The sequence below is a fragment of the Lotus japonicus genome, chromosome 4 (assembly GCF_012489685.1).
Source record: "Lotus japonicus ecotype B-129 chromosome 4, LjGifu_v1.2".
Taxonomy (NCBI): Eukaryota; Viridiplantae; Streptophyta; class Magnoliopsida; order Fabales; family Fabaceae; genus Lotus; species Lotus japonicus.
Genome location: NC_080044.1, coordinates 76896036 through 77017931, shown reverse-complemented (window position 1 = coordinate 77017931; position 121896 = coordinate 76896036). Strand labels below are relative to the sequence as shown.

Sequence of the window (121896 nt, the reverse complement as noted above, 5' to 3'; positions counted from 1 at the left end):
ATTATATTTTTTTCTTTCTATCTCTCATTTATATGAACATAGATAAATATGAACAAGTCATTTTCCTACTAGAATCGCTGTGGTGCTTCTGATAATTTCATCCGTACCTTTTCACCACTGCTCTGCTCCCCCCTAATGCTTTATATTTTATTTCTGATTTCTAAACATAAAAGGCTATAAGAGGAAGCAGTTTCAATGCTCAATGCAGTGCATTGATTCTTATTTCCATGTCTGTGTTGGGTGGCAGCAACCAATAAAGGAATCAGACTAACATCGCCAGGTATATATATTCAGCAACCCCCAATAATTAAAATATTAGAGCACGTACGATCGAAGATGAATTAATTATTATGCAAATCTTCGAGCAATTATTTAATTGTCAATTTGTCCCCGTTCCCTTAAAATATTGCAAGAATTATGGGGTGATTATGGAGTTACTATAAGTTTAAAGATTTTGTCTTGAGTTGGGTTTCGTAGTGGAAAGCGAGAGTTCCCAAGTTGTCCTACGCTGACTGTCTCAGTCTCCATAACCTCAAACCAAAATATTTTATTCCAACAAGATTTAGCATAGTTGTAAATAGTTAGATGCATTTTGTTTAAGTTCCAATTTAGAGTGATGTGTATGTAAAAAAATATTAAAATAGACTTACCCACTTAATATAATTTTCAAGTCTTATATTTTTACTGCCAAGTGCCAACCGAGAGATACCTTGAAAACCAAAAATGTTTTATTTCAAGTATTTGGTTCTTTGCATGATGTTGTCACTCTCCTCCACATCTCTCATTTTTCAATGTATGCTTTTTCCTTTTGAACATCCTTGGATTCTACAATATCCAGAACACGTTGTCTAATGTTCCTACTTCCTATGATGATGAGAGAGGAGATAAGAATAGGGCATAATATCACTTGGATTAATTACGCTCATTTAAGTGTGTGTTTGGTTTAAGCACACGGATGCAAATGTATAGGTATGAGGGCAAGTGCCCTTACTTAATTTTGGGAAAAACATTAGAAAAAAAATTTGAGTAGTAAAAATATGTGATTTTTTATGATCTTTTTGATAAAAAATGTTTTCACTTATGTCCTACATTGCTAAATGTATCACACATTGCTAATTGCCCTCACTTGAGTAGTAAAAGTATGTGGTTTTTTATGATCTCTTTGCTAAAAAATGTCATCACTTGTGTTCCCTTTGGTAAAAAATGTCTTCACTTCTAAAAGTATATGTTAATATTTTTTGTTAAACTTATATGTATATATTGCCCCCACTACATTAAATTTCTGAATCCGTCACTGGGTTTAAGAACCTATAAATCAACTCTAACTTAGTAAAACTATTTTGGGATGCCGAATGTTTGATAGTCATTTGTGAGAATTTATCATTTGAGCTCCAAAATCAAACATATATACGTAAAAAACTAATTAAATAAAAATATAGGTAGTTTAAATCACTCATGAAGATTTTTTTACCTTATACAGGGAAAATTAATTAATAAAAATTGAGATAAGCGGTAAGGACTTCTATAACTTTTTATTTTATTTATACCTTATATTATATTTGTCCAATTAAATGAGAAAAAAAATTCTAATGAGTAATTTTAGACAGCTCCAGATAGGGTATTCTAGATGAAAATATTTTTATTTTCTAAGGGAAAATATTGTTTTTGAGATTGAATGTAGGGTGAATGGTAAAAGTCAGGTGGAGTCCACACTTAAAAAGTTCACCCCAAGGCACGGAAAACTCATGATATTAGAAGGGGAAAAAGATACAAAAAGTACCCAATTATCCTTATTAGCTTGACCTACTTTATCATGACAAAAAAAGTCTTCATTGTTGGAATACAATCTTTTGTCCCTCAATACAATCAGTAATATTCAAATAAAATAAATATACCCATTTATAATAATATTCATCGTTTGGGACTATATTGATTTCTAGTCGTTTTGTTCTAGCCCAAGATTTTGGTGCCGAGAAACGTTGTTAGTAACTGTTCTCACAAAGTTTAAGTATAATGACAGGTTAAGTGTGCGGAAAGAAGCATTAAACACTTTTATAATAGCCTTACATGGTTACAAGTAAATATATACTTGCTCTTATTCGCCTAATGCCTTTCATATTGTCTATTATTGTTTATTCGTAATTTTCCTTCATGCCAGTTTTTCCATCCCTTTGTCTTGTAGTGACGATGTCCCTTTCTTCTTTTAAGTTGTGAGCTGCTAAGCGACGCGTATTTAGTTTGTACGTACAATTTGTCTCCCATATCCTATGAATCCCTTCTGCTTGTTGTCTTTGACTCTCGAGCCTTCAGAGTTTGTTTCCTCTTTAGTATCGTGTGTAGTCCCCTATAATCGTTTGTTGACTGAATGCAAAGGTATGTCCTCTTTTAAGTATACATTGTAGTTATAAACGAGATCATACAAGACCAGAGATACCTCAAGTCCTCAACCATAAGGTATGAACTTATTCTTAGGAGTGTGCCTAACTTAAGAGGAAGAGCGGGTCCACAACCCCTTAAAGCTGAAGTTGAGAAGCAAAAAGGCTTGAGTTGTTCTTATTAGGACTTGATTCGGACTTAGGATGCCCTGGTCGAGGGGTATACTCCTTTTTCTGACCAAGTTAGAGGTTACACGTCCTCTTAAGATTGGAGTTGACATGTTTATTTTATTCTTACTAGGGCTTGATTTGGACTTGAGATGCCCTAATCTAGGGGTATATTCCTATGTCGACTAGAAGAGGGGGTATACAACCTCGTATGGTTGAAGTTGAGAAATGGATATGCTTGTGCTATTATTACTATAACCTGGTATGGACTTCGAATACCCTCGTTGAGACGTTGAGGGATATATTCCTTGGTCCAACTAGATTGGTGAGTACACAACCCCTTTAAGGTTGGAGCTTTGAAGCGAACATACTTTTGTTGTTTATGGAGTTGGGATACCTTGGTCGAGGGGTAATTCCTTGGTTTGAGATCATATGAGATGGTATATATCTTCTCAATGATGGAGCTAAGAAGCGAATATGTTTGTGTTGTTCTTACTATGACTTGATATGAGCTTGTGATACCTTGGTTGATGGTTATATTCCTTGGTCGGACCACGTGGGAGAGTACACAACCCCTTAACATTGAAGTTGAGAAACGAACAAGTTTGTGTTATTCATTAAGACTTGATCTGGACTTGGGATACTCTAATTGAAGAGTATATTCCTTGGTTCGACCAAATGGTTTACACATAAACCCTTTAGGTCTATATTCTATATTTTAATACTTTATTTTTTAAATTTGTTTAATGTAAAATGTTGAACCTGAACCCAATGAGGGTGATTACAATAGTAATAAGTGGTTGTTTGAATCTCTAAGTCGAGAATTCGATTTCTAATAGCCGAATAATTGGGGGTGACATTTAACCTTCACCACGTCTGAGTTGGAATTACTAAAACAATTTTTTTTTTAAAAAATAATCTGCTTCGTATGCATGAAGAAACTCTTGTATCTAAAAAATCAAAATATGCACGATTTGAAGTTTTACATAAGCCAAGTTGCTAAATTCAAAAAAAAACTTTCTTAATTGAAGAAGACTTCTCGTGTTTTAGTGCAAGGTAAAGAACTGGCATGACATGAGTATATTTGGCGACATCTTTATACCAAAAGAGAGATAATGCTAGGATAGGCACTAGGCATAAAGAACTGCAAAAGGTTAATTACCATACTTGTCTTGTCTTGTTTATTCCGCACTCCGCAGACCTTGTTCCCAGGAATGTTTGCCGGAGAACATGGTGGGTGTGGCTTGGCCTAACACCTAACTATACAAATAAAGTTTAAAGTCTAGAGTTCCAATTTCAATTATAATTTTCTTTCAAAAACTAATGCTTTATTTGGATGAATAAATAGAAATGAGTTTAAAGAATATGGGTGAAAAATGAGGTAATTTTTAAATTATTTATATTAAGAGAAAAAAAAAGAGAGAATGAATGGAAAAATAAAAGTAATACTTTTGTAGTTATATTGTAACATCCTAATATGATGATTGATTTTACGGTAACAACACGAGTTTTCCAACACGTGTTATCTTCATAACTCATATGCTTTAAGAGAAAACTTCACAAGAGGTTACTCATCTAAATATTGCTTCAAAACAAACATACTTAACTTTGAAGTTTTTAAAAGTTGAGCTTCCGAAAAGAAGATGCGTGTTGATGTCATGAGTAGTATCAATCAAATCTTTTATACTTTCCTAAACGGTATAATTTCATATATATAATCTCGGAATACCTCATTACACCGTCGATCACTCTCATACCTTGTCGGCCCCGAGTGTCACATACATAAATTACTATTTCACCTTTTTATATCAATCTTTAAAATAAATGGTTAAAATGGTGATGAGTTTGATTTCCTATAGATATGATATTTGGTTCCAATGTATTGTAGTTTTTTCTATGTAAAAATAGATAGTTTTATGAGATATTTACCTTTTTCAAGAAGGTATAACTAGCCAATTCTGATTAGTCAATCTTAATTTCAAGGACACAAGACCAAAAAGTTAGTTATTGAAATTAGTTAATTGGTCGCATACAATCTTTTTTTATTTTAACCAAGAGTTAAATATGTTTAGTCCTTGATTTATACTACAATTGAGTCTCAAATGGTCCCTAAATTGTTTGTATAGCTTCTAGTCAAAAAAAATTGTTTTAAAGAAAGATACCGTGATGTTATTAGGTTTATGTTACAATTTTTTTCAAACAGTCACCAACCCAAGGACAATTATAGTCAGATATAACTTGTCCACATTTACTTTTTACATTATAGTTCTTCAAAGTTCTCTTTAATCACTTTTAGTTATTCTCTTTCTCATTTCCACTCTTCCTCCCCCATTATCCTTGCATTCCCCCAAACCTTCCTCCACCTCCACCATGCAGCCACCGTATCCTTCCATACATTCCCCCAAATCTTCCAGCCCCTCCTCCGCCTCTCCCTCCCTAATCAACGATGTTTCATTTGTTAATGTGACAAATTATATTTCTCCGCTTAATGTGTTGAGATGTGTGTTTTACCGTTTGAGTTCAACAAAAGTAGAAAATGAGTAAAATACTAAAATCAAACTTTTTTTTCGAAGAAAGGATGATAATTTTGCAAAAAAAAACAATGATGTAGTGTTGGGCCATTGGGCTTGTGGCAGCCCAAAAACAAGTATTAAGTCAATAATAATTAATAGAGCAAAGGTTGAGAGAGAAGAGAGAAAAGGACCATTTCCATAGTTTGATTGTGGAAAAGGAAAGCATATCAGGAAAACAAACAGAGTTAATGGAACCTTCATTTGTTACGAGTTTATAGTTGAAAATGGCAAGAAGAACAACAACAAGAGTAACAATCACCAACCACCACCACTTCCAACATCTTCCTAATTCTACGTTGTTCACTCGCTCTTTTCACTTCATATCAAAGCCTGCGTCACCATCATCCTCATCACCTACACCACCATGATCCCTTGCTTCACCCTCACTTCCGGATCTCACCTTCACATACACCTTCAAACTTCACTGCCTTCTCGCTCTTCCTCATGGACCCCGCTACTTCTCGTCCAGCTGTAGTCATCGATAATGGCTCCGGGTACCCTTTTCTCCATCTGGGTGTTTTTTTTGCTCTGTTTCAATATTGCCCACCACGTGTTTGTTAAAATTACCCTGTTGGATTTTTTTGATTTTTCGAAGTTCTGTGATTAGAATTGTGTGAATTCCTGATTGACATGAATTGGGTTATGTTTTTTGTTGCAGGTATACGAAGATGGGGTTTGCTGGTAATGTTGAGCCATGTTTTATTGTTCCGACAGTGGTTGCGGTTAACGAGTCCTTTCTGAATCAATCGAGGAGCACTTCTAAAGGCAATTGGGTTGCCCAGCACAACGCTGGGGTTATGGCGGATCTTGATTTCTTTATTGGGGATGATGCGCTTTCTAAGTCGCGATCCAGCAGCACTTACAATCTCACTTACCCGATTCGGCATGGCCAGGTTGATAACTGGGACGCCATGGAGCGCTACTGGCAGCAGTGCATATTCAACTATTTGAGGTGTGATCCTGAGGATCACTATTTTCTCTTGACGGAGAGTCCGTTGACAGCTCCTGAGAGTCGCGAGTATACTGGGGAAATCATGTTTGAGACTTTTAATGTACCTGGACTTTACATTGCTGTGAATTCTGTGCTTGCTCTTGCAGCTGGCTACACAACATCTAAGGTTGGTAATTGGTACTCTGTGAAAAATATTGTGTAGTATGTAGATAGAGTTGGAATTGTGGAGTTGGATGATTAATCTTTAATGTTTTGTTCATTTAAGCTTCTGCAAAATCTCCTCTACAACTTTTCTAGCTAGCTATCGATGCGCAATATGCATAGGATGTTTTATCAACCCCTGCAATTTGACTCTCTTGATATTTTCGCCTGAAAGTGTGATGTGTTGAATATGAACTTTGTGGTAGTTTTGCAATATTACAAGCTCATAGGATAATTTATCAGCTCTCCTTATAGTGTTGGATGTAAAATGTTAAGTTGGTTATTCGCAATTACTTGCAAACTTGATGACATAGCCCCAGGAGCTATCAAGAAATTCTGTTTCTTGATTTTTATTATTATACCTATATCCTATTTTCAGAATGTTTTCCTTTTAGGCTGATTTGGAATTCTTCTCAGTGTGAGATGACAGGAGTCGTAGTGGATGTTGGAGATGGGTCTACTCATGTTGTGCCTGTCGCAGATGGCTATGTTATTGGGAGTAGTATCAAATCGATTCCTCTTGCTGGAAAGGATGTTACTCTTTTTGTTCAGCAGCTTATGCGGGTAGGCAATCCTTGTGGTAAAAAGTAGAACTTTATTCTGCTGGTATCTGTTCCTAAATTTTAATATCTGGGAATTGCTTTGAACCACTTTTTGTTAATATTGAGGGTTCTCACAAATTTCCATTTAGACTAGCTACTGAAACCAGTCATGTCTCATGTGTAAACACTAAAAAATGGAAGAACATTATGTGATGTATTTATGCTAATAGAATTGTTTTTACATGTTTAATAGTTAATAAGTGGAAGTGTAGGTCACTAATTCATGATTGAGTAAAAAATTATTCATGTATTTTGCTTTTCTTTTTTTGCACTTAATGCGATTGTAATAATCCATATCCAATTGTCAATTTTCAATATTCAGATTCATGAACTGTCTCATGTTGACATTGTTTCATTCAGGAAAGAGGAGAGAATGTACCACCTGAAGATTCTTTTGAAGTGGCTCGTAAAGTAAAGGAAATGTATTGCTACACATGCTCTGACATTGTGAAGGTTGTCTCCATTTTCACCTTTAATGCTTTGGACATAATCATCTGAGGAGTTTGTGATGTGCTGTGCCCTTTGTTTCTTTTAATTTTGTTGAGCCCAGCATTAGGGTGTTTATGAACTTCCTTAATACTTTTAATTGCTTCCCTTTTGTGAAATAAGGGATATCAAGTTGCTTTCTGGACTTATAAATTCTCCTTAATAACAATAGCTCAATTTCTCAGGAATTTAATAAACATGACAAAGAACCAGCCAAATATATCAAGCAATGGAGAGGCATCAAACCAAAGACAGGGGCTCCATATTCCTGTGATATTGGCTATGAACGATTTCTTGGCCCTGAGGTTTGTTTGGTGGCTCTACTTTTCTCTATTATGCATACCTAAATTTGTCTTAGAGGGTTCTGGATTGTACATATTTGTATCTACTTGTTTTTTTTTTCTTACCTTTTTTAGCTTTGTGAATACCTGAACCCATATCCTTAATACTGAATTAATTTTGAACTTGATTAGTTCCTACTTCCTACCATCAATACCAACCTGAATTATAGGGGATTTTATGGGAAAATGATAAAAAAAAATTGAAGTGATATTTTTTCATTTTGCCTTGCCCTACCTTTGCCGTGATAAGGTCAAAGTTTGTTCCTTTTCCCTTTTGGTTTATAAAAGAGATCTAATACCTAGTGTGGGGGAGGGGAAGGGAGGCTTTAAAATGTTGGCAATGTAGCCTGGCTGGGATTTCAACCAGGGATCAACTGATCAAGTTGTCACCTGATCAGCTATAGCTCATGGTGCTCCTTGGGTTTGTTCCTTTAACCTTAACTTTTGAAGAATTCATGAAAATGTAGCTGTAGTAGTGCCTTGTTTTAAGTGTTGAACTTCTCTATGGGTTTGGGACTTAGGTCATTATGTCAACAAGATTGGTGAATTAAGATATCTGTTTGTTTTTTCTATGATTTCTGCAGGTTTTCTTTAATCCTGAGATATATAGCAGTGACTTTAGCACTCCTTTGCCAGTTGTAATAGACAAGTGCATTCAGTCTGCTCCAATTGACACGAGAAGATCATTGTACAAGGTTAGTACCGTAGTACCTTATCTCATTTTACTGGCTGACATTCACATCAAGTAAACCCTGTGAGAGTGCCTACTTCAGGGGCCTAAATTTTATGATGTGCGGTTTTAACATGATATATGTAAGAGAGAAATGCTAGCAACATACTCTTTTGAATACACTCTTCAACACACTCCCCAGGTTTGATCTATTTTCGGAAAGTCAATGCATTTGCCTTGTAAATTTATAATTTTCCTAAACTGACCTTTTTAAAAAATAGACAATTATAAGAAGTGTTTGAAGAGTGTGTTGCTAGCATTCCTCTATTTAAAATACTAAATTTTACTGAGCATTGAGTAGTCAGCTTTTACCCTAATATCATGGAACTTCTAAGGCTCATGATTAGCAGAGGGCATTTTCAGTTGTTGTTGGCCCAGATGCAGTAAATTAGTGTTACGTGTTATATGAGTCTACAGTATTTAATATCTGATTTTATGAAGCCTTCTAGTTTACATATTCTTAGCAATTGGTTGAACTCTTTACATCTTGCATTGTCTTCAATTCAGAATATAGTGTTGTCTGGAGGATCAACCATGTTCAAGGATTTTCACAGGAGGTTGCAACGTGATCTAAAGAAAATTGTTGATGCTCGTGCCCTTTCAGCTGAAACACGTCTAAATGGGGAGATAAAAGTGAGTTAATACATACTTCTTATTTTATCGATGGTGCTCTTTTTCTCTGTCTATATTAACCTTGTTTACACAATTTGTACGACCAAAACAGTCAACCATGGACACATCATTATTTTTTGTTAAATAATTACGCAAATCTTCGTGCCGCTCAATTTAAAATAATGATGTGTCTGTTTTTGGTTGGTTTGGTTGGCATAAATTGTGCAGACAAGGTCTACACAAGCTTCTCCACATGCTTGGAAGTTGTGACATTGGCATATTTATGAAAAGCTTGAGTAATTTACTGCTTTGGTCCGGCATTCACCTTTTTTCTTTATTTCCTTTATTTGGAGCCCACAGTCACATCCAGTGGAGGTCAATGTACTCAGCCATCCAATCCAGAGATTTGCAGTTTGGTTTGGGGGTTCTGTGCTTGCATCAACGCCTGAGTTTTTTACGGTATGCATTTTGTTCATTTTATGGGTCAGGAAGGTCAATCCTTGTACCATAATTTCTACTTCTCTATAATGATAATCAGTGTTTCCATTTAGTATGGGATACTTGTTCAGTGACTCACTTTTTTCTCTGACATAATCACATAAATACTTGGTCCAAAATCTTAATGTGTTCTTTTGACATTTACACATTTGGTCTTAAATTGTTGGTGTTGGATAGTGTGAGTTTGTAGGTTTAGGTTATTCCTTTATTTGTTGGCAGTACATCTTAGATTTGTCCTTGAGAAAGTTCACCTATGTAGTTGTTAATGCCTCTTTGTCTGGCATTGGTAACCTGAGTTGATTTTTCATGTTTTACCACATTGCTCAACAATTCTATGATTGCATCCAAGTACATAACAAATTATATGGTATTAGTTGCTATTGGGAATATTAAACTGCACCAGTGTAAAAATAAAACAGCATTTTTTTGCCATCTAGACTATGATGTCTTCTTTTCTTGTGATAATGTCCTTGTTCCAGTCAGACAAGTCCATTATTTCTTAAATGTTTCCTACTTTCCTTCATATAATAGCAGTCTCATACCCTATGCAAAGCTAACCTGTTTTTGTTTTAAAATTTCTGGCCCAATGTGCAGGCTTGTCATACCAAGGCAGAGTATGAAGAATATGGAGCAAGCATTTGCAGGACAAATCCTGTTTTCAAGGGGATGTATTAAAGCAAAAAACAATTAGCTGGTCATGAATGCAGTTTCTTGATTAAAGTATTGCATGAATGTCTAGTTATTTTGATCCTCAATTCACCTCCTTGCTTTCTTCAGGGTGGCAGAATTAAGTTAGAATATGTATATTCAGTGGAAAAAAAAAATGCATTTCCTGTTTTTATTCCCAAAGTTCGTCCTAGGCAGTCAATTTCATGTGGTTAATACGGTTCCCAGCAGGTCTAGATGGTACTTATTGTAGTTAGAAAAATGATTTTTGACAAAAAGTTGGCTCAGCTAAATTGCATTTTTTATGTTCGTTCAGCTTAGAGTTTGATGAAGTTCTGCATTTTTTTCAGTTGTTGTTGGGACTGATAATTCCATTATATACTTCTCTAGTTAGGGAGTTAAATTCATTGGGATTGAATTGTAATACTAATAAGCATTAGTGCAGGTTAGAGTTGTGTTTATGTGAATCACATATTCTTGCACTTTTCAGTACGTAATGTACAATATATTGACTATTCATGATTTGTGATATTTACTGTCTTGTATCTTGAACTTATTCTCCCAATATTTTTGAAATAATAACTACTCTTCTTCTAGTAGCAAATTTTCTGTTAGTGAAGGTGGTTGAAGGAATGAAGGTTTTACCATTTTTACAGCACAAAATCCCACTTCTATTCAAGTAGCTTGTTCCATTTCCCATTTTCCCATGTGTGAGGTCTTGACATCTCACTACTCTTATGTACGTGAGTAACTACTAAATGTAAGAAATAAATGATGTCCATTCATGATTATAGAACACTGGAATAAATTGTGTACATGAAGGTTTTGATGATCTCCTTTAAATTGAAACCATAATGCTTGCGTATGAGTTAAAATGAATCACTTAAATCATCAAGCGAGCTTACTAACACCTTTCATCTGAATCATGAGTTAGTGAGTAATAAATAATACAAACTTTTTCTCACTTATTGCCAATATTTGCTCTTCACATCATTCTGGTTTCAATCTTTATCATTTTGGTTAGATGTAATTCACAAGTCTGTTATATTTGACTTTCTAAAACGGTGTTTCCCAACTAAACAAATTAAGCTTCAACGTGTGTGTCCAATGATGTTTGAAGCTTTATTCTAAATCTAAACAAAAATAAGGTACCATAAACAACTCTCAACGTTAAAAACTGAGTAGTTATTATCAATTAAGCTTCTTTTATTCAAGCATGATCATATATATTAGCATGAAAAAAATCGTTGATTAGTTGGGTTTCATAACCAAACAAACTTGACGATTACATGTCCAAATTAAAAAAACAACACGCATGCACGTGCGATCGAGAAGAAACAGATATAAACATTAATCCTATTCCTCTCTATCTTAGCATGCATTGCTGAACCAAACGATCAGAATCAATTAGAAGTAGAAGAAGCCGGCGAGAGCGGCGGTGGCAGCTCCGGCAACAGCTGAAACTTGGTGGAGGGAAGAGGCGGCGGAAGCGGGTGCCTCAGCCTGAGCATTAGCATTGTCGAAGGCACCGGGAGGCACGGGCCCACCGATGGGAGCGGCGACAACAGTGCCGGGTGAAGGAGCGTCGCCACCCTTAGTTCCGATCATGAACTCAGTGTCATCTTCTTCGTAGTCGGACTCGTTGGTGGAGGGTGCCTCGGCGGCACGTGCGATGCCAATGATGGCGAACATGACAAAGGCAAGAACCACAACATAGCGTGCACGTGCCATTCTGATAGAAAATATTTTTGGTTTTGTTTGTTATAAGGATGAGAGGCGCGTGCAGTTTTTCTCTAGCTACAACAAGAGAGATAGAGAAACGCTGCAAGGAAAGGGTTGATATTGTGGTGGATGCGGAGATTAAGATTTTGCAAGGAAGGGTTCTTATAGGATACAAGGTGATGCGAAGTGTGAGGAAAACCATTGGTGTCTAACCCTTTTTAGTTTGATTATAATGGGAATGTGCTCGTTTTGTGGGAACAAAAATGACATAGTTAGTATTGTTTGTTGAATTTGTGGTATTTCAACATCTTTACTATATACATGTATGACTCTTTTATGAGAATGTGTGACAATCTTTACTTAGGCCCCTTCACTTCATATATAGGGAGGGTCTTAATTATGATATGATTTAAAGTAATTAGGTGAGTTTAAGAAAGAGAAATATATGTAATTCAAGGTGAATCAATGTTTTTGTGTGTGTTCTGTCACAATTAATGAGAAAATTTACCACATGAAGGGTCAAGATTTTTGGGTTCTGTTATTCATTTCAAGAGCAAGTGTAACGGGCTAGGTTTAAACTTCAGCATTCAACGCCTGAAAATAGTCCATTTATCTTTTTTTTTGGTTCAAAAGTCCATTTATCCAATACCAAGACCAAAGCGACCAAGGCCTGGGTCATGAAGATGATTAGGTGAACACAGCAAAAACATCTCAACTAAATAAACATAACCTATATTTTTTTTATAAAGAACATTTAACTAAAAAAAAAAGTCAGATTTGGGCCATTTTCAAAAGACTTTTGAACCTATAACATGTTTGTCAATTTAGAGAAAAACTTATTGTTCATTTGAATACTCATTATAAATTAACATTTTAAGTAGGTTTTTAAGCTGACCGAACTTTAAAATGGGTCATACTATACCGTAAAAATGTCTTATTTCAGACTAATATGTCAAATTCAGGCTCAAAGTACGTTTAAGAGACTTGAGCCTTAGAAAGCTAGCCCAACGAAGCCTAGTTTTTGGCATATTAGAAGAACAAGTAAAGTGAGATTTTTTGTAACGGTTTTTTGACCGTCAATAATTACGCGATTTGTTGTAGTGGAGTAAGTGCCCAAATATACTTCTTGGTTACTTTTACTAATGTATGTTAGTGGCAATTTACGCATTCGTGGACTTACAAAGTTTTTTTTTCCCAAAGACTAATAAGCACCAAAAAAAATTCAGGACTGAATTACCTATTTAGTATTTACTCAATTAAAATGTAAAAGAGGGAAACTTACAAATGCGAAATAACAAATCTTTTTAATTGAAAATTAGATTGTTAGATGTCGGGGGATGGAATTGTACTGAACATTAAAATTAAAATGTAAAAGAGGAAAATTCAAAAATTTGAAATTACAAAACTATTTTAATTGCTTGGGTGTAAGATTTCCTTTTCTCGTTTTGTTTTTCAAATAATAAGTTTTAGTTTTATTTTTTCAGATTTCGTGTTTTTCTTCTTTTACATTTTTCAGTCCAAACAAAGGTTAAACTAGAAGATTACAAAATCTTGCTTCGTTCATGGCAAGATTGGGAGGAGTGCCGATTAAAGATTGGGTGAGATACTGATCCCATTGCTATGGCCGCAGATAACCAATGAATGTAACTGTAATAACTGTAACGATGCAACATATATATGCATGGTGATTGGCGAACCTATCAGAAGAGTCATGCATGCAGCTTGAACATATTCATTGGAATTTTGTAATCACATGCATGTAGTTTCTGCCCTAATAAGTCAAGTTTAATTTGACCTCACATGATCATATTTGATACTTTCCCTTGCATTGGAGTGTCCCTATTCCAATTTTTGTTCAGCCTGTCAATATTCACTGTATAAAATTTGGTAATATTTAGTGAACATAAAGATGGAGCGAAATTCATCCGATATATGATAATTTAAGCCTTTAAGGCAATTTAGTAGATGTGATGGTTTTTTACCATCACAATCTACGGTGCATTTAAAAAAAAAATTGATGGTTTAGAAATCCACAATAACAATAGCGGTCAAACAGCTAAACACATATGTTTTCAATATTTTTTTTTTGGTTAATATGTTTTCAATATATTGATTAACCTTTACTCAAAAAAAAAAATATTGATTAACCTTTTTAGTTTTTTATATTATTTGAATGGGACGGCAACCTTATATAACCATGATCACGTTGATTAATTTCACTTTGACTTGTTCCTTACTTCTCCTCACTCTCCCTATAATCATGGCTTTGTCCAACCATTTATCACTTAATTTGCTGGCTCAGTTTGGACCCATTAATACTTTTATTTAATTAATCCCTTTTTCTTTTCCCTCCTACCCGTTAAAGCGCTCTGTAATCAACGTGAATTCGTATTATTCTACATGCTATCAATCGATGTACGGAAAAGTGAGGCTTAAAGTTAACAAATTCACAACGCAAAATGAAGCTTATACAGTATACACACAAAAATAGTGCCACCTTGATTCTTTGCATGCGCGCACTGCGCACCACGCGTACTTCCTTCTTTGCCAATTTTCATAATAATCATCACAAACGACGTATCTAACTATCTATCACCTTTTTCCGCTTTAATTCACTGAAATTTCGTTTCATTATATTGGTTTAGTTTTTCTTCTCTCTCATTTTTGTGTTTCAAATTTCTGTTTCCAGAACTTTTCATGGCCCCCATTTCTCCCACACCATCCAAAACACAAAAACCAAAATAACAATGCAAACTGAGCATAACTACATCATCAACCATAAGCATTTTACACGGATATGAAACTCACGCTCACAAAACCATTCATCCTAAGATGCTTCCTCATCTCACTCTTCCTGTCCCTCCCTTTCCTCTTCCTCCATCTATTCTCTCCACAACAACAACAACAACCTCAACATTCTCATTCCACAACAAAAGATCTCACAATCCGACCCGGTTACACCTCCTACGAGACCTACATACAACGCCAGCTCAACAAGACCCTCAACCCAAGGCTCCGAAAGATATGGACCACCCGCGACTGGAACCGGAAGATCCCCGTCTTTGCGCGGTTCTTCGAAGACCTCAAGGACAAGAGCCTTCTACAAAACACCTCCAAGGCCCTCTGCATTGGCGCACGCGTGGGTCAGGAGGTGGAGGCCCTACGGCGGGTAGGTGTGGTTGATTCTGTAGGAATCGACTTGGTCCCCTACCCGCCATTGGTGGTGAAGGGTGACTTTCACCACCAACCGTTTGGTGATGAGACGTTTGATTTTGAATTCTCCAACGTGTTTGATCACGCATTGTACCCACAGCGGTTTGTAGCAGAGATTGAACGCACGTTGAAGCCTGACGGTGTGTGCGTGCTGCACGTGGCGCTTTCGCGTCGCGCCGATAAGTACTCCGCTAACGACCTCTACAGCGTGCAGCCTCTCGTAGAGCTTTTTAACAAATCAGTTTTGGTTCATGTCCGCACCGTTGATGGTTTCGGATTGGACACGGAGGTTGCGTTTCGAAAGAAACATAAACTGCAAACAAATCGTTAACCGTTTGTAACTACTTTCTCTCCCTCTCTGTTTTTACTTTTTCTTTTCTTTTTATTTTCCCTTTATCAAACGGTGGTTATTCCCTCTCTCTTCTTTCTTTAGTTATGTGTTCTGGGTAAATTTGAATGGATCTTATAAATTAAGTGTGTACATTGTTTTGTTGTTTGAACAAGTTGAATGCTACGTTAGTGGTGGATGATGGAGTATGCAGTTTTTTACTTTCAAAATAAGCTTATTGTGCCTGTGAATTTGTTCTTTTATTCTTTTCCGATTTCTAGTATCCTTCCACTACTTAATAGGTGAAAGATTAATTTCCTACATGAATGTCACGTATTAAAGTAGGGACCAATGCTTGACCACATGTTTAAGAGATCTGAGCTCCTTTCACTCAGACCAACACATGAGGCTTGTGAATTTGTTTAGATGAGGATAATATAGCACGTAATTTGAAAATCCCAAATATTTAATTACAAAGTTGAAGAACTCAAGCATATATTTTAAGAAACATAAGACAGTACGTAACATAACAGAATATTTTTAATGGAATATTGCGAGTGAGTTGTCGTTGTTTCCTCTGTAGTTCATTGTTAGTGCCTTAGTGGTTGCGATTTAAGAAGACTCCAGAGAAAGCGGAAAACAAGTGATTAAATATTAATACTAGGGTTAAGATTTCACATTAGTGATTTAGCACTACGACAACTTAATCTGAGTGCATGTTTTGTTATAGGGGTTGTCTAAATGACCTATGAGGAAGTTTCGGTTAAATAACTCATCATTCAATCATATTGGAGATAAGTGAGTTGAAAATAAATTAATAAATAAAATATAAAAATTCCAACTCACTTATCTTCAATGTGATTGGATGATATGTTATTCAACCCAAATTTTTCTTGGGTCATTTAGACAACTCCTTTGTTATAACATAACTGTTAATGAAAATATTAGATATGGGCAAGCTCTCATTGAGTGTTATATTTCTCGAATTAAGCTCTGAAATCACTCTAAAGAGTAAAGTTAGCATCACTCTTTTTTTCTTTCAAAATGTTTTTTTCAATGAGGTTTTTCTTGTAAGGTTTTAACGAGACATGTTTTTAAAAGTCTTGCCTCCGGGGATCTCTAAAGTGGATTTGAGTTGTAATTTCTTCCTCACTTACTACTCTTCTTTTTATATTGAGTTAAAGTATCATTGTACTTCTATTACTATATTTGATTTGCTTATAAAAAAAATACCACCTGAACCAACTGTTATCATACGTCCACACTTTTAGGGACGTCACAATTAGAACTTGCGTTTTGAATACCACTGTTTGCTTTCCTTTCTTTATTAATTAAGAATTTTTGGACCCTCTTTCTTGCAAATATGATTATAATGTAGAGTTTAATATAATGCAAATTATATATTTCAGGGGGTTTTCTCTATTGAGTATTGAAGTAAAAAACAACAAAATAAATGTGGTCAACTTGTATTGAATGTAAAGTAAAAGTCATTGTTTTTTTTTTACACAAAAGTCATTGTTCATAGGTGATCAGTTTTTTGACTTTTTTCATTCTAACGGTGGAAGAATTCGGTAACACGTAAAGGCCACTAGTAGTGGACTAGTGGCGGAACCAGGAGATAAATTTTGGGGGACCAAGTAAAAAAAATTGTTATAGTTGGAGACTGAATTTCAATACATAAATTAAATTATGTTTAGTAGAAATATATATATATATATAACAAAAAAAGTAAAAATTAAACTAATTAATCTTCAAAGTGTAAGAAAAATATAAGAACCTATTTCTCCCTTGCATTTCATCCAATGAAACTTTCGCACTAATAACTATTACGCTTTTTTATGTTTTAGATTTGATCTTTTCGTAAATCTTTCTCCTAAAAAAATGAATTTATTCTTTTAGTACTTTTAATTGATTATTGATTATTAGTTTTTCTAAGGAAATTTATCACATTTATATGTTGTTATTATATCCTAAAATTGTTATAACACACATTTTTCAATGCAAAGAAAAAATATGTCATTGATTCTCACTTTTTTTTTTGTTTACATAGGAAATAGCAATAGCACTAATGTCCATCACTTTAAACTTGTGTCTTAAATATCCTAATAATAAATATAATGGTAAGCCCGTTAAGAAAGAATAGTAAACAAATGTGACAATTAATAAAAAATGTGGGTTTTAGTTCAAAAACAGTCTAAGGCTGGTTCGAATACAAACTAGAATTACTCAACTATTATTCAAATATGGATTTGGTTTTACTAGTTTAGGTGTTTTACTTGATTCTTAGGGATTCTTATCATTTGCCCAGTTTACTATATTACTCATTGATATTGTAAATCTCTGTTTGTCCTTTTCAGATTTTTTATGATGGTTTTGTTTAATAAAATTCTAGGTATTATCTCCCCTCTTTTTCAAAACTGATGCCAAAGGAATATGAACAAATCGTGGTAGTAATGAGTAGGAAATGATTCAGAACAACAAGGTCCTTCAAGATGTCTACAATAAATTCAAAATCCCCAAGGTAACTTCTCTCCCTAGAACAAGTTTTACAAAAATTACGATGATCAAACTATTAGTCTTAATTGTGTAAAGTTTTGGTACAAAATCAAAGTTTGCACTGCTTTTGGTAGATACAATGTGTTTAATTTGTTGTTGACATTATCACTTTTTCATGTGTTACAACTAGCCATGATTTTGTTTATAGGCTTAATTGCACATTTGGTCCCCCACTTTTACATTTTTCACAATTTTAGTCCCCAACAAAATTTAGTTACATTTTAGAACCCCAACAACATGTCAAATAACCACTTAATCCCAAGAGCTTAAGCTGTTGGGTAAGGGTCACTTTAATGATTTTATATTATATTCTAACACCCCCCTCACGCAAGAGCCTTTGGGCTTGAAGCGTGGATAAATGCACAAGCCCACCTACCATGTGCTTAATTAAATTTCACTTTTTAATTAGAAAGTGAGGGGAGTAAGGATCGAACTCTAGACCTCTCGGTCATAGAGGCTCTGATACCAAATCAAATAACCACTTAATCCCAAAAGCTAAGCTGTTGGGTAAGGGTCACTTTAATGGTTTTATATTATATTTTAACGGCCAACATTGTTCTCCATTAGCAACTTTGGTCTTCCGTCCCAATTCTGTCCAATTTCTAACGGAAATGCTGATGTGGCATTCATAAATAATATTTTAATTGAAATAAATTAATTTCTTTAATTAAACTATTTTCTTTATTGAAAAAAAAGGAAAGGAAAATAAACCCCATCATCTTCTTCCATTCAACCACCACCTGCGCACCACAACACCACCACTCAACCACCCAAGCACCACCACCACTCAACCACCGCACCACCCCTCCACCCCCATCTTAACCAATCGAAAACACCCCCCACCGACCCAACATTTAGATCAACCTTTGAAGCACAAATTAACATTCAGATTCATCATTTTTTCAACCCATTTCAGCCATCAAACTCTCCAAACACACCCTAAAGCTTCAAACTTTTTCAGAACCCATTTGACCCTCATCTGAATCACACCTCCATCTGAATCAAATCGGGATTCTTCTCCACGACAGTGACACCACCATCGAAGGTTCTGGCCACCGCAAAGGCCATCGTCGAACCAGCTCTTCGAATCTCATTGGAGCTCCACCGACCCACAACACAATGCTCAATGTTGTGATCTTTAAGATCTGGGACCTGATTTGATCATCAAGGTTTTGCAAGAAGATGATGCTATGAGAGGACGATTTGGGTTCCAAGTAGAGGCGATTTGGATGGTGGTGCGTGGTGAGAAGAAGAAGAATACGAAGAGGAGGAGGAGGAGTGTCGTGACATGGGAGTGGCGATGGTGGTGTGTGAATGAGGGCTTGAGGCTGAAGATGGTGGTTGGGTAATTAAGAAGAAGAAACAAGAAAGAAGAAGATGTGATGCATTGATTCGTTTTCTCTTTTTTTTTTTCAATATGAAAATAGTTTAATTAAGGAAATTAATTTTTTTCAATTAAAATATTATTTATGAATGCCACGTCAGCATTTCCGCTAGAAATTGGACGGAAGACCAAAATTGCTAACGGAGAACAACGTTGGGGGTCCTAAAATGCAATTAAATTTTGTTGGGGACCAAAATTGTAGGAAGTGTAGAAGTGGGGGACTAAATGTGCAATTAAGCCTTGTTTATATTACTGATGTCATCAGAATTTAGTAACATTTTGATAAAATAGAAATTATAAATGCTAAATACTTCATTGTGGCGAAGGAGTTCCAACTTGCACTTTTTAGAAATGGTGGCAAGTAGAATCTGTTTGCAACTTGACTATGATTCATGATAAACTTTAATTTTCAATTTTGTCATACAGTTGCATTTAAATTGTTTGACCTTCGACAGACCGAATACATTGAGTATAGTGAAGTACCCTCTTCAGATTTGACTTTGACAATATTTTCTGGCGTGTATCTTTTGTAGTAACCTTTATGCATTTGAAGAAAATTGAATCTAGATTTTGGTCATGTACCTATGATTTGGTAAAAAGTTGCAATAAATTTCCTCCATTCTTTAAAATCTCTTTTTTGCTATCTCATCAATGTCGATTGTGTCCAACCAAAAGTTATAGGGAGGAGGATAATCAGGAAAAGATTAATTGAAGTTTGGTTTTCTGTTAGTGTGTTCATTCCTCTGTTACCAAAAGAAGTGTTTGGGTGATTTGGCTAGAAGAAGAAAAAGAAAGAGCCCGGGAAAAAATCTAATCGAAAAAAGAAAAGAAAACACAAATTGGGCTAAGAAAGGAAAAAAAAGTAGTCATGGGCCTATGAGATTTAGGTTCACATAAAATGAGCACATTGAGGTTTCGCTTGAGTACAAGTTCAAGTAGAGTATAATATGTAACAATTATAACGACCAATATTACATCCAATAAGCAATGAATTATAAAGAAAATATGATAATAATTAGTAATTAATAAATCTATAAGTAGGAAAAAGAAAAGGTTATAATCTAGACCTTAGGTTACACATGAGTACTAGTATTTATACAAGAGTGTAGCTAACTAACTTGTAATACAAGTAACAAACTCAATAACTAACTATGACTGACCACAACTACTATTCTCACCTATGTTTTGACTTTTATTTGCTCTTTTGATTCTGTATTCTCAAAGATCTCCGTGGAGCTGTTGTTGGTTTTGTGTTTTGACCAAGAGTTCATGATCCGAGTGTTCACTTTCACTCTCGCCCCCAAGTCCCCCAAGTGTATTTCACTCTCGTACCCTTGGGGCTTATGTGTGAAATATTTAACAAGAAAAATTGACGAGCGGGTGATTTTTCCTTATTCCCAGAAATAAGAGTGTACTATGATAACATATATTAATATCTAATCTCCAACCGTAGAAGACTAGACAACCAATAATCAGTAGAAAGGCAATAAATCATCCTACCCATATACTGACTCGAGCTGCTAACCTCATACCAACTTTAGCACAAGCAGGAGTTACATAGGAGACTAGACTAGGTATAACACATAAGCCTGCATTATCCCTAAAATTGCAGCATACAAGTGTAGATTTAACACATTAATCGTAAGAAAGTTAAAAAATAACATGGAGATACAATGAAATCATACTTGAACTTGGGATTTGGAAACATCAGTCCTTCTAGACCCTTCCAGACAAGAATTTGCCATTAAGGTTCCTGCATAAGTATTTTTTTTAATACAAACCTCCAGTCTTCTTATTTGTCTTATTCAAGTTAAAAGTCCAAGCAATCTTACAGTGTTTGTAACAATGTCAACTCTGCTTTCAGGTTTGCTGTATGGACATTAGGCAATCACAACTTAATAATCATGATAACTATGCAATTTGTTTTTCACTAACAAGAATTGTTCTTGCTATTCATGATGATGTCTTTTTTAGAAAAATAGGAAAGATCACTTGTATGCTAATGAATTGTGGTCATTAACAGACTTGATTGTTATAATTTGTTTCTAGTTTTGACATGCAAATGTCTAGACGAAATTAGTAAATTTGTTAAACAGTTTTGCATTCTGTTTTGAGGAGTTTGAGGCCTCCAACTTTGTATATTCATTATTTAACTTCAGATGAAAATGGTTGCTCCTATATATACAGTCGAAATTGGAATTTGTTAGTCATAGGCACTGTGCTGTGTTAAATTATATGAAAGTAATGAACTTTTATGTATTAATTCGCAATAGAAGCGATCATGAAGAAAAAATAATTAGTATCTAGCGGCGGTTAAAACCACCGTAAAATAGAGTCGAAATGGAGTATGCAATCTGCGGCGTTTTCAACCGCAGCTAGGTCTTTTATGTTTTCTATATAAAACATGTATTGCTCCAAGTTATAAACAAAAAAATATTATTTCCCTAAAAATCTTCTCTTTCACTCTCTCGTTACTTTCCAAAACTATAACACTAAGAAGAGCGAGAACAAGAAGTCACTTATAAAACTTGTAAAATAGTTATTGTTCCAATTGAAGCCGGAATGAATCATGAATTTGGTTACTAGATAAGTTTCTGTGTTGTAATAGTAAAATAAGCATAAGGAACGAGAATGGTCAATTAAAAAGAACAATTAAAAAGGCAAGATAAATAGTTTAACACTTTGTAATCTATGGTTTATTTATGCTGCATTGATCAAGAACTCAAGTCTTTGAAATCCTATTTTATTCTGCCCTCTCTAGCAAAGAGGGACATCTTGAATAGGAGGATGTCGTGCCTTTCTACTAATTATCGGTTGTCTAGTCTTCTACGGTTGGATGTGAGATAATAATATATGTTATCTAAGTACACTCTTATTTCTGGGAATAAAGAAAAATCACCCGTTCCTCAATTTTTCTTATAGATATTTCACATATAAGCCCTAAGGGTACGAGAGTGAAATATACTTGGGGGACGAGAGTGAAAGTAAACACTCGGATCAGGAGCTCTAGCTTGGTCGAAAAACAAAACCAACACTAGCTCCTAGGAGATCTTTGAGAATACACAATCAAAGGAGCAAGTAAAAGTCAAAACATAGGTGAGAATACTAGTTGTGGGCAGTTATAGTTAGTTGCTGAGTTTGTTACTTGTATTATAAGTTAGTTAGCTACACTCTTGTAAAAATACTAGTACTCATGTGTAACCTAAGGTCTAAATTATAACTTTTTCTTTCTCCTACTTATTGATTTATTAATTACTAATTATTATCCTATTTTCTTTATAATTCATTGCTTATTGGATGTGATATTGGTCGTTATAATAGTTACATATTATACTCTACTTGAACTTGTACTTAAGCAGAACCTCAGTGTGCTCATTTTATGTGAACCTAAATCTCATAGGCCTATGACTACTTGAACTTGAATAAGACAAATAAGAAGACTAGAGGTTTGTATTAAAAAAATACTTATGCAGGAACCTTAATGACAACTCCTTGTCTTGAAGGATCCCTGCTACTCTAGAAGGACTGATTTTTCCAAATCCCAAGTTTAAGTATTATTTCACTGTATCTCCATGTTATTTCTTAACTTTCTTTACGATTAAGTTGTTAAATCTACACTTGTATGATGCAGTTTTAGTGATAATGCAGGCTTATGTGATATACCTAGTCTAGTCTCCTTTGTAACTCCTGCTAGTGCCAAAGTTGGTATGGGGTTAGCAGCTCAAGTCAGTATATGGGTAGGAGGATGTCGTGCCTTTCTACTGATTATCGGTTGTCTAGTCTTCTACGGTTGGAGGTGAGATATTAATCTATGTTATCTTAGTACACTCTTTCTGGGAATAAAGAAAAATCACCCGCTCGTCAATTTTTCTTGTTAGATATTTCACACATAAGCACCGAGGGTATGAGAGTGAAATATACTTGGGGGACGAGAGTGAAAGTAAACACTCGGATCATGAGCTCTAGCTTGGTCGAAACACAAAACCAACACTAGCTCCAAGGAGATCTTTGAGAATACAGAATCAAAAGAGCAATTAAAAGTCAAAACATAGGTGAGAATACTAGTTGTGGGCAGTTATAGTTAGTTGTGGGCAGTTATAGTTAGTTGCTGAGTTTGTTACTTGTATTATAAGTTAGTTAGCTACACTCTTGTATAAATACTAGTACTCATGTGTAACCTAAGGTCTAAATTATAACCTTTTCTTTCTCCTACTTATTGATTTATTAATTAATAATTATTATCCTATTTTCTTTACAATTCATTGCTTATTGGATGTGATATTGGTCGTTATAATTGTTACATATTATACTCTACTTGAACTTTACTCAAGCGAAACCTGCTCATTTTATGTGAACCTAAATCTCATAGGCCTATGACTACTTGAACTTGAATAAGACAAATAAGAAAACTAGAGGTTTGTATTAAAAAAAATACTTATGCAGGAACCTTAATGGAAACTCCTTGTCTTGAAGGGTCCCTGCTACTCTAGAAGGACTGATTTTCCAAATCCCAAGTTTAATTATGATTTCATTGTATCTCCATGTTATTTCTTAACTTTCTTTACGATTAAGTTGTTAAATCTACACTTGTATGGTGCAGTTTTAGTGATAATGCAGACTTATGTGTTATACCTAGTCTAGTCTCCTGTGTAACTCCTGCTAGTGCTAAAGTTGGTATGGGGTTAGCAACTCAAGTCAGTATATGGGTAGTAGGATGTCGTGCCTTTCTACTGATTATTGGTTGTCTAGTCTTCTACAGTTGGAGTTGAGATATTAATATATGTTATCTTAGTACACTCTTATTTCTGGGAATAAAGAAAAATCACCAGCTCGTCAATTTTTCTTGTTAGATATTTCACACATAAGCCCCAAGGGTTCGAGAGTGAAATATACTTGGGGGACGAGAGTGAAAGTAAACACTCGGATCATGAGCTCTAGCTTGGTCGAAACACAAAACCAACACTAGCTCCAAGGAGATCTTTGAGAATACAGAATCAAAAGAGCAAGTAAAAGTCAAAACATAGGTGAGAATACTAGTTGTGGGCAGTTATAGTTAGTTGTGGACAGTTATAGTTAGTTGCTGAGTTTGTTACTTGTATTATAAGTTAGTTAGCTACACTCTTGTATAAATACTAGTACTCATGTGTAACCTAAGGTCTAAATTATAACCTTTTCTTTCTCCTACTTATTGATTTATTAATTAATAATTATTATCCTACTTTCTTTACAATTCATTGCTTATTGGATGTGATATTGATCGTTATAATTGTTACATATTATACTCTACTTGAACTTTACTCAAGCGGAACCTACTCATTTTATGTGAACCTAAATCTCATAGGCCCATGACTACTTGAACTTGAATAAGACAAATAAGAAAACTAGAGGTTTGTATTAAAAAAAATACTTATGCAGGAACCTTAATGGCAACTCCTTGTCTTGAAGGGTCCCTGCTACTCTAGAAGGACTGATTTTCCAAATCCCAAGTTTAATTATGATTTCATTGTATCTCCATGTTATTTCTTAACTTTCTTTACGATTAAGTTGTTAAATCTACACTTGTATGGTGCAGTTTTAGTGATAATGCAGGCTTATGTGTTATACCTAGTCTAGTCTCCTGTGTAACTCCTGCTAGTGCTAAAGTTGGTATGGGGTTAGCAACTCAAGTCAGTATATGGGTAGTAGGATGTCGTGCCTTTCTACTGATTATTGGTTGTCTAGTCTTCTACGGTTGGAGTTGAGATATTAATATATGTTATCTTAGTACACTCTTATTTCTGGGAATAAAGAAAAATCACCCGCTCGTCAATTTTTCTTGTTAGATATTTCACACATAAGCCCCAAGGGTTCGAGAGTGAAATATACTTGGGGGACTTGGAGGACGAGAGTGAAAGTAAACACTCGGATCATGAGCTCTAGCTTGGTCGAAACACAAAACCAACACTAGCTCCAAGGAGATCTTTGAGAATACAGAATGAAAATAGCAAGTAAAAGTCAAAACATAGGTGAGAATAATAGTTGTGGTCAGTTATAGTTAGTTGCTGAGTTTGTTACTTGTATTATAAGTTAGTTAGCTACACTTTTGTATAAATACTAGTACTCATGTGTAACCTAAGGGCAAAATTATAACCTTTTCTTTCTCCTACTTATTGATTTATTAATTACTAATTATTATCATATTTTCTTTATAATTCATTGCTTATTGGATGTGATATTGGTCGTTATAATTATTACATATTATACTCTACTTGAACTTGTACTCAAGCGGAACCTCAGTGTGTGCTCATTTTATGTGAAACTAAATCTCATAGGCCCATGATTTTTTTTTCCTTTCTTTGCCCAATTTGTTTTTTGTTTTCTTTTTTGGGTTAGATTTTTTTCCCGGACTCTTTCTTTTTCTTCTTCTAAATCTAGGCTGTTAGGAGTACAACCACAAATCCACCACTTGCATATGCTTAATGACGTTACCACAATTTTAATTTTAATGGTGGTACTTGGTAGAGCATGAAAAAGAGTCATCAAAACTAGACTGAACAACAGATGATTTCTATCTGAAAATAAGACACAAGAATGAGAGAAAAGATTTTAGTTCATAATGGATAAAAGAAGTTGGAACTTCCACACTATGATTATTAAACGGTTCACTCTAAAATTAACCAACTTTCACAAAAGTTAGAAGGAACTTTTATACAAAACACGCACACACCAAACACTAACTTATGCATTAGCCAAGCTCTAGCTCTGCCCAAACACTGCGCTAATGGTAAGCTCTCAGTTAGTTCTTCTGTCCCTTTATATAATTCCTGCGACGCATACCAATGGACAAGCGCCAAGCATCAAGAAGCGGATCAGGGATTAAGCGAGCGAAGCACCACTGAATTGAGTGAGCCCAGTAAGGTGTGGAAATTGGTTCATACCCAATTGCACGAATTGCAGCTCTTGCATAACCTTCAGGTGTTGGTATGAACAGCGAATTTTGCTTAATTGATGCTACCCTTGACACCATTTTCGTCGCAACGTACAGAGGTACCTTCATTAATTCCTCATCAAAATACAATAGTAAGTTTCATTACCATGAAAAAGTGCAGTAATCATGCTAACATTATAGTACTATACCTGGCATTGCACGTGGATCCCATGTTGTCCATATTCCATATTGAGAGATCTTGAAAACTGATGCACATAGCTGCATGTTTTTCTCTCTTTCAGTAACAGGGAAAATAGCCGACAGAGGATGAGTGATAAATTGGAAATCAGCTATCTATCTTCAATTTGCGGATGATACAATTCTGCTTTGTGAAACTAATGAGAATATTTGGGCTGTTAAAAGTATTTTAAGATGCTTTGAAAGAATCTCTGGCCTTATATAATATAGTGATTTTTTTTAAGAACCAAATTATGGGAGTCAATCACAATGTTGAAGAGGATTGGATTGAAGACATGATTGTTTTATTACATAGCAGAATTGAAATCCGATGTACAACAAAAATAAATAGGTAACTCAATACCTTAGCCACTATTAATTAAGAATAAGAACAGAGCTAATGAGTCACATTGTCTAATCCCTTTTACAGGGATATGAAGAATTCATCGCACGAGCTTCTGTTCATCGAAATTGAGAATGAAACCAACGTCAAGCAACCCTCAATCCATTTGATCCACTTTTCACAAAAAAACATCCTACAATTGATCTTATTGTGCTAACTTACTTCAATGTGCGCATGCAAACCCACTTTTATTCATCAAGTGAATAATGACTTTATCTAAATCAGTTCAAAATCATTTTAGAAAGTTTTTGAATTAATTTATATAGTTAAACTTTAATTTTAGCCTATATAAATATAGATAATATTTATTTAATTAATAAATTAAGATTAACAATTATCTCCGAATGATAGCTCAAGTGGTAAAAGCTGAGAAATATATAAACGAGAGAGGTAAATTTTAAGGGATCAATCCCTTAAAAATGTATTTTATCTTTCCACTGTAAAAAATTATAATTGAAAACTTTTAAATCATAAAAATATAGGCCAAAATGATAGTACTAAACTCGATGTCTCACTCTCAATCATTTCATCATCGGGTAATGATACACCTCTTTTTTTATACATTTCATTTTCACATATTTTTATTTCTATCTCTCTCCTCTTATCATCTATCACATCTTATATTTTCTCACTCTTACTTTTTCTTTTCTTCCTATCTCTCTTCCTCCACCTCATTCCACATCATTTTGAGGTGTGAATAAATAATTATTGTTCATCATCTACATATTAATAAACTGTCCCGTGAGGAATTAATGCACAGTTAAAAAGAGAGTGATGCATAACTGTTTTATTTCTTTTTTGTGATCATCAGTTACAAGTCTGGAGTGGAGGGTGCCTAGAGTCAGAACTCTCCAGTTTTTGACGTGTCCCGTAATGCATCACGGGTTGCACTTTAGTGTCTCTCCCTGTCAATTTCACTGCACTTTATTTATATTATATTTTTTAATTATTTTTAACTTAAATATATATGTGTTAAAATAGTGAAATACAATTGAATGTTTGTGTATATTATATGTATAATTATTTTTAAACCATAAAAAAAGTAAATTTTAGTACTTTATCATGTTTGATCTTTAAAACCTAGAATGTATAATAAAATTATCCTCTTAGAAGTTGTCTAAATGCCTAGAAAATAGAATTTATAAATAAAACTATCCTTTTAGGTAAAAGTGCTTTTATTACAATTTATTGTGTATAGTAGTCTTGCTATATATGAACATGCAAAGACAAAGTAATGAATGAGGAAGGTGCAGTGAGAAAACTTACGCTTTTGTTGCTGCATAGATCGTAAAGAGAGGGTGTGAAGGCGCAACCACCCCAGCACCAGAACCAATGTTAACAATGGCACCCCTCTTCCTCTGTAACATTCCACATAAAACAGCTTTCGTCACTCTCGTTGTGCTTTCAATGTTAACCCTCACAAGGTTCCTCCACACCTCCTCCTCCACCTCGTGGAAGAACATCGCCCCCGGATACGTGACCCCAACATTGTTGATCAGAACACCAAGATCCAGCTCCATTGCCACCTCCGTAATCCGCCGGAGCCCCGCTGAGAACTCACCGGAGAAATCCACCTAAACCAAGGATGGAACCAGAAAATTTGAGTAAGGGAGAGAAAATTAAAATACTAAGTAAAATTGAATAATTAGAAAGGATCAAAATTGACAATTCCACTAGTCATTTTTTTACTAGCTACTAACATTTAGTACATGATATTTATAATATGTTTCTTATGTGTTAAAATTAATTTTTCAAAGAAACTATTTTAATTGTAAACGTACTATATTTTTCTTGTTCCATAGTGATAGTTTCTAATGGAGCTGAGTCTTTCACTGACCTGGATGGTCTCAATGCGGGTGCCAGGGTGCTTATCTCGGATCTCGCATGCAACCATTTCGAGCTTCTTGGCAGTTCTGCTGACGAGGATGAGATTGAGGCCTTTCCGGGCGAGCTCGTGGGCCATGGCTTTTCCGATGCCATCCGTGGCGCCGGTGACCAGAGCCCACGAGCCGTAGGTTCCGGCGAGGTCGGTCTCAGGCCTGAAACACGTGTGGAAGATCCACTTGAAGAGGGAGATGAGGTGGTTGAGGATGACGATTAAACCGAGGCATGAGATGATGATGATGAGCAGTGGTGCTGGGAAGTGCAGGCTGCTGCATGTTATGGGAAGCATATTTCTCTTTCTTGGAGTGGGTTTTCTACTTGTAGAGTAGCTTTCTTTCTACGTGTCTTCTTAGCTAGTTTGGAAGATGAGGGAAAGTGAGGAGGGGATGGTTGGCGTTAAATATTATGATATATATGGGGGAGAGCTACATGCACCTAACAAATCATAAATGGAATATATATATATGACTAAATTAATTTGTATATATATATATAATTAATTTGTATACCCAAAAATGGGAAATAGAAGCAATAATGATTTGGTAAAATTAAACTGTAGGTTACCTAAAAATGTAACTAAATTATAGCTATTAATATATACAGTTGATAGAATTAAAAGTGTGTACAAAAAGTAAGGGGGTTGCCTATATCACAGAGGATCCCTTCTCAATCATATCCCTCACTAGGACTCGTATTGAAATGTATGCAATAACTAAATTGATGAAGGGAGAAAGATTGAATGAGGATGGTAAATTGCCACGTACAATGTTTGATTATGTGTCTATGTATCACTTAATGTGCTTGTTTGAAGTTAATAATTACTTTTTTGATTCTTCAGAAAATGAAGTTAATAATTACTAATTAGTAATATTTATAAAAAAAAAGTACGTAAAATAAACATAAACTACTGCAAAAGATTTTCTTAGATAAATATAAGTACTCTTGTTGTGAATTGTAACACGAAAGAATTTAAAAAATTGAAGGTATATGGGACACTTCAAAGACCGACGGTATGTTTTTTTAACCACCGTTAAATCACCGTTGCTAGACCTCCGAATTTTTGTAGTGGAAGATTTTCATTAGGATAAAATTTAGGCACAGTTCTAGATACTGCTTTTAGTGTAGTCATATTACAACATAACACGAGGGTTAAAATGTGTAATTTCACTAATTTGATAGAAATTATCGCATAATTTAAAAAAAAAACATATTAAGAATCACTGAACAACTACATAGGCAGGGGCAATCATTCCAACTTTTTATTAATGTCTTGAGATACATGATATTACGTGTATTTTTGCTTCATAGCTAATCTAAAGACATATATTCCTCATGAATGCTTGCCTGCATTATGCTATAGTTCACGAGCATTAATTGCCATTCGATAACATTAATTATTGCCCCTCTTCAGCACCGCCCCCTCCCATCCAATCCCTCTAGAGCTTTTTTTAATTCCAATCTTCATTGTTTTGTTGTTTCATTCAAGGATAAGTTTCTTTAGCGCGCAATTGTTTTTAACTCCTGAAGCTTCCATTGTTAAGATGATTGGCGATAAGGAAAGAGTAGGACAAGGAGAAAATAACCATGCATTGGTGATTATGCGAAATTAACTTGACCTACATCCTCCTTGCGCTTTCACGTTCTTATCATAAAACAAAGATGTAATTATTATTATTATTATTATTATTATTATTATCTAAAGGTAAGGTGTCAAATATTATATCAAAATAAAGTTAATAATTTAATCTCATATATATATATATATATATATATATATATATATATATTCACTAATGATTTGTTTGATTTTAGAAGAAAAATAAAAAGGAGAGAAATAGATAGAAAGATAAATAAGATGGAGAAGACAAAGTTTCTTTTTGTGTTTAAAGACAATTTTATCAGATTAAGTATTAAATAAAAATTTGTTGGTAGGGAAAATTTAAAAAACTAGTGTGATGACCCGTGCGTTGCACGGAAATTATAAATTGTTCATTTTTTTATATATATGAATGATTTAACTTAAATTTATATAAATTGTGATAGTATGTATCTTTTTTATTGTTGAAGAAAACGTGTTAGTATGTATCTTACATGTTAGTTATGTTGTTTAATAGTAAAAATTTCCAATACATATACTGGATAATTTATTTAGTAAAAAAGAATAAGTAAATACATGTTCGTTTAATACAACAAATATTAGTTTTCCTATGCACCAAAAAAAATACAACAAACATTACAAAAAACTTCCTTATACATTACATTTAAGGTAGAAGTTTGTATGTTTCTTGCATCACACAATATACAAATTTAATGTCCCCTCTTTGATCGTACTCTAGAGCGTGCTACGTACAACTGACCGTGAAAAAGAGAAAGAGGAGAGTGCTACGTACAGCTTCTAAATTACTTCACTAATGAATTTATTCAAATAACTTAATATAAATTTGTTTAAGTAGTTCCACCAACAGTGAAAAAAGGTAATGCCATGTATCCAACTATAATCCATCAATTTGGCATTACATACTTAAATTTGAACTTAAAAATACTTCAATAATACGCTCATCATATTCATTATCATTGCTCTTTCTTACATCAGATTCATAGGTGTAATTTTTTTGCTTTGGCAAGACAAACACTCTCTCGACTTATATAAGGCTCATAGGCTCAAAAGGCTATGGGGTTCAAAAGGCTCATAAATTTTATCCCAGCCTTTTCCTTGTCTCATTTCTTCCTTTAAAATCCTATGCATAAAGTTAAAAGAATTAGCATGATAGGATGCAAGAATTTTGGAGCCAAGCTCATTGATATTATCTACGTCCATCAATATAAAGAATCCAGCCTCATGTTGCCATCAACAACATCAGTGTTGTCTAACATCTAAGGACTGCAAACCAACGGCTCATTCTAGGACACGTGTGCGCTAGTATCAAGCCCTTTGCCCTTAAAAGCTAAAATATCCCCAATGGATTGTGCAATGATGATTGGCGATAGATATTTCACCGGCACCCTAGATTTTAGTCTCAAACCCTTAGTTGAGAGTCCTTCAAATTTAATCATAGCCAATTTTATCCATGGTCTCTCTAAGGCACCCATAGCTTCCGATACTATCTGAATGCACAACTCCACATTTAAAACATAGGCAGTTCAAAAAATCTAAATAAACCTCAATCTAATGCACAATATTTGGAATTCATAAATGTGGTTTACTAAATCAATAGGTAGCAAATTGCTTTTTACAGATACATGAGGTAAAAGTGGTCTTGATTCCTTTTCTATGTACTCGCGTCTGACTTCCAATTCTTCTTCTTGGTGCCCATCAACACTTGCAACTTCTTTGCATCTAAATGTTCAGATCAAATAGTGTTTCCTTTGTCAACACCATCATTCTCATGACTAACTTCATTCTTATTATTATTATTATTATTATTATTATTATTATTATTATTATTATTATTATTATCTAAAGGTAAGGTGTCAAATATTATATCAAAATAAAGTTAATAATTTAATCTCATATATATATATATATATATATTCACTAATGATTTGTTTGATTTTAGAAGAAAAATAAAAAGGAGAGAAATAGATAGAAAGATAAATAAGATGGAGAAGACAAAGTTTCTTTTTGTGTTTAAAGACAATTTTATCAGATTAAGTATTAAATAAAAATTTGTTGGTAGGGAAAATTTAAAAAATATAAACAAATGTATACACATCTTTTCTCCCCAATTTGTAGAGAACCTTTAAGGTGGTGAGGCCCACCCCCTCACGTCTTTCTCTCCCCCTCCCTTCTACAACTACAACACAAGGTTGTCTCCCCTATCTCTTCTCTAACTCTCTTCATCATCTTTTTCTCTTCTCAAACTACTTCAACCAAATAAAGATGGTGGAAGATAGAAATAGAGGAAAAACCGTTATGAAAAGATAAAATGTTTAGTTGATACTTCATTTTTACCCACAACCACAAAGACATAGGGAGAAGTAAGAGAAATTAGAGATACGATGAGTGGTGTTATTTGAAGGGGAAATGATTTTTGACACTACTGATTTATCACACGACCATGAACGACTAATTGTCCACCGTTAGATTATCTGTAAAATCATCTTTTTCTCACTCATACACCCAACATGATTTTCGTCAATGATTGAATATATTGGGTCGTGGTAATCGTGCTCAAGAAATGTAGTGCCATATAGCAATACTCTATTTGAATAGAAGAGAGAAATGAAAGAAAAAATTAAAGGAAATTGGATGAAAAAGAAAGTTAAATGCAATGAATAAAAAAATGAAATTGAGACTGTATAGTATATTGTGATATAAAAATCACATAAAAACAAATAAGTTTGTGGTAGATAGAAAAATTAGTCAACAAATATATAAATCATAACTAATTTTTCATCACCTAAAAATTCTCTCAATTTTGAAGAGGAGTTTCACCAATCATTGGTAAAGAGTCAAAAGACTAGCTTAACTCTCATTCACATTTTGTCTTGAAAACCGTGTATTTCTTAGTTAGTTTTACATTAGTATTCACCCAAATGGAGTAATAAGTAATGATGTTTATACATCATTCTGCCTTTTCTTCTGTGATTTATTTTGTCAAATTAGTGTTAAAAGACATTGCATTGTATCAATTTTATAGAAAAGTCTTATTACATAATAAACATGCATTCTAATTTCGATGCATATACTATACCATCTATTGCAAGTTTTCAACCAAACATGGTTAGCAATATGCTTCTGGTGCAGAGAACTACTTCTTGTCTTCATTCAACAACAATTCCAGTTGTAATTGGCCATATTTAAATAGAAGACGCCCCTCCTACAAACATGGCATGAGCTAAAAGAATCGAAAGACCAAAATCCCCTAGTTGAGCGCATCAACATCATGATTCATGAATATAATAAAAACTCATTTATCTCCTCTCTGTAATTGCATAATAAAATAGTCATTGATACACCTATTTACATATTTGCTTTTGGGGCTGGTGCGTACAAGTAGCTAAATCCATTAATTAAATGTATGAATTAGGTGGCGAAGGGTAGAAAACAAGGAAACAACTAGAAGTTAAACCAGGGATTCCAGCAGGCTGCAACTATTTTCATTCTTTTCATCATCTCTAATCAGTGATCTGGCAACAAATGTGGCCTCTGAAGAAAACTGAAGAGAATCATGTTATCCGTCCCAAGCAGCATAACAGACATCATCCTTGTTTAAGGTTTAAAGCAAAACCACTTTTTCTGTAACAAAACATTCATGCACAATAACATGTTCAGCTTCATAATAGGCATAATTGTTATTGTTATTGCAGAAAGGAAATCGAAAGTGATTTGTAGACATTCACATAGTGGAGACATCTAACAAACACCCAACCCAGAGCGAGAAATCAGGTGTCTATTGGAAAAATAAGGTGTCTATTGAGTGTTTGCGTAGTCTGTATGTTCAAATATCATTATTGAAATAAAATATATAAACACCTATAATTGATATGTACATACCTTGGAAGATTTATCATCATCCTTGCGCGAATCGGATCTTCGTTGCGACGTAATGCGCTGGGATCCTCCTCCACCAGTTTTTTTCTCATCTCTGGCCTTGTTGAATATAACAGTGAATCCTTCAGCTGAGGCAGGATCATTCACATCCCATTCCCCGAACTTGGGTAGAGGCTTTCCTTGGTTTTCATACTGCAAATGCATAATTTATAAATTCACATTGATTCATCTCTTCACAGAAATGGCAGAAAAAAATAAATACACATCATCATAAACAAGAATCACTGCAAAATCATTACATCAACGATTGGAAAATGAAATGGTGTGAAGGATCTTACCGAAGCCATAGGTTGAAGCTTTGAGATATGTGGTGGTTACCCAAACTTCTGGGAAAGAGGAATAGACAACAAAGAAGATGAGAAGGAAAAAAGAAGGAAGAGAAGAGGTTGAGATGAATTGAATGAATAAAAAAACAGGTTGGAATGTTGCATTTTATAAAGAGGTGAGGAATAGGGAGAAGGATGGACAACTCGTCTTAAACGCGGGTGCTTTGGTTTTCTGTTTGTTCTGTTTGCCATTTTATTTTTAGAGTAATATTCCTTCAAAGGGTAACAAAAACAAAGGTTTAATCCTAAGTCAATAAGGTCATATTCCAAAAATGGAAGTCACAAACCAAAATCCAAATAGGTAATAACCAACCCAAGCAACCCCACTTACATTACAAAATTACAGTTATCTATTTACGGTAAGTAAATTCCAAAACATATTTTTCAATAGATTTATAACAGAAAAAAATCTATAATCTGTAAGTAATATACAAGCTTGAATTTTTCCTTGAAAATGGCGGAGAAAGCAGTGCCGCCAAATTAGTTGCTGCATTTGCAAATTGCAAACGAACCTCATGGAATGGCCTCTTGTGATCTGAATTTCTGCATCATAATGTTTGTACACATTACATCAAACCCCAGGGAGGAGGTTGCAAAACATAGATGTGGTGGTGACGTATCTATGAAGATGACAATTTTTCATTTCTGCTTCGATGTATTTGATGTGTAACGCCATAATAGCCCTCCAATCAGGTTGTTCACTGCATGAGAAGCCATGGGAACTGCAACGCTAGAGGATAAAATTGTAGCATATCCATAAGCGAGACCGACAAAGGTTGCCCTGAAACACAAACAACAGTCTTATTCTCTAATTCTCATGCCTAACAAGTAACAACATAATAATGGAAAGTATATATGATCTAGGAACAGCAATACAAGTAGGAAGAAAGAGAGAGAAAAGAGGGGGCAGGAGCGGGGGGAAGAAATTAGAAAGATATCTCACCAGATGGCAAAGGAATACTTTCGACCATTGCCTAGGTGCAAAACACCAAAGACCAAGGCAGCCACCCCAATACTCTTCCAATTCATTCCAAAAAGTGGCAGAATCGCGCCTCGGAAAAGTAGTTCCTGGAATTTGAGATGGTAGCATGTGATGTCAGTCAAATAATGAAAGTAAATAAGAAAAGGTGAAATAAGCCAAGCAGAGTAGCGCTCTATTAACCTCACTAATTCCAGGAAAAAATGCGAACGACAATATAATCCAAAGGCTGGAGTGAGCTGAGAACCTGATTGGGAAAGAAAAATGTTTCAAGAGTTCAGCAAAGCATCTTTTTTTTTTGGTAAAAGCAAAGCATCTGAATACTGATACAAACACAGAACCACAAAAATGACAAAAGAAAACAAGGCTTGCAAGAAAAGTAATCTTAGCTTGGAACCATTTCCTGTCAGATTCTGGCATAAATATTAACTCAAATTACTATCACCTACAATTGGAATATTCAAGATTTAAATGGAAACCCACTAATAACAAAGTTAACAAAATCTTAAAGAGCATTTCCAGAACCATGGTTCGATTAACTAACCTGCTGATTGGCTGCTTCACTAGACTCGGCAAAATCCGGCCAAGTCTTCAATAGCAAAAAACGACATGATGATATTAACACTACAAGTCCTGTAATCAACTCAAGATGCCACGTTTCAAAACCAACTGCAGATAAAAGGGGAAAAAAATTCTTAGGATACTTCATGCATTATAATAAAAAAATTCAACATATTTAAGATGTATTTACCAAGACACATGCACATTCATATTTGCTACTGGCACTTGACAAGAAAATTATACAAACTTCTCTTAATCATGAATTTCCATGATTAAACCCATTAGAACTTAGGAGCCATGTCCTCTTAACCTTTGAGTTCCACAAGAAGAAGATGAGATAGTTTGTATTTCAGGTCAGTATTCATGAAAATGTCACAATAAATAAAATCCATGCAGGTGTAGCCCGGCTCCAAAGCACGCAGGTGCACACAAGTATACACAAGGAAGGTTATACTTTCATTTCCATATACGTTTAAATATTTCACAAATCACAAACATCAACACTGGTTTATGTTAACAGCACATGTATGAGGAGACCAGTTATCCTATGCAATGCAATTAAGAGTCCAAAAATAGCTCTTGACACACAATTTTTTTTGTGAATTTAAGTATCCCTTCAAATAGAAGACAATAAGTAGAAGTTTGGACCAAAAACTAATGGCAAGAATTAAACATGAGTGTATTACATGAGACTTCGGTAGAGCAGTCCAAGACTGGCAATCCCTCTATTGATGCAACATGAGATACCTGCAAGTTGCAAAAACTAAATGAAGTACCAAATAGGCATAACATCCTGTTTATGCAAATTTCCCTTGCTAACAAGCTTTAACCAAATGGTGATAAATTTGAAAACACTCTTTTCCAGGAAAAAGAAACACAACTTTGTCCCGAATTAACAACTCAGTTCTAAAGGATATAACTTTCAATGTCAATTTAACCTCTCCAGACTAATATGGTGCAAGAATACAACATATACAGGTTTCATATGTAATCAAAGTTATATTGTTAAAATAGACTAAAATTGGGGAAAAGAGATCAATCAAGTAATGCTTAAAAAGGAAGAGCACCTGCCGAATCACTATTCCGACAGCCGCTATCAGAGCAGAAGTTATTGTGCAAGCTTGAAGCACAGCATTCCTAGAAGGCATGGGGTTAGAATTCTGAGCAGCTGGATTAAGAGAAGTGTCCAAGTTGTCATTTTGAACAAATTTATCATCTGAGAGATCCTCAAATGTTTCTGGTACATCTCTATTAGATTTCTTCAATCTCTTCTTGGCAAAAGAACATGTGCTATATCTTCTCCCTATGAAAAAATAAAAAAGACAATATAGTTTCTTCAATCACTAAACACAAATTGATTGGGCAAATGGAAATGCATCAATAAAACTATGAAACTAAAGAGAAATCCAGTAAATAAAGGTTACTAAAAATGGTGTAAGAAGGTTTAGACTAACTGTGAAGGAGATTGATGATGGGAGCAGGATATATGGTGTGAGCATACTTCACGGTGCTCCAGCAACAGCAACAGTTGAGAGTGAGCGAAAGCGTAGCCATGTAGGGAGTGTGAGAGTGAGGAAATCCAACATGCGATTATTGTTTCAGACAAATTTGCAAGCTTTGGTTGGTGTTGCTTCACGCTTCCGATATAATTTCAGTCCAACCTTTTCTACTCTGCTGTGTCTTTTTTTTCTATTTATTCCCTCCAACCACATAATCATATTACTTTATTCAATAAATTTCATGGCTTATAAAAAAAAAACATAATCATATTACTTTATTGTTTAGCCTAAAGTTAAAATTCATATTAAATAAAAAAAATGTCACACAGGATATAAGCGTATTCAAAACATCTTTAGACCTAGTCGTCGTTTTGTATTAAGTCAAGTGAAAAAACATCATCATTACATGTGAAACTTTTTTTTTGTAGTAGAAAAAGTGTAAACCCTAAACCTAATTTCTAATTGGTCCATTGTGCCTTATATGAATACGGCTTGCAAGTCCATACACAAAGTAAGTAATATATAGGGAAATCATATACATGGATCGTTCCTAAAATGAGAGGATGACTTCCCACGCTTGGAAAGGACACCCTAAAATGCAGTGACATGTTTGGTCCTGAGTGAATCACTAAAGAGTCTTGGAAATTCGACTAACCAACCTAAGAGTATGTATAAGTCTGCCTTGAGATTTCTTGCTGGGATCGTTTACTTGCCACGACCTAAGGGGCCATTAGAGGAGGATCGTCACTCATCCAACTTAGGTAAGTTTTGCAACTTAGAAGTCTTTAACCAATTCACAAGTATTGTGTATAAAATATGAGTAATGATATATACACACCTCATTTTTTAAACACTTCATTTCCACCTATTTTTATTTCTATCTCTCTCATCTATCACATCTCATATTTTCTCTCTCTCTCTCTTACTTTTTCCTTTTTTCTTATCTCTCTCACCATTTCACCTCTCCTTCCTCTCCACCTTAAAAAAGAGGTGTGGATGAAACATTACTCATAAAATATGAAGAATAAGTGTATCTTAACATCTCTTAAGTGTATCTTAACATCTCATCATCTTTGTCCCAGCCTCTAGAGGGGCCAACATGAGTTGCGTCATATTTTTCTTTTCTTTATTGATGTTCACCCCCAAAATACAAAGTACACATCAAACCTTGGATTTATTTATTATGGACCAGTTTTTTGTGATCTAATGTTACACCACTCCCGGTTGACCTGATACCATAGGTAATATTGTATTTTTTAAATATTTGAAAACAAAATAATTAATTTATAAACCATAAATGATTTAATTAGTAAATAAAGATTAGTAGTTAATTGAAGGTAAATCATAGTGGTAATTGGGGAGGTAAAATGATAAGGTAAATCAGTTAATTACTTAATTACTCCTACTAATTACACCAACAAATCATTAATTGTCTCCCACTTACTCACTTCAATTACTCCAACTACCCACTCACTTTAATTTTCAAAATCAGATCTAAATCACTTTCATTTTCAACCCATACGCCCCAGAAATCAAACACAAAAACTCATTTGGCCTTTTGTTCTCGAGAACTCTTTAGGGTTCATGGCCACCTTCATCGCAACCCACCTCCAGATCTAGCGTTCTCGTCGCCTTTCCTCTTCCTCCAACCACCTTCATCGAAGGCCGAGATCGTTCGTTCAGCGTCGCCTGTTCTCTTCCTCGAAACCCACCTCCCTTGATACCCACCATCCGTTGAAAACCCACCTTCATTCGAAGCTCAACATCGAATCCGGTTTCCATGGGTGGATTCGTCTCCAGATCTAGCGAATCCCTTTGTCACACATCGCGTTTCCTTTTCTCATTCCACCGAAGTGTAAGTTCTTCATTTCTCATCCCCTTCTCCTTGTTGAAGTTTAGGATTTAAAATTTTTGAAACAAGTTGGTGATCTAAGTGTCGTTTTCGAGTTCTGAAATTGGTTTTTCTTTGTTGGGTTTTTTCCAGATTAAGGTGATTTTGAAAATAATTACTGCATGAACAAGAGAGAATTATTTGGTTCAATTTTGGGGTTCTGCTAGATTAAAGCGATTTTGATCCGTTTTAGAGTTGAAATTTGGGTTTTCAAATTATTGAATTGAAGTCAATTTGAAATTAGGGTTGAATTTGGGGGTTTTCAAATTACGGATTTGACATTATTCTGAAATTAGGGTTGAATTTAGGGGTTTTCAAATTAGGGATTTGACATTATTCTGAAATTAGGGTTGAATTTGGGGGTTTTCAAATAAGAGATTTCAAGTGTTGAAATTAAGTAGTGCATGTATGGGATGCGAAGATGTTATCCTGCAAACACTTTGTTAATTTGTGATTCGAAGTATTTTTGGTTTTTTCGTTACTTTGTTCAATTATTGGATTGAATGAATACTAACAGTAACACTTTCTGTTTGTGTTAAAACAAGGGAGGATCTCGGTGTGCTTGAAGGATAACGGTGAAGACATGAAACCCAGGTTATGGCGAAGACATGAATACCAGGATAATCTGGGTATGCTTGAAGGAGGAGCACGTTTTTTTTTTTTTGAAAATGAAGAATGAAGGAGCTGGTCGAGCGAAGTGGGCCAAGTTTTTGTAAGTATATGTATTTTTGTCATGGCCCAGATGGTTTATTTTTTTTGCCTCTTCAATCCGGGCCAAAAAAAAATTGTTCAGGTCCGTTTAAATCAAATTTGTTTTTTATTACCAAAAAAAAAAACAAATTTGTTTTTATGTATTATACTGTAAATAATATCAATAAACAAAATAATTTATATTTATTTCTAAAAAATAATAAATTAAAATAATAAATATTTTTTATTTATTAATATTTGTTTTTATTAAAAATTGATTTTTATTTATTATATTGTAATAAATAATATTTAAATATTTTTATTATGCATTTATTATTAATATTTTTTAATTATTAATATTTGTTATTATATTATTCTGTTAGAAATAATATTTATATTTGTTAATTATTTATTTATTTATTTGTAGATAATAAAAGATTATTAATGAATTATAAATATTTATTAAATATTTAAGTCTTATCTCATATGTCCCTTCTGACCTTTTTTGTACACTCATCTATCCCTTCTCACCTGTCTTCTACCCTCATCTCCTTTTGCTGAGACGCATCAGATACGCATGATGCGTGTTCAGGTAACTAAGCACGTGACGTGCTTTAACTTGAATGTGAATTAACACAGCTGTCTTCCGTTTGGTCAGGCGTAGGGTAAAGCCTACCCTGCCCCTCCGCCGCAGGCTATCTGTCAGCGTGCAGAGGCTTGTCACTATGTGGTTCACTCACAGAATATAATATGTTATGTTAGAGTTAGGTACATAGTAAATATTGTAATTACTATCTTAGATATATCTATCTTAGATATATATAACCAACGGTTGGGACAGTCCTACATAGAGCTTCTAAAAAATGGAAACACCAAGTAGTGAGGGAATGGGGAAATACGTTGTGTTTGTGGGTAGAGAACCGGGCATTTACAAAACTTGGGCCGAAGTACATCGCCAAGTCTATTGCTACCCTGGGAACATTCATGAAAAATACTCCACTTGTGAGGCGGCTGCCAGCGCGTGGATGAAATTTTTGGCCAAGGAATCCATGACAAAGTTTCCTCGGACAACAGCAAGGGAATTGGGACATGTTTACTGGGAGGGTGATCTACACTTTCGTCCATCTTCTTCAACCATAACTCCATCTGCAGCCTCAATGTGTCCTACATTGAGCGAGGCTGTAAAAGATGGAGTTTGTGAGCCTCTCAAAGGCTGTGGGGTTGAGAAAAAGAGGGATGGTGGAGCAATAAAGTGGCTGTGGATTACCATGTGTTGTGTTTTATTTGGTATTTTCATTGGAATTATGGCCACTCTCTATGTGGTTTCCTAAATGTCTTAAGTGTTTTATTTCTTTTGGGAGTTCTGTTGTATTAAGTCTTTCCTATGTTTAATGGACCATTGTTGGGACCCCAGTGTTGTATTTTGTATTCCAATTTATAATTTAACTTGTGTTAATGCTTTCTTCTGACCTATTCTAATTTAAATTTTAAATTTCCTCATTGTGGGGTCCTTTATTCACACATAATATAGTAATCTGAATGTAGGTAATTGCTTCTGGTTATAATCTTAGTACTTTTTAAGGAAAATCTTAGTACTATGTAACTATGTAGTTTATATACCTAGTTCACGTGTGGGGTCCCCAACCAATTTGAAAGTGACCTGACTTGACTTGTTTACATGTTACTAAACCCTAATTTCTGTTCTATTAAAGGGCTATTCACCCCAATGCCCACATTCGGTTGAAGGCTATTCACACTCTTCTCTTCTATCCTCTTTTTAACTATTTGGGATTTTTTGTAAGTTTACTTAGTGATGTCATCAACTAACCCTGGAAAGATGCCCAATGATGAACCTAGCTTCAATACTCCATTGAATGGAGGGGAAGGAAGGTTAGTTATTCTGGCTGTTGGTTGATTTATCCATCATTTATTGTCTTCCACAAATAACTTTTTCCCATTATTTCTTCTGTTTTTTTAATTTTCAGCCTTGATACCTTGACTGATGAGGCTAGGGTAGAGCCTCTTCATCAAACTCAGTTGTCTAGTGATGTTAAACAACTAACCGCTACTGTCATGGATCTTGCTGGGTCTGTGAAGGCAGCTATGGTGAAGTTCCAACAAGTGGACCATCGTCTAGAGGAATTTCACCAGATCCAGACTGTTATGCATGGTAACATGGAGAGGGTAGACAAGTTTCTCAGCATGGTTGACAAACCAAACCTTGGAGAATCAACCCCAAAATGTGGTATTAAGTCTAAAGCTCCTGCTGAGTCTGCTGCTTGTAAAAAGAAAAGAAAAAATGCAAGGGCAACATCTGAGATCCTGAAAAATGATGTAATCAACATTGATTTGGACTTTGAGAAGAATGAAGGTGAAGAAAAAAATACAGACTCTGCTGGTTCCAACCCAAGCAAAGGCATTCTTACACCTTGGCTACAAAAAAGTTTCAGAAGTGCTACATCTGTAGAGGTATGTTCATTAAATTGTTACCCCTCTTTCTGCATTTTTTTTATTGTTAAGTAACTAATCAGATCTGCTAAATTGTAGGGACTTGTTGGTGCCTTTGTTAGGCAAGAAGTTGAGCAAACAAGGTCTATGCTGTTTGTCACCCCACCCTCATCCAAAAGAGCTACTAGCTCTTCATCTACTTTTCGAAGTCCTATCACTGGCCCCCAATCAATCAATCCAATGACCCAAGCGATGCTCTACATGCGCCCTTTACCTCGTCCACTTGTTCCAAAGGTATACTACGGTTTTTGCATTGCAAATATTGCTGTTATTTTATTTTTATTTCAAACCTGATTAAGTTTAGTTCATGTTTTGTAATGTCAGAGTGCCAGGCCAAAGTTTGAAGTCCCTGAAGAGCTGGACTTGTTATTGACTGATACTCAGGTTGCTACATACTTGTTCGAAGAGGAAAGTGACCCAGAGTATGTTGAATAATTATTCCAATTTGTTATAACTGTATGTTGTATTTTGGTGATATTTTAATGTGCGGTATTTTTTGCTCAGTGAGCTTTTGCTGAGTATGGGTCGTTATGAAGCTGTGAGAAGGGACTTTGATTGCCTCATCCCTGGACAGGAAATAACTGACAAGGTTACTGGTTAATTTAAGTTTCTAATTAGCATTAATTAGTGTTTTAATTAGGGTCTGATTTGTTTATTAATCTGCAAAATAGATTATAACCTTGGTTGCTGTCAAGATCATGCGTGAACAAAGCTATCACATGGATGATACTATCTGGTGCTTTCCCCCATGTTTTGTGGTAAGATTTGAAAGAGTTCCTTATCTGCATGCTATTCTTCATATTGGTTGAAGTCTGATATGTTCCCACCCCTAAAATAGGAGGATGTTTACAAGGGCTTTTCTGTTGAGAAATTGTGTAAGGAATACTTGAGGCCATTCATGTATCCATACAACACTTTGAAATATGTAAGTTTTGTTTAAGTTTCATAAGTGAAAGAATATGTCTTAATTGCCTATCATTAATGATTGTGATGCACCTTTTAACATATTTACTTGCATTTGTAGATCTACATTCCTATCAAGACTGTTTCTGGCCATTGGTATTTGTGCATCATTTCCATTGGGGATTACACCAATTACCACTTGGATTCCCATCTTAATGTGGAGGACATACCGGTTAGATGTGCATCCATGAAAACATTGGTAATGTTTATATAATACTTCACGGAGATCTGAATACTTTTTACCTTCTAGCATCATACTTTAATTTGTTTGCTTTTATTGTATCAGTGCAACACATTGGTTGAAATGATGAGCACAGATGACAGATATGTGGAAACTAATTTTTACCGGAAAATGGTGGATTTTCATTCTTGGAAGCTAAAGGAAGCAAGGGGCATCCTCAATACTGGTAGCAGGTAGTCCTTATTGAAATTAAACATTAAACTGCTAATTTCATAATTTTGTCAAGTTTTGTTAACTCTTTCTTGTTTTGATGTTTACTGCAGCCATGATTCAGCTGTGTGGTTGTTAAGTTGGCTTGAATTGGGTTCTGGATTTAATCCCAATCAATCTGGCTATGTAAGTAAATAGTCATCTGCATGGTTCATGACTGTTTTGTTGGATTGTGAGAATTAATTTCTGTTTTTTTTTCTTATGCTAGCCAAATGAAAGGGTTGTTCGCATGAACACTGCCACAACTCTGTTATGTGGTGAGCACAATGACACTCGGAGGAGCTTGGAGGAGAAGGCCAATGTTTTCTGGAATACATGTCACACTGTTGATGTTGAAGGGGTAGTTGCGACCTTGTGAAGTCTGTGGTTGAAGGGCAAGTGTATTTTTTTGTTGGCTGCATTTTTAACACTGGCAGCAGTAGGATTTAATAGGCAGCAATAGGATTTAATAGTTGGCTGGCTTATTTTGTTGTGCATATATATGTGTTGCACAGATTTTGGGCATGTAATATACTCTAACTTTACAACAATGATGGTTTGGATTTGGTGGTGGCAACACAATGCATTGAATTTCCTATGATAGGCAATGCAAGGTTTTGTCACCTGATGGGTGGATCCTGAACTAACCCCCTCCCCCCCACTATGGACTATTTGTTCAGTTACTTGAGAATGAATTCCTTGATTTGGTTGAATGTTTGCATTTAGTTGAAATAAATTCCATGATATGGATGAATGTTTGCATTTTGTTTTAATTTTAATGTTTGCATTTTAACTGTAATTTTAATGTTTGCATTGTAACTGTAATTTTAATGCTTGCATATTAACTGATATCAATTCCCCATTCCCCTCCCTTATTGAACAAAAAAATGACTCCCCCCCCCTATTAGACGGTCAGTCAATGCTATTAATTCACCCATTAATGATTCTTGGTGAATGGAATCTTGTCATATCTCCCCCCCCCCCCCTCTATGATTCTTGGTCAAGGAATCTTGTCATATCTACTTTTTACTGTTTCCTAGTGTGGTCAAAACAGCTTTTTTTGCATGTTTGTGTTCCCAACACCATCATTCCCTAAGTCCTCACCCACCGCCCCCCTCCCCCCCATAAGGTCGTTCATCTATTAAAGCCACAGTCACCATTGCCTATCTATAAAGTCACCTCATCCTTTCTTTCTTCTCTCCCATTATTTCCTCATTCTCTTCTCTCAATTGTCTATCAATGGCCAGCTCTAGCCAATTCCCACCCCCAAACGAAACTGAGGTTATTGACATCTCATCTGATTCTGATGCTGATGTTTATTATGAAAGTGATTCTGATGGTACCGATGACTACCCTTATGGATGGATTCGAAGCAATGATCCAAGGTTTGTAGGGAAGGAGGTTAGGGAAGGTGAAATTCCATTTGGTCCAGGCTTTGTTAAACCCATTACAAAGTCTCAAGCTGTAAAAGGTCAAGCATTGGTAAGCATATTTTCTTACAACCATGGTTTCATCACTTCATTCATGAATTTCCACCCCTATTATCTTGTTAAAATCTTGTTAAATTTTTTCTTAAATCATGCTATTTTCATCACTTCATGTAGGCGGTCCCTGCATGGTTTGCAGAAAGGTGGCTTGATAGGAAATATGAGAAGATCATTTTTGTATATGAGTATGTGAAGCTTTATACTGTCAAAGTGTCGTGGCACTATGCCACTGGAAACCAGTGTTCATTTGCTAAGGGTTGGTATCAATTCAAGGTGGAGAATCATGTTGGGCCTGGAGACCATATATATTGCATGCCAACAGTTTTTGAAGATGTTTTTGCTATCTCGATCTCGCGCGCAGCTGGCCGCCTTGTGTGAAGGATTCAGTATAATGCTATGCCTGTGTGTGCCCGTGTGAACAAAATAATTTCTACTTCTGTCCTTTGTTGTCATCCCCTTTGTCCCTCTTCCATTTTGTAGCCAATTATGGCCATTACTATTTCAATGAAGTTCACTTTGTGTTGGGCATATATTTTTCCATTACAACTTAACATAACACAATAAAACTAGGTAGTGAGGGTATCGAAAATTTAGTGAGTAAGTAACTAAAAAATTGGTCCAAACTATTTAAATTTGGGATAATTATTAGTATTAGAAAAAAAGGAAAAAAGGATCCAAAAGAGAATTTTTTTGTAATTTCTTTTTGAATTGGCGGTGAAGACAGTGGGTGAAGTAAAAAATGAACCTAATTCAAGAAATTCAAGGGATTGCAAGTTGGCAACCAAATAAAGTAGTTATTGGTTTTTATTTTGGTATTATTCTGTATTAACTAGTATTAAATAGTATTAATTGGTTCTTATTCAACCTCTGTAATAACTAGTATTAATTTAATGGGTTAACTATCATATTGGTCCCTGTGTTTGAGTCGCCGTCTGAGGTAAGTCCCTCCCCGGAAAATATTTGGTCTAAAGTCCCCGTGTTTGAAAAACTTTTGGAGCGGGTCCTCGCCGGAGGGCGGAGCTCCGGCGAGTGATGATTTGGATCGCTGACTGTGTTAGTTATGCTTACGTGGATTTAAAAAAATATTAAAAAATTAAAAAAAATTACATGTCAGATTCATTAATCAAATTAACTACAATTAAACATATTACCAAATCTAACCCTAAATCAATTAACAAAATCAATTTCCCCCCAAATTAACTTCAATTCCCCCAAATTAACCCAAAAAATAACACTCCAGAATCATCATCATCATCAAAACACCCCAACCTCAAACCCAGTGCACAACACAAACCCAGAACACCCAACCTCAAACCTCACCCACAGTTTCTAAACCCCCTCACCCAACCTCACCCTCACCCTCACCCACCTGCAAACCCTCACGACCTCACCCAACCTCAACCCTCACCCGCAAACCCCAAACCCCAACCCGCAACTTCACCCCCAAACCCCAACCCGCATCCTCACCCTCACCTGCAATCGGAACCAAAACCAAAACCCCAACCCCTACCCCCAACCGAAATCCCCACCCCAATCTAAGTTTGGATCCAGAAGAACCCAGAACATGGGTGAGAGAAGAGAGAGGTGAAGAGATCGATCAACCACTTGATAGATCTAGAAAAACCAAAACATCAGTCTTCATTCTCTTGATAGATCCACTCATCAGGCTTCACCCACAGTTTCTTCTGCTTCCGACATGGAGGAGGCTCAATCCCAACCGAATCAGTACATCAATATAACAAATAGCAAGTCAGAGACGCACAGGGGAGGACAAGAACACACCACGCCCAATACAGAACAGAACAGAACAGGTATGCAGCAGCTACACAGAACACAGAATCTGGTCACCAACTTGAATTGCCTCCAAGACTTTACGACCAAAGGTAGAAGCAAGAACAAACAACTACCCTCGAACCACCAAGGATCCACCCTCATCCATATTCAACCAAACCCCCCAAATACCACCAATATGGAACCCTAACCTGCAAACCCAAGCATTGCTGTGAATCGGCTCAAATCGAAGGCAGAGAAAGAGATTGAGGTCTCTGTCACGGTGCGAGGAGGAAGAAATCGACATGAGAGGAAGAAATCTTCGTTCACGCTGCTCATCATCACCGTCATCTTCGTCGGCGGCGGTGGCGGCGGTTTGAGACACCAGGATCGTCCTCCGTCGCACTCAGATTCAGATCCAGATCGTTGTTGCAGTGTTTGTGCTTCTGCTACGTTCAAGTGGTGGAGGCTGCTGGGGTTGGTGGTGGTGAAGAAGAACAGGATTTGGATTGAACCCTAATTTGAGGAGAAGAAGAAGAAGATTTGGGTTGCAAAATATGAACACTAATTTTGATTAGAATGACTGAAAATTTGGGTTAATTTGGGGAAATTCTTTTTGAACAATTTGGGGAATTACTTTGGGAGAATTGATTTTATTAATTAATTAGGGTTTTTTTTGTTGTTAATTGGGTCCAATATTCTGAAGTGTTATTTAATTTTTTATTTTTTTATTTTTTTTAAAATCCATGTCAGCTTTTTTTGCCCTGTCACCGGTCCAAATCATCACTCGCCGGAGCTCCGGGCTCCGGCGAGGACCTGCTCCAAATGATTTATAAAGAAGAGGATCTTTTACAATAATTTTTCCGGCGAGGGACTTACCTCAGACGGCGACTCAAACACAGGGACCAATATGATAGTTAACACTAATTTAATTCAACCTCTTCTTCACTTCACCCTCAAGGGATTTCTAATAGGTTTTAATCCCTTTAATCTCATCCAAACCACACCCCTCACATAAAAAATATTTCCTATCACTAGAAACTCAAGGAATAACCGTGGTTTGAAACCACACTCCTCACATAAAAATGTTTGAAAACCATTTCCAAACCCCACAAATTACTAGTGAAATACACATCTCACATATTACAAGTAAAATACACAATTTAGTACATACCATGTCAAATGTAACAAGCATATTGTACCAGGAATTTTAAAAACAGACCATTTAAAGTACTGATAGTTCAAATAAAACATTACAAATCCACACCAATTTATGAAAAAGAACATTACAAATCCACGAATAACATTACTGAAACAACCGTGCTACTCAGAGCACCCAACATCCACCGGCGAGGTTCCCCTTCCAAGATAGATAGTGTGTGATTCCCTTCCAATAGTGCAGCCCCACCTGTGAGATGACAAAAAACAGAGGCAAATTAGAAGTCAGTGGTAACAGTGGTAGAAAGCAAAATAGTGACCGTATATGTAATTTTACAATTCTATGCATATATTGCATACTCAATGCCTAACAGAACCATGTACATAAATACTCACTTCACTGTGTGGCCCGTAGGCATGTTTTCCGATTATGGCCTGCTCCGCCACAAAGACCACAGTGGGAAGTACGCCTCCCCGGTCCACTACCTCTAGAAGCACCACCAATGCGCCTTTTGATGGGTTTGAGTGGGTCACGCAAGTATTGTTCAACATCGTTGGCCACCATATTCACAGTTTGTTTCACTCCATCACCTTTCTCCAATTTCTCCAACTTCCTTGCTTGCTTTAGAACCGGTTCATTTGTGTCCCGGAATGTTTCTGGTGCTCTACATGCTGCTTTAGACATTCGCCTGCAGTTTTCCCTCAATACTGTAAATCTACACATATCCATGGGGTCCCATGCACCCAATTGTTCCCCACGCAGCTCAAGCCCATCTTTTGCATACTTGCTCCATCTCCCCATAATTAATGATGAGGGAATTCCAGGCAGGTCTAGATATCTACAAACAGCAAGAATATGATCGCATGGAACGCCATATGATTCCATCCTCATACAAGAGCATTTGAACTCACTGGTTTTTTTTGCACAGAGTCACATTCCATTTCCTACTAGACAAAGAAAACCTTGAAACAAAGTAAATGATGCAAGTTGAAGTCTCCTTGAAAAGACTAACCTTTAGCATCAAACACCGGTGAAGACCCTTAGAGACAAGCCTAAAAATGTTGTTCGTGTAATGGTTGGAAGCTGATTTTTCAAGCCTCTTCAATTGTGTTTGCGGCACATGGTCACCGTGCATTGATGCAAAATCTGCTTCAAGTTCCCTTTGTCGCTGATAACTCATATATCGAAAGAAGTTGTGCATAAAATCTGTCAAATTGTTCCATGAGTCTACAAACTTCCCAACTTGGGCATGTAATCCCTCAACCCGAGAGGTTGTACGAAAGCCCGCAAAGAATTCACCCCGCATATATGCAGCAGCCCACATCATCCTCCGCTCATACAAATCATGAACCCAAACATTGTCTTCACACCCACATTCAATAACCATTTGAGCCCATCTGTCCTCAAACTCCACAATTTCAAGATCCCATAGCATGCATCTTGAAAACATTTGAACAAACTTTGGTTCTGCAACATTGCTAACTGCATTCCGAAGAAGATGCCAAGCACATAACCTGTGATGCGCATTTGGAAACACACTTTTAATCGCATTTTTCATTGCTGGATCTCCATCTGTGATCACTGATACCGGTTCTTTCCCCCGCATTGCATCTAACAAATTCTGAAGCAACCAAACATATGTCTCCTCTTTCTCATTAGAAACTAAAGCTGCAGCAAAGATAATTGTCTGATTGTGATGATTAGCTCCAGAGAAAATCACAAGTGGCCGCTTGTACTTGTTTTTCTTGTATGTGGCATCAAATGCCAACACATCCCCAAACAACAAATAGTTGTCCCGGCTGATTCCATCACTCCAAAACAACTTGTCCAACCTTCCTTCCTCATTAAAGGTGTGTTTCCACATCAAGTCAGGATCCTTTTCCTTCAAATTACGTAAGAAACCGAGCACACCTCTAGCATCACATACTTCCACCTTCTTCTTTTTAAATTTTTCATTGTACATTTGTCTAGGTCCAAATGGAACATTTTGATATCCACCCATCTGGTTGGCAAACACACCATAAGCCTGTGGAGTTGTAATGCCTGACTTCCTAAAGCAATTCAATTGAGTAATGTCGGCCTCATTCATTCTCCTATGAGTAGGTGCCAATCCAATCAAATTTTCTTCAACAAGTACATGATTATGATCATCACAAACAGATCTAACATGCCAACGCTTGTTATCCTTATGAACATGGACCTGACAATAAGCCTTACACTCACATCTTGTGGCCTTTTTCGGAAAACGCTTTCTCTTTTCACCAGCATGAGCATCAACCTCTGGCTCAGCTTTCTCTATCCTTTTACCCTCCCTGAAGCAAACAAATCTCTGTTGGATTACATCTCCGTGATTGTTTTTTAGAACCTTAGCCTTCCTCGCAGCAAATCCATGCATCCGAGCATACCAACTGTAGAACAAGTAAGCAACCTCACGATCCGGAAAGTGATAGGTGACTATGTTATTGACAGATAGTTCTTTGAAATTTACCATCCCCAAATCTTCTAAACCATTGATAGCAATCTCAGTTGGCGGCTCCACATCAACATTTTGTTCTTCAACCCCATTTTCAGACTCTTTTTCATCTTCTTCATCATAGTCAGTCCCTTGCTCTTCTCCTTCTTCTCCACTTTCCTGAACGTCATCAGTCCCTTGTTCCTCATCAACAAAGACATGTACATCACCTTCCCCTCCTTCAACCATTACTCCAACAACATGCTGAGGACCCTGGCGCAGTAAAATTAAATAAATTTCCCCAAATCAAACAACCCATATACTAAGAAAACAAGATGCTATAATTTAATTTAAAATCACACAACACTTCTCAAGGAATGAAACACTTTGCCACTGGAAACCATATTATGCAATTTAGCTGTTACCTGAAGCGCAGAGGAACCAAGTGCTGCATCATCTATCAGAGTGTTCGACCTAGACTCCTGGGTATGGGAAGACATGTTCAACAGCCACCGAACCCACCCGTTCCCACTAGCGAACCCGTTCCCACCGCCTAACCAACCCGTTCCACACTACTGCATAGGAAACCCAGATCGAACACATTCATTAGAAGGTGAAAGCAATAAAACCTCTACAACATCATTCACAGAAGGAAGATGCAGTAATGAGAAGGTAAAAGCGACAACGAACCTGTTGATGAGGAAGAAAGAAGAAAGCTGCCGAGAAGGGAGGCGTCAGATCTGGATAGGATTTGAAGATGAGAATCAAACCTCATGAACCCTAGCCGTCCTGGAGTTGTTCACGAGGAAGAAAGAAGAAAGCTGGTGATGATGAATGTGAATGAATCGGGGTGAATCGGGATATGAATTTGGGTTATTTTCAGTTAGAAAGGAGGGGAAAATTTATTGTAGTTTGTGTTAGTTTGTTTAAGTTGTATGTATTAATTACATGACCCAATTAGTAGTTTGTTTAAGTTGTATTAATTATGTTCCAAATTTTTTTTTTTACTGATACAATTACCTAACTCAGTTAGTGCAAATCAATATTAAGAAAATTACTAACTATATAACTAATTATATATAATATATTAAGTATTTTATTTTTTAAAAATTTAAAAATACCTGCTGGACCTGCACTAGCAGGTGGTGTAACCATGGACCACAAAAAAGTGTCCCATAGTAAACGGCTCCTCAAACCTTAACTAATTTTTTTAGGTATAAAATTAAGATCCAGAATGACCAGATCTGTTAGAGTGATAGTGATAGCCTTGATAGGATAGCATTAATTTATCAATTGTGAAAAACATTGTTAGTTAGGGCCCGTTTGGTACACCGTATTAGGCCTGATTGTATAAGTTTATACAATACATTATGAGCTTATCAGTTGTTTGGTGCATACATCGTATTGTATAACTCTTTCCATCAATCCCTTCTAATACATTAAAATGATGGATAACTTAATCCATCACCCAAAGGAAGGATAAGACCTGATAAGATTTGATGTATTAGCTACTTAAAAATATTCCAACCCTAGCCCCATTTATCTTTCATCACAGGTTCATCATCGACATTCCTCTTCTTCCTATTGTCACGTTCCTCTCTACTTTCTTCCTCTTTTTGCTCCTGTAACCTTCCTCTTCTTCCTCCTCTTTTCTATTTTTTCTCCTAACCCCAATTCCTATTCTTCCTCCTTTTCACGCTGTTTTTTTTCCTCCCAAATTAAGAGCTAGAGTAATTATTTGTTGCCTTTGTGATGTGATTATTGTGAGGGGAATTTGTTCGATACCATATTCATATATTGTGATACCTCTACAATTTGAAAACTACGCTTGGCTGGGAGGTTGAGATGAGGACTAATTAAATCAATTGTGGGATTTGTGGCTCTCGAACCAGCCCCAAAACCTCAATAAAATCACCACTTCTAAACTCCAACACGAAGAGAAACAACCCAAGAGCGCCTATCGAAGGAAGATCCGCCGCGATCTGGATGCTTCCCCGGCGAGCAACTCGACCTGTAACTGACAATATCTCTCTTCTCCAACCTCAATAGGCCACAAAACTGTCACCATAGTAATCAGATTGAGGAGAGGAACGATCCCCTTTTTCCTTTTCATCTCCGGCGAGTTTCGCCGCCGCTTTCCGCCGTCATCAGCCTTCTTCTCCGGTGAAGACTCGTCGGAAAATTTCCAGAACCTTATTTCTGTAATCTCTTGACCCTCTGGGGTTGTTTTTAACCTTATATCATCAAAGATTCAAAGAAAAATAACACAGTGCTCTATGAAATTTGTGCCTTAGATATTTTGGAGACAAACAAGCTTGAATGTTCCATGGCCTTCCACCGAATGATCTCGAGTACTGTAGGGTCGTACTATAACTTGCATATCCTCTTGGTTTGGTTTTGATCATTTGGTGTTTGGGACTATAGGTGTGACACGTTATTTTAATTGATCAAAAATATTTCTATCTTGCTGTTTAGAAGATTGTTAAATTATTTGTACCTTGAATCTACAAACTATTTTTGCAAGTATTATAAAATTTGTTTAAAGGGCATTTTTGTATAAATAATTAATTTTTATACTATCCATCATTATTCATTACTTCATCAAACATTGGATTGTATTATGTTAAACAATACGATAAATTATACAATGTCACACCAAACGTTGTATAGTATAAATTTTTATCAGGCCTTATACTATCAGGCCTTATACAATCATGTCTTATACTATCAGGCCTTATACAATACAGCATACCAAACGGGCCCTTACTTTCTCCCACCTGAATTCGCCGCGCATCCTAAAACCCAACACAACGTGCAAACAACAAACTTTTCAAAAAAACAAAAAAAAAAGTTCCACGTCCCTTCAACTTTCGCCGGAAAACTCACCCTTCTTCCTTCTCCGCCGCAACCGCCTCCATTTCTCCGATCACGTCCACCTCCGTGGTTCTTCACTCTCGAAAACCACCATCACCACCACCAATTCGGATCCACCGAAGCGATTCGAAAGACTGCAACAACGGTTTCACCCTCATGCTTCGCGAAACCCTCTTCATATCGTTCCTCCTCCACTTCTCATTCTCCGGGGATGCCGATCCTGCTCCCAACTGCACGCGCCTCAGCCCCGTCGTCGATTCAGAGTCGGAGTTCACAATGGTTCAACACCAGCTCCGAGGCTCCGTGAAAATCACCGACGATTGCTCCTTTAGGGTTTCTCACTTCGACATGCTTCCTGGCTCCGATGTGCGCTGGTGGGGTGCGCTCTCTCCCGATTTCGAGGATCTCACCAGCGGCGTCGTTGTCTCAGGTGACAATTTGAACCAGACGTACTCGAATTCAAGCTTCGCCGTGCGGTTGATGAGCAATGTCACGTGGAGCATGATCCGTGTGCTGGCCGTGTGGGATCGCGCCACCGCCTCCGATTTCGGGCACGTGGTGCTGGGGGAGAATGTGACTTCGAGGCCTCCTCCGACGGTGTTTGAGAATTGCAAGGTTTTGTCCAAGGATTTGAGGTTGAGGTGGACGTTGAATGTGGAGGAGGATTCCATTGAAATTGGGTTGGAGGCTGCAACTGGAATCATGAATTACATGGCTTTTGGGTGGGCAAATTCGAGTGGCGGTGGCGGTGGTGACTCTGGGCTCATGATAGGGGCTGATGTTGCTGTTGCAGGGTTTAAGGAGGATGGTCCCTTTGTGGGTGATTTCTTCATTACCAAGTATAGTGAGTGTGTGAGAAACAGTGATGGATTGGCTCAGGGGGTTTGTCCTGATTCAATGTATGAAGAACATAATGAGGATAGGGTGGGTTTAGTGAACAACACCGCGTTGATTTACGGACATAGGAAGGATGGGGTGTCATTTGTTAGATACAAGAGGCCCTTGACTAAGGTGGATGACAAGTATGATCTCCCTGTGAACTATTCAGCAAATATGAAGGTTATTTGGGCTCTGGGGAAAATTAAGCCTCCTGATACTATAATCCCTTACTATCTCCCTCAGAATCATGGGGGTTTTCCTTCTGAGACTTATGGACATTTGGTTCTGAATGTCTCGGAGCGTGTGAATGAATGTGCAGGTCCCTTGGATGCTGAAAACAAGGAGGATCAAGATGTCATCATTGCGGATGCAAAAGTTCCTTTGGTGGTTTCGTCTGGTCCAGCAATACATTACCCGAACCCTCCGAATCCTGCAAAGGTTCTTTACATCAACAAAAAGGAGGCTCCTCTGCTGAGAGTGGAAAGAGGGGTGCCGGTCAAGTTTGAGATTCAAGCTGGGCATGATGTTGCACTTTATATTACTTCTGATCCTATTGGTGGAAACGCTACATTGAGGAATCTTACCGAGACTATTTATGCTGGAGGTCCAGAGGCTCAAGGAGTTCAAACCAGTCCCACAGAATTAGTTTGGACTCCTGACAGGAGCACTCCTGATCACATCTACTATCATTCATTGTACGAGAAGAAAATGGGTTGGATGGTCGAGGTGGTTGATGGGGGTCTATCAGACATGTACAATAACAGTGTTGTTTTGAATGATCAACAGGTTACCTTCTTTTGGACTTTGTCAAAGCATTCTATATCTATTGCAGCTCGTGCGGAGAAAAAAAGTGGTTATCTTGCAATAGGATTTGGAAGTGGAATGGTAAATAGCTATGCTTATGTAGGTTGGATTGATGATAGTGGTATAGGTCATGTAAACACTTATTGGATTGATGGAAAAGATGCTTCAAGCATTCATCCTACCCATGAGAATTTGACATATGTGAGATGCAAAACAGAAAAGGGCATCATTACTTTGGAGTTTACTCGTCCCTTGAACCCATCTTGTAGTCGAGACAATAGGCCCGAATGTAGCAATATTATTGATCCCACAACCCCACTTAAAGTTATTTGGGCAATGGGTGCTAAATGGACGAATGACCATCTTAGTAATAGGAATATGCATTCTAGTACGAGTAATAGACCTTTCCATGTACTGTTGGTGCGGGGGTCTGCAGAAGCAGAGCAGGATTTACTTCCTGTTTTGTCTGTGCATGGCTGTATGATGTTTCTTGCATGGGGTATCCTGCTCCCTGGAGGGATATTGGCAGCCAGATACTTAAAACATCTAAAGGGTGATGGATGGTACCGGATTCATGTTTACTTGCAATACTCAGGGTTATCAATTGTTCTACTTGCACTTCTTTTTGCAGTGGCTGAGCTTAGGGGATTTTATGCTAGCTCAGCTCATGTTAAATTTGGTTTTACTGCAATTTTTTTGGCCTGTATACAGCCAGTAAATGCTTTCCTAAGACCTCAAAAACCTGCAAATGGAGAGCAGGCACCCTTCAAAAGGGTTATTTGGGAATACTTTCACATAACTGTTGGTAGATGTGCCTTTGTTGTTGGCATTGCTGCACTTTTTAGTGGGTTGAAGCATCTGGGAGACAGATATGGTGTGGAAAATGTCCATAGACTCAATTGGGCTTTGGCAACTTGGTTCTCAATTGGTTTATTGTTTGTTATTTATATGGAATACCATGAAAAGCAACGAATCAGTCGCCGGGTATTTGGAAGAAGCAATTGGGTTCTTGGTAATCTTGAGGAGGATGATTCTGTTGATCTCTTGACTGCAAACACAACACCTGCAGATAGAGAGTCACAATCTTCTGTGAGAATGGAAGTCCAGTTAGAACCTTTGAACAGATGAATGCATTCTTTAAGTTCTGATAGAAAGTCCCCATTCTGTCCCAATTTTTACTGATTTCACACTTAATCTGTGAGCTAGCAAGCTTCTTTATTAGTTATGAGGCGTAAAGGGAGACAGTTCTGGATCTCTTCTCTTTCTTTTGACACATGTTGCTTTCGAATTTCTTCACAGAGTTGCAGCATATTTTTTCCAATAGTTATACATCTTTAACAGAATAGGTTATATCATTTCTTCTCCCTAGGTGCTACCCTCATTTTTGTACTTAAAAGAAGAAATCAAACACGGTGAAACCTTTCTTGGGACAAATGTATGTTTTGTATGGCCAGTTTTGATAATATCATAGATAACTTGAGACATAAGATTACTATCTGGTCAAAGGCACTGTTGTAAATTATGAGATTTAGAAAAATGAAAACAATATCATTTATTCTTGTCCATAATGCTTTATGATTTTAGATCCTATGTAATTGCATGTTTCATCTTTGATACTCTTAGGGGGGGGGGGGAGGGGAGTGGAGAGGCAGGGGAGGCTTATGATAATGCATGCCTCCCTTTGGTTGGTCATTTTTTTAAAATTAGGGGAAGAAGTGTTTGGGATATTTTTAAAACCCTCCCAAGAGTCACTTTTTTGAGTTCCCCAAATTGGGTGTAAAAATCGGTAACCCAAGCTTTATCCCTCTTTCTCAATCATCTCTCTCAACTCCCTTCATCCATTGAAGTTCCGCATGCTGTTCTTCCGAATCCTTCACAAGCTAAGGTTCGTCATTTCGTTTCCAGAGCTCATGAGATCCTTTCTCTTCACTTTGATGCACTCACTAATTCTTCTATAGCTGTTGAAGCTTTATGATTTGATAAAAAAAGTTCACTGTGATAACTTCACGATTTTCTCAGCATTTTCCTTTCAAAATTTGAACTGGCATTTTTTTAATTTTCAGAGATAACTTCTTTTTTGTTAACCACAGTTTATTTTGTTTTTATGTTCGTGTGGCTTATACTTGTATCTTATAACCAATGGTGCCGGTGGATTTGTATCTGCTTTTCCCCTTCCTGGAATTTCAACTTATTGTGTTTGAATGATTGCATCAAAATTTTCCAGCGATAGGCATTAATGCTTATTTTTGTTTGCCATTATAAGCACTCTTATCTTATTACTCCACATGAATCACATTTCCAAATAGTTCACCATATCCTGAAGGAGAGCATATATTGCAGCACCTGATTATAAGGTTTATAACATTTCCTATTTCGGACTTCAAATTTCTTCGCTATATAATTCATGGTTTTGAATGGTAGATAAGCATTTGATCTGTAACAAGTGTAATTTTCTTAATTGTGCTAACCCAACTTGTTTCATTTCTTAAGCTTTTGAACTTTAATGGTTTGTTTTGTGTGACTTGTATAGCAGCTGTCGTGTACTTTAATCTGAAAGGCTAATATTTTGAACTGTTGTGATTTGTTGTTCCACAAAATTTGAATGTTTCATCATTTTGAGTTATTTATATATATTTTCTGAGCTTCTGTTGTCCTATTAGCAAGTTGTTATCAACCTCAGATCTTCATGGTTTATTAGACGACCTTAATATATAGTTGACCTTTGGATGTTCCTGGCAGAACATCAATTATTTATGCCTAATCTTTGAATTATCATTGATTCTCCATGCAATATGCAGATTTTACCTTTCCTTTCTCAGGAAAGTTGATACGCCCCAAAAGTATCCTTAGATCTTGTTCAGCTATATTTTATATTTTGTGTTTCTTTCATTTTCAGTCTCAGATTTGCAAGGCAAGGCTTGCTACAGTAGTCCCACAATTGGTTGTATAAATAATAGAAAGTCATCAAAATCTGAAGCATGAATCTTCAACAAAGTATTCATTTTTTTTAACATCCAGCTCCAGTTATTAATAGTATTTCAACGGATACTTAATTATTTTATCCTGTGAATTATATGAACTATATTGAGAAATTGGAGGGAGACTACTGTGAAGCATTACTGCACTGGCAGTTGCCATTTCCAGTTGCTAGACAAATAAATGCAGCAAGAGGACAAAATTTATGACCTCCAACTTAAAATATAGGTAGATTAAAAGAAACAATAAATAATCAACTTTAGAACCAACTTTAGAATAAGAAAACTTAAAATTACTTACAACTTGCAAATCAGATAAAGGTCCTGAAATAATATTTTTTTTAACATGGAAGAAACTCATTTTTTTAATTCTCCAATAATATTTTTGAAAAGTTAGGTTCCATTTCAATTGAAATGAAACTCACGCATCTTTTTAACTCTCTAATACTATTTTTGAAAAGTTAGGTCTCACAGGTTACTTCTACCGTCGACAGCAATGACTAATTAATAATTACATGTCGTGGTTGCTTGCACTAAGTGATAAATAACCGACCACAATATACGCTTTATTTTAATGGGTAAGGAGAAATCAAACTCTCAACTTCAAACAACCACTTTTAACCACCGCATTTGTAGATGATCATTTTTTATTTAATCTGGTTTATGTGTATTCTATACCAATATAATATAACTATATAAGTGAACACAGATTATTCTTATTCTGCTGACACTCTAACAACGTCTCAATCAAATAAAAGAGAAAAAATTAACTAAGTCAAAGAAATAAGATATGATATAGGATATGATGAGGAAAATAAAGTAAAAACTGCAAATGGAAAATTAGAATCTTTTAAAATAACAATAAAAGACTGTTAAAAAATAAAATGGCAGTGTGCTCTGATTCTCAGTAAGGTACACACCTCTCCATTTTTCTCTTATACATAACTTTTCTTCCTCTTTCTCCTTGTGAATCCATCTTCTTGCCCTTGTTGTCTCTTCTCTTTAGCTAAAGACCAAGTAAGAACAGTGAGACACAAAACAGCATGGAGAAGCAGAAAAGAAAGCAAGCTCATCAGGATACTGATGCTTCCCTCTCTAACTCAGCCACCAACACCAACAACCAGGTAAGCCATGCCAATGCCATTTACTCTTCCTTGTTCCTAAAATGTTGTAGTAATTACATGCCATGCTTTTACTTCTAGCTTGCATTTCTGTGAACATGATGATTTTGTCTTTACAAAGAAGGAATGTTATGTAAAGGTGCCACCTTTATGAAAATGAAGCTGGAAAAACATGAACTTGGAACCAAAATCATGGTCTCTGCCTCTCATTTTCCCCTTCTATATCACTTTAAGTTGAAGATGTTTGTTGGGGGTATGAGTTTCAGTGTTTCACTCTCACCAGTTTTAAGTAACTAGATAGATGTTGATGTTGCCCTAAGTCCCTCTTCATTTTGCCTCTAGAACTTTCACAGCAGGATCTAGAATGGAGGCCCCATGACTTTCTGTGCTATATTGTTCAAGTCCATGATTGTGCTAGCAAAAGTTTTAAGATTTTCTAAATGAATTAGATACATTGAAAGTAATCTTTTTTGCCATTCCCTTGATGTTCTTTCTATGTTGTGTTAAACTTAAAATGATTAGATAAAAGTTAGGCTACCTGCTGCAAGACATTGATAGGTATGGTTCTGGGTTTGTTATATTCTAATCATGTCCTTATTGGTTAATTTATTGTGCTACTGGTTTAAGTCTATCAAACACCTTGAATGTTTAAGAAAACCATTGCTATTATTTTGAATGTTGAGGAAACATGAGAATACTCATTGCTTCACAGCAAATACAAAACTATTTAGTTTCTTTTGTCTCAGTGAAATTTATGTTTTACTAAGGGCAGATGAAGGCTCAATGAAACGTATACACTTGGTATTCCAAATACAAATACATTTTTCATTCTTGTGAATGTCGGTAACATTAAAGAAGGATGTAGAATGGCCTGTTTCTTGGGTTCTCTAGTTTATTTTCCTCCTTTACTTTGTTGTTTGTTTATATCTAATTTGTAGCTTGTTCATGTATGATATTCAGTCAGAGTCTTGCTCTTGGGAGTGCCCTCCCTCTTCCAGAAAGCATTTTAATTCAGGTTCCAGGATGATCTCCACTCGCCGTGCATCCGCAAAGAGACTTGCAGAAATTGAAAAAATACCTGTTTCAAGATGTTCACAGCCTCGGATATCGAGAGAACATTGCTCTGCCACAAATGTCTTCCAACAGCCTGATGATCCAGTTGACACTGGTATTTCGGTATGAAATTAGTGCACTTCTTTTGTGTGTGTTTATGATAACATCTAGTTCATCTTCCTCCTTTCCTTTTTGATTGCATTTCTTTGACCATTTGTCAGCATCTATCATCTATGATTTATACCATTGAAGAGAGCAGCTATAAATGGAATCATTAATTAGTCTTTTATGAAATTTGGTTCAGGCTATTCAAGTTCAAGCAGGTTCTGTTGCAGAATCCCCTCCAAGACTTCTTAAACAAGTTGCTGATCAACCTTCCACTTTCACACCAGAAATGGGACATGAAGAGACTGAGAAGGTTGGAAATCTCATTCCAAAGAGACTTACAGAAATTGAAAAAACACCCGTTTCAAGACGTTCACGGCCTCAGATATCAAAAGAACATTGCTCCGCCTCGAATGCCTTCCAACTTCCTGATGATCCCGTTGACACTGTCATTTCTGTATGAAATAAATGCTTTTCTTGTGTGTGTTTATGATAACATCTAGTTTATCTTCCACTTTTCCTTTTTGAACTCATTTCTGCGACTATTTGCCAGCATCTATGATTTATACCATTGAAGAGAGAACAGCTATAAATGGGTCCACTAATTAATCTTTTGTGAAATTTGGTTCAGGCTATTCAAGTTCAAACAGGTTCTGTTGTAGAATCCCCTTCAAGACTTCTCACACAAGCTGCTGATCACTCTTTCAATTTCACACCAGAAATGAGACATGAAGAGGCTGAGAAAGTTGGGAATATCATTGCAACAGAGAACGACACAGTTGATATACAAGAAATGGAGAAAGCACATGAGGCTGGGATAAATTCAAATCACTTGAATCAAATGGAATGGCAGGAGACAGTTTTAGCAGAATGTAGCCCTCTTAAAAAGTCTCCTTTGGCAAAGGAGTTTCAAGTATCAAATACCCTTGAGGAAGGAGCGAATAAGAATCATAGCAAGTCTAGTTCAATGTATGGGTCTCCATCCTCATATTTCAGCTTCAATCTAACTGGAATAGATAATATGTTGGAGAATGAAGATGAAGTTGATTCTGTTAGACAGAGCTCGTCTATGGACACAGTGGAAGGATATGAAGTGAAGCCCAATTTGATGCCCATATTAAGTAAAATTCTCAACAAGCATGGAGATATTGCTGAGAACTGTGTGGTATTGACAATGAAATACCGTTCAAAGTTGTTGGAGGTGATATGTGAAATTATCTCAGAGTTGCAGGACAAGGAATTTGGTAAGATCAAAGATGACAACTTGCGTGAGATGATCGCTCTTGTCAATGAAATAAAAAATCTAAAGGTAGACATTGAGTGGCTTCACCAGAGACTAGTTCAGATACTTGAGGCAAGGCAGATTCTTAAACAGTCGGGTGTGCTGAAAGAGAAAAAAGATAGCAATATAAAAGACATTGAAACTGCTGAGAAAGAACTGGGAGAATTTAAAGAACAAAAAAAGGAATTAGAAGCAAAGTTTCGATCAATATGTGAAAAAGAGATTGTTTGCAAGGAGTCACAGGCAACAGCAAAGGTTAAGTCTACCAGGATACGTGCAACAATCAAAAGTGCCAAATATAAAGTCAGGCGCTTTCTTAATTGCTCACTGGCTGATGATTTGCTTTAGTTTGGCCATTTCATTTCCCATTATCCTTATCCATGGTAATAGTTTTAGGGTTGCTTAATGCATTGTCCTTTATGATCTTATGACTTGTTTTAAGTTGACTGGTTTTCACTGTTTAAATTTGTGCTTAGACGACAATGTCTCTACCTCATTCGTCAATGCGTGATGGAGGAGGAAGATATACACATAGGATTTGGTTGCAAGTATATATGGTGCTTTGAATCTGTAGATCTTCATCTGCCTGTGATTCATAGAAATTCTAAGGATGTATGTGCCTTACTGATTTGCTTCTTTGATGACCCTGAGTGCTCTTTAAATATGCTTGTATTAAATGACTGATATATTTAGCACAATTAATGATCATGTTTTAAGATTCCCACCCTTTCTTGAAATAGCTGTTTTGTACTAAAACTTTGTTGGGCTGATATAAGGGTTCAAAACAGATTCTGATCTGAGATTTCCCCCTGATATTGGACACCTTGTGAGAAATTAAACATGCGGCACCCTGTATATTGATTTTTTTTTTTGAAGTTGATTATCCTTTTTTTGAACAAAACCTCATAATATTAAATCAAAGTTGGCACTTGGCATGAAGGCCAAAATGTCATCATGCAACAACGGCATCAAACCCGGCGGCCCTTCCTCCACCCAAACCTCATCCTAGTAGACATGACACAAAAATTAGTTTTTCTAGATAAATAAAACGTGTTGCTTAGTTCAGAATAAGAAATGGAAATAATACCAACTCAGGACAATGAAACAGGATTTTTAGAGGATGTGATTTATGATACTTTGTCCATATCACTATCCAGATTGATAGCATTAGATAGTGATACTTTTGAATGAAAACCATGAACTTGGATTATCTAATAACAATGATTTCTAGAAATCTACAATGTCAAGCCCCTGAAGCTTGAATTATAGTTTGAACTTGGAAATGTTTTGTTTGAACCAAGATTCCTCTGATAACAATAATTATAGTTTGCAGAATACACTCAGAAATGTACTGCTGAGTTTTTAAAAAATCAGTCTGCAAACTTAAACTCTAGGTGTATATTTTTTTCCAAAAATTGCATCGGAAATAAGAACCATGAAACAAATCTGGTTTCATACGTACAAGGTTTTAAAGACAAAAGCGTAAAGATGTATTGGCACCTCCCATAATTGTTTCTACCAAATATTTTGTACTTTCATTTTCATTAATTAATATATGCTCCAAAGAGTAAGTATTCCCTCCAAAAAAAGTAATATAGCTATATTTTATTTTCGAAACAACAAATGCAAATGAGTTAGAACCGCAGGAGATAGCCAGATAGGTATCCAAAGTTATGCTATATGATATTATAATGTTAATTTTTTTTTTAGTAACTACTAAATTTTTTACACATTCACGGATTACATTGTTGCACTGGCATTGCCATTTCTAGTTACTCTACAAAGCTACTCTTGGTTTACGTTTCAAGACCATAAATAGTGTATTTTCACTTTCTGCTCCACCCCAATAAATAAAGGCAACAAATGATTTCACAGAAATGGAAATAATATATTTTTCTTCTCAGTCAATCCATAGTGTTAAAAGTGTACTAAAGATATTGCATAAAAAATTACTAAGAGCATCTCCAATGGAGTCCTTATTTTGGGATCTTAAAATAAGATCTGGATCTTATTATATCCCACCATTGGAGCTATCCTACATGGCATGAGATCTTAGCAAAAGCTAAGATCCGTGCCTTAGCTCAGGTACTCTCAAATGTGGGATCTTAAATGAAATAATATTTTTTTTCTCTCTCCTTCAATACCATAACCAAAGTAAAAATTAGGGAGAAAAATAAATAATATAAATATATTAGGTACCGTGGGTCCAGTCAAAAGTAAAATAAGATCTCAACCACTAGAGTGAAATGTGCATGAAGACCTTATGAGTGTCTTAAATCCTATGTGGCAATTTGGGCCCACAAAAATTGAGTTAAGTCCCAAAATAAGTTCCTACCATTGGAGATGCTCTAATACTAACTAGACTGATAAATTAAGCGAATTTCACTCTTTTATTAGGATTTACATAAGTTCCATTTACCAATAAGTAGTGTATTTGAAAAAGTTTCTTAGGAAATTTAAGCTAAGTCTACAATTTCATCAAAAAAAAATACATAAATGGTGTGTCACAATCATGCTGATGCCATGCTCTGACACACGCAAACTCAAACATCACAACATAACACTTTTATGATACATTTGATACTAAGTATGATGTTGGCCTTGTCTCTTTTCTCTAAACACAATTAACCATGTTTCCTAGGAGGAGGAGAAGCGAGAGAGTGAGACAAAAGAACAAGCCTAAACAGAACTGGAACCAGGTTGAGGTTGTTGATCTTTCCAGCTCTGATTCAACCACTGAAGTCAACATGAACCAGGTAAGCTATGCCATCCATTTTTTTCTTGCTTCCCAAATGTTATAGTAGCTGCATTGAAGGAGGCTTTTGCTTCTAGCATGCATGATTCTTGCACTATTTGTGTAGATATGATGATTTTGTCTTTGTAACCAAAGGAGGCGTTTTATGAAAATGAAATTGGAAAGACATGAACTTGAAAGTAAAATCATAGTCTTGGTAGAGGAATGCTGAATGTGTTAGCTGCATTTAAGCCTCTTGCTTCTAGCATGCATGATCCTTGCATCATTTGTGTAGATATGACGATTGTCTCTGCAAAGAAGGTATATTTATCTAAAGGAGGCATTTTTATGAAAATGAAATTGGAAAAACATGAACTTGGAAGCAAAATTATGGTCTCTCTACGGATTCTCATTTATCTATCTTAGTTCAAGTGGAGGGTATCTGAGACTAATAGTGATAACTATACAGTTGTTTTTTAACATGTAAAAGGTATGTGCAATTGTGCTATAACCATTGCTTCTAACTTAAAATTTACAAGTTTAAGTAAAAATATTTTCTCTCTATGTTCTGTGCACTCAGCAGTGCAAAGATGATATTTATATATGTGTGCAAAAAGTATTGGGTAGTAAGATCCTGAAGAGAAATGTCTTACAAAACACTAAGGGTTCCAAGAAGTTGATTGTTCTGCAAATTTAATGTGGTAAAAAGCAGTACATAGATAGTCATGTTTCTTCAAATGTGGATGTTGGGTTCCTTTTACCACTCCTCCTAATTTTGCTCTCTTTAGAAATTTGGGAAAAAAAATGTGGAACAGCCAGAGTGAATAAACTCTCTAAACTCACAGCACAATTAAGTGAAATGAAAATTTCTTTCAGTAGTTTACAACATGTTAGTGGTTTTGTCTCAATAAAATGTATGTTTTGCTAAGAGGTACTACTGTGAATACTCAATGCTGTTCAGAAATTAGGAAAATATTTTAGTGGTTTTGTCCCAATGAAATTTATGTTTGCAAATGGAAGATGAAGGCTCAATTAAACTTGTATGCTTGTTACTCATGAAAGAAGAATGTATAAGGATCTGTTTCTTGGGTTTCTCTTTTCCTTGTTGTTGGCTTTATTTTTAATGTGCACCTTATTTTCTCGTGTAGAACTTGACTGTTAATATACAAGAAGTGGAAGAAGTACCTGAGGTTGAGATTGAAGCATCAAATGACTCAAATCAATTTTGAAGTAGCATCTATTCCTTTTGAAAGAGTTTTGTCAAATGACATTCAAGCATCAAATGACTTTGGGGGAACATCAAAGGAGAAACATAGCAAGTCTATTTCAGCTCGATCTTCATGCCCTTCTTTCAGCTTCAACCTAACTGACATGGTTAACATGTGGAATGGTGAAGATGATGTGGTTGGTTGTGCTGAACAGAGCGACGAGACCATTGGTGGATATAAATTGAAGCCAGAATACATGCCTATATTAAGGGCAATTCTCAGCAAGTATGGAGATATTTGCCGGAATTGTACGTTGACAATGAAACACCTTTCGGTGTTGTTGGAGATGATATGTGAGATCATCTCAGAATTGCGAGAAAAGGATTTGGTTAAAATCAAAGAAGATGACCTGAAGAACATGATTGATCTTGTAAATGATATAAAGAATATGGAAGTGGACATTGAGTGGCTTCACCAGAGACTAGTTAAGCTACTTGAGGCAAGGCAAGTTGTTGATCAGTCTGCTGCGATGAAAGAGGGAAAAGAAATCAATAAAAAATTCATTGAAATTGCGGAGAGAAGACTGGAAGAATGTGAAAAGAAAAAGAAGGAATTGGGAGCACAGTTAAGGTCACTATGTGACAAAGAGACTGAAACCAAGGAGAGACTGGCTAGAGCATTGGATGAGTCAACCAAGATCAAGGAGGCAATCAAACAGGCCAAAGATAAAGTCAGATGCTTTCTTCGTCACTCAATGGCTGATGGTTTGATTTAGTTTCAGCATTTCATCTCATCTCCCTTTATCTGCTTGATTTTATCCATGGTGGTGATTCTAGGTCTGTTTAATCAATGTGTTGTCGTCTTCTAGGGCTGTTTTGAGTTAGACTTTGTTCTTTCATTGTTCAAATTTATGCTAAGACTATATAGTTCAAATTTATCCATGGTGTGATTTTAGACCATTTTGAACCTGTGATGGTTTAATTATGCTTGCTTTAGATGAGTGGTATATCTAACACAATGAACGATCTTGTTTTCTTGGTTATATTTAAGACAGACTTAAGAGTCTGCCTGAAACTGGTGTACCTGGAATTTCTTGCACTATGGCACCCTGCATTTTGATTATTCTCATGAGTCATGATACAAAAAAATCTATTCTTTTTCATAAATATAACATGTTGCTTAGTTCGGTATAAGAAATGGAAATAATGCTAACTCAAGACAATGAATCAGGATTTTCAGAGATGTCATTTTTTTTTTTAATTTGTCCATAAAACTATCCAGATTGATAGTATTAGAGTTAGACAGTGATACTTTTGAAAGAAAACCATGAACTTGGATTACCTGATAACAATGATTTCCGGCAACAATGGCTGCTCCATTGTCGTTCATCCTTTTTCGACAATGATGGCTTTGTCACTAGGCGTAGAAATACCACATTACACAAACACACACACACACACACACACACACACACACACACATATATATATATATATATATATATATATATATATATATATATCACTTATCTCTTTTTTTGTATGTTATAAATTATTTACACAAGTTTTTCCAAACAATTAAGAGCTTATATTATCAAACAAATTCAAATAAAGAACGCAAATTTTAAGAGGTGAGCTTAACTGTGTTTCAAAAAAGCTTAAATAATGGTTATAATATTAGCCAAATTTTAGTTATTTAAAAAGTTATTTTTTAAGATTTACGTGAAATTTAAATATGTCTAGGTTTAAATTTATTGTATTAACAAAAAATGAAAGATAAATAAAATGTTGAATGAGATATATATATCTCAAAACACTCAAGGTCAATATTAGAAAATAAATATATAGTTATAAATTATTTTTGCTACATTGGAAATATAAATTACACTCTTCAGGAGATTCATGGACCTTCCCCGCTCAACCCACATGTCCCGCAGCTCTTATTACTAAAATGATAAAAAAATAATATCAAATGTGATAATTTTTCAGAAATTAAATATCTAGTCATTAATATTTATATACAGTAAAGAGACCAACGGTTGTCGATCGTAGTGGTAAAGTTTGTTATTTGAACCCCTAGATTGAGGATTTGAATCTTAGGTGTCGCACTCTTTAACATGAATCCGACATACCTTATCTGCCTAAAATAACATATATTCACCATAATCTTATTCTTTATTCATTTTCTTTCAATCTTAAAAACTCCGCATTTTTAAAATGCGCTATATATTTTACAATTGTTTAGAAAACCAGATCAATTATTAAACTGATGAAGACACTAGTTTATGATTTAAAGGTTCAACCGGTCACATCACACATCAAATCAATAATTAAAGGTTTACTGCACTTTTTCTAACCATAAGAGACTTTAAGTGCAGTAAAAAAATCAACTGAGTGGGTGTTATTTATTGATTTACTCTTATCCTTCCACACATAAGCTAAAAATAGTTTATTTCAATTCAATTGCTACATCAGCAAAAGTGGTATTGTACCCTTTTCTAGTAGTCACGCTCAACACAACATTTTCATGATACATTGATTGGTACCTAAATTCATCTTTCTCCTCAAATAGCTGGCGTTCTTGTGTTCTTGGTCTTGTCTCTTCTCTGAAGAAGAAGGTAACACTAAAACCATGTCTGCCTCTGCTACAAGGAGATCTTTGAGACTAATGAACAAGACTAAAACCATGTCTGCCTCTGCTACAAGGAGATCTTTGAGACTAATGAACAAGACTCACACATCAAAGAAACAGAACAGGAACCCTGCTGATGCTGATCATCAGTTTATTGATCTTTCCCTCTCTGATTCACCCTCCAGCCAGGTAACCCATGTCATTCACTCTTTCTTCTTGCTCCCAAATGCAATGATGGTAACTGCATTTAAGCCTTTTGCTTCTGGCATGCATGAACCTTGCACCATTTGTGTAGATATTATGATTATGTCTTTAATAAGATGGTATATTGTATAAAGGAGGCATTTTTATGAAAATGAAAAAGGAAAAATATGAACTTGGAAGCAAAAACATGGTCTTGGCAGAGTGTTAACCACTTCTTTTGCACCATTTGTGTAGAATCTGTAGATATTATGATTTTGTCTTTGTATTGTATCTAAAGGAGTGATTTTTATGAAAATGAAGTTGGAAAGACATGAACTTGGAAGCAAAATCATAGTCTTGGCAGAGGAATGATGGATGTGTTAACTGTATTGAAGGCTTTTGCTTTAGCATGCATGATCCTTGCACCATTTGTGTGGATGTGATGATTATGCCTTTGTAGATGTTGGGGGAGGCCACTTCTCCCTAAATTATTTTCCCCTTCCATTTACAACTAGAACTTCATATTTGAGAACAAATTGTCTTTTTCCTCACTTGATTGTGTTAATAATGAAGCTGAAAGTGTGAACCCCTTATTTTGCTCTCTTTAGAAATTTGGCAAGAAAAAAAGTGGAGCTGTCAGATTGATTAAATTCCCCAAACTCACACCAAGTATCAAGTGAAAAGAAAAATTATTTCTGTATTGTGCAACATTTTTAATGGTTTTTCTCAATGAAATTTATGTTTTGTTAAAGGAGTACTGTGAATACTCATTGTTGCACAGAAATTAGAGAAATATTTTATGTTATATCAATGAAATTATTGTTTGGCTAAGGGCAGATGAAGGCTCAATGAAATTGATATGCTTGGTACTCGATCAAAACATAATGACCTGTTTCTTGGGTTTCTCTTAGTTTTTCTCTCTTTTCCTTGCGTTTGGTTTATTTCTAATGCACATGCAACTGATTGCCTCATGTAGAATATTGAGTCAGAGTCTTGGAAGTGCCCTCCTTCCGTGAGAAAGCATTTGATTCCAGATTCCGTGATGATTTCGGCTCGCCGCACCTCCTTGAGATCCTCAAAGAAACCAATTGAAACTGAAAAAGCTGCAATTTCAGCATGTTCAAAGCCTCAGGCTTCAAGGGAGCTTTTCTCTTCCACTAATGTCTTCCAACAACAGCTTAATCATCCTTCCACCTTGGCACCAGAAAAGAGACATGAAGAGCTTGAACATGTTGGATTTCCTGTTGCTCCAGTGAACTTGACTGCTAATGTACCAGAAATGGAACAAGTGCCTGAGGTTGAAATGTCAATTTCAAATCCCTCCACCTTGGCACCAGAAAAGAGACATGAAGAGCTTGAAAATGTTGGAAATTCTGTTGCTCCAGTGAACTTGACTGCTAATGTACCAGACATGGAACAAGTGCCTGAGGTTGAAATGTCAATTCCAAATCCCTCAAATCAAATGGAAGGGAAGAATACATTTCAAGCATCAAATAACTTTGGGGGCATAGCAAAGAAGAACCTTAGCAAGTCTTTCTCAGTTGGATCTCCATCCGGTTCTTGCAGCCTCAACATAACTGAAATGGTCAATATGTGGGACGATGATGAAGATGATGAAGTTGATTGTGATGAACATAGCGACACCACCGTTGGTGGATACAAAGTGAAACCAGAATCCAGGCCTATATTAAGGAAAATTCTAAGCAAGCATGGAGATATTGCTAGGAACTGCACAGTGTTGACAATGACACACCGTTCCTTGTTGTTGGAGTTGATATGTGACATCATCTCAGAACTTCAAGGGATGAATTTGGGTAGAATCAAAGAATATGACCTTAATAACATGATTGCTCTAGTAAATGATATAAAAAATGTTGAAGTGGACATTGAGTGGCTTCACCTGAGACTAGTTGAGATACTAGAGGCAATACAACTTGTTCATCAGTCTGGCACGCTGAAAGAGAAAAAAGAGATCAACAGAAAATTCATTGAAATTGTGGAGAGCAAGCTGGAAGAATGTGAAAACCAAAAGAAGGAGGTCAGAGCACAGTTAAGATCACTATATGACAAAGAGACTGAAACCAAGGAGAGACTGGCTAGAGCAATGGATGAGTCAACTAGGATCATGGCGTCAATCAAAGATGCCAAAACTAAAGTCAAACGCTTTCTCCATCGTTCAATGGTTGATGGTTTGATTTAGTTTTATCATTTCATCTCCTTTTCTCTGCTTTATTTTATCCATTGTGGTGATTTTAGGATTGTTTAATGTGTTGTCCATTATGACTACTATGTTTTTCAATTTTAAAATTTATGCTTAGACTATATAGTTCCAATCTCATTGGTGAATGTTTGATGGTGGCATGTGATTTGGTTGTAAGAATCAGGATTATATCTCAGTATGTATGGGTGCTTTGAGTCAGCCTGTGATTATAGAAATTCTAAGGTGATATGATATGAGCTTATTTATTTGCTTCTTTGTTAACCCTGAGATTAGTGGTATATTTCATACAAATTAACAATATGTTCTCAGAGTCACACTCATTCTCTAGAGTGTGAGGTAAAATTAAATTTCAGCAGGATAAACTAAATAAGCCCTACTGAGTAGTAATTTAATAGATTGTAGATGTAGCTGTGTTGTTAATGTTTGTTGGGATGACAAATACTTAAGAAAGACAGATTCTGATCAGCCACTGATCTTAACACTAGCTGAGAAATTGAACAAGCATTTGTGTAGTATTGGTCAAGACTCGAGAGTTTAAGTGTGTTTTTCCATTACCAGTTTGGTTATGGTGTCTTTGCCTGAAGCTGATGCAAATAAGTATATTGACATGACATAAGTACTTATTAAGTTGTTTTTGAAAGCAGAAACATGGAAATCATATGAGCTGGGGGGGGCGTCATTTTTTAATTGGATTGCCTTGCTCATAATATTTGAGGTGCAAATCACGGACAAATTCTAATTTGCCAAACAACTAATTCATTGGTTCTTGACATCGTGTCAAAATCACTATGACCAAATGATCTAAAGTTTGATTTTTATCGCCATCAATTCTTCTTATATATAAAAAGTTGAATATTTAACATATGATATGTGATTTGTGCATTGTTTACAACTTCTAAGTTCAAACAAGTTCTTGCATAAGAGGGCGTGCAATAAAAACCGTTCATATGACTGTTATCCAACTGTTTAAACTTTTGATATAATTGGTTCACATGAAAATTGCAGAGAAGAAATCAAATTAAAAATGCATATTGATTGTGAATATAAAAAATAATATTTGTATTTCTTTAGACAATTATTTTAAAGAGAGAACAAAAACAAGTGGTATATGTAGGGAATCAAATTAAATGGGAAGCTATCATATGTATGAAGAATATTTTAAAATAAATTATTCAAAACTGAAATTAAAATTAGTAGTAGTAATTGCAAGCAAAAAAAATTTCAACTTTAATTATATCCACTCATGTGTTGCATGCTGCGACATGTTTAAACATAAAGTCTTGCAGTTCTTTACGTATGCCGCACATTATGGCTCTCAATATTCTTCCAATTAATTAAATGATGCATTGTCAATAAAAGGTGAAATAAGCATATATGTGTGTATGGCATGCAATTTACAGAGGTTTATATACGCCACACATCAGATCAATAATTTTTTTAGTACCGATAGGTCTCATAGGTAGTAGATAATTGAACTCTTCAAAGTTCAAACTTTTATAAATTAAAAGTTCATTTTTTAAATGATATATATGGAGATTGATTTGTTAGAAAAAACATAACCCCTAAATTGATCTTCTAGTCTTGAAAGAATTAGTCTCATGTTCACGGCCATCAGATACATTGCTAATTTAAAAAAAAAAAAAAAATTGAATCCCCCCACTCTCAATAATACCACTATATTCTTTTACTCCATTGGCTAATAAAACCACTATATGATAATGATTAAAACATAATTTAATTAGCTTTTCAAAATAATAATGTGACCATCAACAACTAGTACAGTTCAACCTGCTCGACCATTAATGTGACTATTAGTCTATTAATTAATGTGTGGCGATTAGTGTGTGAATATACATATATATATACACACATGTTTCTTTATTTGAGCTGTGTTTTTTCTCTGTTCCCTGCGTTGAGGCATATTGAAGTAAAAAACTATACTGTATAAATTATGCACTGAGATCTTGTCAACGATGAGTTGTAACTAAACCTTCATAATCAACTGCCGCTTCAAAATAATTTCCGCTTTTGCAAGAATTAAAAATATTACTATAAAGGATAACAACTAACAAGCATAGAAATCTCGATTTAGGCAGAATAATATAATATATTGACTATGATGCATACTGCATAGATGCTTAAAAAAGCATGTTGGATTTTTGTAACATTATCTTTCATTTGTCCTCTTCAAGAAGTGTGTGAAGAAGAGGAAAATAAATTAAGCAACGAATCTTCTGCATTTGGTACCCTTCTCCCCATTTCATTTTTCCACGGTAGACTCATCTAGGCATTCCATAAAAGGAAATTGAGAACCAAGTTCTGTTTCTAAAGCCTATCAATCTATCACGATTCCGTCATAGGGCAACCAAAAAAGGGAGCAACATTCAACTACTCCCTCTTCCCACTCTCGATTTCATACACATCATAATAATTCATTTTTTTATGAAGAAAAACCACTCTGTGTTGCTACATCATATAATTAATAATTATTAAAGCTTAAAATAAAAAAACAGAATAAATAAAATGTTCCCTAAGATAAATATTTTCGCTCCAATATACAAATACGTCACTGTCCGTTTTTTCAAAAGTAATAACCAAACGACGCCGTCGGTTGCTGTTTCATAGCGTTACACGACGTCGTTTTCTGCCTTCTCGAGCCGGGAACACGAGGCGGCGCCATCATACGAATCAGTGCCAGGTTGAGCTCTTTGAAGAACGGATGCTTCTTGATGTCAGCGGCGCCGCGCTTCGACCCGAGCCTATTCGCCGGATCTTTGTCCAGCAACCCGGTTATAAGATCCCGCGCGTGGACCTCAAGCGCGCTTGAAGGCGCGGCAGTGGGAAACGTCAGAGGCTTCTTTAAGATGCTCCGCAGTGTAGCCTCATTCGATGGAGCCGCAAACGGAGTGCGACCGTAGATAAGCTCGTAGATGAATATCCCGAACGACCACCAGTCCACGGCGTTGCCGTGCGACCTCCCGGCGGCGACCTCAGGCGAGACGTACTCGTGAGTCCCGACAAAAGAGCATGACCTGGCGGAGACCGGTTCCGCGACGAAGAGGCGGTTCGGTTGGACCGTCTGGACCTTGCGGGACCGGAAGAGGCGGTTAGAGAAGCATGAGAAGGGAGTGATTAGGGAACTCCGTGAACGAGTGTAGGGCAATGCAGGTGGAAACGCGGCATCGTGTAAGCAATCTGAGGATTCAACGGCGGGGATTGCGTCTGAGCAGAGTGAGAGATCGAAATCAGAAAGCATGATGTGACCGTCTGATCTGACCAACACGTTCTCCGGCTTCAGATCTCTGTATATGATTCCCAGCATGTGTAGGTACTCCAACGCCACCAGTACCTCCGCCGCGTAAAATCTGAGCAAGCGAAAAAAAGATGAGTATAACTGCATAACTGAACTGTAACAAACTAATTGTTGTTGTAACAGAATCGTAACTGACCTCGCGGAAGATAAGGGAAAACGGTTATTAGGTTGTTTGTGGCGGAGGGAATGCAAGTCTCCGCCGGAGCAAAACTCCATGACAATGCAAGAGAAATGAGAGGCTTCGAACTCAGCGTAGAGAGTAGGAAGGAAAGGATGATCAAGCATTTTCAAGATCTTCCGTTCCATTTCTGCTCTCTGCGCTTTGTTCTTCAACGCCACGGCGTCCTTGTCCACCACCTTCATGGCGTACAAGCAGTCCTCTTCTTCTACAATTTGCTCGTCGTTGTCGAGTTTGTGGTTGGAGTTACTGCGGAGGCGGCAGAGGTAGACGGTGCCGATGTCGCCGGCGCCGATTCGGCGGAGGAGGTGGAAGTCGCGGAACGTGAGGGCGGATTTACGGCGGAACGTGGCGGAGCGGATGGCGGAGTAGGCGAAGTCAGAGGAGCGGTGAGGTTTGAGTGAGAGACTCTCCGGCGAAGCCGGCAGGAGGTCGAAGGAAAGACGGCTGAAGCTGGTGCTGCACATGCTCTCACTGCTCATTGAGCTTCTCTGAGTCTGATTCGAATTCACAGTCTCTAAACTCACCTCAGAGTCACGTGCACCACCACAACCTCCACCGTTGTCTAACATGGTACGTAGAAAAAGTGGTTGGTTGAGTTGAATGAAAGTGAAGCGATCGAGGTTTAGTATGGTTTTGTGAAGGGATTGAAACTGCGGTTTTGTTTTGGTAAGAGTGAAGAGAGCACAATATAGTGAAAGAAAACGTACGAAGATGTTTCAGAGCAATAAGGGAAGCGTCAGAGAGAAAGAGAGAGTGTCTGTGTTGTGTTCAGGATAAAGCGAAGACGGTGGTTGTGTTGTATTTATGCTAAGTGCTAACCATGAAAGGAAGAGGCACGTGAGAGAGAGAGAGAGCAAACTGTTAAGTGTGGGAGTTTTGGCACGTGCGGGGTTTTGGGGTAGGAGGTCGTAGGAGTAGGACAGGGGTCCTGAGGGTGATGACGAATTGAGGAAGAAAGGGATGGACACGTGGCGGTAAGGACAGAAGTTCCTTTGGAGCATTGTTCAAGCTTTGACAAATTACTGGGCAATGACTGTTGACTAATGAGCGTGTGTTGCAGGTTGTGTTTGTGGAGAGAAGTTTTTAATATTTTTTAAATTATTTGCAGGTTTTTTTTGACACTGATTGGATGTAATGACGGGAAGGCCCCTAAGTAGAGTGTTCAGGAAACCATGCAACGGTCAACCCTATTTATGACCAAGCAGAAAAGACTGGAGTGAGAGTCTCATTTTTTCATACTATGACACTCTTTTAATTTAGTTTTTCTATAAAATTCTTACAAATTTTATTTTTTTTAATTATTTCTTTTAGGGCTTAAGTTGTGTTTATAATATATCCTTCAATTTACTGTTCTTCGGCAAGATTAATGTAAAGGACAGAAAACAGTAGTAGTAGTAGTAGTAACATGAAAGAAGAGAAATGGCTTTAATTTTTAAACTTTAAAAGAGGATATATATTAAGGTGTGCTTGCTTTATCCTTGACCATTAATATTTTTACCATAAATAAAACTACCTGTCTGACATGAAGAAAAAATGACAGGAAAAAATAAAGGTAGCAAAAATAAAAAATCAATTCAACCGTGGAACCATAAAGGCAAAAACCATTTACCGAGGGGTTCTGTGAAGTTTACCGAAAAATATTAATTAGTCTCTCTTTCATGGGGTTAAGTAAGTTTAGTCAACTCATTCTTTCATTTATTAAGGATCATTTACATTCAAATTAAAATTATTACTCCCAGATAACTCAAGAATTTAGGATAGCTCAAGGTAACTCTTCGTCCATGTCATGACAAGTTTATCATATAAATTAATTTATCCAAATTTCAAAACGAAAGAAATTCTTATATAAGCAAACATAAATAAAGCAAAATTTCCTTTTGTTCCATCAATTTTAGGAATTTCAGCAATGTTTAATTACGTACAAAAATTCAAAAGAAAAAAAAAAAGAGGAAAACACACCATGGCCAATAATTGACATATCAAGAACCACAAGTTTTTGTTTGGAATCAAGCTAAGGTAGCTTTTGGCGTCCATACATTCAGAGCCTTGTCAAATGGAAACTAACTATTGGTGATGAATGACAATATGATGTCTGTACGTAGATGCAGAGACACAGATAATGATAATGTTTTCATGCAAATATATATACCCCATCTTTTTATTCTTGAGCTTAAAAGAAGTGACGTGCTTGGCCTCACATACTAACCATACAAATGGGACCAAATGGTGGTTAGCGGCCCCTTCTTCCTTCATCCTGACCTGTGATCTTTTTCTGACTTTAGCCCTGGCCTGGGAATCTTCTCGTGCGATGATTTCCTCCCATGGAAATTGAGTCTTACGTCTTAACCTTTGCTTTGGGATCAAAGAGAAAACAAATGATGATAAGAAATAAACTTTTATATAAAAATGAATAAAAGAAGATTCGAACTAGAAAAATCATATCATTGTCTAAGTTGCTTGAGATTTATCCTGCAATATATGTAGGGGGTACGGTATTTATTAGGTGTTGGATTTTTAAAGTTTTATCTTTAGGTGCACTTAAGCAATTTAATTAATTTCAATGTCTTTTGTCTAGTGGATCATCTTCAGCTAATTGGAAAACAAACTCACCCTTAATTTTTTTTATTTTTTTTTTGAAAACCACCCTTAATTACTTCAAATGAAAATGTTTTACAATCCTTCAACTGGTGTGTGTTGCATAAGTATATAGGAGTATAGGACGATTTAAATAATTTTCTATATACGGACTGCCACTAATTACTACATGGATTAAGCTATTATTGATTTATTATGGTGTTGATGATGTTGACAATCATTTATTAGGATATGCAATTATAAGAAACATAGATTAACAAGCTGTACATTTTTTGTAGCTAGGTCGGCTCTAGGGTAAAAAACTTGAAGGTGTACTTCTGCACATCTTTGGTATTTTTAATATATGTGGTAGTTGAAAAAACTTGAGTGGGGTTAGGCTGTGCTAAGGAATAATGGGGAAGGAAAAACGGTGGGGTATTTAATTTCTCTTAATAGGTTGGGTGGAAGTGGACTTATGAAGCGAAGGTGATGGTGATTCTGAATGCTTTCTTATTCTGTAAGAAATTCAGTTTTAGGGACATTATATAGTTTTTTTTTTTGAAATATGACATTATATAGTTGAAAGCGACTCTTTTTTGTTGTTGTTAGGTGGGTAAATTATGTTCGTTTAGACCATGGAACTAAGCACATTAATAGTTTCAAAACTAATTGATAGGCTTTGCAAGGGAGTGAATTGTCGTAATGTATGTTGACATGTTTATAGAGAAACTAATGCCTTACGTGATACCCTAGCAAAACATGGTTGTGCAAGAGAGGTGTTGTTTTAGGCTACTTTTGATAAACTATTTTATAATTCATCTATTTTATTGAGTGGTTTTTTTTCTATTGTTCGAAAAAAAAAAATTAAACCCAAACCCACCCTGTCCAATTGCGTAACCCCGTGATAATCACGTGTCTCAAGTGTCAGATGGGTGTGAGGATTGTGTGCTTTACTGTGTTGAACATAAAAGATCTAAAATTACAATTAAATAGATCACTTTTTTTTATAGACAAATGTTAGTGGTTAGTTTAGTAAGTTAGAAAATTCCTTCAAATTTTTCTTACATGATTCGAACCCTGAATCTTTCCCTTCCCAACCCATATGTCTCCTAGCTCTTACCACTCCATGTGTGTGTATATATATATATGTGTGTGTGTGCGCGTGTTATATTCCCCAAGACAGAAACACTTCCCCCAAAATAGAGAAGAAGCTCAGTCTTTAGGCCTATACATCCGCTACTAAATTCTGTTTCGGTAATGTTAACTCTTATCACCCGATCTAGTACACATATGTTATAAACACCCTACTTTTCATATTATCTCAATATATAAAAACTGCTCAAAAAAATCTGTGTATGAAAATTGCATATGATGAAAATTATGTGTATTCCAAATGAGTGACACATTTGGAGACAAATAAAGGTGCGGTCTATTCAGTTCACGGGGAATTAATTGGGTCCCAATTGAACAGAATGATTCTCTAAAAGAAAAAATTAAAACCCTACATAGGAGTATTTGAATTATTTGACACTGATCCTCTCACTCTTTTGTTGAACTAGATTAATTGTGTAGAAATTGTTGAAAGGCCCCATGATTGTTTGGATTGAAACTAATATTTTGGGAAAGAGCAATGGAAAGTGTTTCATGTGGTAATGTTGATGCCCAGGGGCCAATAATTTCCAGAAGGAGGTATGTATTTCAACATAATATTTTTTTACTAAGATATTTTCACAACTAATTAATAATAGCTGTGAGATTAATTCAACGGTATATGATTAACACACTAAGCAGTATGAAATACTCATTTGTGTGCACTGTATAATAGAGAAAATGCAAATGACGACCAAACTTTGATTGGAAAGCCCTCTTGCATGTTTTGCAAACACTTCTCCTTATCTCCTGTGGTGATAGAGAGCGACTCTACACTTGTTGTTGGGTGGGTGAATACTGAAGCAAATAGGCCTTTGAAATTAATAAGTATTCTCAACAGATTGACCTGCTCAGGGTGGAAGTGAACTGTGTTGGCTGTGTCCACATTTCCAGGGAAGCCAACTTCCTTGCTGATTTTCTAGCCAAATCAGGGTGTAATAGGGAGACCTTGATTGGTGCTTTATTTTGATTCCATTTTCGCTATTCCCTTGCTGCTTTTCTTGCTGTTTCCATATGTTTTCATACCTACTTGAGAGGGTTGGTCTCAAGCTTCTTCTTTTTATATATATTGATCTTTTGAAAAAAGAAAAAAAAAAAAAAGGAAATAGAGGGGTTAGTTCAGGGCCTCTAGCTTGCTTAGTTTTATTTTATATTTTCATTTTAAAATAAAACATAAAATAAAGTTGAAAACATGTTTTAATTAATATTAAAAAGAAAAATTACCAAAAAAAATATTTAAAAAATATTTTTCTAATAAGTGTTTTTTTTAAACATAATTAAAATAGATCGAAAATAAAAAGATGTTGATTGGTAGCATTTGAAGGAAAATCGAGGCAGTGGAGGTTTGTGCCGGTGGTGGTGATAATGGTGGTAGTAGCAGCAATATATGAAAATGAAAATAAAAAAGAAAAAAACAATTAAGAATGTTTTAAAAAATTTGAAAATGGAAACAAAATATGTTTTCTCATCTTTATAGACTTCCGCATTTTTTTTATAAATAGGCCATGAATCTCATCTAGCAAGATTGATTATTGGTACACTTATAAATAATCGTGTGTTTTGTGTGAAGATTGTTTCGCGTAATATAGAAACACTCTCATACTCAAATAAATCGCTTTCTTGTATATAACATATTAGATTACCATTCACTCTATCTGCGATCCATGTTTATAATGATACTATATATACAGTATAAACTCATATTTCTAATGTAGTTAAGAAGGGAAAGAACCCCCCATATGGCAATATAAAATTTGGAGAATATTATGATTATAATGATGCTTATACATTAATTATTGAGCCAAAATCAAAGGACACATTTCCAAGGTTGCAAATGTCTATAAGAGAGAAAAAAACACCCACCAATATTCCCGCTATAATGATAGGCCGACAATAGGACAAAATATGTCACATTAGACAGGAACTCATCCTTGGTGTAAAATGAACTAGGATTAGTTGACATCATGCCACCAACTTCAAATAATTCAAATGAAGCATCAAACGTGTAGATCAATTCACAGTGATTGAGAGAAGGTTGTTTTAAACTTTTAATTAGCTTAAGAAGAGTTCTCAGGTTTTAAATTTTGTGAATGTAACTACGCTAAATTTTTAGCAGGAAAAATTTTGTCGCCCATAAAAATCCTACTCGACTCGAACATAATTGTCTTGATAGATTTTTTTATAGATATGTGCAATTTAAAATTTTAATTAATTTAAAAGAATAAAAAAGTAGCAACTTTCATGTTCTTTACGTATTCTCTTGTTAGTTCGATTAGTTTTCGTAAGCATGAACAACAATGAAATAATGCAGTAATAAATAATGAACATATATAATATAATGACTGCATCAAAAGCACTCATTCAGATATAAAATATTTCATGTGGAATCTCAGTTCCTCCTTCTCGATACCGCAATAATATGAAGTCCACGCCGTATGTTCCCAAATTGTTCTACATTGTTCCTGTGTCTTGTTTGGTTCAACAATATAAAAATTTGGTTTTGCAGTGGTTGTTCATCAAACTTCAGATTTTGTCTCACCATATGTTATATGACATTAAACCTCGACAATACTCCAAATTTAAACATGTGAGTGGTGATAGACTGATAGTACGTCACTACTCACGATTTCATGGGACAAAGAGAATTTTATAAACTCAGGTCAGATGGAAATCAACCGGTTTTAGTGGCTTTAATCTTGTTTATAAGTAGATTTTGGCGATCTTATATATAGAGATCTTATTTTGGCGATTTGGGTAAAGAGCTAGAGATCCTATGCCATTATTGAAAACAAAATGTTGTTAATGCTTTAGATCCTTTTTGTAAATATAATTTGGTAAAATCCTGATTTACTATCAAAAGTAATTCTAGTCAATACCTCTTTTCCTCATGTAACGAAAAAATTAAACTAGTTCTATACCTCTAATTCTTTCAATAATCAAATCCTTCCTTCAAAGGTCATATGCATCTCCTTTCATTACATCATTCATTTGTTTATAAGTTATCACCATTCTTGTTTTTCCCTTTTGATTTCACCATGATTTTCTACATAAATGGCTGGTGATATTAATGTTTTCTTTTATGGTCTTAATCAATCATTTGCTAATAATTAATTTGATTAACGTCTTCTGCAAATTCTTCTCTCTTTTTTTGGTGACAAAGGAAAGCGAACAAGAGACAGAAAGGAGAAAAGGATAATGGGCTAGACCCGACTTATGGTCTCACAAATTAAGTAGACACCCATAGAATCAGCCAACAACAAACTACCCATGCCATCTGGGGGAGAATTCACTATGTGCAAAGGGTCCTCCTGACGAGCTTCCATCTTGGCCAAAAAGTCAGCGCAAGCGTTACCTTCACGAAGGTCGAAGGGTATGCCTAAGAACAACATATCACTGACGTTCCAACAAGTCCTTAATATCCCAGATGAGCGGTGCAAGTTTATGACGCTCAGACGGACCAGAAGACACCAAGGACACCGCTTCCAACGAATCCGAAAAACACTCAACCACACGCCAACCATGAGCCAAGCAAAGCTCAAGCCGTGGAACAGCTTCTCTATCATGTTTTATGTAAATCATTGGTTTATATTTTATTTATTTTGTTAGATCTTTTGATTTTAAATGTTATCAGTTTCATATTTGCACTACTAACACCATGAAATGAAATGTGAAAGTAACTGGTTTCGCCAAATGGGCCATTGTTGAGTTGGACTTGGGATATACTTTTATTTTCTTGGCCTAACTCTTATGGCTTTGTTACTTCGATTTCCGCGACATACATAATTGGCCCAGTCCTTGACAATAAAACTCATTTGGCTCTGTCCATATGATAATAGGCCGTCTAAATGCTTAATTATTTTGCCATGCTAAAAAAATGCTTAATTAAAGATGAGATTACTTTTGACCAAAAAAAATGAGATTACTAAAGAAATCTTGATAAAAAATGATGAGACTTTTTTTTTGAACGTCTTATTTTCAAAGATGAGACTTTGAAAATAATAAAATTCACTTATATGTTTTATCATTAAATTTATGACTCGAAATTTGTTATTTTATGAACTTATAAATATTATGATTGACTGAATTTAAGTAATAGTATTGATCATTGAATTAAAAATACTATGTCAAAAGTAAAAGATGAGATGCTTTGATGTATAAGAAATTATACGGTTCTGTAAAAAAAAAATTATACGGTAATTTTTCACATTCAACAAATAGTATTTAAATTATTTATCATGAATGAAAAATATGCCAAAAATAAAAGATGATGAGATGCTTGATGTATAAGAAATTACTCGGTAAATTCCACATTCAACGACTTCTACGCTTGATGTATAGAATTTGATGAATCACTTTTTACTTACCACTCAACCAATAATGTCCGGCATATTGATTTCAATTGTCAATAAATGAGTATAATTTATATATATTTTTTTTTTTGGTACATCGGAAAAGAGTATAATTTATATGATAAAATGCAAAACAATACTAACGAAACAATTTAAATCAATATTTTCAGAATGAGTTTTAAATTTTTATAACTTAAATACTCAATTTTTAGACAACATCAAATCATCCTATTTTAGTACAAATCAAACCATCATCATCATTATTATGATTACTACATGTCTACATCTATATTAGTATATCCAAATTTCGTAACGCAATATTTAAGAGGTCATAAATTACCCGCGCATCAAGCATTATCAATCATTTTGTAACGTAAAAAAATCAATTAGTAATAATAATTAACTAATATTAATATGTTTAATAATGATAAATGTTAATTATTTTGACGGTTTTGCTTTGACATGCTGGACTCTACAACTCTACCACCTTTTATAGAAGGGTTAAATATGTTTATGGTCCCTGTGTATTGAGGACAGTTTGAGTTTGGCCCCTAATTTTTTCAAAGTAAAGTAACCATCCCTCCGATTACACTTTTCGTAACAAACCACCCTTAACTCCGCCAGTCCTTGCCAAATACCATCACCTGAGGGGACGTGGCATTGCCACGTATTAAATGAGGTTGACCTGAAATTTATTTTTTAGTAAAAATTAAAAATGACGTTTTTTTAAGGTTTTCATTTTTTATTAAATTAAAAATAAAATTAAGACACTCTAATTAACTTCCTAATTACATACCTATTTTAACAAATAAAATGCAAATTAATAGTTCCTGGGTTCCTCTTCATCTATGTTCTTCATTTTCATATTCATCATCTTCTCCAGCATTAAAAATATAAAATCCAGAAAATAGAATAATTCATCATCAAACCCCTTCTTCCATTTAATTCACCAAAAGCCTTAAAATCAATCCTCAAAACTAGATCTAGGGTTTCCTCATCAAATCACAACCCCCAATTCGTGGAACACAAACAGCAACAAAACATCCCAATTCGTGGAACACAATAAGCAGCAAATCAAGAAGCTTAACCGATCCCTTAGGCGAAGATGAAGAAGCAGAAGAAGCATCACCACTAACCAAAACATCCATGACAACGTCCTCCATTTTCACCCAACCATATTCTTCTCCATGACCCAATACGCGGACCTCATCCAACCGTTTCTGGCGAGCATGCCGAGGATGGCGGCGAACGCCGATTCAGACCCCCTGAAACCGGGTTGCCTCTCGGCCCAACGGAAGAACCAGAGAGCAGATCTGGGTCGGGTTCAGACTGAATGGAGGACCCGAACGAACAGCTCAGACTGGGGAAACCGCTGCGCGCAAGTGATCAGAAACAGGGGAAGGATTGTGGAGTGAAACGACGTCGTAGGGGCTGGAGGGGCATGTGCTGAAGGAGAAGATGAAGCGAGATTTGAGGGGTGTGGCTGCTGGTGTGGAGAAGACTCTGAAAGAGAGGGTCATCGATTGAATGGAAAATTGGTGAATGGGTCTGCTGAAAGTGACAGAGGAAGATGGTGGAACCAAATCCAAAGATATCATTTTTTGCTAATTTTTCTGGGTTTGATGAATGATCCTTTATGCACCTGAAGATTGATGTTGAAGAGTGGGTTTTTGATGAAGAAGATATGCAGATGAAGATTTGTAAATAATAATAAGGTGAAAATAAATTCCAGGTCAACCTCATTTAATACGTGGCAATGCCACGTCCCCTCAGGTGATGGTATTTGGCAAGGACTGGCGGAGTTAAGGGTGGTTTGTTACGAAAAGTGTAATCGGAGGGATGGTTACTTTACTTTGAAAAAATTAGGGGCCAAACTCAAACTGTCCTCAATACACAGGGACCATAAACATATTTAACCCTTTATAGAAAAGGCTCAAATGATATCACTGTTGCTGCAGTCTGCCAAAGATAGTACTACTTGCTTCAGAAGTATACTTCATTGTTCTTCTCCATAAAAAAATTGGAAATCTCAGAAAAAGTGATAAAGAAAATATAATACCTCCTTCAAGTAACTTGTGATTCCATTGACACCAACAAACAATACAGCTTTATTTCTCTCAAGTCTCTACACATAGCAACAGAATCATAGTGCTCAATAGAATAACTTGGAATACTAATCTCCTTCTCTCTATATATACATAAAAATACAATCTTTGGAGCAACAAGATTGGTTATTTCAAGGTGGAACAATGAAGAAGGAAATCTGGTTTTTTCTGTGCCTGGCCTTTTTGGCATGCTGTCTTGGTAAGCCTTTTTTTTTCTTTTTTTTTTTCACTTGTTCTTGTAATGTCTATCCTAGAGAAAGTGTGTTTTGTGTGCTGTTTTTCTTGTGATTTGCTCTGTTTTCTCTTGATTTTGTTTTTTTCATTTGAGTTTTTGAAGCTGGGTTCTTGTGTTTCTTCCCATGCTATGTAGCCTTGTAACATACACTTTTCACATTGTAGCTTGTAAAAGGGGAAAAGGAAAACATGATTCTTTTAATCTTTTGATTTGTAGGTATTGTGATGAAATATTTTTTCAACCTAAACCACTTTTTTTTTACCACCAAACTGGTAATTTTTTTATTTGGCAAACAAGGGTAGTTAAAAGAGGGATGGGGTTCAAATACATTACTTCCATCCAGCCAGAATCCCCTGAAAACTCAATTTTTGCATATCTGAGGCATGGTCATACATAAAGTCATGAGACCATTTGCTTTTATTTGTTTGCTCCTTTTAATGAGTTATTGACTGGTGATTCATAGGTAGCAGGGTTCATGTTTAACATTCACATATTTTCTGGCTCATCAAACATTAGACACATCGATGTTAGTAGCAATACAGCCATGCCTTTTACATGCTAATTAGTTTAAATTTCTCTGTACTAAAATTGATTCTATTTTAGAAAAGTATAGCGTGTTCGGATCAGCATTGTCACAATTGATTTTGTTAAAATTGACTGTAGTAGAAGTGAGTTGCAACAGAAGTGACTTAGGTTTGGCTACATTTCTGAAAAAAAAAATGGTTTTTGGGGGTAATGTTGTGAAATCTAGTTGTAAATATCACAATGGATTATGTTTAACATGAAAAAAACTCTCTTTAGCTTCTAGGAGAATTGATTCTAACACTGAAATAAATTCTCCAAAATGACTCTCAAACTATTGGTATGTTTGGTTTTCATCATGGGATAGCCAGAATCGATTATGATAACCAAAAAGAAGCAACTAATGGTAGCTTCTTTCCACCATAATTTTGGCTTGCCTGTGATTACAGCTTCATCATGTTTCTCCATCATGATCAATTCTGATTTTGAGGTTCTCCAACATGGAGCTAAAGACAATCACAGTTGATCATGAATTTCAGGAAATAGAAAACTATTGAAGTATTAAATTGCTGGTATCATTTGTTTAATACTTAGTGATTTGTTTTCCTGCTTTCATGTCCTTGGCATAAATTTGTAGGCATGGCAAGGGGAATAGTGGTGCAAGAGAAGGCAGATGCAGTAATCCCAGTGCCAACAACACCGTCACCACCAGAAGGCAACACTACATTCATTGATGGCACAACATGGTGTGTTGCACTTGCTGGAGTTTCCCAAGCTGACTTGCAGAATGCACTAGATTGGGCTTGTGGACTTGGAAAGGCAGACTGCACACCCATCCAAAAAGGTGGAGCATGTTATGAACCAGACACACTAGTTTCTCATGCATCCTTTGCTTTCAACAACTACTATCAGACAAATGGGAATTCTGATATTGCCTGCAATTTTGGTGGAACTGCTACTTTGACAAAAAATAACCCCAGTAAGTTGAATATAAATGTTACTTAGTGTGCATGTTTGAAAATCCATCTAAATTGATTCTATGGATGAAATCAGTTATGCGGAGAAACTTCTTTGATTAGTTTCTGGGTGTCAGGAAAAATATTGATCCAAATATGTTAGCAGATTTGAATTATATTGGCATGTGATTAAAATTCCATAGCCCCACCACAAAATATGTGGATGCATTATGACATGTTCACAAAATGCCAACAAACAGTTTGTTACATGAATTTAGGAACTTTGTCTCAGGCATTTTGTATGTTTTTTGTTTCGGCCTTCATTCCCTTTTTGGTAACCTAGTGATGCACTTATGCAAATACAATATGTAAAACAAAAGTTGGGTGGTCCTTGCTGAATTTCTTCCTGGTTGATAAATACATGTCACTGTGTAAAGGTTCTGTAACTCGTGGCATTTTCATCCTTTTTGTGTGCAAGAAGGGTGAAAAGAGGTGAAGACAAAATTGGTTTAATGTTTGTTTGTATTCCATTGAAGCCACAGAAAATCAGCTTTTTTCAATCCATTGTGGGACATGAATTTTTGTTGAAAGTTTAAGGCTATATGTTTGGATATCCATTAGCATCAGTCAAATTAAATATTAGCACTTATTTCGAATAAAAAGTGAGTGGAACTCTTCTTATGAATTGGGATAAAACCGTTCACATTACACTAAACTGGCATTGAAACACACACTAAGCAATTTTGACCAATTAATCATACTACTTGTGTACTTGTTCTTTTCTTTTGAATTTTAGTTTGGTTAAGTTTAAAATTGATTAACTAGTTTTCTATGCAAATCTGCAATAAGTTCTTATACTTTGAAATACTGTAATGTGACTTCTTTTAGAAGAAAAGCAGAGGTTATTAGCTTTTGAGATAAGCAATTGTTTAGATTTGTTATATATGAAAAGTACTTTATCATAGATACCTTATTTGAGATTATATTGTTGGGTACTTGGATTGTGTTCTTTTTTTTTCTTCAGAAAAGCATTATTTCTGATGTCAAAAGAGGACATTTGATGCACTATTTGTTGGATACTTTCTTAAAATTAAGTGCAGAGATGGCTAGCCAAGTTTCTTCCCATAACCTTTAAGCTCAGTAATTAAAAGGTGCATGTTTGAAAACTCATGTAGAGTTGAGTCTGAAGGCAGAATCAATTATGGGGAGAAACGTCTATGAGTAACTTTAGAATCTCGGAAGCTATTTTTATAGAGAAGTTGATATAGACATGTTATTAACAGGGTGGAGTGTTTCCTTGTGGACGTGTTCATACTTGGATTTTTACATGATATAATTCACACTGAACTTCTGTTTTTCTTTTCTGTGCAGCCTATGGAAAATGTGTCTATCCTTCATCTGGGTATGTATGCTATCATATCATAATTGATCTGACAAAATTGAAAGAACCTTGTAAATATTTATTTAATTACATTCATATTAATTTTTTTCATGTAACAGGTCTATGGTTTCTTCTGCTCCACCATCACTGAAGAAGCACAACCAAAGCTTGGTCCTGTCGAAACTTGCTGCCATGCTACTACTGCTTTTATACTTTTTGATGTGACTATGTTGTGGTCGGTTAGGAAGTTGACAAAAGGAAAAGGGAATTAGAGAAAGGTTAGGGAGTACACCTATGTTAGCATTTAGTAATTGTGTTTTTGTGGTTGCTAAGGTATTCTTAGCTTTCAAGTTGGGTCATGACAAGAATCTATAATTGTGCAAAATGACCTCTTTTTGCAGCTTAATTTTGTTTATCCCTTTCCCTTGTCCTCAATATTCTTTTTCTCTGCTTTCTGCCACTTTGATTGGTCCTTAGGTTCTTATTGGCACTAGGATCAGTTGATGACAACAAGATAAGAGACTTAGCCTTTGGTTTTGGAAAAATAAATAGGTTCTTTCTCCTCCAAATGGTATCGATGGTTACTGCAAAAACTGTAACCCATTTTTCCAGACCTGTAGATTTATTGTAATCCTTCAAGATTTTAACTAGCCAAGTGTGGATATCCTGTTGGGGCAACTGAAGTATAGTAGTAATAAATAAAAGAAGTAATATATTTTGTAATCTGTAACTTCTATTTTATGATATCTCTGAAAGTAAATATTATAAAGCTTCTTTAGAAGATGAAAGGAGGCTTGTCTGGCTTGATATGATCTACATAAAAAACATTAAACTAAAACTATCATGCATGGACTCATTAAGAGAAATACATAGACTGGTTGAAACAAAATATAACTGAACCATGACTATTCATGTTACAAATTAACTAACATTTAATACCCCATATTAAACATTTGGGATAAAGTATATATTTCAAATACACCTCTTTTTGTAGCACTGGACTCTCATGAAACATTTGAGACTTTGCCCATTAACCTTGAAAAATGTATCCTAGCCTTTCCTTTTTAATTTCCACCGCACCATGAGGAAAAACTTTAGTGACAATAAAAGGGGCCTCCCATCTTGAGGGAAGCTTATTGGGTATAAGCTTGAGATGAAAGTTGAAAAGAAGAACTTTTGACCCACATAAAACTCCTTCAATATCGCTTCATTATGGTTGTCTTGTCTTCTCCTTGAATATCTTGTAGTTCTAATAAGCTTTTAGATGAAGCTCCTCAAACTCTTGTAACTAGCTTTCTCTTCATTTTATACTTCAAAACACAAATTGCATCACTTCATTGCCCAATAAAATCGATGCCCAAAATTGAGTCCATATGGATACACTTGTCAATCCACAAACTCGCCAAAATTGGCGAGAATGGGTTAGGGCCGTCGTTCAACCTACTCTACCCAACCTACCAATCGGACGAGTCAACAACAATGTTGTTAACTCTTCTCATTTCTATTTTTAGGGAAAATCCTTTTACCGTTTGTTAATATTTTTCTATTTCATTAAGAAGACAATTTGCCAACTTGCCTTTAAGCAAGGTGATCCTAAACTCAACTTTGATGGTCAATTAACCTGTCCGCCAAAGACAGGTTAAAAACGGGTCTGGATGAGTTTACTCCCTTTAGCACCTGGCATACTAATCATCATATTAAATGAAAGTAAAAATTTCATAATATCATACTGGAGCTAATTTTTGTATTTATTGTGGTGAATTCTAAAATGAATTTAAGTGAAGCAAATAAAAAATAATCAGAAAAATAAACGAGACGCAAACACACAGCACACAACGAGGGCTTGGAACTTGGCTCGTGGTTCGTAGTGAGGGTTTCTTTACAGTTACAGTTGCAGCACCCTAAGCAAGAAGCTAGGTCATGCTCTGAGAACTGAGAATCTTTGGTCTCTGTGATTTGTAACAACCAGCAGCATCGTTGTTGAAGAGAAGAAGAAGAGAACGATGAGTATATGGAACTACGTCGTCACAGCTCACAAACCCACCAACGTTACCCATTCTTGCGTCGGCAATTTCACCGGCCCTCAAGACCTCAATCTCATCGTCGCGTAAATTCGATACTCCACTCTCTCCTTCATTCCTAGGGTTCCTCTTCAATTCGATTCATTCCTCACTCTTCAATTGTTTTCTTCCAGGAAATGCACCCGTATCGAGATTCATTTGCTCTCTCCTCAGGGCTTGCAGGTATATTATATCCCATTTCTCTCTCTTTGCATGTTACTGTAAATTTGTAAGATGAATGTGAAATTTCTCTTTGCAGCCCATGTTAGATGTGCCCATTTATGGAAGAATTGCCACGCTTGAACTCTTTCGCCCTCATGTAAGAAACAACAAACCATCTACTTTTCTTGAATTTTTATCTAATTTTTTATTTTTTTTTCTTACACAATTGCCCCCTTGTTGCTTGTTTGGTCTTAAACAGGGTGAAACACAGGATTATCTGTTTGTTGCGACTGAAAGATACAAATTCTGTGTTCTTCAATGGGATCCCGAGACTTCTGAACTTGTTACAAGGTATGCATGAGAAGAAACCAGTTCTTGCCTTCTGAATGGACTTGCTTATGTTTTTATTTATTTATGTAGATTGGATTTAATATATGTTTTAAAAAAGATTATTCATCAATTATTGATGCTGGGGCGTCAGCTGCTTGTGAGTGCTAATCCATTTAGTTAGTTTAGGAAGCAGAAGTTCGTATGCAGTGTGTAAAAGACAGTTTCGTATCTTTGACGCAAGCATCTTTATTCGTCAAAACTGAATTGCGCATTTGTATAAGACTAACAGTGTCAATAGTCATTGAAGCAAGGCTTTCACATGTCACCATCGGCTAAAGAAATGAAATATAATAGTGTTCACGATGTGTGTTTTTTGCGTGCTTGTAGCTTATCAGCTGCTTAAACACTATGTATGGCCAGAAAATCCTGGTTCATGAGTTTTGTATCCTCTCTTAGGAGTTAGAGCCTATGAAGAAGGCAATTAGCATCCTTTTGAAAATAACCATGATCCCTTAGAATTTTAGGGTCATTTTGAAACTAGCCATGATCCCTTAGAATTTTAGCTTCCTTTCTTACTTGCTTTCATCTCCCTTCCGTAGTTTGAGCCTCACGTACTAGGCAACACTTTTACTTTCCTTAGGGTGGGATTAATGGTTGTTGGTTATTTGTTTCAATCAGTGGGTTAACCGCAAAAGCTGGGAATTTCAGTGAAGAATGAAGATTAAAGTTTTTCTTGAGATTGTCTCTGTAGAATGTATAGTGGGACGTTGGGTTAGGGTTAAATTAGGCATTGTAACTCAATACCAATGGGATTCCCAACTCATAATTTCAACTTTGGTGTACTTTTTACAATTAGAATCTTGTTTGTGTGTAAATTATAAATTGAAATGTCTAGTAAGAGGCTAAGAGCAATGTTGTTTATCTCGTTTGTTTGTTGAATTTTCTGGATTGTTGTCATCCAGGGCTATGGGGGATGTTTCTGACCGTATAGGACGTCCCACAGATAATGGACAGGTATTTAAATTGTTTCACTTCTATGTACTAATTATTCATGTGCGGTGATTGTGTTCTCACAGTTCTGATAATTTTTAACAACACCAATGCTTTTTCTAGTTTAAAGTCAAATGAATATTTTTCAGTTCATTTCAGTAGTTATACATTTCTCTTTCTGCAGATTGGCATTATCGATCCTGATTGTAGGTTGATTGGACTCCATTTGTATGATGGCTTGTTTAAAGTATGTAACTTCCTCTCATTCATTATCCTGCTAAAATATTAGATTAGAATGACAATACATTCAGGTTTTCAGCTTCATTTTAACTACTTCGATCATTCACTGTTCATTGACCTTCCAGGTTATTCCCTTCGACAATAAAGGACAACTCAAGGAAGCATTTAATATTAGGTAATCCTATTATCTTTTAATTGTCTCCACACGGAATTTTATTTACAATTTGATCTTCATTACTAGGCGTGCATAATTGTAGCAACTGAGGGTATTACCTTGATTAATTATTACCAGTATACCACAGTCCTAACTCTGTATGTATGACTATGACCTAGAACCTTTCATGTTGGATATTGTCATGTCTCTATATAACATGAGATAATTTTCATGTGTCATGCATTTGGGTCAATAATGAACTTAGATGTAGTTTTTTCGGAGAGAAAAAAAAAAGGAAGTATGTACATACTTTGATTAGCTGGTTTAATCTATGTTTAATTGAATAGATGGTTTGCAAGCCAAACTATGTACCAGTTAGATGGTTAAGATGCCTATACTCCCTTGGGCTTCATATCTCTTACCTAAAGAAATCATTTATCATGGTAGAAAAAGACCTTTTTATCAACGATGACGCTCCATTTATCAAATGTACATTGGAACTTGTTTAACAAAGCTTTAAAATCTAATGGTTATGGTGGAAATAATTCATGGATGTAAAAAGATGTAGATACTGTTCCGTTTCTTTATGTCTTTTACATCATGTCCCCTTTTACTTTGGGTAATGGCTGTGCTTGGAAAACAACTGTAGCTTTATGCTCCCCTGATATGATTGTGGCTTGTGAGTTGCTTTGTGTACAGCTTTCAGTTGCAATAGTATTTAAGAGAACATTCTTATATATATGGGTGTAAGTTATCTGTTAGTTTTTAAAATGTCAGAGTTGACCACAATGAGTTTGCTGACAAATTTGACAAATATAAACTATAAGTATAATAATTTGTGTTTCTGTTTCTGGTTTAGTTTAGTTATTAAAATTATGATGTACATTTTTTTCAGGCTTGAGGAGCTCCAAGTTTTGGATATTAAATTTCTCTTTGGTTGTTCGAAGCCAACTATTGTGGTTCTTTACCAGGTATATAATTTTATTCCACCTTTTGTTTTGGGGGTATTATTAGTTCATCAAATAGACTCTGTCTGAGCTGTTAACTTGTTTGCTGTTTTTCTTTCCTTCACTCATTTATTTTTGGGTTTGGAAGACGTAGTCAGGGAGTAGAAGTCGAGAAAACTACAACACCTATAGATTTCTTCTTATATGGATAGAAGAGCATGGGCTCTTGACTCCTGGGGAGAATTCTTGTTTCCATTTCCTTTCCACACTGCGAGAAAAATTCTTTTTAAGAATTCCATTTGGAAATCAGGCTATTCCTATCCTCTGGAGAATCTTTCTTCAAATGAGTCAAAATTTCTTTGGGCCAAATTTATTTAGAAATCTAAACCTCTCTTCATAAGATGTAAATTGCGGCAGCATTCAGTTTAAACGGTCCTTTGGTGTGTGTAGTCAGAGCAGAATGCTTTTATCTTAAAGGGTGTCTCTTTGACCCGAAATTTATTGTCGGAACGAATTATGTTTGTTTCACAAACCAATGGTGACCTGCCTTCATTTGGTCTAAAGATTTTGTTTGAATAGAAAACACTTATAAAAAAATGTCCGCACATAAGGCATGTGATCAGTATATAATAGCATGTGCTTTGTGGTTATTTTTCCCCAAAATAATTCCTTCACTTTCTAATATAGCATATAATTGATAACTAGAAGATGAAAAAAAAAATTACGGAAAGGTTCTACATGTTATAGAAATGACTGAAGAGGTAGCATTACATTGACTGTATTAGAATTGTTGATACGTGTTGAAGACAATATTTGTAGTGTTGAGGTTTTGAGACCCGCATGTCTTAGTTGTGTTGTTGTAGTTTGACTTCATGATTCGGCACATTTATATTCATGCATAACATTATCGATTCAATGTTTCTATGTTTTTATTATCTATGTAAATGTCTGCTGCATTTTCTCTATTTCCCTTACGTAATATATTTGGTTGCAAACATAACTGCTTTTAACATAACCATTTTGATGGCTTTGGTATTATATTTAAATCAATGACAGGACAACAAAGATGCTCGTCATGTGAAAACGTATGAGGTTGCTCTGAAGGATAAAGATTTTGTTGAGGGCCCATGGTCCCAGAATAACCTTGATAATGGGGCTGATTTATTGATACCAGTTCCCTCTCCTCTTTGTGGTGTGCTTATTATTGGTGAAGAAACCATAGTATACTGTAGTGCCAATGCTTTCAAAGCTATTCCAATCAGACCTGTATGTAAAAGAACTGTATCTGCTACTTCCATTTAAATCATCTGCTGTGAAATTTTAAATTTGATGAACTGTATCTATATTACAAAGTTTTTGGAGTTATCTAAATTATACCTTTTGATCTGCTTTTCAGTCAATTACAAAAGCATACGGAAGAGTTGATCCTGATGGTTCTAGATATTTACTTGGTGACCATACTGGGTTGCTTAGTCTGCTTGTAATAACCCATGAGAAAGAAAAGTAAGTGGTCACCCAATGTCTTGTTTTACTGTTGGTAATAATCCTTAGATATTAATCTTCCCTGTGCATAAATTTTTTGATTATGGTAATAATCTGTATTTTTTCTTAAAAAACCAACAATTCAGTATTATAACTGCTGAAAATTATGGTTTGTCATGTACATTTATTTTGTAGGGTTACAGGACTGAAAATTGAGCCCCTTGGGGAGACTTCCATTGCATCTACACTATCATACCTTGATAATGCATTTGTCTACATTGGTTCAAGTTATGGAGATTCTCAGGTGGGTTAATAAATTTAAACAATGTTGTATAAATTGTTATCGACTCCATATTGATATGATAGTTTTTTATCCAAAATTCCGACTCCCCTAAGTCCAACCACTTCTTTTGAACTTAGAATGACGACTCTGAATTATGCATTATTTGTATGTGAAGTAGAGTCTGCATGCTATGTCGGAAGTTGAGTAATTGCCCATGTATTGTATTGAGAATTCGAACTCTTGAAAGTTCTAGTTTGAACTTTAAAGGTAGTTCTGAAAACATGGTTTGTTTATTTAGTAAATGGCAAGATTGTCAAACTCAAGTTTAGATATACTCAATTTGTAAATTTGAAGAGACTTTTGAAATGTTACTTAAAAATATTTTATCACCCCACACATAATTTAACAGCATATATATCGCAAATATTTAGGATTTCAACTTCATGACAAACAAAATGACAATAATAAAGTGAAAACAAGTCAACAAGACAATATAAGGATGAACCGCCTCCTGTTCTTAGCTTCTTAACCAAAATCTGTATCATGTAGCTTTTGCAGTACTTGATGTATTTTCTTCACTGTTTACCCTGGTTATCTCTAGGTGTTTACTTTTACTTCCATATTCAGACATGATAACATATTAACAATTTCTGATGGATGGAATACAGCTTATAAAACTAAATGTACAGCCTGATGCAAAAGGCTCTTATGTGGATGTTTTGGAAAGGTATGTCAATTTGGGGCCAATTGTTGATTTCTGTGTGGTAGACCTTGAAAGGCAAGGCCAAGGTCAGGTTGTAACCTGCTCTGGAGCTTACAAGGATGGCTCTCTTCGTGTTGTCCGTAATGGAATAGGGATCAATGAACAGGTCAGTTCCCTTCCTATCGGCCCAGTGTGGGGCCTCTGCACCTGAGACATTTAAAAAAGATAAATTAAACTTTATCAAACAAAGCATGCTTTGTAAAATAAATACTATTTCATTGATGTAGGCATCTGTAGAACTTCAAGGTATCAAAGGAATGTGGTCACTAAGATCCTCAACAGATGATCCTTTTGACACTTTTCTGGTTGTTAGTTTCATAAGAGATACGAGAATCTTAGCAATGAACATTGAGGATGAGCTGGAAGAAATTGAGATTGAGGGATTCTGTTCTCTAGTACAGACATTGTTTTGCCATGATGCAGTTCACAATCAACTTGTACAAGTAGGTTCTGACCTTATTTTCCTGCTTTGGTGTTTTTTTTCTTTTCTTGTTGATTTCGACACCTGCATCTCTCTATCTAACTCTTCGAAAAATGGATGCTGAGAAAGCTATTCAATCTGCAGAATTGTTGTCATATGAATTTACAATCAAAATTAATTAGGCTTTCTATTTATTATGTTTTTCTACATGATTGCTTTCCTTGAAGTTTTAAATTGTTTCTCAACTAATCGAATATTAATTTAAAAAATGCACTGTTAGGATCCAATTGCAAGGTAATATTGGAACTATGCGATTCTAGTGTGGGGTTTATAAGGCCTTGTGCTCTCCACAACAGCTAGCTTTTGTGGTATGATGCTCCCAAGGTTCTTAACAATTAGTATCTGAGCCTTCCACCATGTCTCTCAACTAAAGACGAGCGGCATGGGTGGTGATGCCGGCATTGCACTGTTTGCCTGGGGACTAATCAATGGGCTAGTGCACTGCCAGTCTACGTGGGCATTGGGGCTTTAGAGCGTGGTGTGATGTTAGGATCCAATTGCAAGGAATGAGACTTGAGTCCCATATTGGAAATATAAGATTCTAGTGTGGGGTTTATAAGGCCTTGAGATATCCAACGACAATGGCTAGCCTTTGTGGTATGGTTCTCTCAAGGTTTTAACATGTATTACCCTTCCGTATTACAAATACCCATTCATTGTTTTAAACTTTTACATTAAGATTAATGGCATGTTTAATCTTGAGATCTGTACAAAAGTTACCTGGAGTGTGAACAGATGCACATATGTGTTTTCAATCTTAACAAAGTCATTTAAAAAAAAAAGTTTTATTTCCCCATATCTTTACTTACTCAAGACAGAAGACAGGACTGCTTTCTTCGTATTACTATGGTGTTTGTACATAGAGTTTTAACAGGGGTTGCTTCAAAGTGTATCCTCAGTGATTCAAGTTTATTAAGTGTGCATTTGCTTTAAATATCACTCTCCATTTTGTAATTGTGGTACTTTGAAATGAAATCAGCTTTATTAAAAGAAGATATATCATATGCACACGCAACAGACTTCATTAAGTGGGATGTGGCTCAGTTGTTGCTGCTGTCTTTGGTTTGTTTTTGTTCGGAAAATATAAGGAAGGAAATTTGGTTGAGTCTAAGGAGAACACACTGATATTAATGGGTTGTAAACTGAGTGAACCAAAAATAATCGGAATCCATTGTAATTAAAATAAACAGATTTGAAATTATGCTTTATGTTTCTTGGAGCTTCTTGTGAAAGCTTAAGTCTTGCATGCTCATTTGTAGTTTGTTTGTGTGATCTTTGTAAGTTGATTCCATAAATTAACATTCATCATTTGTACTCTTCTATGTTTCTTGTTTTTGCTTATTTATTTTGTTGAAATGGTAGCTTTCCAATCATTAGCTAATAAACCAACATAACAGGTCACCTCAAGCTCTGTGAGACTGGTCAGTTCCACAACTAGGGAGCTCCGGAATGAATGGCATGCACCAGAAGGCTATTCAATAAATGTAGCTACTGCAAATGCTACCCAGGTTTGATTCTTTTTTTTAAATGTTAATTTTAGACTATGGTGATATTTGCTTGTTGAATTTGAAACGTAGCTACTGTTAATTTTTGAATTCCCTTGAGCAATGATTTGATGGCTTTTGTAAGCATGAAGGGGAGCATTCCCTGGAGGTTTTCAAAGAGCGATATGGCTCTACTTTTCAAATGCCTTCTTCCAGTATTATTATTTACTTGGCATTTCCTTGGATTCTTCAATGATGCCTCTCACAATTAGTTTTTACTATATAGTATCAATGAAGCTATGTATAAGTTACCATTTGAGTGATTTAGCTTCAATCTATTTCATTATTTGTGCATTATGCACATTTCAGATGTTGGATTTTACTCCGCACACATTAAGTTTGTATCGAGTTGGTAATTATTGTTACACCTGGATACAGGTTTTGTTGGCCACAGGAGGTGGGCATTTAGTTTACCTCGAAATTGGAGATGGCATACTACAGGAAGTAAAGCACGCCCAACTGGAGTATGAGGTCTCATGCCTAGACATAAATCCAATTGGTGAAAACCCCAATCAGAGTCATCTAGCAGCAGTTGGAATGTGGACTGACATAAGTGTTAGAATATTTTCTCTTCCTGACCTGAATCTCATCACAAAGGAGCATTTAGGAGGAGAGATAATACCTCGATCTGTTCTTCTTTGTGCGTTTGAAGGGGTGCGCTTTCCTTGACCTATCTTTTTGTGTACTGTTTTTTTTTTTGCTTCTGCGTAGGGTTGACTAATTTATTTTTCTGAAATGCCGGAAGACCATTTGGGGTACTCATTTCCTAAATTCTACTTTTAGAATGGGTTTTTCGGATTTTACACATTTAAATGGTTTTGGGGAATAAACAAGATCAGCAACATTAATGTCTATTTTACTATTCTGCTCGAGTTACATATTTTTCTAATAATGCTCCAAGGATGAATTGACACATCTCCTAAGCTTCCATCTCATCTTTCTTAACTTCAATGGTAGTTTCCTAGTCTGAAGCTTTCTATTAAAGTGTATTGCTCATTTGCTCTTCATTTTATTCTCCAGATATCTTACTTGCTATGTGCCCTTGGTGATGGTCATCTCTTAAACTTTATGTTGAACACAAGTTCTGGCGAGTTAACAGATAGGAAAAAGGTCTCTCTTGGGACACAACCTATTACACTGCGGACTTTCTCATCCAAGAATACTACCCATGTATTTGCCGCATCTGATCGGCCAACTGTGATTTATAGTAGTAACAAAAAATTACTGTATAGTAATGTGAATCTGAAGGAAGTGAGTCACATGTGCCCTTTCAACTCTGCTGCTATTCCTGACAGGTATATTTGTCTGTTTTAGTTTGACATCCAAGAATGGTTGATTTATCATTTATATCGTATTGTTGTTTCTGGGTTTCGTACTTCGATGCAAAATCCATTATTGGCGATGGTGATGGTGATGTATTCTGCTACTCATAATTTCAACAGTTTGGCAATTGCAAAAGAAGGTGAGCTCACTATTGGCACCATTGATGACATTCAAAAACTTCATATTCGCACAATTCCACTGGGGGAGCATGCACGGCGTATCTGTCACCAGGAACAATCAAGGACTTTTGCTATTTGCAGTTTGAAATACAACCATACAAGTGCTGAAGAATCTGAAAGTCATTTTGTCCGCTTGTTAGATGACCAGACTTTTGAGTTCATATCAACTTATCCACTTGACACTTACGAGTATGGTTGCTTCATAATTAGCTGTTCCTTCTCAGATGATAATAACGTGTATTATTGCGTTGGAACAGCTTATGTATTGCCAGAGGAAAGTGAACCAACCAAGGCAAGTTGAGAAATATATATTCTTTTCAGCTTTGGTCTTGTCAAAGCCTCTGATCCTGATTTGTTGGCCTTTTCTAAACAAATGTAGGGAAGAATTCTTGTTTTTACTGTTGAAGATGGAAAGCTACAACTAATTGCTGAGAAAGAGACAAAAGGAGCTGTTTACTGCTTGAATGCGTTCAATGGTAAATTGCTTGCTGCTATTAATCAAAAAATTCAGCTGTATAAATGGGTGCTCCGGGATGATGGCACCCATGAGTTACAGTCTGAATGCGGACACCATGGACACATCCTAGCTCTATATGTGCAAACTAGAGGAGATTTCATTGTAGTTGGTGATCTGATGAAATCAATTTCCTTGTTGATCTATAAGGTAAGCCTTTAAGTGGTCTTAATGCTGAAGTTTATCTTCAAATAAATTTACTATCTTCAATGTTAACTTTTCCAACGATGCCATTTCCTTTTTATTCCCACTATTTTTTGAAAACCTGATAGAAGTCTTTGATTAGTTTCGTTAAATTTTGAACAGTTGTGATCTTATCATTGTGAATGAATAGTTAATTTTCTTGATATTTACTCCATTTTCTTTCGGAATGATAAATTGTTGCTCTTCATTATTTAAGCATGAAGAAGGTGCTATTGAGGAGAGAGCTCGTGACTACAATGCAAATTGGATGTCAGCTGTTGAAATCCTTGATGATGACGTATACCTAGGTACGGAAAATAGTTTCAATCTCTTTACAGTTCGGAAAAATAGTGAAGGTGCTACTGATGAAGAGCGGGGTCGTCTTGAAGTGATTGGTGAGTATCACCTTGGGGAATTTGTCAATCGGTTCCGGCATGGCTCCCTTGTCATGCGCTTGCCGGATTCTGATGTCGGCCAGATTCCAACTGTTATTTTCGGCACCATTAATGGCGTTATCGGGGTAATTGCCTCTCTTCCTCATGAGCAGTATGTTTTCCTGGAGAAGCTCCAGTCAAATTTGAGGAAGGTGATTAAAGGCGTTGGAGGACTGAGCCATGAGCAATGGAGGTCATTTAACAATGAGAAGAAAACTGCGGAAGCCAGAAACTTTTTGGATGGGGATTTGATTGAATCGTTTCTTGATCTTAACCGCAGTAAGATGGATGAGGTTTCCAAGGCATTGGACGTTTCTGTAGAAGAGTTATGCAAGAGAGTGGAAGAGTTGACTAGGTTGCACTGAGTTTATTATCCTCATTTGGAGCTTCTTTGTTCCTTTATTCTTTATTCTCCTTAAACTTTTACTTTCTTTTCTGTGAATGTGGGTTAAATTGACATAACTGTATGTGTCATCTTGTTTCCCCTAGTTTTGCCCTCAGTGTTGCTGAGACTTGTTTGCATTTTACATTATATGGGTCACAAATGGTGTATAATAGGTGTCATGTTCAAAGGCATTTAACTGGTCTTTCCGTTTTACCCTTTTTACAATTTTCGTAATATTTGCTTTCTGGCTGTCAGTTATGGTTGCACAAAGTAGAGGGTGAAAATCGTCTCGCTAATAGAATGGTTAGATCAACTTCTCTTTTATCCGAATCAATTTTGAAATCTATCCGAATCAATTTTGAAATCTAGAAGCTACTTACATAGGCTTCTCATCAGAATTGGTCAGAAGTTTTCAAACATGGGATGAATCTGATATCATATGTAATGTAAGGTGTAGCTTAAGTCAATGCTTATAAGTTTTGGACTTTTGGTTGAATATTTTGTAGGATTTTACTGTTAGATATGCGACAAAAGGAATGATAAATGTTATGTCAGCTAAACTAATCCCTTATGAGTCACTTGTAGATTTTTCTCTTAGCATTTTTCCATGCATGATTGAATACTTGTCAGCTTTTGAGAAGAGTCCCAACTTTCTCTCAAGTGTGCTGGACTTTGATGGTTACATTGACGATTGTAAGCTCAAGCTGTACCAGCTAAAAGAAAATATTGTTTATCTATGCTTGTTACACACTTTTAAAAGGTTTGATTGCACTTTGGGTCCAATAAGTTGACTATGGATGATTTTAGTTCCCCAATAAATTTTTGAGTAAATTTAGTCCTTCAACTTTTTAATTGTGGTAAATCAAATCCCCAGATCATTATTATTCTATTTAAATTCAAATTTTCAATTTTTAAGAAAAATATTTTCAAATTGAATTAACTTAATCACTGACGTTATTCTCAACAAAATCTATTGATCAAAATATTAAATTTCAATTAAAAATTGCAAATTTTCAGATCTTTAAACCCTAATCTCATATCCTTCAAAATTTAGACAAATTTCACTAATTTGTTTTATTATTTAACTTTAAAAAAAAATCCATCATAAACCCTAAATATTTGAAAAGAAAATTAGAATTTAATTATGTAAATGAAAAATAATAGTGGGACCAAGTTTGCTTAATTATAAAAGTGCGTGGACTTGATTAGCTCTAAAAAAATTAGGGGATTAAATTCACACATTATCTAAACTAAGGAGACAAAAAATGCAATTAAGGATTTTTCAAATATATTCATAAGGTTCAAATTATTTGTCCCATATTCTTGTTTCTTGTACTATCTTGTTGAAATACAACACACCTCAGTAAAAGAAATTCCTCATTTTTAAAAACTAGCATTTTCTCGTTTATAAAATCTTTTGCTGAAGTATTATGTTTCTGTTGGAAACAATAAGAAGACAAAAGTACATAACTTCAATGCTCTCTCAACACATGCATAACTCCCACTTAATTGTAGTTAGATCTTAAAACTTAAAACCTCCCTCGTTAACGTTCAAGAACTCGTTTGGTTTCCAATACATAAAAATGTAAGATAGTTGCAATGCTGTGCCTGTTCACATCCAATCTCAATGATCATGTTATGAGGGCACCATAACTTTTCTGGCTTGGTAAGATCCTAATTTTTCTTCTCATAACAGAAAAAGCAAGTATCCTCACACGTCATGGCAAAACTAAGCGGCATAGAGCTTTGTCTCACCCCAGTCAGGGATGTTTGCAACTTGGAGATCTGTTCATATCAATATAAAAGTGTGAATTCAGCTTGGACATAATGGAAAGTTCATCCTAATCATAAAATAAAGAGATTATGTTAAAACAACATCTCATAAATCCCTGGAAAAAGTATATCAGCTTGCAAAAGAATGCTCTTATAGGCATCTATTCAGTTTTTAGATCAAAATTTCAATTTCTACAAAGTTCGTTTTAGGCATTTTAACAAAACTTTCTTGCAGTGAAATTAAATTGTAGCTGTACATGTACCTGCGTCCATCTTAACCATGCCACTAATCTTCTAACCAGATTGAGCTGGCACCCTCATTCCAGAATCTTATCTTAACACAATATGCTCTCCCTCGCTAAGATAATAACACTGTTGATATATTTGGCTGCTGACAGATCTTCACAAGTTAAGTGGACGAAGTTGGCGCACGGTGTGATGAAAGCATCCCATCAAGGCCAGATTTCGAGAATCTCACTAAGCCAAACCACAACAACACAATGGCAAGCAAGGAGAATCAACATTGGGATACATCAGCTAGGGTTATGTAGAGGGTCATCATCTGAATCATATTCAGAAAACATAGAATCTAATTCATCATCAGAATTAAGCTGGCTAGTATTTTGAGTGATGCGAACTTCCTTTCTCGCTCCCTCCACGCAATTAGCATCTATGCGTTTTTTGTACACGCCCCTACTCCGATCGAGTAGCCCTTTCTTCAGTAGACTTGCAAATTCCTCTCTAATTTTCACAAGAGGATGTTTCTGCATTAGTTCCCGACCATTGAAGGCCTCCCTTAGAACAACTGTTTGGGTGTCACTCTTCCTGGATATGTAAAAAATACCAGGATGACGCTCGAACGCTTTAGTGAACTTCTGAGGAAGGGCCAAGGGTGTACGTAAGTTGCTAACATTCTTACGCTCGGTTTGCTTATGAAGTGTGAGGTGAAGGAGCTCATGAAAGACTCCAACGACCCTCTTCTCAGATACATCAGTACGAGGATCCAAATGCGATGCATTGGTGTAAGGCGAAGTATAGGGAAGTTTCTGCCACTCTTTCAACCACTCCATGCACTTTCTCTTCAAACCAAAACCCCTTGTGAAACTAACTGGAAATGCTAAGGATCCGTTTTTTATGTCTTCTTCATTTTGTTGCAGAGAAATATTCTTCTGTAACTCTGAGATGGCAAGCTCGTCATCCCAAAATAACAATTTCAAGCCAGCACGATCATCAGGGAGCCGAACGAAAGAGAACCTTTCGGGGTGATTCGGAACAAAAGAATGCTGGTAATCATACGGTAAACCCAAGTCCCATTTCAACTGGTCAATGGTTTGCAGTGGAAGGATCCTATCTCTTGTGAGCATGAGCAATTTGCATAGCCTGTCCCTGAGTTCCAACCGATTTTGCTCAAGTATGCTGACTTCCTCACGGTGGAGCTTCAACGCTTCAGGACTCAAGCCGAAACACGGGACAGGAGTGCCTCCACTATCATGAAAAAAGGACTCAGTAAAAATATTAGGATACCTTCTGATAAAAGTGGAGAGCTTAAGGTCATGGGGAAGACCAAGTTGTCCGCGATGTCGAGAAAGATGGTATATGGGAACGCAGCATTCAGAAGAAGAATAAATGAGTGAAACAAGGATTCCAGCTGCCTTAAGATCCCTCTCACCAGCAACAGCAGCATCCAGTGTCCTATCTTTCACCCATTTCAACTTTATGTTCACCAGACTAAACTTCTGCTGGTAAATGTATTCTTGTTGACAACCATGAAGGAACCCGCAATTTCTCGCAGTTCCAAATAACCAACGAAACATCACACAAAATAGTTATGGATCGCATAACCAGCACAGGTTGATGCCCTTTTGTCCTTGTAGGTACCAGAATCCACACTTTGCTTCAAAAAATGCTACTGCAGATATCAGATGTGGTTTCAAGAAAATTTAATCAAAGTAAGAAACATTCTCCCCTTACTCAATACAAAATCAGATCTAAAAGCAATATCCCAGGACCACAAATGTAATCACAGAATTATGAGCTAATCATCAAGGTACCATTGAATTTCAAAAACAAACTATTCCTCCCATCATCACAATCAACCTTATAACATCATATAAGTGAATGCCATCTTATTTTCTTTATAAAACAGAACATGTCAAAATTCTTGTACTTGTATACAGAAATAAACGATGACTACTGCAATCAAAACTGAGAATTTAAACTACAATGGCAGAAAATTTCTATGTTAAATATACAATCATAATTTTTCATATTCCACAAAATGTAAATGAGCAGGACATGATTATTGATAAACGAAGAACGAAAATGAGCTTCTTTACACTATGTAGTGATAGAAAGGAAGCATTGAAGCTAGCACGAATAGCTTTAGCATCAAATCAAAAGGAAAAGCATCGCAATTAAGATAAAAAATGAAGGTACCTGAAACTAACTGAGAATCATTGGGAGCTTGAACTCAAAGATTGGAGAATCACACTGCCCATGTGCTACACCATCACTGTTGTCAGCTGCTTCATCGGTACGAGGATTGGATTGGGTTTGCTCTCGTCTCTGTTTCGTTAGGATTTAGGTTTGTTTAAAAATATCTAAAAAAATATATATTAAAAAACAACTTATGGGTTGTTTTGGACATGTAGGCAGCTGATGTGACGTGATGTTTAGATTGAGGATGAAGATAAATTAATTAATGCATTGAGACTTATATGATATTTTTCGTTTTCCTATGAGCACATCAATCCAACTTTGATGTATAGCAAGAAAACTTTGAGTTTTGAAGAAGTTGCTATAAAATTATTTATGAAGAAATAATCATGAAAAGTGAGGATAACACTTTATCAAGATCAGCGTTGATAGCTAGAGGTAAGTCTTATGAGAATAAAAGCTTTGAAAAGAATATATGATACTGCTAGCGTATTCAAGATATAGCACACGTGCATTGGTTGGTATTGAAGTAAGGTGCGTGGTAAAGTTATATCAATGGTTAAAGAACTTATCAAGAAAATAAACATGAAAGTTGCACAATAAATTTTCAACATGTTTTTCACATGTAAAAGTTCCTAGAGTGATTTGATTCCAAGTGAGGCACACTCTTTATGGTGGAATATGATAGTTTTATTGAACTGTGATTGTCGGTATAAATAATGAAAATTATGATTATTGATGTAAGCAATGAAAGTGGATGCATGAATTGAGCGGTTGGGAGCATTGTGAAGAAATTTTTTCAAATTCACAAAAATGACTTTAATTAGGATATTGTAAATATGTAAAGCTAATTTTTGTGGAAATAAAAGCTCAAGGCAATAGTAATGATTGCTTAATTTGTTTACTATGAAGAGAACCTTACATACTACTTCACTAATTAATGTCAAGGCTATTGTGGATATTAATTCAAATATTAAATCTAGCTAATAGAATATATCAAGGTAGCTTACACAAAAACATCTTCAACATAGCCATGATCAGCAGCTATGCACAAAAACCAATCTCAGAAAACACATACTAATACTCCCCCTTATTAGCAGAATTTTGGCTAACACAACTTGTGAGCACTGGGACTGGAAGGAGAACAGAAGCAGTCTTAGAAGATTTGGACTTGATGTTCTGGGTGAGAACAGTAATTCTGCACCTTTATCACATGTCCACCAAACTAATTCTGAGGCTTTACCACATGATGATCAGGCTGATTCAGATGGTTCTGCAGACCATGTTCCAAGACCTCAAAGGCAGAGAAATAGGCCTGAAAGATATAGTGAGTATCAGACAGTCCTTGACCATGCAGTCAATGATGAAGGCGATCTGATTCACTTTGCTTTGATGGCTGACGCTGAGCCATTGCATGTGGAGGAAGCTCTTGCGAAACCAGTTTGGAAGGCTGCTATGATTGATGAGTTGAAAGCAATTGAGAAAAATCAGACCTGGTCTCTGGTCCATTTACCTCCAAATAAGCACAAAATTGGGGTTAAATGGGTGTTCAAACAGAAGTTAAATCCTGATGGTTCTATTGCTAGGCACAAGGCAAGGCTTGTGGCTAGAGGTTTTCTACAGAAATCTGGGCTGGATTATTCTGAGGTTTTCGCACCGGTGGCAAGGATAGAAACCATAAGACTAGTGGTTTCCATTGCTAGTGCGAGAAACTGGCCTATTTTTCAGCTTGATGTGAAATCTGCATTTCTGAATGGACCTTTGGAAGAAGAGGTTTATGTGAGTCAGCCTCCAGGATTTGAGATACAAGGAAAAGAGAACATGGTTTTCAAGCTCAGCAAAGCCTTATATGGCTTGAAGCAGGCCCCACGAGCATGGAATAAGAGAATTGATGGTTTCCTCCTTCAGCTCAAGTTTCATAGGTGCTCTGTGGAGTATGGTGTATATGTCAGAAAGAGTCATGGAGACACTGGTTTGCTACTCATCTGCCTATATGTAGATGATTTGTTGATAACTGGGTCAGATCCTAAAGAACTTGATGAGCTGAAGCAGATTCTGAAGTCTGAATTTGAGATGTCAGATTTAGGAAAGCTGAGTTACTTCCTGGGCATGCAATTCGAGTATACTGCAGCAAGAATTTTCATGTACCAGCAGAAGTACATCAAAGACATACTGAAGAGGTTCAACATGGGGAATTGTCATCCAGTAACAACTCCATCTGAAGTGAATATCAAGTTGAGGAGGGATGATGAAGGGGATGTTGATGCATCTCTGTACAAGCAACTTGTTGGTTCACTCAGATTTTTGTGCAACTCAAGGCCTGATATTTCCTATGGTGTAGGACTCATCAGCAAGTTCATGTGTGCACCTAAGAAATCACATTTGGCTGCTGCCAAAAGAATTTTGCGGTATCTGCAGGGTACTACAGATTATGGAATATTGTTTCCAAGGCAAAAGAAGCTTGGAAAGGAGCTGGAACTGGTTGGCTACACATATTCTGATTATAGTGGTGACTTTGATGACAGGAAAAGTACTTCTGGGTACTTGTTTCAGCTGCATGGAGCTCCAATCTCTTGGACCTCAAAGAAGCAACCTGTCATAGCTCTTTCCTCATGTGAAGCTGAATACATAGCAGGGTCCTTTGCTGCCTGCCAGGCTGTTTGGCTTGAAGAACTGTTAAAAGAAATGGGTATTGTGACTAAGAAGCCAATGGAGCTGATGGTTGACAACATATCAGCGATTAGTCTTGCTAAAAATCCAATTTCTCATGGAAGAAGTAAGCACATTGAAGTCAGATTTCACTTTCTGTGTGAACAAGTGAATGGAGGGAAGCTGGAGCTGGTGTACTGCCCCACTGATGAGCAGAAGGCAGATATCTTCACCAAACCTTTGAAGACTGAAAGATTTGTGATCTTAAGGAAAGAGATAGGCGTGGTATCTCTTGGGTATTTGAATTAAGGGGGAGTATTGTGGATATTAATTCAAATATTAAATCTAGCTAATAGATAGTGATATAGTGCTATTAGATAGAGGCTAGAATAAAAGATAATAACTGATTTAGTTATTATGATAAGAAGTTATCTTTTAGTTATCTTCTAGTAAGTTAGGTCTTTTATATAAGACATGTATTGTTTTCAGTTTTAATTAAGTCAATAATATATTTTCCCTCAATCTCTCTCTACTCTTTCACGTTATTCTCTATTTTCTCCAACAGGGCCGACATAATACTAAATGAGGCCTAAAGAAAAAAAATTAAAAGTGAGATTTTTTTGGGCCTTTTTGACTTAGTAAAAAAAATTGAGGTCTTTTTTACTTAGATTTTTTTTAGAAGCCCAAAACTCTTGCTTGGGTGACTTCTTTACTCTTGAGTCGACCCTGATTAATGTGTCATTCATAACGCATCAAACCATTATAAATAGAGAACTCCTCGTGTAGCTTTATACCATCTGAAACCTACAATGATCGCCATTTAAGCTTGTAGTATCGGCCGTAGCTGTTTAAGCTTGTATTCGCCTTTTATTTTTTCTTCGTATACTCTTGTCCTATCTTTTACACAATAATCGTAATTTTTTTTTCGATTTTAGAGTTTTCCCGTTGTATGTTTTAAGTTGTGTCCTATCTGTCATGTTCCTCTATTAATTGCCATTCTTTTAAGAACAACAATTGGATCATTAATTGAGCTAGGATTTTACTAAAAAAAAAATTAATTGAGCTAGTTAATCAATTAGACAATAAATACTGAAAAAGGCTAATTCATTTATTCAAATTGGAAGATAGGAGTAGAATTTTTTGTATACAACTTACTTCGAATACAGTAAATTTAAAATTCAAAAAATATAATCAAATCTCATAGTCTCTACAAAAGAAAGAAATATGCTAATCAAAAGAGTTAGAAGAAAATTTGCTAAATAAAGAAGGAAAGAGATCTGATAATAATTAATGAGATAATGACTCGCTACGTCAGTACTCTAATAAAAAAATACCTCCCTCTATTTTTTTTTTCTTTTCTGTCTGATTCTGACTAATAAAAATATACTAACATTATCTGTCATAATTATCATTTGTCTGAAATATTCTATTTTTACTGAAAGAACCAAGAATAAAATAAATACATGGGGGGATGCACGTGGTTTTTCGATAATTCCCTTAATAGGCAAGAATAATTATCTCACGTATTTGCCGTTTATGGGTTTTGGCTTCTCTATTTTACTTTATTCATGCCCCATCAGATGCTGATGGATATGCTCAGTATAAGCATTAGAAATTTTTGCATTATTATGCATTTTGACATTGAATAATATTTAAACGTTTACTAGGTATTGTCTCCGAATACTAGCTCTAGTAATAAGAGCTTTGAGACATATAAGTTTGGTAGGGAAGTTTAGGAATCAATTCCTTGAAAGTGCAATTTATATTTTTGATGTACTAAAAAATACGTTTATTAGGCACTATATCCTCCGGTCACAATGATGTAAGTGGTCATTAAATTAATTTCATTCAATGAATCTAAAAAATTAATTTTAATGACCACATACAACATTTATTCAATGAATATAAAAAGTTGATTTTTGCTAATTATAGTGATAGGAGGGTGTACTTATTAAAATCAGTCATTAATGTAAATATTTACAGTTTCTCAAGACTCAAAACTGGTGATATGAGATTAATCTTCTTAAAATTTAGAAATTAAATACATAATAAAATTTTAAAACAATTTTTTTCTCTATATTAATGTATATATATATACTAGTATATGACCCGTGCCTTGCACGGGGGATTTAAAATTATATGTTAGTTAAATGCTGAACCAAATGCCCTCCTGAATTTGTCATTCCCGTCAACCTTGGACATGAATTTTTTGTGAACTAAATCACATATTTATCTAGGAGGGTGTGTCATGCAGTCGTTCTAGATCAAGTGAAAACAAACGAAAAAAATCAATATCTAATTAATTTATTGATAAATTGAAATAAAGTTGTATATACATGGATATGTTCACTTTTTTCATTTTTTCCAGTATTTCGTTGATTTTTTGATTGAACAGAGCATAACCATCGCGATTAAGATCAGTGATGTAAAAAACATAAATGAAAAACAAATTGAATATAAAACAAATTAATTAAGATACAAAGTTAGTTGAAGTTTACCGGGTGGTAGGATTGATGTGCATGTTACCGTTTGAATAAAAAAAAAGAGTGTTTTGTCAGAGTATGCAGCTCTGTGACATTTAGTCATTTACAGTCATGATAGAACCATTCATCAGCACTAACAATTTCCTTAATCGTTTCAAACACAATGAATATAGTACGTTGTAAACAATAAATAGATGGATTAAAACATTTTTAAGTAAAAAATAAAATATTTATTAAAAGTGATAATAACATATTGATTTGCACTCCACTAAAATTTTAATGTTTGTGTGTGGTAAAAGTTTGGGAAATTCATCTTCTTCAGCAATATTAAGACGATCAATTACCACATTCATTGTTTCACAAACAGATAATAAGATATAAATATCTTCTTTTTTCAAATAGATATAAATACATTCTTATTAATTACTCGATTTGAAATATAATTATTTATTTTGAATTACGGTAAATTCATTCTTATTGCATAAATTTTTAGGTAATTTCAAATTTATGAAATAAATTCATATTCTCATACTTCAAAATTAATATTATTTAAAAGTGGCTTCCAGGATGAAAGATAGTGATAGGTTTTTCATATATAAAAGAGTTAAATTACCTGCTATAGCAGGTGGTAGTGACCTGTTGAGAAAAAAATAAAAAAAGGAATGTTACAAAAATGCCCTCCGCCCTCTCCTCCCATGCTCGTCTCTCTCAACCCTTGTTCCTCCACCACCTCTCTCTTCCCCCACATGCCTTCCCCTTCCCCCACCTACGCTCCCACTCACCTCCTCTCGTCCTCGATCTTTTTCTCCTCTGCATTTACCTTGCCACGTCCAAATAATGATGTCTTTTAATTTTTGTTACAGGGAAACCAACGAAATGAGAAAGAACTAATCAGTAGAAATAATTTAAACAGAGAAGAATTCAAAATAGTGGCTAAAACCATGATATTATGATGCCACATAACAATTGCACATTTCATTTTTGTAATATTAAGCATTTTATTTATCACTTTCTTTCTACTTAAATACATGATAATTTTTAATTAATTAAAAATTATGATATGAATTTAGAAATTAAGATTTGATAGTTAATTTTATCTAAAAATACATTTTTAAATATATCAAATATTTTAGAAAATATGATGTATATCTAAAAAAGAAAGTTTATGAATAAATTAAGTAAAAAAGAACAAATTAGCTTAATTTTAAATTTGAAAATTATAATGCTTATTTAAGAACCATAATCTAAAATAAAATAAATTAAAACTAATTAAAGAATAGAACAATCAATAATAGAGTTAATTGAAATTTTGAGTTTTTGACTGAATATTAACGTATAATTAAATTTTCATAATTCAATTAAATTTACTTCCTTTTAAAGTTTCTATATTTATTATTTTAAAATATTTCTAAATCTTTGAAATGTTGATTAATTTTGATTAGTAATTTATGTAAATATGTAATGTGTTGACTAATTTTTCAACAAATAGGAACACAATTTCAGTCATAAGTTGATTTTAGAATACGAAATTAAGCGAATGAAATTGATTTCAGTCATAAGTTGATTTTATATATCATATATTTTAAAATTTAATGTTTTTTTTAAATATTTGATATTTTATTTATTTGAAAAAAGATTCAAAATTAAAATAATTTTCAAATTTGAATTCTAATTTAGTAATGTATATCTTTTCCATTTTTATAAAGCCATGATAATCAGGACAAAAACAAACGGAATTTTATGTTTATTTACTTCGTAAATACGGTTCAAAAAAAAACTTCGTAAATACACATTTTAAAACAAATTTCAAATTGTCGCTGCCATTTAATTCATAAAATATTTAAACCAAAATAATTATAAAAATCTTAAAAATATTAAACCAAAATTATTAAAAAAAAATATTAAAAATTTTATTTTCCTACCAATAATTTTATATTAAATCTAAACGAAAAAATAATATAATTTACGAAAAAATTAAAACTTAAAATTAATTATTCTTTCATTTAAGTAAATTACATACATATTGATATTTAAAGATATTGAAATTATCATATAAATATCACCTAATATGCATATTAAAAAAGACATATTTTCCTTCAGGAACGATAATTTCTATTTAATGCATAAAATAGTCAAATAGTATTAATTCCCATCAAATTGTGCATTAAAGTGCATTATGCCGTAATTCATTTTGAAATGATTTAAATTAAAACTAAATCCTAACATTCAAAATTTAATTTAATGGTTTGAATAATTTATCATCAATATAATAGTAATTACAGATTTGACTTGGCATCCTATTTTAAATAAGTTGATGGGATAATCATAAATTATTTAAAATTTAAACCAAATCTCAACATTCAAAAAGATTTAGTTTTTAGTTAATAGTATTATGTTTATTTTAAATAAGAGTTTGTTTTTTTTAAATATTTCGGTTTATGTAAATCTTGCAAATTTTAATAAATTTATTTATTTCTTATTTAAAAAAAAATTTATTTCTTTCTTTCTTTCTACGCAATCACGTTAATTTTCCTATTAGAAATTTTTTTAGGCCAAAATAAATGATCATCTATTAGTCATTATTGAAATTTCAAATAAACTAAATTTTACTCTTCATCTATCTTATTTTAAAGGCTTAATTCCTCTTTACATCCCTCATGTTTCACGATTGTGCAATTTTGGTCCCCTTATTTTAAAACGAGCAATTTTAATCCCCAATGTTTGTGCCGTGAGCAATTTTGGTCCAACCGTTAATTTTTTAACGGCAGAGTCTGACCTGGCTTTCATTAATTGAGCTGGCAATCTTATTGTATTTCCAAGTCATTCTTTTTTTTTTTCCAAAAAAATTAATCATAATACCCAGATTAAAACTAAAAAACTAAAAATTTCCCAACCCTTGGATCAGTTTGCTTTGGATTAGATCAAATGACAAGGAATAAAAATCAAAATCCCTAAATTCCCAACCCTAATACTGTGTTCGCTTGGATGCCAGAAACAGTAAACCAATGCAGAATTCAAAAACAGGCCAGAAACAAGAGAGAGGCCACCACAATGAAGTGCCAAATTATCAACTTGAAGTGGCATAGATGCTGAACCATAAAACCTCGCTGCCAGTGCAAAAAACCCAGTGCAGAAAACAGTAAACCAATGCAGAATTCAGCAGTAGAACAATGAGACCAGTGCAGAGAAATAAACCAGTGCAGAAAAATAAACCAGTGCAGAAATCATTAGTAGAGCAGTGGATACATTAGGAACATAATTCGACTCCAGCCCCATAAAAATACACAGGCCTTCAAAATGAGGAGAAGACAGCAGCCTGAAACAACTCTGATTTTTCAATTTCCAAACAAGAGACATCCAATGCAGCATAGAAGCTCAATCAAGGAGGTAATCAGAGGTAATCCAAACAACTCGGATTTGAAATCCAATCACACAGCCGTAGAACCTTCTTCCTGGATTTTCCTTCGACCACGGCGTAATCAAGGGTGATTGAACACCACAACCGCAAATAAACAGGTCCATCACACATGGAGGTCGATGGCGAAATGGAGCTTTCGGGTGCCATGGGAACAACCTTCATTTATTTCTTTCCCACTTCAATTGCTTCCACTTTGTTCCTCTGCAGTATTCCATCGATTGCAATTTTAGGGTTCAATTAACAGATGAATTTATCCCCAATTCAGTTTCACTTTGCTTCCTCACGTGACTTGCACATGCTTCTTAAGTGGTATTTAGTTTTTCTGAAAAAAAAATAATGAGTTGGAAATAATTAACAATGCCAGCTCAATTAATAAAAGCCATGTCAGCCTCTGCTGTTAGAAAATTAATGGTTGGACCAAAATTGCTCACGGCACAAACGTTGGGGATTAAAATTGCTCGTTTTAAAATAAGGGGACCAAAATTGCACAATCGTGAAACATGAGGGATGTAAAGAGGAATTAAGCCTATTTTAAATTCAATATACAAAAGGTTCAAATCTAATAATCTTATAAATAATATAAGTTTAAAAATTAGATAAAAAATGGTGAGAAATTTGATATAACTAATTTGTATTTGATAATTCAGCTGAAAATAGACAATTGAATTACTAAATTTGTAAAACGATTACAAATCCCATATATTGCTAGACATTTTTTTGTAAACCATAGTCTCCGTTTTGTTTCTCACTTTTCCTTCTGCACCCATAACTAATAATTTGAGTTCATTTCTTAACCTTACACTTGAGAGAGCTACATAAAATTGGCCATGTGTAAAGACCGGACGAAAAAGGTATAAGCCAATATGGGACAATGACTGGGCTTGACTTTTATTTATAGTCATTGCAAAACACAGACTGATCGAAAATTGACGTCTTTCAAACTTAAACAGGTAACCTAAGTCAGATGGCACCATGTCCTTTCTTGGAATGAAAATGTCATCTCCATTGTTAGTTCGTGTTAGTACAGTGACACGTGTAACATTTGTTCCAAGATCAGACACAATTAGTCGCGTCCCATTGCATAAATCAGTTGCTTGATCTATATTTCTTAAAAGCATTATCGGAGCACTACCTTCAATGTTATTTTGTGATTCGGTATTCCAGAGCATGTAATATCATTTAAGAACTCAATAGTAAACCACTTTGACTCGTATTCGGTGTCCTCATCAGTATCACCTGGAAGAAATTCAAGGATGAAATCATTAACATTCTCAACAGATTCCAAGGTAGGGCACAATATGCATTGTTCCTCCAAAAACTTGTCAATCTTCATATTATGCACCAAATTGGGAAATGTGAAATCAACCAGATCGAGAAGAGGATTTTCACCTGAATATTAAAAGATCTGCTAGAATTTCAATATCTGATTCACCACGCTCACTTGAATAGAAATCACCATCACCGATTTTGAGAATCCAGTCAGCAACTTCTCTTATCTCTGATGCATGTTATGGTGAACCTACTGTGCCTAATCTCATGTTTCTAGTAAGCTTTAGAAGTTTACAATGTTTCCAAAGATCAGAAGAATTAACCACAGCCGATACGATGTCTTGTCTTCCCTCTTTTGGAATGACTGATAAAATTTGTTTGAAGTCACCACCAAGAACTACAACCTTACCGCCAAATGGCTTGTCCATGTTGCTTTCGTCTTCTTGTCTCATTATATCTCACAAAGTCGTATCTAGTGCCTCGAATCAATTCTTATTTAACTTAGGTGCTTCATCCTAAATAATCAATTTAGCACGCAATGAAGCAAATATAGTTCTTTCATCCATAGGAGCTTCATTTAACATAGGAGCTTCCTCTTAAGTAAATTTGCTCTTATACTACTTTGTTTGGTGTTGCAAGTAGTTCTTTCATCGGTCTGCAAAGGAATGCAACATTTTAAATGTGTTGCTCTTCCGTTGGGCAACAACAATGAAGCAATATCACTTGAAGCTACATTCAGAACAATCATACTCATTGAATGAATGGCTACATATAAAGTATTCCAGACGAAAGTTTTTCCTGTTCTTCCATAGCCATACAAAAAGAAAAATCTGCCATTATTAGACAACATTCACTGCATTATGTTATCATATACACCATTATGTTCAACTATCATCATATTTAGAAAGGATGCATGTTTAGTTTCAATTTCTTCTTTATTATAGTTAAGCTCTTCTACTATGAACTTGTTTTGAAACCAATCCACATCATCAAATATCAGATATGGTAAACAACTATGATCTTTTAGAAATTTACCATTTCGTTGGAGTATTTTTTCAATAAAAAAACAAACACAAATTTTGCAAATGATCATCGTCTATACATAGATTTGAAAATGACAACGTTAAATACAAATTAAAATGATTAATTAGATAACTGAGGTGATAAAATAAAATAAAAAAACCCACAAAAATAATATTTTGGAACAACCTGATATTTGAAGTATTCACCTTCTTTCATGCAAAAATTCCATCAGCTAGTAATCTCCATGTAGCATTCCAAACAAAATTTGGTCTACTCATTGTACACATGAATAGCAAAGTAGGGAATAACCGTCTCAACTTCTTTATTTTTAGATTTTTTGTATTCCATAAGTGTTTGAATGAAAGACACTTTGCTGAACTTTCCATAGAACAAAGCTTGAATTGTTTTTAGACTTAAATGTAAATTTAAATCTCAAGTAAAGTATTCCCCCTCACTGTGAGACCTTTTTACTCTATATTTTAAATATAAACAAATGTCAAATATATGTTTTTTTTAATCTACGTACAATATATTAGATTATCATGTGAGACCTTTTTACTCTATATTTTAAATATAAACAAATGTCAAATATATGTTTTTTTAATCTACGTACAATATATTAGATTATCATAGATCAAAGCATCATAGCAAAATGAATGAGGTTCCAGCCTTAAGTCTTAGCACTAAAAAGATAGAGAAAATTTATACAAACAACCATAAAGAATTTCAAACCCATTGGTAGATTTCACATTAAGAGAGAAGGAAAAAAAATCACCAATTATCACTTATTCACTTAGATAGATTACCAATACATTAGAACTTAAAGTGCGCACTAATTTAGCTACCCCAACACTGATTTTTTAATTGAACAAATATCTTAGATTATTATCTACCCTCTAGCAGCTTGATGTTTTTCAAATTATGGGACCAATCAGCATTGCTCCTAGTTTAAATTATCTACCCTCTTTTCAAGCTGCTTCTTCTTGATGGCATACAACCATGTTCCTGCATGCATGCATGGTCAATATGAGAGTCCAATGTATCATAGAACATGATGATGGTTAAAGCAAAACATTGATTCTATATACTGATAGATAGAATGATACTCTTGAAAGAGACTAATTACTGCAACGATACTATGAAAACATGTATATTTCTCTAATGCTGCCATAGCAAGAATTACATAAACACAACATAATCCAGCTAATCAGTGAACATGGTTCTAACAACTTGACCAAACTTATTGGTCTATGCCAATAGATGGACAAATTCATCGATCACATCATTCAGGCTCTTGGTCATGTTCACCCATTCTAGCATTTTCTTGGAGTATACATGCGCATTTAAGTTGCTTGCGAAGAACCTATCAGCCTCTAGCCTCCTGCATAGTGTGTGAAAATTCAAATCTATTATCCAATTTTCATTAACAAAACCACTTCACAAAAGCCCAAATATACTTTAAAACTTAAGGTACTTTTCTTTCAAATAACAACACGATGCAGGGACATTTACAATTATAATGAAGAATTTGATTCACCTAATGTTCAAGAAAAGGGACATTTACAATTATAATTACCATAATGTAAGCAGTGCCAATAATTATAGAAGATGGAATTCGATTCAGTTATGACCAGAGTAAAATCTAGTCATCAACAATAATCAAGCCTAATCTCATATGATGGACTTAGACACACTTAGTAAATCATTATACCATAAAAACTTCATTTATTGATCAACTGTTTCTCTGTTAGCATTATTACTCTTTAGGCTTATGAGGATAGCAAATGAATATTCAAAGTTAGGATGCAGAAGCAGAAAAAAACACTTTGATGGTAGATTACAACTCAGGGTGTGGAAATCATTAAAACATTTGCCATCACTCAACCATGATTGAAATATGAACAACATATGTAATAGCAAGCACTGAAACAAAAAAGACAGGACTGAACTTACAGACAAAATATGCTCTGACACTCGATTGTCAAAAAATGAATCAGGTTTGTTTCATTACATGCACTATTAGATATATATATTAAGAACCTCAAAGACGGAAGTTGAAAATGAAACATAATGGATATGTAATTAGCTTTGTATGATGTATTGCAGCTCATATATTATTTTTATCAAGATAAATCTGAGACATTATTTTCAAAACATGATACTAATGTCTATTGCTCCATAGACTCCAGTAAATCATGATAACAAAAGGACAAATTCTAAACAACAGTCGAACTTATAAGAGAACTAATAAAGAGTGAAACAAAATAAAGTATACATAAAACAAATGAAATCTAAAAATAAAAATGAATCATGAATCAAAATCCATTCAATATAACAAAAAATCAAATTAAAACCTGAAACAAAGTCCATTCAATCAAACATAAAAATTATAAATGAAAAGAATTACCTTTCCCTAAATGATTCCCTAAACCGAGTATATTTGGGTTGGTCCTAGAACAGAATGATAGCCATGATCAGTACACAACATTATTTTGGTGCATGGATGAACCATATAAATAAAGGGATATACAAAGCAAGCATTTTATCAAATTGCATTTTAGTTGCCAAAATTTAAATGCAATAACATCAGGGTCAAAAAAGAAAACTTTTTTTTTATCTTCCGATTAGGTAACACAGAACTTTTTTGTTCCCCTATATCATCAGGGAAAAAATCAGCCCACTAAAACCATATATAAACAAAACCAAAAAGAACGTTGTTGAGATCATGTGAAAATACACTGAACAATTTGTTTGTGAGTTTTGACTCTAGCAACCTCAAAGTAGGCTTGAAAAGTGCAAAATCATCAGTTCCCATAGGGCTCATTAGAATAGGAACCAAGAATGCATCACTAAGAATTGATGTAAGAAGAAGCTGTAAAAAATGAATATGAATGATAATTAATATAAACGAAAAGGACAAACCCTGTTTCTCAGAAATGCAAAAAAAGTAATGGACTGGCCTGAGAACTAATATGACTTAAGCAATACTTAGAACATTCAAGAGGATCAAAATAAGGAGGCTTCAGCTTTGTGTGATTAGTCCGATCAATTAAGAACATAAAGTCAATATAGGCTATATATATATACAAAAGAAGCCTTATAGTAGTAGTCAATAATCTGATTTTCTTTTTGATAGTAAGCTAACATGGCATCAAACACTTCAACACAATAAATAGTCAATTCTTATTGACCATAGTATTATAATGCCTTGCTCCAATGCCTAATTGGTTGAATTTGTTGACTAAATTACTAACTTAGTATTTATATGATCTGGAAGTGGATGGTGCTAGCTAGACTATGATCAGTCCGTCAGTATAATACACCATGCGGTCTTCAGAATATATTATTTGACATATTAAATTGATGGTGGTCCTAAACTTCTTGCTATATACTATGGATTCATATTTATATAATGTAATTTTAGTATTCCAATGCTATTAGTTTAAGCAGTCTTTATTTAGTATACATAAAGTGAGTGCAAGCAACATGCTACCTAGAAGAATCGGAAGAGGAGAAAAGGTGATCGAGTGGAAAAAAGTGTTACCTAGAAGGAGCCAATATTTAAGAGTTACAAAAACTAAAAAAAGATGTTTTTCATCCACAAACAATTGGCCTTTTTTGCACAAAGGAGCAACATTTAGAGGCAGAATAACAATTCTTCATAAGAGGTTGGCATGATTATAGCAAGGAAAACAAACATAAGAGGGTGGAGGAAAGAGGAATCAAAAGGTTAAATACCAATGAAGCAAACACCAATCTCATCGATCATGAGATTACTGATCGATGCAAGCGAAAGCGGAAGCCTTGGCCGAGCCCTCAGGACCGTAGAGAGAGAGCCAAGCTGCTCCTATGGGTGCTTCATACTATGAAGATTTGAGCCACTAATCGGTGCATCTATGCACTTTATCTTGCAAATTATTGCAAGGGAAACCAACAACAGATCAGCAATACAAAAACCAAGTACATATTATCCCTCCCCCATCAACAATCTGTATTTTTGATCAAATACCAAACATGAGAAAAGCTAACTATAATTAAGAGTTGCAGCACAAGAATTTAGCTGATATGAATATGAGCAGATCCATTAGTCATGAAAAACTAATGCTTCAGAAAAGCAAGGAATGCACGGGTAATAAGCCAGAGAGGAAACACAGCTAGGAAAATAAAAGAAGAAAACACATAAAAGAATGACAGGTTTGTAAAAGATGAACCATAGAGCAAACAGTGAGGCTACCTTTGCTTTGAGATTATTTTGTTATAGCCATACCTTCTTTCATAACAGCTAAATTGCAACTCTGATATGTCGATTCTTCTCTTTTCTTGCCCCTGCATTGAAGCGAGCACCACCACCAGAAATCTGAAACAATCCTAGATAGAGAGCAACAGTAAAAAAAAGAGTTTAAAGCAAATGAAAAGAAAACACTGGAGCCAGATGAAGGGAAGGGGTGGAGGGATGAAAATAAGACTTTTCTATTTACAAAAAAAACGCACGGCCAAATTTTCCGGGGAAAATAGGATTGGAATTTTAAATTGCATTTGAGCAGCTGTTACACAAATCAGAGTTAATTGGGCGTGATTAAGAGATAGAATTTCAAATTTAAAAAGTTGTTTTAAATGGAAAAAAGTAAGTAAATTTAGCAATTCATATAAGGAAACAAAATCAACAACTTTGCTAATGGACACTAAAATTAGGGAATCAGCAGAAAGGAATTAGAGATTGAGTATCCTTTTCAATTCAAAATTAATAAACGATTAAATTAAACTTATCAGTCAAGTAATCAATTAATGGAGGGAGTAATTTATGGTCAAGAACAAATTCAAATTCAAAAACACTAAAGTCTAAGAGATGAGATAATGAAGGATTAAGGTTTCAGTAGCTCTGCATACCATGGTGGTGGCACAGAAGGATTAAGAAAATTAGACAATGAAAATGAAAATAGTACCTGAAAATGGAAGCAGTTTCAACTGCTTCAGCAGTTCACGGTGACACCATCCAGTCTCAAGCCCTACAACTGCAAGCCAAAACCAAAGAGGGAATCAATGATAAAACCTTCTTGCTTCTTGGGTTCTGAAGCTTGATCCACCTTCCATTAGACACGTCATATTTCACTTTGGAAAGATCAAACCTCCTTCAAAGCACTGAAAATAGGCACAGATGCACGCATTGTAAATATTATTTACAGAAGAAAATACACCTTAGTGGATGTTAAATGGTAAAAGGAACTGTACAAATTTCACAAAAAAAAAGGTAAAAGGAAATGGACAGATTTTACATGAGAGACAGATACCTGACACATACCAAAACCTAATCAATTCATAGACTCAAAAAATTCAAACTTAGAGTAATTGCAAGTGATTCAACCCAATGAAAAAAGGAACCCAGAAACGAAGAAATCAAGATGCGAACAAAAGCCACCAGAAGTCATGAACAACAAAAACCCAAACTTAATTCATGAAGATTTTGAGAACAAAAAAAACGTACCTTGAACTGATTAATGCGCCTGGTCAACTTGTGCTTGTTGACCTCCATGTCTTTGATGTCAATAGCTTCTTCTTGATGAAGCTCAAGATCATCAATAATCTCAGGGGCCTCCACTGGATCAACAATTAAATTTTCTTCAGTAGTCCTGCAATGCAAATCAAATGAAATTAAATCCATAGATGTTGATTTTGTTGAGTGATTATTTGAATATGAAACCCTAACAAAGAGGAAAGAAAAGGAAGGTAGAGCGAAGTGCGAAAACTATAAGGATCACCACAATAGCCCGCCAAATGTTGATATCACTTGAGGCATAATGGTGAAAATAAAATTTGGGGGAATCCTCAAGCTTATGTCTGATGTCAAGATAGAGAAATTGGTTAAATCATAAACATAAATATGGCTGAAATAGTATAAGGGGAATCTAGTCCATAACTATATAGCAATTGAAATTCAAAGTGTAGGGTGGACTGGCAATTGAAGTACAAAACAGAGCATATAAAACTTATCATCTGCGGTTTCAAACACATCCTAATGGAGGCTCTAAAATAATTTGCTAGTAGTGGTACTCAGAATTAGATGGTAGTGATTTCTGTATGAATCATTTGTATATGTTGTAAACTATAAGCAATACGTTGGAGCTCAAGAGTAAATTCAGTCAGGAGTAAAATAATACTGCAAAGCCAAGGAAAAAAAAAAGGAACAAAATCACCCTGAAATAACAAAACAGATATGAAACAATGTCTGAGGTTGTGAGGAATTTACTAACTAAGAGAATCAGGATTTGATATAAACATCAAAGCTCTTACCTTGATGGAGGATATAATGTAGAGCATCTGCCTGAATCTGATTTAGGGTTTCTACGAAACATCAGGTATTGTATCTGATGTAGAGAATCGGCCTGCAAACCACAAATTTATCAAAATCAAAATACAGGCACTGAAACATACATCAATTAAGGCCTGAATAC

General features: G+C 35.3%; 14 protein-coding genes across 18 annotated transcripts; 8 read left to right on the top strand and 6 right to left on the bottom strand.

Moving 5' to 3' along the window:
* The first annotated feature begins 5238 nt into the window (after positions 1-5238).
* LOC130711671 (actin-related protein 3) lies at positions 5239-10756 on the top strand. The gene is made up of 9 exons (XM_057561381.1): positions 5239-5610; positions 5775-6234; positions 6687-6833; positions 7232-7324; positions 7543-7662; positions 8283-8393; positions 8936-9061; positions 9401-9499; positions 10133-10756. The coding sequence occupies exons 1-9, from the start codon at positions 5561-5563 to the stop codon at positions 10211-10213; spliced, it is 1287 nt and encodes a 428-aa protein (XP_057417364.1). The 5' UTR covers positions 5239-5560; the 3' UTR covers positions 10214-10756.
* Positions 10757-14568: 3812 nt separating this feature from the next.
* Positions 14569-15730, top strand: LOC130711791 (uncharacterized). Its single transcript, XM_057561531.1, has one exon. The coding sequence runs from the start codon at positions 14724-14726 to the stop codon at positions 15468-15470; it is 747 nt and encodes a 248-aa protein (XP_057417514.1). The 5' UTR covers positions 14569-14723; the 3' UTR covers positions 15471-15730.
* Positions 15731-25919: 10189 nt separating this feature from the next.
* LOC130709876 (very-long-chain 3-oxoacyl-CoA reductase-like protein At1g24470) lies at positions 25920-29220 on the bottom strand. The gene is made up of 4 exons (XM_057559008.1): positions 28792-29220; positions 28221-28528; positions 26524-26593; positions 25920-26437 (listed from the first exon to the last, which is right to left on the bottom strand). The coding sequence occupies exons 1-4, from the start codon at positions 29125-29127 to the stop codon at positions 26183-26185; spliced, it is 969 nt and encodes a 322-aa protein (XP_057414991.1). The 5' UTR covers positions 29128-29220; the 3' UTR covers positions 25920-26182.
* Positions 29221-33707: 4487 nt separating this feature from the next.
* Positions 33708-34825, bottom strand: LOC130715316 (protein NOI4-like). Its single transcript, XM_057565396.1, has 3 exons — positions 34671-34825; positions 34336-34524; positions 33708-34077 (listed from the first exon to the last, which is right to left on the bottom strand). The coding sequence occupies exons 1-3, from the start codon at positions 34677-34679 to the stop codon at positions 34051-34053; spliced, it is 225 nt and encodes a 74-aa protein (XP_057421379.1). The 5' UTR covers positions 34680-34825; the 3' UTR covers positions 33708-34050.
* A 192-nt stretch (positions 34826-35017) lies between these two features.
* On the bottom strand, positions 35018-37925 carry LOC130715315 (uncharacterized). Its single transcript, XM_057565395.1, is given in 8 exon segments — positions 35018-35499; positions 35662-35786; positions 35881-35904; positions 35906-35944; positions 36242-36366; positions 36945-37005; positions 37326-37561; positions 37713-37925. Coding segments are annotated over 8 exon segments (852 nt in total). The 5' UTR covers positions 37813-37925; the 3' UTR covers positions 35018-35357.
* Positions 37926-48673: 10748 nt separating this feature from the next.
* On the bottom strand, positions 48674-51780 carry LOC130710090 (protein FAR1-RELATED SEQUENCE 5-like). Its single transcript, XM_057559246.1, has 3 exons — positions 51533-51780; positions 49051-51380; positions 48674-48904 (listed from the first exon to the last, which is right to left on the bottom strand). The coding sequence occupies exons 1-2, from the start codon at positions 51605-51607 to the stop codon at positions 49563-49565; spliced, it is 1893 nt and encodes a 630-aa protein (XP_057415229.1). The 5' UTR covers positions 51608-51780; the 3' UTR covers positions 48674-48904; positions 49051-49562.
* A 2096-nt stretch (positions 51781-53876) lies between these two features.
* Positions 53877-57232, top strand: LOC130711769 (cytochrome b561, DM13 and DOMON domain-containing protein At5g54830-like). The gene has a single exon (XM_057561504.1). It carries the CDS (start codon positions 54138-54140, stop codon positions 56790-56792), a length of 2655 nt encoding a protein of 884 aa, XP_057417487.1. The 5' UTR covers positions 53877-54137; the 3' UTR covers positions 56793-57232.
* A 2191-nt stretch (positions 57233-59423) lies between these two features.
* On the top strand, positions 59424-62922 carry LOC130716252 (uncharacterized). 2 transcript variants are annotated; one of them, XM_057566460.1, is made up of 5 exons: positions 59424-59551; positions 59646-59763; positions 60721-60936; positions 61118-61375; positions 61550-62922. In XM_057566460.1, the coding sequence occupies exons 2-5, from the start codon at positions 59683-59685 to the stop codon at positions 62546-62548; spliced, it is 1554 nt and encodes a 517-aa protein (XP_057422443.1). In that variant the 5' UTR covers positions 59424-59551; positions 59646-59682; the 3' UTR covers positions 62549-62922. The 2 variants fall into 2 exon arrangements, with proteins under 2 accessions (XP_057422443.1, XP_057422442.1); XM_057566459.1 differs by lacking the exon at positions 59424-59551 and having other exon boundaries at positions 59558-59763.
* A 3221-nt stretch (positions 62923-66143) lies between these two features.
* On the top strand, positions 66144-66917 carry LOC130713389 (uncharacterized). The gene has a single exon (XM_057563161.1). The coding sequence runs from the start codon at positions 66144-66146 to the stop codon at positions 66915-66917; it is 774 nt and encodes a 257-aa protein (XP_057419144.1).
* Positions 66918-68646: 1729 nt separating this feature from the next.
* On the top strand, positions 68647-71408 carry LOC130713789 (uncharacterized). Its single transcript, XM_057563590.1, has 2 exons — positions 68647-68962; positions 69933-71408. Exons 1-2 carry the CDS (start codon positions 68774-68776, stop codon positions 71154-71156), a joined length of 1413 nt encoding a protein of 470 aa, XP_057419573.1. The 5' UTR covers positions 68647-68773; the 3' UTR covers positions 71157-71408.
* Positions 71409-73277: 1869 nt separating this feature from the next.
* On the bottom strand, positions 73278-75461 carry LOC130715953 (protein kinase PINOID-like). The gene is made up of 2 exons (XM_057566116.1): positions 74627-75461; positions 73278-74542 (listed from the first exon to the last, which is right to left on the bottom strand). The coding sequence occupies exons 1-2, from the start codon at positions 75238-75240 to the stop codon at positions 73759-73761; spliced, it is 1398 nt and encodes a 465-aa protein (XP_057422099.1). The 5' UTR covers positions 75241-75461; the 3' UTR covers positions 73278-73758.
* Positions 75462-83468: 8007 nt separating this feature from the next.
* LOC130709932 (glucan endo-1,3-beta-glucosidase 13-like) lies at positions 83469-88619 on the top strand. The gene is made up of 4 exons (XM_057559064.1): positions 83469-85047; positions 86243-86584; positions 87933-87963; positions 88062-88619. Exons 1-4 carry the CDS (start codon positions 84993-84995, stop codon positions 88165-88167), a joined length of 534 nt encoding a protein of 177 aa, XP_057415047.1. The 5' UTR covers positions 83469-84992; the 3' UTR covers positions 88168-88619.
* Positions 88620-89747: 1128 nt separating this feature from the next.
* LOC130710372 (DNA damage-binding protein 1a) lies at positions 89748-100609 on the top strand. Its single transcript, XM_057559605.1, has 19 exons — positions 89748-90049; positions 90137-90185; positions 90262-90321; positions 90424-90515; positions 91457-91508; positions 91669-91731; positions 91850-91899; positions 92774-92849; positions 93882-94091; positions 94222-94328; positions 94503-94611; positions 95259-95459; positions 95581-95796; positions 97232-97342; positions 97757-98032; positions 98399-98673; positions 98821-99172; positions 99260-99544; positions 99795-100609. Exons 1-19 carry the CDS (start codon positions 89946-89948, stop codon positions 100374-100376), a joined length of 3270 nt encoding a protein of 1089 aa, XP_057415588.1. The 5' UTR covers positions 89748-89945; the 3' UTR covers positions 100377-100609.
* A 1239-nt stretch (positions 100610-101848) lies between these two features.
* Positions 101849-104790, bottom strand: LOC130714674 (protein WHAT'S THIS FACTOR 9, mitochondrial). 4 transcript variants are annotated; one of them, XR_009011379.1, is made up of 3 exons: positions 104606-104790; positions 102433-104063; positions 101849-102181 (listed from the first exon to the last, which is right to left on the bottom strand). XR_009011379.1 is itself a non-coding variant. In XM_057564597.1 (2 exons), the coding sequence occupies exon 2, from the start codon at positions 103981-103983 to the stop codon at positions 102703-102705; it is 1281 nt and encodes a 426-aa protein (XP_057420580.1). In that variant the 5' UTR covers positions 103984-104078; positions 104606-104786; the 3' UTR covers positions 102300-102702. The 4 variants fall into 4 exon arrangements, 1 of the variants encoding a protein (XP_057420580.1); XR_009011378.1 differs by having other exon boundaries at positions 102433-104075; positions 104606-104789; XR_009011377.1 differs by having other exon boundaries at positions 102433-104078; positions 104606-104786.
* Between the last annotated feature and the right edge of the window lie 17106 nt (positions 104791-121896).

What these genes read in the sequence shown, in the direction of transcription:
- LOC130711671 (XM_057561381.1), top strand. Translation starts at nt 5,561, where the DNA reads ATGGACCCCGCTACTTCTCGTCCAGCTGTAGTCATCGATAATGGCTCC. An exon ending in TTGTTCAGCAGCTTATGCGG is followed by an intron (nt 6,834 to 7,231) that starts GTAGGCAATCCT and finishes TGTTTCATTCAG; the next exon opens with GAAAGAGGAGAGAATGTACC. An exon ending in GTCTAAATGGGGAGATAAAA is followed by an intron (nt 9,062 to 9,400) that starts GTGAGTTAATAC and finishes TGGAGCCCACAG; the next exon opens with TCACATCCAGTGGAGGTCAA.
- LOC130711791 (XM_057561531.1), top strand. Translation starts at nt 14,724, where the DNA reads ATGAAACTCACGCTCACAAAACCATTCATCCTAAGATGCTTCCTCATC.
- LOC130709876 (XM_057559008.1), bottom strand. Translation starts at nt 29,127, where the DNA reads ATGCTTCCCATAACATGCAGCAGCCTGCACTTCCCAGCACCACTGCTC. An exon ending in CCCGCATTGAGACCATCCAG is followed by an intron (nt 28,529 to 28,791) that starts GTCAGTGAAAGA and finishes TCCTTGGTTTAG; the next exon opens with GTGGATTTCTCCGGTGAGTT. An exon ending in GGATCCACGTGCAATGCCAG is followed by an intron (nt 26,438 to 26,523) that starts GTATAGTACTAT and finishes GAATTAATGAAG; the next exon opens with GTACCTCTGTACGTTGCGAC.
- LOC130715316 (XM_057565396.1), bottom strand. An exon ending in ATGATGATAAATCTTCCAAG is followed by an intron (nt 34,078 to 34,335) that starts GTATGTACATAT and finishes GTTTTGTTACAG; the next exon opens with AAAAAGTGGTTTTGCTTTAA.
- LOC130710090 (XM_057559246.1), bottom strand. Translation starts at nt 51,607, where the DNA reads ATGTCTTCCCATACCCAGGAGTCTAGGTCGAACACTCTGATAGATGAT. An exon ending in TTGGTTCCTCTGCGCTTCAG is followed by an intron (nt 51,381 to 51,532) that starts GTAACAGCTAAA and finishes TTACTGCGCCAG; the next exon opens with GGTCCTCAGCATGTTGTTGG.
- LOC130711769 (XM_057561504.1), top strand. Translation starts at nt 54,138, where the DNA reads ATGCTTCGCGAAACCCTCTTCATATCGTTCCTCCTCCACTTCTCATTC.
- LOC130716252 (XM_057566460.1), top strand. Translation starts at nt 59,683, where the DNA reads ATGGAGAAGCAGAAAAGAAAGCAAGCTCATCAGGATACTGATGCTTCC. An exon ending in CCACCAACACCAACAACCAG is followed by an intron (nt 59,764 to 60,720) that starts GTAAGCCATGCC and finishes TATGATATTCAG; the next exon opens with TCAGAGTCTTGCTCTTGGGA. An exon ending in CCGTTGACACTGTCATTTCT is followed by an intron (nt 61,376 to 61,549) that starts GTATGAAATAAA and finishes AATTTGGTTCAG; the next exon opens with GCTATTCAAGTTCAAACAGG.
- LOC130713389 (XM_057563161.1), top strand. Translation starts at nt 66,144, where the DNA reads ATGACTCAAATCAATTTTGAAGTAGCATCTATTCCTTTTGAAAGAGTT.
- LOC130713789 (XM_057563590.1), top strand. Translation starts at nt 68,774, where the DNA reads ATGTCTGCCTCTGCTACAAGGAGATCTTTGAGACTAATGAACAAGACT. An exon ending in CTGATTCACCCTCCAGCCAG is followed by an intron (nt 68,963 to 69,932) that starts GTAACCCATGTC and finishes TGCCTCATGTAG; the next exon opens with AATATTGAGTCAGAGTCTTG.
- LOC130715953 (XM_057566116.1), bottom strand. Translation starts at nt 75,240, where the DNA reads ATGTTAGACAACGGTGGAGGTTGTGGTGGTGCACGTGACTCTGAGGTG. An exon ending in TTTCCCTTATCTTCCGCGAG is followed by an intron (nt 74,543 to 74,626) that starts GTCAGTTACGAT and finishes TCGCTTGCTCAG; the next exon opens with ATTTTACGCGGCGGAGGTAC.
- LOC130709932 (XM_057559064.1), top strand. Translation starts at nt 84,993, where the DNA reads ATGAAGAAGGAAATCTGGTTTTTTCTGTGCCTGGCCTTTTTGGCATGC. An exon ending in TTTGACAAAAAATAACCCCA is followed by an intron (nt 86,585 to 87,932) that starts GTAAGTTGAATA and finishes TTTTCTGTGCAG; the next exon opens with CCTATGGAAAATGTGTCTAT. An exon ending in TGTGTCTATCCTTCATCTGG is followed by an intron (nt 87,964 to 88,061) that starts GTATGTATGCTA and finishes TTCATGTAACAG; the next exon opens with GTCTATGGTTTCTTCTGCTC.
- LOC130710372 (XM_057559605.1), top strand. Translation starts at nt 89,946, where the DNA reads ATGAGTATATGGAACTACGTCGTCACAGCTCACAAACCCACCAACGTT. An exon ending in CAAGTTATGGAGATTCTCAG is followed by an intron (nt 94,612 to 95,258) that starts GTGGGTTAATAA and finishes GATGGAATACAG; the next exon opens with CTTATAAAACTAAATGTACA. An exon ending in TTCACAATCAACTTGTACAA is followed by an intron (nt 95,797 to 97,231) that starts GTAGGTTCTGAC and finishes CCAACATAACAG; the next exon opens with GTCACCTCAAGCTCTGTGAG.
- LOC130714674 (XM_057564597.1), bottom strand. Translation starts at nt 103,983, where the DNA reads ATGTTTCGTTGGTTATTTGGAACTGCGAGAAATTGCGGGTTCCTTCAT.